The following is a 144,179-nucleotide window of genomic DNA, read 5'->3' on the forward strand; positions in this document are numbered from 1 at the left end:
TGCTCCAAAGGCACCTTCAGGGCTAATGTGTTTGACATTGTTTTGCTTACGCTTCCTGCTGCAAATCAAGATGACACTTAGGAAATTAATATATAAAGCTTCCTTATTGCACCACCACATCCCGTTAGCAGTTCAGAGACCAGCTGTGAGCACTTGTTTGCCAAAGCCTCTTACTGACTTCATGAAAGCATGGAGTGCTTTATCAGACTCTACAGACAGGTTTTTAACCTTTTTTCCCCATTCCTTCTCACTTTTCCCTCCCCAGTGCTGCTGGCTTTGGCTTTTTGTAACCCAGCAAACATGCACTCTCCTTAGAGGGATGAGACAAACCCATGAAAATCTAGTGCTCTGACCCATTTGAAGCCATTCAAGAAACAGCAATTATGAAATGAGGCTTTGTATTGTGATTTTCAGTGAATAAATATGCATCAGAAGGGTGCCACAGGGGCACTGCACTAAAAATGTAATGTTTTGGGGAGGCAATATATACATATTTTCTTTAACAGAACATTTTCTGTGCACTTTCATCAGAATAAACTCATTGGTAGAGATCATTTTTCAAAAATGATTACTATTGGAGCTGTTCACAATTATTAGTTTTCATAAATTCATCCGGTTATAATTAATATGTGCCTTTCAAGGGCCTAAAAGCGAAGGCATTCAATATTTCTTGTCTCTAATTTTAGTATGATCTGATTTTCCTCTGGTTGCCTTTCCAAACACCTGGGGCCAGCCATATGAGTAAATTAGATTGTGCTAAAATGCATATTAATGAAGCTCAAGCAATGGTTCCCTAAAGGGACAGTAAAACTATATATAGCTCCTTTTTTCCCCCTCGCTTGGTTAATGTGCCTTTCAACATATTTAGATCCTAGTAAAATAACGCCATTTTGGAATAGCCAAAAAATACAAAGAAACCGTTAAAACAAAACCTCAGAAGCACATTTATTTCAAGTGTATAAATGATCTCTCCTTTTAGTACGTGTGTTTTAAAATTATTTCCTATTAAAAATGGATTTAGTTTTAACTGACTTATGAGAAAAAAACTAATATTGAGACCTTTGGGGTAGGAAGAAGTGGCATATTTGTTAACTGCCTACAGTGATTGGTGCATTTTCCTCTCCATAAAAACCCATAGAGCTCATTATAACAGATAGCAGTGGAGGGTGATAACCAAATATCACATGTGACCGTCAGTGTACAGAACGGAAGCAGTTTTGGAAAAGGGCACTGGAAGAAATCCCTTTTCCTCAAGGAAGTCCCGTGGTGTTATTGGGGATTGTCCACAGCAGCATTTAAATCTGGACCAGGAGGGTGGTTTTTAAGAGAATCAGTGCTGGTAGTGCCTTGGTTCACATCACAGAGCAGATATACAGCACATGAACCAGATTCATTCAGGAGAAACTAAGCTGGAAGATAGACTCCAGAGGCACATTTAAAGTGCACCGACTGCTAATGGGCATTCAGCTCATTGAAAGAGACTAAATGAAATCCAAAATGGAAACCTCCTTCCATGTGTGCACTGTGTCCTCAGCACCACCACTTTTGAACCAGGTGGATGCAGAGGAAATGGCTTGCATGACTAGGGAAGCCCAGGTTATTATACCAGAAAAAAAAAAGGTTGGGTAACTAGACCAAAGGCTTAGAGAGGATGTGACTCAGTGATAAACAACAGGAAGGATGAAGAACTACCGAGTTACAAAACAAACTGACACAAAAACAAGTGAGTATTAATTGCTCACATCCTAGAAATTAGGAGGAAGAACTAAACACAGGATTAGAAAGAAGACCTGAACAAAACTGAACTTTTAGAACAAACTTTCAACTGGAATATCATGGCTTAAGGGAGCTCCAAGTGCTTTTAAAATGTAGTTTATGGAAGGAGGTGTATCATACGGCTTCTTTTAAGTGTAGGGGGCAGAATCTGACAGTTTAATCCATTAGAAAACAATCTTTCATCCCTAAGCATTTTCAAAGCACTGATGCAAGTTCTTCATATCATTATACTCAAGCCACATTTTAAACAGGTTCAGATATTTTTTAAGAGCCTTTAAGTGTAAAAAGAGAGGGGAAAATATACAGATGACTTCTCACTCTAAAACAAACAAAAAGATGAAAGAGGAAATCTTTGGGATGAGGAATAATGTCTGCTAATTTTGGACAGAAATACTGAAAGTGCCATATCTGTTAATTGCCTACAGCAATCTCTGCAGTTTCCTCTTCATAAATACTGCAGTGCCCACTGTAATATATAACAATTGCAAATAGTGTCTTTACAAACCATGCAACAGTCATACAATTGCAGCCTGCGGATCTACAGGCCAGTTAGCAGTCCTGCCTATTTATGTGTTTAGTTTTATTGCACAGTGTAAGGCGTACCAGAAGAGGCAATCAAGAGCAGAGACAGTCCGAATCAGTGGCTGCTTCTCCAAGCATTGCCTGTCAGCCAAGGGCTTTGCCGCGCATGATTTTCAATTAGAAAGAGGAGATGTGGGTTCAGGAAGCATCCACATAGTTATTCAGGGTCTTCATTTTCTTCCGAGCACCCCTTCAGAGTCAGCAATTGAAAACACAGGATGAGAGCTCTCTCTGTATTTAATGAGAATTTACTTTCTCCATTCTACTCTTCTTTCCTGGAAAAATAAAATTGTAAGCGTTCCAAAGCCTTGTTACTTTAAAAACAGCATTCAGTTTTACAGCTATTGAAGTTTCATTTTAATAGTTGTATTATTCTTATTATTAGTTTTCTTCCTCAAATATCTGTGCTAAGTTTCCTTCTCTACCCTCAAATATCAACCCTCTTGCTCGTCTCTTTGAAGACAATCCCACCCTCTCTGAGAGAATCACCCCTTTGCCACCAAGGGCAACATTTGGAGTCTGTTGGTTTCCAGCACCAGGAACTGCAGGAATAAGTATTCCTGCTACCTGCCTTCCCACTGCTACTCATCTCTAGGAGCAGGCAAAACATATCTGTCTTCTCCTGAGGCTGAGCAACAGCTCTTGAGGTAGAATATCCTGGCAGGACGTGATTATTTCCACTGATTGCTCTGGACACCGAAGACATTCGCAAAGCTTGACTCACTCAGGTGCTCTCCGCCCTTGGTGTGGATAGAACTGGAACAACACTGGCTACTCCAAGAAGTAAAGGTTTTCTGAAGGTTTTGGGGTCACTTATGACAATATGGACAGCCAGTTGGTAGAAAGAAGGTCACCCAGATGCAGGTGCAAGGCAAAGGATGCTCTCATTCAGAAGAGGTCCATGGGTGCTACGAAGGAAAATCTGTAATTTCAGTATGTTCAGTGTGTAAGAAAGGAACATTAGTTCAGGGCTCCCACACTGTTTCCTGCTTTTATTCTGTAACCAAAAATCTGTAATTTCAGTATGTTCAGTGTGTAAGAAAGGAACATTAGTTCAGGGCTCCCACACTGTTTCCTGCTTTTATTCTGTAACCATCGGATTCAATTGGGCTCTGAAAAATTAAAATGCCAAATATTAAGTTAGTGCATATATTAATAAATGTAGAATTAAGAACTAGAGAGAATGGTAAGAAAGCACATTTTTGGCTAAAACATTCCAACTACATCAGGCAGTGTCTTTCTATAAAAGCAATTCCAGGTCAGTTAAATTGCTCTTACAAAATCTAAATTTTATGCATAAAATATGCAGGACCTTTAACTTTTCATCTTTTATGTTTTAATTGTGTGGTAAAACATGATTTTGTTAAAGTAATTTTGTTCATTTAACTTTGAAGCACTTTGAAAAAGTCAATGACATGGTTTTAAAATCCAGCACATCAAACAATATTTCCATCAACATACAGCAGTTGCCATAAACAGCCTTAATTTCCAGTCTAAATTACTGATCTAAACATATGCAGACAAATTAATGCAATGGAAAATTATAGAACCCAAACTGCATATTTATTTATTGCGACACGTTTCACTTGCATCTCATCTGCCATTCATACAAGGTTACTTCAATTTTTCCCCTTTTCATGCTCAAATTGAGAGGAAAACTTGTCTCCAAATGTTCACAACCCATTTGGACTAATCTGCTCACTGGGCTGATATTTTCTGCATGTCATACATTACAGCTTCATTGTTACAACTGTGTTCAGCTGTTTGAGACATCAGATAACTGAACAGTAAGTAAAACTGGCCTTTCAGGTTACGTGTCAGGTGGCTTTGGAGCAGCCAGCCATACAAAGGGCACTGAGGTGCAGAGAATAACCAGCGTATGTGTGGTTTTGTTTCACAGCCTGTCTCCCGATGACAGCTTCGTAATTGGTTTTGGGAGTGACACACAGCACAGGCAGTCTGAACCAGGGCACTCCTGAGACCAGCTTCATTGAGAAAGGGTTGTATTCATTGAGGACAGGATTTCTAATAGCAAAAAAAAATGTCTTAGCTAATGATATTCCACTAATCATCTGAGGCTGGGACAATAGAAAGCAGATTAGCTCCTCCAGCAAGTGTTAATGCTGGAAACCAAAAGCGGTGACTGGTAGAATTTATTTCATAGTCTTCAAGAAGAAAAGGCTTCTACTTTACTACAAATTAAGACCTGGTTTCTATGAGACAGCAGACTGGCCTCTCGTTCTCCAGACTATTTTAAAGTTGAGCCTTTTTCTCTTCTTTTAGACATTGCAGCGTATTATGAACAAAAAAACCTTAATTGTTCAGTATGTCACCTTCTGTTTGACAGGAGGAAACAAGGAGCGATTACTGCGTCTGTGGATTTCACACGGAGACAGGGAAGACAATAAAAAAATGAAGGAAGATTTCCTCTTATAAGGGAAAATGAAACCGTTCATGAGCAGCAGAATAAATGGCTGTGTTTGATATTACTTTTCTTCTTTCTTTCTCACAATTGGATTGCATTAGCCTCACCTTCTTTCTGTTACTTCTTAAATCTCTCACTTGTCACACACTGATACAGGGGGCTGGGAATGGGAATGCTACCAACACACTGAGGACCTTCTGCCCCTGCATGACTGTGTGAGCCAGGGAGAACTGCTCTGCTCATTTCAGGGAAGAGGCAGCTTTGTGAGCACCACATGCTGTGTGCTGGCCCCTTGTAGAAACTCGACATCCTTGAAGATCATTAAGCTTGCCGGGTGTGTCTAATGGTGGTCAAACAGATCAAAAGCTGTTCAAGGGGAGATGAGGTAAACAGAAAGCATCTTATGAAACTGGGATGAGAATACAGAAACAGGATTACATGCAGTAATGAGGAATTGATTACAAATACAGCTGAGTCAGTGCAAAATCAGCTGGCTCTTCCACATCTCCTATCCCTTCCACATCACCTCTGTCCCAGCTTCCATTCACCTCCTGGTCCCTTCAGCTGTCAAAAATACTCACTTCGTGTCATGTCTGACAGCAAATAGGAATAATTCAGAAAATTCCACCTGGTACTTGTCAGGAGCAGCTGCCTCCAAAATCCCGCTTTGTCCTGGGCACAAACTGGAATCTGATGTTCCCAAAAACACGGAGAGCTTGTGGTGAATCACTTCAAGCTGTGCAGCCAAAGGCTGGCTGGCTGCAGTTCGTCAGAGCAGTGAATGTGTAGCAAACTGGGAGCCGCTGTCTTGGGACACAGGTAATATTGTTCATTCTGTCTGGAACAGCCCCGAGCAGATGTGTGATTTTCTGTAAACAGTTGGAAGAGCCACTGCTGCTGGCTCATGGGTCAACCACGGACACACACAAAACCGGTTTGTATGAGCAGTGCAGGGTTGCCCAGCCCCAAGTGTACAAGAGCTCCCTTTTCAGAAGTCTTGCAACTGCAAACACACATGGAAAGCCATGCGCTCTTCATGCAGTGCATGGCATTCAGATGTAGTAGAGGAAATTGTACTTTGACATTTGGCAACCCTAGCAGCAGCTGTTTTGCCTTGGAGGCCCTTTCAAACCAGTGCCCAGAGCCTGCACCTTGCAGATGTGGTCTTGAGGTGGCACTGAAAGATGCACTGGTGCAGCCACAGCATTGAGAAGGTCAGAGTCAAACTTCCAGCATCTGATAAGGCCTAAGGAGGAATGATTTTGGGATCACAGACTGAGGAATGAAGCCAGAGATGTCTGCTGGCAGTGCGGGAGGGAAGCAGGGGCTCATGTTGGAGCAGAAACCCCACAGAAGTCATGCCAGATGGGAGCAGAGGCAGCACAGAGCAAGAGCTGGGGTCCTGCACTGGCTGAGATGGCCAGCATGCCCCGACGCCCTATGTGCATCAAGGCTGTAACAGGGAGAGTTTTGGTGCCTGGGGCACCAGTGCGTGAGATGCACTGAACCACCCCACACATCTCTCCTTGGGGTATGCTTGGTTTGACTAGCAGCAGCATCCAGGAATATGCAGGACGGCGCTTTGTGCCCAAGGAGACATCCAACACTAGCCAAACTCAGAGAACTAGCGCGAGTCGCCTCAGCTGTACTTGTCCTATGCTTCACATGTGCTTTTGGATATGGCAGCCTCCTAAAACAGGCTCTGGGAAATGAACATTCAGTGGACATTTTAACCAATGACAATGAATATGTTTCAGTTGTAATTTCCTTCGATAGAAACGTTGGACACAGAGAAAAACTGGGTTTAGGCCTGAAGAAACACCTTAAAAGAATTATTCTATTCAGGGTTGGCAAAACATCATAAAAGTGGGTACAGAAGCAATGCACAGCAGCAGCCACTGCCAGCAGCATGCCATCCCAGATGAAGTGATCCAGCATGGATCTTCCTCTTACAAAGGTGAAACAGATGTAACAGCAGCTCTCCAACAGAAAACAGATTTGCCCCAAAGCTTCGTAACAAGCTTGAAAATGGTTCTCAGACAGAACTCTGCTCAAGCACATTATCTTCCCTGACTCCCTATTGTACCCAAAAATAACAGCCTGGAAAAATGAGCAGCTCCTGTAGCTACTCTTGAAGACGGTTGTATTCAGGTTTTGGTGAAGTAAGGCAGAAGACATTAAAGCCACTGAGTATTTGAATTAGTCTCAGCAGGTCAATTACTACACAGATTTTCTGCTCTAGTTGGTTGCAGAGAGATGTGCACTTCTTAAAATCCCAGCCATTTTCTGTTTAATTTGTTTGCAGAGCAAGACATAACAGTGTAAAAAAATCAATTGAACAAAACAATTTTATTGGCGTTCACATGCTTCAACAAGGTGTACAAGCACAAGTCCTCAAGCAAGACGAGCAAGCAGTCCTGTAGCTGCTTTCAAAGACCTCTGCTGCTTGCAGCAGCGTAGGCTGAGCACACCAGCAGTTTAACAGGTTTCCTCCTTGATCAATTATTTAGCTTTTCATTCTATTTTGCTGAAAGTGCTTCTTTTTTTTTCTCTTTTTTATTTAGTACAATCACTACCTTTAATAAAAGGTGTATCCCTGTACTTCAGCACATTTGCATTTAGAGCAGTATAAATCCCTCCTTTCATACCTCTGTTTCAGTGGTTCCTCTCTACCCCCAGTAGTTTGTCAGGCAGGGGCAGCATGAGAAGCCCATAGAAGTTCCAGCAGAACAAAGAACAGGATCTGTCAGCCCTCTGCTGCCTCCACATCCAATATTGTGTTGCAGTCCTCAGGGGGCAAAGCAGAACCTTTCATTTGAGAGCTTGCGCTGAAGAAGTTCCAGAATACCAAAAAATGGATGAAAGCCAACGTAAGTCTGTAGGCTTGAGATGCGCAGGAATAAAGGGAGAATTAACACCATCACACACAGCCGTGCTTGCTGTCATTAAACAGAGGAGATAATAAAGAAGATGTCTGAGGATAATTAGCTAAAACTGTACTGTAATCTTCAATAGAGAAATACATCCTTTACAAAAACTCCCTCCAGAAGTCCTGGAGCTTGTATTTATTTCAACACATTAATAATCCTTTTTTGCTTTTTTTCTATGTACACATTAGATGCAACTGATATTTAAATTTTGTTCAATCCTTATGAGGCTCAGCGGACAGAAGCAATTCAGTCAGAAATAAAGAATGATGTGAAAAGCAGCAAGGGACTGTCTCTTCATTCAACATACAGAAAAATTAATATCCGCAGAACAGCTATTAAATAGGGCAGATATTTTTCCTTGCTTGAGTAGTAAAGCCACACCAATTTCATATCAAGCATTATGTGCTCAAGAAAGATGGGCAACAGAGATGAAATTTGCTACGATGGGGCAGGGGAGTAAGTGTTCAACTGACCTGTAATGAGAAATCCTTCAGTAAACCACTAATAGCTGTTACCTTACATTAATGATTTCTGCTTTGTTTTTTAAAAAAGCTGCTTTTGTCAATACAATGCTATACAAAACACACCTGAAAAGTAGAGAACTTTGAGCAAGAGATAATAATTAGTCAAATTTCTGTTTATATCCCTGTTATAAGGAAATTACCTTACCATTAATGATTAACAATTAAGGAAATAGCCCATAAATAGTCTGCCTTAAAGAGTACAGGGCCAACAGCATCAGAGGGAAACTGGACAAGCAAAGGAGCAGAAGAGACACAGGTGCCTACAAAAGCTGCAGATCAACAGCAGCCCTCAAACCCCAATGCCATGGTTTAAACCAGGACACCCAACCACAGTGCAGGGCAAGTCCCAATGGCTTCTGTAAGCTCAGAGCAGCCAAATCAGGGATTAACATACCAGATAGTTACATGCCATCCTGTTTCATGTCTGAGGTATGAAACAAGGCATTATAACTGCATGACCTAAAGCTGGAAAGGAGAAACAGGAGAAGCCCCAGTCCGGGGAGGACCTTTCCAACGTGCTGAGCAGAAATACAGGTCTGATCAAAGAAACTGACTTCTTTGCAAACTCTGAATGTCGAGAAATAGATGAAACCCAAGCTACTGAAATAGTTTCATCTTCTGATGTGTTGCCTCTACATATCTCATTCTCAGCAGGAGGGTTCTGTATAACAACACCAGCTTTAACTCCTGAATACAACTGTCTCAAAGGGTATTTAGAAGTACAGGCTAGGAAAATACCCCTCCACAGCTATAACGCAGACTGGGGTAAAACCACCTTTCCTCAGGGATCCTGAAGCTTCTGGTAACATTGAGGTCACGTAACAACCTATTCATCACCGTGTCTAATTTCTCCTCCCTCAAAGGGAGGACTACATTTTCAGTATGTTATAACATGAAGTTTTATAATTGGCTTGAACTAGGAGGATAAAATGGCCTGTTGTTTCTCATCATCTAATCAATGCTTCTGCCAGTTCAGGGCATTAAAATTATAATGCATTTTCCTAGTACTTGCATAAAAGGGTAAACAAGACACCAGCAAAATAAATTTAAACTCCTCAAAATTCCCCATGCCACATTAGTGCAAATTTCCTACTGTGTGGAAGACAAATCCATATTGCACAAAATCCACAATAATGCAACAATTAAATTCCAGAATAGCTGTTCCACCCAAACCTAGAATGAAAAATGAAAAATGAGCAGGGGGAGAACTGGAAAGGAAAATGTATGTGAAATGTATTTTCCTAGAACAGTGACAGAACTTTGAAATAATATTTGAAATTCTACTTTTACAGTTGCACTTCAGTTTCTCACACATTTTGACATAATAATTATAGGAAGACAAGTTATTTTAATTTAAGGTTATATGAAAACTCTATAGAGTATACAGATGTAACACCCCAGTGTGTTACACTGGTTTATGTGACGGCTGGCTTTGTGTACAGTGATGACATCCTATATGATATTTATATTCTATTAAAGTGGCTGGTAATAATAATACAGCTTAGATAGATCCTCAGTTCTCAGGTTGTTGGATAACACAGTTATTGTTTTAATAACTTCATAATGAATCTACATAGAGATGGTGTGCTGCCAAAGAAAAACGGAAATGAGTTTCTTCTATATCAGCACTATAAAATTCAGTCTCCTTTTTAATCCTGTGTCTGGGCCACACAAACATAACCTTTATACTTGCTTATAGGTCATTGATAATGACATTTCCTGCTTTTCATTTTGTTACTGTAAGGCTATAGAAACGGGAAAAAAGGTATCTAAGTATATTGTGCACACCAATTTAAAGATGCCTATATTCTTAGTTATGACTATACAGTGCTGATAATGCTTCTAAGTAAATTATATATATATTTCTTACTCTTCTTTTAGAGCTTAGTTTTCATGAACAAGTAACTACTGTAAAATTTTCCTTTTGTCATGTTTTCTATCAAGGTTGGGAAGAATGCAGCCATGCAATCACCTATTAATTTGTAGTAAAAGACACTGCAATCAGAAGATATATGTTGCAATTCTAACAGTTAAAACCCAAACAAACAAAAAACCCATGCAAAACCACATTCACACAACCCCCCAAAATGCAGCTTCAACACTGTAAGAAAACACTAGATTTTGCAGACAGTTTAATAGCTGGAACAAAAGTGAGATATAACACGACAACTACAAGTAAGCATGGGAAGGTAACATAAGGAATGACATCTTATCATTGATATGTAATCAGAGCTGGCAAAAAAAGATACACATTTCACATGCTGATTTCTATCGAACTGAAAGACACACTGAGGGCTCAGCTCGGTCCCAGCTAATGGAATCTGTCAGGTGGTAGAAACCACATGGACATTGATCATCTTCCCCATTAGAGCAGAGCCACTGCTAAGCAGGAAACAACAGAAAATGCCAGCATGGTCCCCAGAAGCCCATGTGCCTTACACACGTGCAGAGCATTGCCTCTGAAGAGTCCATTGCTGCACTGTGCAGCACAGCTGTACGTGGAGGACAACAAGACCCTGCTGAACATGGATCTTCATCCACAGAGGAACTGGAGTGGGTCTGAGTAGCAGGTTTTTCCCCTTGTCAAGGAGGTATCAGCATGGCTTAAACTGGTCTGTACTTCAGCTGGCTGATAAGAGTGCTCTGAAACCTGTTTTCTATCAAAAGCTGGCCCCTCACACTCATAATGCTTATGAGGATAAATCTGCAGCACTAGAGGTAGCTAAGCAGAACAGCTAAGCCACCTCTCCAGAGCCAACAAGGTGTAACCCAGCTCACTCTCCCTCTGTTCTCATAAATATATAATTTTTAACTTTCATTTGCAAAATCCCCCAAACAACCCTTTCACAAGATTTCTGGGATGACTATTTGAGAGGAAACAAATAATAATTTCACTGTTCTAATCCCTTATGTGTGACACACATAGGCTCTTTCTGGGTAAATTTTATGGACATTAAATGGAACCAGCAACATCTATACTCCAAAACTTTGGTGTAATATTTTCACATTTCACATTACTGTGTCTTATGAACTGGCAGAAGTAAGAAATGAGGTTATGTCACCTTTAGAACATGGACCAGCAGATTTATTATCATCGAAAAGGACTGTCCAAAGTGCCTACTGCCCATGGTGTAACATTAAATTTAGATAAAATATATAATGTTACTTAACTGCATTAAAACCCAGCAACACAGACTCAGGAGTGGGAGAGACTTGAGCTGAAGATGTATCTGAACACTTGTTTATGAATTACTGTGAAACATAACCATTAAACTCCAGCAACTTCTGATTTCTGTCCTAACAACACCCACCCAGCCTGTAAACCAGACAAGTTCAGTTCAAGCTTGAGAAAGTATTAAAATTCCAAAACCCGAATTTGGAAAACTTTACTATAAGATGGGTCATGGCTGAAAAAAATGATGATTGAAAGATGAGTCTGGCTCAAGTGTCTTCTCCTGATTATTTTTAGCTGGTGAGATGCTCTGGAAAACCAGTGGCTCCTAGAATCAACTGCAGAATACGCTGATTCTAAAATGATTTTCCTACACAAGCTGAGGGGAATATGACGTGTAAAATAAACGTTATACTACCTTGTATCAGCCAGTCAACCTTATTAGGGCACAAAGCAATTTAGATGGTAGGCTGCAAATTGGTCAGGGCAGAATGCAAACAAGACCCAATTAAGACAGAAAGCAATTTGAGTTTACTGAATAATCTGTAGGAGCCAGTAACAAATTACAAAAGACAGAGAAAATTACAAGTAGGTTTTGTTTTCAGTGCACAATTAGAAGTATTGAAAGAAAAAAAAATAGCATTACATTACCAAATAATTAGAGTGGCATTACTTCACATTCAGTCACCAGTGGTGAAGGACAGAAAATGTATTAGCAATCTGAATAGGTTTCTGAACAAAACCAGCTGCTTTTCTGTTAAAAAAAAAAGGAAAACTGGGGCTCTGGCGTACTGATTCCACAGAAAGACAGAAAACATAGCCACTTCATTTTAGATGTTGGGTCATAAGCTGTGATTCTTGCCCTGTTAATGACCCTGCAGTTGGTATCCAGGCTCTCTGCAGGTGGACAAAGCCAGTTTACTGATCAAGATGGCTTAAAGGTTTCTAATGCCAAATCAGACTGCACCAAGTGACCCCAAGACAATACATCAGCCAAAATATCTTGTAGGGTTTGTGCCAGCAGTTCTCCTGCTTGAGTAAATGTGTGCACATCCTGGTGTGCTTGTGTATGCCCCATTCCCACTCCGGGTGTGGGGATGTTGGGTTTTGTCACCTTCGCCTTCTCTTAACTGTTAATTTGCCCAAGCAGACCAAAGCTTCCTTTCCCCCACCACATAGCTTGGAGATACAGGACCGCTTGCCATAAGAGGAACAACCAATATGAATTCTTACAAGCCAAAGATGAGACCAAAGAACCTGAATTTTTCACTGGAAGATTCAGGCACTAGCTCTTGTGCATCTTTCCCAAGGCAACTCATCCATGTGCAAGAAACATGGGTACTTAAATGAAGGTGACTTCTACAAAGCAGCTGACTCTAAGGCACTTACCTGCCACAGCTATCACCATAAGAGCACTTAAGTGTTTCATTTATGTGCTCCATCACTATTAACATTAGCAGCCACAGCCTGAAATACAGTGTCCTGGTTCATCAGACTCCTCCTGTACAAAGCTACAGAAAGCCCAGTAACATTATACATTTTTGTTGGCATTTGCATTTCACAATATTCAAAGTAAACTTTGAGTGCTCAGTGGTGCCAGCGGCCTGCTACTGGAATTCCCAAAGGCACTTTAGTGCCTTGACTGTTAATTGAAAGGATAACTTCACAAGCTTGGTTGCAAGTCAAGCTAGGAGCGACTCTTCAAACCTTTAAACAACTCGCACCACCGTAGCACAAGCAAACGTTATCTCATCCAGCATAAAGTCTGCAGGCATAAATATAACCCAAAGGGTTCTTTTGAACTTGCAAAGTATTTTTTAAATCAGGAAGTTGTACCAAGCTGAAACATGACCGGAGAGAAAAATGAATGGTCCTTTTTTTCCTTCCCAGTTCTAAGAATTTAACTACTAGGTAATAAATTACTACCAGTGAGTAAAGATGGCACCAAAAATACACAGAAAATAATGATTTGTGACAGGATTATAAGTGGCTGATTTATATGTGAGTACGCATTACAGCAGGCCTATACCAAAGAACGTAGTACTTAATATTTTAGTATACCTATTTCTTGAGGGAAAGAAGCCATATTATTGTTGCAGTACTTAGCAGAATATTCACTGCAGTTGCTTATTCCATTTCTATTTTAGGTAGATCTTCCCTTATCAGGTAAAAGAAAAGAAAGGCCTGTAGGAAACGCTTACTAGGGCCAGGAGCTTTCTTATACAGAATATAACATGTGACATTCATTTAATCTCCTACTTCAAAATATGTCGCAAACAGATTATGATTTTTGTCAACACACTATACGAAACTGTTCAAGAATTCATTTCAACAATAAGTCCCACCCTGAACCTCATTAGCCAGTAGCTTGCTGCCAGCAGTCAGCATTAAAACCGAACTGTTTCAATAGAGAAGTCATGTTGCATTGTTGGGCTTTTTTTCTTTATTTTTTAACTGGATTGCACAGATGTAAATCAGACAATGAATTTACCCATGTGAAACAAGAATTCAGCACTGTGTGTCACCAATATTTTGCAATAGTCAGTTAATCTCTATTTTGGCAATCACTCCTACTAGCTAACTTACTTGCTCTCCTTGCAGAATGTGACCACCAGTGTGAAAATAGGCTAAATAAGCTTCTTAACGAACAGGGTAGCTAAAGCTTCATTCAATCTTTATTTACTGCAGAGCCAAATTAATCTTTGGGGTTTTTTGTTTGTTTGGTGAGGTTTTTTTACTTTGTATATACAATTATGCTAATGTCACGGAGGCACCAATGGAGGTATCACTTTCTTTGTGTTAAAGTTACTACACGGAGACTGCCACTGTAGAGAAGGAGGCACAAGGTTTCTCCATTTGCAGACAAAGTGTTATCAAAAGCAGAGTGCAGCTTTGCAATTAAAGCTTCAGTGACAAATAAGGTGACTTGACAGAAACAGAAACTCCCCAAGAGCAGCATATTCCACAAAATCATATTTAGTTTCTCCACCTTTATACATGTAACTCATAGAGAGCCGTGCTGTGCTGGCTTTTCTTCAGAAGCAGGGAGGGAACTGCAGGACTTCACCTTCTGTGCTACTGCAGCTTCAAAGAGCCCGTTAAGGACACAGAGCCCCACTTTGATACCTTTGCCTCATTCTTGAAGACAGGTAGATGACAGTCTGTCCTCCAGGTCATAGGAGCAGAGTCCCTGAGGGTCACAGAGACAGGCCTGCCTTATGCTAAATTATGGGAAATTGAACTCTGCAGCTTCTATTATGAATTGTCATTTTGTTCCTTAGAAAGTTCCTACCTTACCGGAACAAGCCTCAGCATCTGAAAATCCACCTCAGACAGCAAAAGACTTAACTTGGGTAAGTGAATGCGCTGACCATTCAGGAGCTGTTGAAGGGAGTGGCAGACACAAACCCAAAATACCCTGCAGGGTTAATTTTTGGCTGCATTTGATATAAGTGAAGAGACAACAGTTTACATGCTCAAGCAGTCATTCAAAACACAGTGTTTCCTCTCTCTTTTTTAGAAGTTTAGTAGAAAAAAAAAGAAGTAATAGCCTATGCAATGACTATTTTTTCATTATCACACGTATCTAGAGCAACCAGTCAGTTCTGAAGACTTGACAATCTTCATCTGCCAAACGAGGGTTGCCAGATTCTAGCAGTAATCCTTGTAACTATGTAGTATTCCGTACTTCAGGCCAGTTGTGAGCTGAAGTTCACAAAGATGGAACTTGTGGCAAGCCTTTTGTACAACATTTCTCATGGGATTGCTAGAAGAGGGTTCATCTCTGCCTCATAAAGAGGTATGAAGCAAAAAGAAATCTTTCAGTCCTTACTGCTCCTTTCGGGTAAGACGTCTTCTGCATCTGCTACAATCTGTGCTAGAAGACAGCAACTAGACTTCGGAAGACCCAAAAACTAATGTCAGGCCAAGCTGAAACACAAGTTACAGCTGTTCTTCTGCAGAAGAGGTTGTCTCCCCATTCATCACTCGGCCCCTCATTGTAGGGAGGCAGAGCTGAAGCTTGGATTTCAGCCTCTCATGACATGGCTATGCCAGCCCTCCTGCAGGCTGCAGGGCCATGACCTTTCAGAGGTAAAAACAGAAAGCTGAATTCCCTGGACAGAGAACACAGCCTGAATTTGAGGCAGGAGGCCGTTTAACTTGTTTTCCTATAAGGCAGATAGATGCCTTAGACTGCATATGCCCTTCAAGCTCTCTTAAATTACTAACATTAAAATCTTAATTGGTAACCAGCTCTTTCTGCTTCCCCCAGGCAATTGTAACAACAGAATTAGACTCAGGTAGCTTAGACATCAGCCTAACCCAGCGCTCTCCAAGCAGGTCTCAAAGCAAAACCATCCATGAGCTTGATGAAAACAGCACTAGGATTGCTCTGTGGAGGTCAAACAAAGTATGCCTACAATAATCAAGAGTTACACTTTCACCTTGAAGGCCAACTGCTGCCTCATTGTTTATGCTACAAATCTCTCCACTCAGCACTTGAACGCCTCATCCATTCTGACCCAGAAATTCTGCTGATCTGCTTGGTGTAGCATGAGGTTGACCTCGTTCTTGTTTCACTTCAGTCCTGCTTTTTTTCTGAACACTGTGTTTCAGACATATACCTGAAGCACACGAGATCAGGTAGCAGCAATTCTGAGCTGTGTTCCAGCAATCTTCCCTGTATTTCCTCTTTGGCATGGACATGATGTCTGAAAACATGGTCTCAGGCATCAGTCCTAATAAACTTGGGACTATGTTATTAAAATAAATCCTTAGCCTCCTGACTCTTAAAGGAAGCCCAGGATAAAGCTCAGAGGCATCACTGGGAAGAGGAAGGTGTCTCCAAAGCACCACCCAACCGTCCTGTGCACTGAAAACGTGGTGTGTTGCATAGTGGCTACATTTACCTGATAAAACCCTGTGACTTTGCTGTGGAACAAGAATTTCCTTGTTCTGGGGAAGCAGCCCACTCCTAACCTATCCCCCTAGACTCTAACCTATCTGCTCCACAGCTGCAGAAGGGATGGGAGGTGCCTCCCCTGGTGAAACAGGCAGTTACCAGTGGATGTTTCCCAGGCTGAGGACAGCTGATGGCCTGGGCTTGCTCCCCTGCCCTGGGCTCCATCTGCTTGGCTGTTGTGGCACAACCATACCAAAGGCATGTCTTCTAAAACTATGTGTTTGCAGACATCCAAAAATGGGTTGGGGCTCTTGACACAGGTTCACAACCTCCTTTTTCAGGCTAGGCTTTAAGACTCAAAAAAAAGGTTCAGATAAGCACCTGTGCTCAACATCTCCATCACTAACTTGGAGGAGATGCCTGTTGCACAAGGGCTGGGCTGATCCCCCTCTCAGGCACTTAATTCTTCCAATTTTCTGTACAGGAAGGCTGTATGCTCTACTGTATGATTGCACTTTACTCCAAGCACTTAGAATTTGGGCACTGGAGCACTTAATTCATGGGTACTAAGCCCTTTATTATATCTGCTCTCCACTGGTAACTTTCTGACACAAGCAAATTGATATGCACAAGGGTTAAAAGGATTAACAGAAATCTACATTAGAGATTTGCACCAGATGAACCAGACTGATTTTTAAATCCACTTGATTAAATGGGTGTACTTTTTCAAGACTGATGATTCATTTAGCAATTTCTCCCTCAAAGGCTTCACTGATATTTCACATACAGCAACTAATTACTTTTCAGAACACTGTGTACTTGTTCTCTGCTTCTGTGGACTTCAGTGACTTCTGCACAGTCACTACATCTGGGTAAAGTGAGTATAAAGTGCTATTCTGCTTGACAGTATTTCGCACCACTCTGCAGGGATGTACACGGGATCACAAAAGGGGCAAGAGAGTGTCTGATGACTGCTGTTGGAGGCAGAGATGCAACCAGTGGAAAAACACGTTGCCAAGGCATTCCCAGGTGGTAGGACCATCATACTGGCTTTGTACAGTGAATAAAGCAAAGTGAAGGCAGGAGCAGAATCTAGAGGTGGTTCAGCCTTTGCTGTGAAGATCACAAAAAAGGGGGAGAGGGAAAAACACAGCCCTCCAGCACCTGCCCACTGCTCCATCACCATGCCATAGGGCACAAAGCAGTCCCCAGGATACCTGCAGGACAGCTCTGGCAGGGCTGGCATCCTGCTGCCCTCCTTCTGACAGAGGCCAATGACAAGTGATGATTTAATACCTGCTCTTGCCCTGTTTAACATTAATTTTATGCTAAATTCTTGAACCCATCTGCCCTACCATTGCACCTGGGGGTTACCTGCCTTACCCTTCTTAACTTTGTAAGTGGGTTTTGTGCAGCTCTGGCTCAGGTTTTCATAGCTGCTTAGTTTTTTTTCCCTGCCTCCTTCATGTAAGAGTGGATTTCAGTATAAAAGTCTGCCAAGTCTTCAAAATTCCTCTGAAAATTCTGCTCAGTGATGTGCATGTCAGTATGAAAGTCTGCAAAGTCTTGTAAAGCCTACTAAAACTTCTCTACAGTGATGCTCACAGAACCCAGACAAGGCTGCAGGTTTAGCTGTTGGTCACACCACTGCCCATCATGCTAACCAGTGTTTTCTCATTGCCAGCTTGTGCTCCCTGCTCCTTCTTAATTTATGTCATTGCTGTGCCTCATCTTACATAGCAACTGTTTACTTCATGGCACAGGGGCTGAATTTATGTTGTTTGAAGCACATAGATTTAAAGGTTCTATAGCTATGAAATACCTGGTTTTTACCATCTACAATTCCCTTATGCAAAAGGGGATGTACTCAGAATACTCCCCTTTGGGTTCTCCTCCCCATAGATTTGAGGAGAACAGAGCTTTTGGACCAGTCCCAAGATATGTTTGAGCAGGACAGTTAGACCAGCTGAGATTTGCGCCTGCTTTGACAGGGAAATCTGCATTCACTCTTCTCGTGCTTGCCCCAGTGGCAAAAGCACATAGGATACAGTGCTGGAAGAGCCGACATAGCTGGATGTGAGAAAGCACAGCTTTGTTACTAACATGGGCATAGTGTAAGCCTCAGAAGGGGCTCCAACAAAGAGGTTCAGCTCTCCAAATTCATCCAAATTACGGTAGTCATATGCTGGCTGCCCTAAATTCACCATCTTATTGGAATTAATGCACCATACTAATGTATTTATCTAACACCAGTAGTCCCACGCTGCCAGTGCTGTCATGAGCAGGAGGAAGAAAGCCTGTGGTGAAAAGAAGCCCTTTAGAAAAGTGTATGAAGGAGATCTTATTTCTTAAATGTCATCACCTTACTCAATGTAGCGGTTTCACTCACATGCCCTGTAATGCCAAGAGAAGCAAAACTGGGACAAAACTTTCCCAGAGATATGTCTGCAAAGAACTGAGATAATCTTTTGCACTCCATTGCAGTGTAGGAAACCTGGCTGGTGCCTGTGACATTAGGGCTGGTTCACCCGAGTGTACACAGGAGGAGGTTGGTGTCCCGAAGCCTCCCCAGGCCAGACTTCTCATTTCAGAGCTGACCTTCAGGATCCAGTTGCTCTCCTGCTTTGGAGCTGCTAGAAATGTGAAAATTCACTCTGAGCATGTTCACAGATCTTACAATGCTCTGTACTTAAGAAACAAGATGGTCTCTGGAAAATCCATTGCCAGGCAGGGCTGGAAGGGTAGTTTATGGCCACAACTCCTCTGCATCTGGGAAGCAGCCTGAAACCAATTCTGAGATTTCCAGGGTTGTTAATGCTACCACATGCTCCCTGCTAAAGCTGCCAGAAGCCACTTGAGACTGGACATGACTTCTGTTGTGACCAGTAGAGTATAATACGCATCTTGATCTAAATGAACTCCTTCAGTGAGGGAGAGCTGTGTACCCAGTTCCAACTGGACCGGAGCGATCGGAGCAATCCCAGGCACAGCTACAGGTTGGGCAGAGAAGAGATTCAGAGCAGCCCTGCGGAGAAGGACTTGGGGGTGCTGGTTGATGAGAAAATGAACATGAGCCAGCTTCAGTGTGCGCTTGCAGCCCAGAAAGCCAACCGTATCCTGGGCTGCATCAAAAGGAGCGTAACCAGCAGGTCCAAGGAGGTGATCCTGCCCCTCTACTCTGCTCTCGTGAGACCTCACCTGGAGTATTGTGTGCAGTTCTGGTGTCCTCAACATAAAAAGGACATGGAACTGTTGGAAAAAGTCCAGAGGAGGGCCACGAGGATGATCAGGGGACTGGAGCACCTCCCGTATGAAGATAGGCTGAGAAAGTTGGGGCTGTTCAGCATGGAGAAGAGAAGGCTGCGTGGAGACCTCATAGCAGCCTTCCAGCATCTGAAGGGGACATATAGGGATGCTGGGGATGGACTCTTCATTAGGGACTGTAGTGATAGGACAAGGGGTAATGGGTTAAAACTTAAACAGGGGAAGTTTAGATCGGATATAAGGAGGAAATTCTTTCCTGTTAGGGTGGTGAGGCACTGGAATGGGTTGCCCAGGGAGGCTGTGAATGCTCCATCCCTGGCAGTGTTCAAGGCCAGGTTGGACAAAGCCTTGGATGACATGGTTTAGTGGGGGGTGTCCCTGCCCATGGGAGAGGGGTTGGAACTAGGTGATCTTTAGGTCCTTTCCAACCCTAACTATTCTATGATTCTACGGACTCTGCTGATGACTGAAGGAATGACGTTCCTGTCCCAGGGTCCCCCAGATACCAATAGGTATCTGCACTGGGCTGCTGTGATACTTACAGCACAGCTAAAACAGTGTCAACCTGTGTTGTACATTAATCACTGACTTTAGCATTGATGGTTTAGGTGTGAATCATAGTGGAAATCAGTTAAGTATTTCTATATCATTACAAATACTAAGCAATGGAAAGAAAGGTCATGCCTAACCTCAAAAAGGCAGTGCTACAGAGGCAAGGGCCTTTCAGGGTGATGTAGCTACACCAGAAAGGAAAGACAAAACAAGAGAAGGGACAAGGAAGAAAAAAAAGTATGGAAAATTAAGAAAGGAAAAATAAAAGAACAAGAAAAGGAAAAGTTCCCTTTTCAGAGGGAAATTAAACATGGAAAAAAAAAAAAGATTGAGGAAAGTCAACACTTAAATAAATTAAACAAACAAATGAACAAAACACAAAGGAAAAATAAATACAGAAATAAAACCTGCCCATACATTTACCAGAGGCCTTTCCCATGGCACTGTTCTTGATTCTTCCTATTAACCCTTTGTGGACATTCCTAATTTACTTTTAAAATCGTAAGACCTGGTTTAACAAATATGGGTAAAATATGGACACCCTCCTTACTAAAAAGCCCAGGACTAAAAAGCCCAGGAAAAATACCATATAAGGTTTAGGATAGGACTGGTACCTGCTCTTCCCATTAGCCCCATGGATTTGAAGGCTAAATTAATATGATTTCAATACATAATGATTTTATTACTTCTTATTCCCAACCAATCATCCATTAGACTCCCTATTTTGCAAGGCACCACTCTTCAGAGTTGACAACAGTTGATGAAATCAGTTATTCATAACATTTCAGTAACTGCTATGAGATTAATCTCAATTTGAGGTTGCTCTCTTTTATGACTGACAAGGCTAGCACTTCCATGGTCCCTCCTCTTTGCTCATATTCTGATTGGACTAATGGCAGTGATATGACATAGATTTTTTTTGCCCAACTTTCTACTTTGGATAGTAATTCACCTCCTCCTCTGACAATTAAGATATACCTCAGAAAATTACTATTCTACACACTACACTGAACATAAGTCAAACCAGTTTTCAGTTCAGTTTGCAGGCCCCAGAGGAAACTGCTAGCATATGCATATTGCACCCTCTATAAATGAATGCATGAATTATACATCAACATTATACGTCTCAATTCTTTTTAGATTATGAGTTGTTTATAGAGCACATTAAGATTATACCGAATTTAACACGCAACATGACCCAAAGCTTGTCTTGCAAAGTCAATCAGCTTGCAGTGCACAGTAAGGGTACCAGGACCCATCTTCAGAGAATATTTACAAAAAGAGAAACAATGTAAAGCTTCAAAAAGCAAAATACAAAGAGTTCACCTGCATATCAGAAAGGCTTCATAGCTCCATTAAGAGACCATCAAAAGAAACCAGTAAACATAACTGTATCACTACAGGCCTTAAGCCTATGAGTCAGCACTATCTAGTCTTGTCTATTAAAACATCTAAAAATCAAATATTTCCCTGGAAATTTGTGAAAGTTACCATTAGATGCAGGTTTTCCAACTGTATATTTTTTCTGCTCATGAGCCAAAGCTAGCATAAACCTGTGAGAGACTAAATTACACCAAGATTTTATGATCCTGAAATCCAAGATTTCAAGCATGAGAGAATCCACCGCCCTGAAAACCTAATCCCAGTAATCACAGTTTTTCTGGCATAACATGAAAAGATCTTTTTCAGAATGTAAAAGGCTATATTCTAAGAGACAAATTTCAAGGACTTCAGAAAGAGCAAGAACATAAAAAAAAAATGAGTCCATGTTAGTAATGCTGGGCAAATGGGTAAGAGGATTATGAAGAGCTACACCATGTACATATGTAAAGAAGTACTGGGTATAGGACCAGGGCAGAAATTAACAATGATTCAGAAATGACTACAATACTGAACACAGTCTAAACATGTGGTAAGGGAAGATGAGCCACGAATATAAGTAGATAAATGGAAGTAAAGGAAAACATGAGGAACGCCACATTCAGCTGAAGGGCTGGGAAAAGAGGATCAGACAGCTTTCTGCACTGCTCAGTATCTGGGGAGAGCAAGCAGTGAAAGGAGGAACCAGAAAATAAAGACTAAATTGGTTTTGAAAATGTGCATCAGATGGAAAAAGGCACTTTTAAGCTATGAGCCCTAAAAGTCTATTTTAGTATTCATAAAAAAAAAGGCTGTCACCAATTTACCAGCACAGTGAAAGGAAATGGATATACTGAACACTAGAGGTAGAAGACATTTTCAGAGATCAGAGATTATACTGAGGAAAGGCAAATCTATGAAATCTGGAAGGAGTTACAGTTGGATTGAATTAAATGAATAATTTTAATGCCTTTTTAATTAAAACAAGTTTAATCCCAAAATTACATTTTCTTTTCCAGTCAGAAATATATATTTAATATTGAGTAAATCCAAACAATTTTACACCTGAGTTTTATCCTTGCCCCACACCAGAATCCATTACTCACACAGGTCTAGTAAGTCCCTTTTATTCAGACTAAAGGAAGGAGTAATTAAATATTCCCATGTGTGATGACACCTGAAACAGAAACTCCTGCCCAGGGTTAAAGCCAGTATGGTAAGCAGTTAAGCCAGTTCAGTAAACAGGCTTCTCTGATTTCTCACTTGATTGCAAGGCAATGGGTTGAAGAAGCATAAATGTTTGCTTTGCATTGTTAGAAGCTGAGGGGAATCAAAACACTAAAAGCAACCCAGCAGAAGGCACAAACTGTATTCTTCAGGAGCAAGTGGAGGGCTCAGTGTTGTACAGGACCAGTTGGAAAGTCACACTTGGCTACTGTAAGTTTAAAAGTTGGTCATGGAAGTCTATTTGGGTACTGTGTCAGAGCAATGAAGCACACAAAGTTGCAACAAATAAATACCAAGGATGATTAAATTCTGCTATCGATAGAGAGAAGCCAGAAGAACCTCCAAATATTGGCAAACCATTTGTGCCAAAGGCCAAGAAATTACTATGAGGCCAATGTTCAGGAAAAAAACCTGAATGTGAAAAGGCACAAACCCAAAGAAACAGAACCTTGCAGGACTCATCTCAATTGGCCTCCTTGGGGACAGATGGGGGGAAAGATTCATAGAAGATATTTATACATATATGTATGTGTAAAACCCTTCCTTCTGTCTCCGACCAGGCTTTTGGAAAGACAATTTGCATTAACAGTAGCCCTGGCTACTGAATGCAGCATTCAGGTTTCTATGACATTTTTCATGCCATGCTTTTAAATCACAGCACAGCAAGAAAAGGAAAAAAAAACCAAACCAACCAACAACAAACCAACCCACAGCATCTGTCATGTACAAAGCCAATCCTATTTCTCATGATAAAGCTACCTATGTGCTCATTCATCATCAAACCCGTGGCCTCTGATACATGAAGGCAGGCCCCGAGCTCCTCTGCTATCTGGCACAGAGTAATGAGATCAGAAGTGATCCTGAATCAGTCTCCAAGAAGGGGCTGCCTCATCCCCTGACTTCTGTTGTGAGTCAGATCCATTGTACCTGAGCTGACAGCTGCTGTCTTAACCCAGATACATACTATAAAATGTCTTCTGTATAGAAGAGGAAAGTGATTCTGAACATATTTATTTTGCGGAGAGAAGTAAGACTGTGACGGCAGGACAGGGCATGTGCTCATTGGAATTTCTGCACTTGGTGAGATATATTTGTGACGGCACTGAAGAAGCCAGGAAAACAACTCAATCTGTGTTACAAAAAGCCCCCTTGTTTGGGATTCAGCCATCAGCAAGGATCCTCAAGGGCACAAAACACTGAAGAGCAGCAACACTTCCTGCATGCTCCCATTCACATCGCTGGAAACAGATCTTTCACAACGTTATCCCTGGCTTTATTGTAGCTTATGTCCAATATAAAATGATGGAAAACAGACAGCAGTACAGCTTGAATGCATCTGACCTAACTTACATATAACATAAAAGAAAGCTAACGATTGATTATGTTCATAAGTATTTGTCTTTTAGGGGAAAAAATCCTTCTCAAAAGCAGTTAGTAACTGAAATGTTCAGCTTTTCAGCCTTGTTTCAACTTTGTTTAGACATGCTGCTTTTCTCATGTAGAGAAGGCCCATAAAAACAGTGTCTTTTAATTCTCTTATTGGATATTTAATAGGAGATAATTATTTACTAACTACTTACACCTAGAAGCAAAGAGTTTTACTGCCAGTTACCACTCTTTCAGCTACTTAGCCTCCTCCTGCTGTGGAACGAAACTGGGTTATAATGTCATGCAGTTTAAAGATTGTATACTTTTACTGGCATTAGCCACACAGCCTCTACTCGGACATTAAAGCAGGATCAAAATGTGCATGACATCCCATTGGTATTTGACATCCATGATATTTCTATTTATACAAGACGAGTTAAAGATGTAACATCCAGGGACAAAGATCAGAGTAGCTAAGGGTCTGCTTTTTCCAAACTATTTGTAAAATAATTGGACAAACACAGAGATTAGATAATTCATAGATATGCTTACATAAAATAATTATGCTTTGTTTTTTGGTTTTGGTGGCTTTTCTGGGGGCTCAGTGTTACAGAGTCCAGCATTTTCATGTGCCACATACTGGAAACACTGCAACCAGTGTTTGGAGTTAGTAGATGCAGCTCCTAATTACATCATCAGCTGTTTGCCTCATTTTAATCCAGTATATTTACATTTTACCATACCGAGCAAATGGCCAGGTACCTTGACCTAGCAAATGTATTGATCTATAGTAACCTACCCATCTACTAATCATAGAACCATAGAATAGTTAGGGTTGGAAAGGACCTTAAGATCATCTAGTTCCAACCCCCCTGCCTTAGGCAGGGACACTTCACACTAGACTGTACTTACTTAAGCCCATGTTTTTAGATAAAGCATATTTCATGATTGATAATGCTGCTATCTCTGTGCCTGAAAAGAGGTATGTATTATTCATTTATGTTTGTTCAGAAGTAGTAATTCACATGCTGTGAAATTCTGGAAAAGAGTAACTTGTATTTTTAAGGCATGCTGGCAGTCAAATTGATATGAAGGAATTCAGCGCCTAGCATCATCCTGGGTTTGATGTATCTGATAATTTTCTGGTGACGCAGGAAATACCTCACTGGCCTGAAGAGGTACATAAGGCCTCTCTTGAAACAGGGCAAATCACCAAGAGCTCATTGAGAATTAAATAGCAGGACAGGTATTTTGATTTCAGAACATTTCGTGTGTTTTGTATCAGTAATTGTCTCACATGACTGAAATATCATAGGTTATTCCAGGCCGAGGAACAGATTGTCTCAGCTTTTTCTCTCTAGACTGAAATTCCTTTATTTCCACAGGAATGATTCCCCAAAACCTTAGGATTACTGTCACCTCTCTAGGATTCCAGAGATTCTGCAAAATCTTTTAAAACCTGGACACAGTACTCCCAAGTGTAAACAAAGCTGCATGAAGCAGAATTATTTTCCTGTCCTTAAAAGTCATACCCTATTTAAATATCTGGTACAGTACTCATTTTTTTGCAGCTTCATCACATTGTGTTAACTCCTGTCCAATTTGCTCTCCATCACCCTCAGGTATTCCTCTGCATTACTGCACTTTAAAACTTACGATACAGGAACTGCCCTTAAGTAAAAATAACCAACTCAATCACAATTTTGAGAATTCAGACAATCCAACAGAATATTCCTTCACTCTCCTAACTCCATCTTCCCGGGTCATACTACAAATAACCACATTTACTCCCATCACACACTAATCCTATTATAATTACTTCTCAGAAAACCTTTCCTGTGGGTTGAGGGAAACAGAGAAGAAAATACAAAACTGTGCCAGAGGCTCCGGTCCCATCAGGGAAAGGTAAGTGCTCCTTCCAGCACCTGGTGCCAGCCTACCACTCTGTACCTGTGGGTGGAATAGAGAATTGCTGCTTTGTTATAATCACCTTTGCTCCAGTGTCTCCTCATTAGCAACACCTCTCTGAAGCATTTCTCCACCATCTACAGTTTCCCTCAAAGCTCCACACAGTTGGAAACTTCCTGCTTGGTGGCAAGTGGGCATTTTCTTCTTCATGGTAAAGGGGCTCTAAGCTATTAAATTTGGGAGTATGCTGAAGTCAGATTTTACATTATATTTCTTGCAATCAACACTGCTAGAAACTTCCACACAAAGCAGAGTAAGATGACATACTTAGTTGATATGATTCTAGAAGTTGATGCTTCATGAAAATCACCAAAATAAAAACACATGCAAAACATTCTTTCATGATTTACTTTTGTATCAACGTTACCTGCTGCAGAATTAGCTCCCGGATTTAAAAGACAAGTTACTCAGTCTCTCCTCTCCTGACTGCATTTCTACCAAGCAGCAAACTTGTGAAAAAGGAAAGCCTTGACCATAAGGCTTCTGTTCCTACTCACGTTACACTGCACAAGCTGACAGAAGCTGACAGACCTTCACCCAGACTCAGCTAGACAAAACCATGGCTAATCTGATTCAGCTCCAGGACAAGTTCTGTTTGAAGTAAGAGATGGGGTAGATATGTCCACAGGTTTCTTCCAAACTTTTCTGGGAATCTTGTTTGTGAAAGCAGCAGGGAAGTCAGCTGTATCTCAGTGCTTTTTAGATGTCCAATACTGAATAAGGGAAGAGGAGAAAATGCATCTTAAAATAAAAACAGAGTCAAAGGATGCTTTGTTTTTCCTGTCTCACAACAGCAACAAGAGCCAGGAGCAGGCAGAAAATACAAAAGATCTTTTTCTCTGTGGCAGCTTGGGTGGGTGACTCATAGCAAGTAATGAACTCCACATACTGCTCCTGTGAGTGCCAAGTGAATTTCCCTTCTGAGCCCTGACCTGGGCCATGCAACTGCAGACAGAACACAGCAGCTTGGCTTCTTCCTAGCAGTTTTGTTAGTAAGACATAATGCCAAGGATAGGTGAGGACAGCAATCACTGGAACTTGGCCTTTGCAAAGCAGCTAAAACCCAAGTGACAAGAAAGCAGGTTGAGAAAATACCAGCCCTCTCACATCCCACAGCTGCTGTGAACTGCAGTAAGCTGAGTCTCTCACCAGCCTTCCCAGAATGCAGAGTGCCTTTGGATCCCATTAACCTTTACACTTGCCTACAGCCAGCCAGAAAAATTATGATGCATGTTTTTGCATCCCCTATCAGCAAAGTGCCCCGCTGAAAACCCTGGGTTTCCTTGTGACTTCTAAGTTGCAAACCAAACCTGAAGATTAAACAAAGGCAGCTTTTTCATGTGGGGACCAGGGAAGAGAATTTGAAGATGATTTTGCAATTAACTTTTTTTTTGTCCAGTTACTGTAAACTGTAATTGCATGCAAACAATAAGGCACGGAAGGCATGTTTCATTTAGAGTACCATGCATTTTCACAGTGCTTACATATTCAGAGAATGTTATTCATGTTCTTTCACAATAATAGGAAAACAAAGTCTTGCAGTAAAGATCTGTTTTTAAATTTTCACTTGTGTTTTGCAGAACCGATAGATTTGCGTATCAGCTAAGCCTACTATTACATTTATTAAACCCAGAAAGTTGAACTGTATTCCACCTGACCTTCAGCTATGGATACTAGCTGTCAGTCTCCATAGCTCAGCCAGCTTCATACTAGTGTCTTGCTTTTCCATGTAGATAGTTTTTTCCCATATATCTTACACCTAAGGGCAATGAGCATTATGGCTGTGACATCTGCTGCCAGTGCACCTGTGGCTCCAGCTGGTTGTCTTCCCTGGGGTAAATGAACAGCACAATACTTAGACTCTGAGGGGGTTAATTTATTGCAGCCAGTATCACCATAACCATCAATCATATCAGTTACACTTCTTGCAACAAGTTGTTTCACAAGAAGTATGATTTAAGAAGCATTCCCAAGATTTCTCAAACTTGAGAATGACAAACCTGTTTTGTGGGGGGTGGAATATATCAAAACTGTCAGAGACCATGGGAAGGAGAAGCTACAGCAGGCAATTAAGAGTGACCATGAGAAGGAGGAACTACAGCAGGCAATTAAGAGTGACCCGTCCCTGACTGGTACTTGGAAGATGTTGGAACTGGCAAGGAACAAGGATGTCAGAACTGGAAAGAGGATTTCTCGACCTTTCACCTGATGTAACCGCAAGGCAAACACAGATGTGCTTGGCTAATTGCTTGGAAGCATATAAATATCGCATAACCTTTGCAATAAATGATCCAGCTTGCACTCTACCTCTGGGTCTGTGCCTCCATCCTCACACTGTTTTTTCTTGCCTTTACTGAATACAATGTGTTACTGCTTACTTGTACACAAGGCAGAACAAGAGCATCTTATGCCTGCTTGTCGTGTTTTAAGCCCAGGACAGTGCTTCACACAGCTCAAGGCTAAAAAGAACCATATCCACATGGCAAAGGCTTTATGACTGGAAGTTTACCTGTTGAATTTACCAGTACAAGCAGCAAAGTGACTGTTAATATTAAATGTAGGGTTGGTAGAAGCTTCAGTTCAAACTCTGGGAATAGAGCTTTCTTGGTCTCATTCTGGAAATGGATCAGGAAGTAGCAGTACATTTCCCTCTTTCCTGAGGTCTTCCGCCTTTATTTTAAAGAAAAAAGTCCTTTGATACTGCAAGAGGTACTTTTATTCCACACTGAAACAGTCCTTCCTAAGAAGTCTTTTCCTCCCTTACACTTTCTGACCTCCTACTTCAAGTCTAGTTCAGTTCAGTTTTAAGTGCAGCAAGCTCACAGTTGCATGCAAAGTTGAATGATTTGTAGATGCTTGTGAAGTACACCCATACCATAGGATCTCCTGTGACTGTAGTGCACTAGTCCTATTGAATGTGGTGGCTCCTTCCACCACTCATAAAACAACCTGAAGATGCCATTAGTAGTCTAGCTGCCACACAGGCACTTGTCCATTAGGAACTGTCCCTGACAGATAAGAAGCTATGGAAAAGCAGTCATGATAAATTAAGTCTATTTAATTCCAATTATGATAGATTTAATCTGTGACTTCAGGGTGAAGGAGAATGAGTTCTGCGAACATATCTCCTACTGTGGGATGTGCTCACGAAAGCTGCATGATATCAACAGTTGACTCCTTTCTGACAGCAAGTCTTTCTGCTCAAGGTCACTTAAGGGCAACACAAGTGAATGTAAAAGTAATTATTTAGGGAAAAAAAGAGGCAACATCAACAAGATTCAGAATTTTAGCTGGCATGAAAGGAGGTTATGCTTATCTTAAAGATGCAAATGTTGGTAAGTAAGCACATTTGTTTTCATTTGAAGACAGAACCATTGACCTGTTTGCTCTTGTTGTGTTGTCTAATTGATTACCTAACTGGCTGATTGGATTAAAATGTGTTCCTGGTATGTGCCCTTTCCTCCTCTTGGTTTCTATTACTTCAATTTTTAGACCATATTAAAAATCAGTTTAAAATTATTTTTCGGATCACAGACTACCCTTATATTATCTCATGTTGTTTTAAACACATTGCAAGCTTTAGAAAAAAATGTTTTATTCATCTGTTATGTTTTCAGTCGCTAAATGCTGTATTTACTCAGTCACTTCCCATTTACTGGCACTTGGTTCTTGAGAGAAATCTACACTTTTTACTTACAGGAAATCTGCAAATACTACAGTTCAGGTTCACTAGTATAAGTCGAACAACCTTTGTGAAAGTACAATCTCATAGATATTATCTTCATTTAGCTTCTAGACTTAAAATCAATCTTATGAAATCTAGAAAGACAAGCATCCAATGTAGGTTTCAATCTGTGCTTTTTTTCTGTGATTCATTAGGTCGCCCCCCATCTCATACAACAAATCTTGTGCATTTTTTCAAAATAATCAGTACTTGGTTAAAGTTGCCACGTATGCATTCATCAATCACAAAGTATTATTTTGCAATTAAAATATTGAATTGTGAGCCAGGAGCCACACAGTATCAAGATCAAAACCTGACTTACACATCAGGTCTTTATTACCTCGCTCTGCCTTAAGGTTCTGTCGACAGGCAGTAACTTCTTTCTCAACTATCTAAAGATGGATGGCTCAAAACTTGCAGTGCAGGTTAAGCCCCTTGATTAATTTTGGAAGGTGTCCTGTGAATTACAGGACCTCTGTGACACTCTAGCAGAGGCTATCCTGTGCCAAAATGGCTGAAAGATAAGTCTTTTTTTCATCTCCACATTGAAACCAGGTGGCAAGAGGCCTTAAATAAACAATCCTCTGAGATAGTAGATCTAACACCCTATATAATGCAAAGTGCCATTTTTTTCTCTTAGAATACAAACTGTTCACAAGTGGCCACACAAACTGGATGGCTTGACAAGAAACAGATGACTCAGTTCTCTTCACTTACAAAAGGTGATGGAACTGGACTCAGTTTCCCTTCAGTCACTCTTATATGTCCTTTCTTGAAAGTGATATTCTGATGAGCACTAGCTTGAGATGTTACAGGCCAATTTACCTATGGCTTATGAGATGATGCATTTGCATCAACATCTTATTTTCTTTGAGAATATATCACTTAAAATATAGTCTTGCTCTTTGTTAAGAAATCCTTCAAAGTCTGAACCAGATACAATTAATGATCTGATTTTTTTTTTGCCTGGAAATAATCACAAAGAATGATACTGAACAGGGGAACAGCACTTAGTCTAGGGCTGTAGGATCCTTAAAACCCAGTTTTCCTAATCCTGATCCAGCTGTAAACCTTAATTTATTCACCGACCTGTCAGATTTTCTAGGTTGTGTGTGGCCTTCACTCAATGGGTCTTTGCCTCATGTTTCCTTGCACTGGTGTCAAAATTTCATGAACTTAAAGCGCAGCACTTCCCTTCAATGCTGGTAGCCTCCATGCTAGACAGAGCTGGGTAAGCTGTGTTTGCTGTGAGAGGATAAGAGGTGGTGGAGCCAGGGAGGGGCCACAGTAGGATGGCAGGGATCAGTGAAACCAAAATCAGGGACTACTTCCTACACCCTGAATTTGGAATCTTGCATATTGGCCGAGATAGCAATCCTGAGGCTTGCAAGTTGCTCCTATGGCACTCACAACCACATTCAACACAGTTACGTGAATGGTAAAAATAGCATAATGTGACAATTAATTTTTATATATGATAAAAAAAAATGGTTCTTTGGTTTTGGCTTTATTCAAAAGCTTAGTTTACAAACCTCTTCTGGTTACAGTCTCTTCTGGTCTTATTTAAGGACTCATCTCTACAAGTTAGGTTTAGAAAGAAACTTACATCAGTCTTCTACTTCTGTGAAACTATAAAATCACACAAGAAACAGTGAAGGACTGACATGAGAAAATGCTTCCTCTGAGCATAATGACTACTATGCCTCCAGTCAGAATTAAGGCCTGTTCCAAAACTATGCGGCTATTTTGTCCATTCATCAATCAAGATCTGCATGTTTACGCACCAGATGACAACATGCAATCCAATGGCCATTACAGATTTTACATTAGAGGAAAGACAGATTACATTAGTCTGCCTGAAACCAACTGTTTGTAAAACTATTGTAAAAAGAGTATATGTAGAGTCATAGTGATCACAAATCAGTTACTAAGCATATTGGACAAAGCCTTGACACTAAATTTAAGAGAGTCAAATTTAGACCTGATAAGCAACTGCTGTCAGAAGTGGTAGCTGCTTACAACAGTAATCTCTGATACCCAGCAAGCACATGTGAATTCATCAATCCCCAGCAGCAAAAGAAGACTTCAGACTATAGCCATTTGCTTGTTACCTTCATTTAGGTGCTAGGTTCTATAGGAAGAGGAGCCTCAGAAACATTCACAGATGACCTGGTAACTTGAAATATCAGAACATCAAGTAGTATAGTCACTAAGCATATACCCCAGAGTGGAGAAAGTGTACAAGATAATTTATTTAAAACAGAATTCCATGAAAAACATGACTCACTGAGGATTAGCCAACACTTTTGGAAGGCTCTTACACCATACCAACAACACAGGCATTTTGGAAAGTCCCTCTCTTTACAGTTTTAAAAGTCTCATCAAGTTGCTCAGATTAAAAAAAGGAAATCCTAGCACTTCTATAGAAGTCTCAGCAATGAAGAGCTTTAAAAGTTCACCTTTGTGTTGGTATTTCTCTTATTCAGGATAAAGGAAGAATTGATGCTGGAGTACAATTCAAAATAATAACAGGATCAGCCTCTGTATTCTTTCTCAACAGCCCAAAGATTACATGTTCCTATTACCTTTGGGGTGTGTTAGAAAAATCCCTAGTATGCAATTTCCAGCTAAGCTTCTACAGGAAGAAATCTAGGTCCTGTCTTCCAAAGGCTTTAAGTGATAAAACTTAAAGAACATCAAACGTAAACGATTCACAGGCAAGAGCAATTCACATCACAGAAACATTTATGTTGTGCTCTTAACTGCTAATGGAGGCAGACCCATTCACTCCCCAGGAGCAAAACATTCCTTCAGCAAACGAAAACTGGCCAGGGTCCATTCCTGTCATCTGCATGAAGAAGCTGTCACAAAACGAACAACCCAGGTGTGAATTTAAAGTACAATAGCCATTTATCTTGTTTCTCTTGGTGCTCTGGTTCCAGCAGGTTACATTGGGGTGGCTACAGAAGAAAGATGCTGTTCACAGCTGGATGTGTGCCCCTAGTTCAGACATTTCTGCCTCCATTATGAGGCTAGCTGATGAAGCAGCTGCTGGGCTGCCACAAATTACAGACTAAAATCAATGAAAACCATCAGGCATAAAACACAACCAAGAATGCATCCTCATTCTAAGTAATCCTAGTCATCCTAAGCAATATCAAGGCCACAGAATAAATGAGATCTGTAGGTAGCCTGAAAAGAATTGCCAACAAGGATTCATAGGATGCCTTGTGCTGAATCTGGCAACAGGGTGAGATTCTGAGTGCTCGTAGAAGTCCTTGTCAAACATGATTTAAACATAATCAGTGTCCATACCAAAAAACAATGTCTTTCACAGAATCTGAGTTGTTTCTCTCATAAATGAGTCACCACAGACCAACAGAATTGTTTGCCCCACCTAACTGGATTTACAGGCAACTTCTTTTGAAATAGCAAATTGTGTAAAAATAACTATACACACAGACAACCCTCTAATAACTGTAAAGACAGTCAGAACTTTCTATATACCTATGGGTGCTTAGACTTTATCCTGAATGGTAAAAAAATTGAGGTAGCCTTACCAAAGGGAAGTACAACCTAAAATACTTTCAAACCAAAAATTTCTTCCTACCTTTTCACACAGATTTTAGTATTGTTTATTAAAAAAAACCAAGTTAATGAAAAAGCAGGGTTCAAACTTATTTTTAAAATACATTTTTGGTTAGGTTGGTTCTATTTATGTAGAAAAGCCTCCAGGAGACCATTCTGAAAACGCAAGACAGCAATGCTTCAAGTATCTGTCAGGTTGTGTGATAAGCCTCATGCTGCATTTTGCTGATTACGTCTGGCTCCAAAAGAGGCCGGTATTATAACTTTATAACATGAAATTATGTTTGTGTTGAGCATGTGACCTGGGAGCTGACAGCCATTTCACCTAGATTTAAAGGAGTCATTCAAAAAAACCCACCTTTCACATTCCTGCAAGAAGCAGCTTTGCCTCTGGTTCTTACAAACTTCTTACCTCCTATGTTATAATTTTCCCCATTTTGCAGTATGTTTTCATTATGGCTTCCAAAATGATGTTTGTGACCAGTGCAGAAAAGCGAGCAGCCTAAGCAGACATTACAAAAGCATTCTTAATGTTCTTTCTCTGCAATGAAGTAATCTATAAGGAATGTCTGTACCAGTTTGAAAACTTTTCTGACAAAGAGCACGTATGTGTGATGTGTTTCAAGGAATGAGTTGAAATGGCAAATGTGAGCACTTTCCCACCAAAATTTTAGCTGCTTTTGTAAAGCATAACTACATTTTCTGTAAAGATACAGATGCCGCTTGACAACCACAACTCTAAAGAATTTAAGTATTTGCAATCTCTTCACCTCACATATTTTTTAATTAATGAAAAAGAGCACCTGTAGGGGTTGAAAAATGTGTTGTGGTTGTAATTATGGAACCATTCAGATCGTACTGCTGGGATTCTGCCAAAGCCAGATGAAGGTGCAGGCTGCCATGTGGCTTGGAGGTGATTCTTCCCCCTCCTGTTAGGATGTCACTGAGATTACAGTTGTATCACAGTATCACAGTATCACAGTAGGTTAGAGATTGGAAGGGACCTCAAAAGATCATCTAGTCCAATCCCCCTGCTGGAGCAGGAACACCTAGATAAGGTTACACAGGAACGTGTCCAGGCGGGTCTTGAATGTCTCCAAAGAAGGAGATTCCACAACCTCCCTGGGCAGCCTGTTCCAGTGTTCCGTCACCCTCACTGAGAAGAAGTTTCTTCTCAGGTTTAAGTGGAACCTCTTGTGCTCCAATTTGTACCCATTACCCCTTGTCCTTTCATTGTTTGCCACTGAGAAGAGCCTGGCTCCATCCTCGTGACACTCCCCCTTTATATATTTATATACACTAATAAGGTCACCCCTCAATCTCCTCTTCTCCAAACTATAGAGACCCAGCTCCCTCAGTCTTTCCTCATAAGGGTTGTGCTCAGAAATGTTTTGAAGCTGCCTGGGGAGAAAGCACAGAACTGCTCTGGGTCTCAGGCTCCAAAGGTTTGTGCTTTGTGGTGGCTACCCTAACTTTGTGTGCACATGTGTGTCTTCTCCATTGTTTGCTGGATGTACACTTCCACATCACTCAATCCTTCCTGGATAAATGAGCCATTCTTGTTTGCAGCACTGCCAGCTTCCCTGACGGCAGCAGTTCAAACCTTGCCATGAGGGAGATGGCAGCTTTTCCTCAATGTATTTTCTCCTTCCTCAGCATGGATGCCACCTTCCGTTTTGCGTAAATGGGTTTACAGCAGCCGTTTCACCTCTGTGTTTCTCTGTGTGGCTGCAAGGCCGGGCTTCAGAACAGGCACTGACATCCGCTGCTTTTAGTCAGACTGAAATTGTGTCCAGCGACAAAATGATGGGAGCTGTGGAAATCCTACAGGAAAACAGGAGAGAGACAGCAATGAGTAGTCAGGATGCAGGCTTGAAGGGATCTGAGGGGGCTGAGGCACGAGGAGGATGAAGGACTGGTGCAGTGTTGCTGCTGCAGGGGCTCAGGTGATGAAGGTGGTGAGAGCAACACAGCACGTGCCATGGGATAGAAAGCATGGCAGAAGAGAGTAAGCTCTGTATGACAGCCTGGGGCAGAGGTGTTGCTGTGGCTCCCCATGCAGGAAACATCCAACAGAAACTGGAAGAAGGGTGTTTGAAGATAGGTATTTACTTCCTTGCTGTTTGACAATTTAATTTTTTTAACCTGTAATGATTATATGTAGCTCAAACACACACACTTTAAATTATTATTGAAATGTTTACAGTGTGTGAGAAATCATTAACAAAAGATTCCAACCATAATTACAGCACTCAATAACAGAAGCTTATTAGACTAAAAGTGTTTATTATTTTTTTTCTTTAGAAAGGAGTTAACAAGATGGTTAATGTCCAAGAACACTCTTACACATACAGAGAGGCTACAGAAATTCTTAGTAGCCGGAAATCTGAAAGACTTCAAGACTAAAATCTGAACATCAGTATGAAATGTATGTCTCCGTTAACTGCTACAGTAGCTTTCTGTTCTACTTCCTAGCTATTGAACATAATAATTTATCAGTATATCCTCAACAAATTGAAACAGTTATTTAATTCTATCACAACTCTACCTATCTTTAAATATGCATTTCAGAACTGCTTCCTGCTTCTACAGATTGTAGTCCCATTCACACTTCGGGGCAGCTGCTATCAGATCATCCTTAATCCATAGTAGCAGATGAAATTTCTAAAAACATAGTGTGGAGAATGCTCACTTCATGGTATTTGTGTCACAGTTGTTTTATTAGATGTTCCAGAGAAGAAAAGATAAACCATTCTTCTAACAGCAGATAATCTTTATCTGTGGTGCTCATATGGAAAAACTATGGCAAACTTTGTGTACTTACTGTCAAAAATTCTGAAAACAGCTTTAATATTTGTGGTTTCATTTGTCTTACCACCATTTTTTAGGCTCCTAAGTCCTGATCCTTCAACTGATGAAGAGAGTACTAATCCCTTTAATTTTACTGATAATATCTTAGACATTAGCGTCACTGAGGTCAGTTAACTAAACCTAAAACATGAACTGTGCACAAGCCAAATACAGTGCATGCAGGGTAGGTAAGAGCTTTGGCATTTCTTGCTCTTCCTGAAGTACATTATACGGCCTGGAATATATTGTCCTGAAGATAGAGCTCCGTTTGATGTTGTATGAACAGACTTTGTTATGGTTCTCTCATCTTCTTTACTGAAAACCAGACTTGACCTAGAGTAGAGTCAAAATAAACCACATGACAGTATTCAAGAGGCAGGAGAAATTAAAAGGAGTTGGGCAATCTTTGGTATAGACAAGAACAGTTTATGCATACTAGAGATGCATAGGTCATATCTAATGATACACAAAATATCTTCTCCCACACCCTTCCAGGACTTAGGAGGGTTAAAAAATGGTAACAGTGAAATGACGCGGAATACCACCACCTATCCATGGCATCACAGCAGAATATTCTCCATAGATTTAGTCTTTCTGTCTCAGAAATTCTCATGCAGCCTAGCCTTTCTTTGGGTGCTTTTCAGCTCCAGTAAATCCAAGAAGACTGTGAGGTCATCTTAGTTTATGAGTCAGGCTATCGTACTTGCAATAAAAGATTACAGGATACTGGAGTGTTTCTCAAAGTGAAAATGACCTAATGTACAGCTACACTGCTATTGAGCTGAATTGGAATTATACATACCTGACCCATACAGAACAACTGGAATTTGAATCTCAAGAACTGAGAACATCTTTTAGGCTATCAGGTTCCACTGATGCATGAATAATCAAACATTAAAAGTTTTCCTACTAGCACTGAATTTTCTCAAAGTTGCTGTGTCTGAATTAATTACTCAGCAGGTTTATGCACAGCAGCTGACAGAAACATGGATCAGTACTAAAACCACATACTATTTTGACTGACATTGTAAGAAAACCAGTTAGACCTGCTGGATGTTTTGACATCTCTTGCTAAATCAAAGTGATTTTATGAGTTAATCTCTTATGGCAGCAAGAAATCAGCTCAGAAAAAAACTCAATCTAGAAAAAGTAGCTAGTAGTCTCTGTTCAAGTAATCATTATATTGACTCTTTCCATTTAATAATTTATAGATGCCAAATAACAGTGGAATGTGCTCAGACTAAAATCAATGAGAAAAAGAAAACGAGATTTTTAAGGTAATTCAAGATAACTTTTGTATGTTTGTATTTTAATGATCTTCGTTGATAGGATATTAAGTATGTTTGTGATGCTCATGTTGCAAAATAGTTTACAATGAAGTACAGCATTTACCCGAAAAATGCATTATCTGTTCTCAGGATAGTTTTACTTTTTATATGCACATAACATTTAGAATAAGTCAGGTATAAAGTATTTAGCTGGTTTTCACTAAGTATTTCAGTAGTTCCATGGAATTTAATTCCCACTTTACTATTAGGCAAGTGACAGACTGAAGGGATTAACAAATTCTTAACTTTTCCCCCATGTTGAAAGAAACAGCTCATTTTCATTGACAGGCACAGGTGCAATCTGCTGGCCACAATGGATTCAGTGAATGTATTGTTTATCAGAAATGCTGGCTACTGTGAAAATTATTCCTACCTTATTGCAACACAAGTTAACAAGCAAAAGACATTTCAATGAATAAAATCTCCTATGAGTATCTAATTTTTGTGGTCTTGAGGCTACATAATTAGACTCCACAATGAGCCTCCTCATGTGAGGGACTTCAGTCTTCTTCTTCTTCTTCTGGTTGGGTGACTCTGCTGACTTGATGAGCAACTTTAATTGGTCCTTCAGTAGAAAAATCCTCTTGTTTTCCAGAAGCAAAATATTTATTTTGGTAAATACTGGGACTTTGGATACAAACCAAAGTCAGTATCAAGTCTTGTTTTTCCCACTGAAATACACGGGGGGCTAATTAAGGAGACTGATGATGTAAACTTTTAGAGGTATCAACCTCCACATAAGGAATCCAGGATCTGTAGTTATAAAAAAATATTGTTATGGGGTAGTGCTTTTAATTACTATGTAATTTTAATTACTAAATAACTAAAGTGTGTATAATCTGAAGAAATGTAATAATGGACCAGCTCTTCATAACTGCATCAGTGCAAATTCAGGGCTGTGACTCCCACTTCTAAAATCAAATTATATTATTTCCCTGGCTTATACAACTCTACAATGAATAAAGAAGAAAAATCTTAAATTCAAACCAAATATGCTATTGTTGCCTGCTTGCCTTGCCTTTGGATACAAGTAGCAAAAGCAGTTCTGCATCTAACAAAGACTTATAATACCACAGTGTTTCAGTATTCCATTAAAATCATTACATGCTTTTGGTAATATTTTTGCAGATTACATTGCATTAGAGACTCTTATGATGATGTCATCACACTGGAGAGAGTGCTGCCTAGAAAGGTTTCTTCTCTTTGATGCTGTTTCATTTTTTCGGTTCCTTTTCAAAACAACCAGCATCTGTAAGATAGAAGGGATGAAGAGTCTGAAAAGATTTGATTGTCCAAAGTACCACTGAAATAGGGATGGAAGCAGAGTACCGCTGATTTGCGTAGCTCAGAAAGTTTTTGTTACTTTTGTTCCACAGTTTCCCTGGGGAGTAGGGCTGAAAATACAGGCAGCTGTCATTCTTCCCTCAGGAAGGAAGAGCACTTCCACTTTGTATAATCTCATAGTGAAGATGTGGGTTCAGATACCCTCCGGCAGAGCAGGGATGTGAACTGGTTTTCCCACATCCTCAGTGAATGCTCCAGCCACCTGAGTACTAGAAAGGGATGGGTTTATTCCTCCTCCTGGCCTGTGAATTGAGGCTTTTGTTTCTAAAGATATTAATGAAAAGTGACGGGAACTGGAACACTGCAGAAATGTGAAAAGAAACTGTTCTAGTCCACCCTAAAACAGCTCATTTTTCTAAGAAAGTAACTAATACACAGAGGATCTTCTGTCCATCTTCCACATTTGAGATAGTAAGTCCAGCTACTGAAAACAATCCTTTCCCAGATGGCCATATTCCATTGTCCCTATCAGGACAGAGGTAGTTTATTATCTTCTCAGAGTAAGTGCATGCAAACTTGCTTGTTCTGCTCTTGCGCCTCAGGGAAAAACCCAAGATTTATATTCATCTTCATTTGTTCCTTGACTCTTCCTGTACTGTGTTCAAGAAGTGTATTGAGCACACATGTTTTCACCACTGTAACAGAGCACTGGGTCATCAGTTCCTGGTCTGCCACAACCAGTCCCACTTTAATCACCTGTTCCATAACCAGCTCCTCCTTCACCCCCCCAAAATCTCCATGCAGTGCTCCAGGGAACTGCATTCTCCAATAACCTTGCATTTGGAGTCTGTCTCTGGGAGCCATCTCTCACCACATACTCTGTTGTAAGCATCTGTGTGACCTGAAAGCATAAAGCCTCTTCCTCGAGTATTCTTTTATTTTTGTTCCTGGACATACTTGACATCTGGTAAATGCTGTTTACTTGCTTACTGAAGCATTAAAGTGCTAAGCCACATCTTTAAGAAGGAAAAATGTATTTTATATCTTGGTCTACTTTCATATAGAACCACTTATGTTAAAAAGTCAATACTTCCCTATTTCCTGTTTTTTTCAGAATAGCTTGTACACCAAGATATGAAAGTAGTCTGTGCACTGAAGTACTGAGTGGGAATTTTTCCCTCATAGGCGTATTTATAACATATCAGAAAATAAACAACATACTGAAAATATAAAGCATCATAATTAACTTTTATTAAAAAAGGAGAGTTATGTAAAAACTGTAAAGTCCTAGTAGGACTATTAATACTGTAAGTTTTAAAATAATGGTGATAAATTAAATCCACTTTGTATTTAAAACCACTTTGTCAGTTTTGGCAAGCACTCCTGAGAACTGAAATCAAAAGAACATAAATTAAAGAGTAACTGTTTATTATTAATCTGAGAGAGTACATTTCACTTATGTGCAAGTTCCCCGATTTTCCAGTTCTACAATTAGGTTTCCAATTTACCAGCATCCAGATCCACTCACATATTGGCTGTGTGCCCTACGGATGCTCACAACTGAGGGAGTGGGGGGCTTGATGTCACAGAAGTATCTGTCAGGCATCTTCCAAATGCCTCTATGTCTTTTCTGTCACTGGTACTCCTACTCCTCTGAGAAGACCCCCTCAATACTCTCCTATAGGATCACGCTGCACATAGAAGACTATCTCATGCTTTTTCTCTTCCTGTGCTTCCCAAAGTCCTACACAATGTAAAAGTGGAAGGAACATCAACCACTGTGTAGGCTCCTCCTTAACCAAAAGGTTCCTTGTACGTATCAATGTAATCTCTTTTACACCATCTTAATTCTTCTTATATGCACTTGCATATAAAGCTAGTAATAGAAATATTTCAGAAAGCTATCATTAACCTCAGCAATCACTTCTAATTTGGATTTGAGTTCCTGGACTAATCTGGTGAATATGAAATAAAATAACCCCTATGAGAAGCTGATTTTCAGATGTTTTCCAAGTCAAATCAATATATATTAGTGTTATTTTTGTTAACACATGATCATTCTTTTTTTCAGTTTCAAAATGAAAAGAAAAATCTACCAGAAAGAATAACACGATCACTACACTTCTCTTTCTTTTCTTAGTGCTGACGTCAGGAGCAAAAGATTTAATTCTCCTTTTCAATATTCTCCTGTATTTTCATTTAAAAAAATTAATATTCTGACAATAAATTATGGCATGTAAATACGGTGATGGAAGATCCAAACTACACTAAAGTTTTGTAAGCATTTACTGAAAAATAACACTACTGAAACACCTGGACCTTTGGGCACAGTGTACAACCCCCATTTCAGGGCACTGGGTGTGATGCAGTATTTGCCCACACAGCTCAGAGTGAAGTGGAAAAGGGATGTCTTTGCAGTCAGTAACAATGCAAAGCTTTTGTTTGGACATTGGGTTTTTTTTTGTCTGGATAATTGTACCTTCAAAGACATTTATCCCAACAGCAGAACTTCACTGTGCTCTGTGATTAGCTGCAATTTTTTTTGGCAGGACTGACACATTGCTGATAAGGACCTGTTATACACCCACTGCATGTGTCACTGACTTCTCATTAGGATGAAATCTTGACCCTACCCAAGTCAGATTTGTCACCGATTTAATTGTAGCCACAATTACCTCCTTAATGTTTTCTAACATCTTCAGAGGAGACAATTAGCTGCTTCTGGCCAAGACAAACAAGCAAGCGACTTCATGGCAGATTTCCCTGCCATGATCTTGTGAGGAGTGGTGTTGTCTGTCCTATTTCCAATGACAGCTGAAAGAGGGAACTAAAACACTTTGGGTCTGGAGAAAGGTTGCAGCTGGCAGAAGCTGCAGACAAAGGTCTTTCCCTGTAAGGGGCAGTTTTGCTGGCTGCAGTTGTTGCTCCTGCTCCAGTAGTGTACTTCCACATGAAAACTGTGCTCTGCCTAGGAACAGGCACAGCAGCACCACCTAAACAGAAAAAAGCCCATACAAAATCGTGCTCTTCAGATACCCGCATTCACACCGTGAACACCAGCCTACCCAGATTTGCTTTACCTCACTTTGAACTCAGTTTGTTTCTGTAAGGTCTTTTGTAGGCCTGGGGTGGGTATTACCATCCTACTTCAGAGGGAGTCACACAGACTTCTACAGGGGTCTCTAGGCAGCATGTGTGCTGGGGTAATGCAGGGGAGAAGGGCCCCCGCTGCATCCATGCCCTGGAAACACAGAACCACAGAATGGTTTGGGTTGGAAAGGACCTTGAGATCATCCCGTTCCAACCCCCTGTGTCATACCAGGCGACATCAATGAAGGCTCTGTCCAAACTGGACTTGACCACCACCAGGGATGGAGCATTCACAGCCTCCCTGGGCAGCCCGTTCCTGTGCCTCACCACCCTAACAGTAAAGAACTTCCTCCTTATATCCAATCTAAACTTCCCCTGTTTAAGCTTTAACCTGTTACCCCTTGTCCTATCACTACAGTCACTGATGAACAGTCTCTCTCCAGCATCCTTGAGGGCCCCCTTCAGAATTCACACTGCCCCTGGACCCTTCATGTTTTTTCACCTAACTCCTGCACTAGTCCGTCAAGCACCCAGGGCTACCTGCTCCATACCTGAGAAAGTCTTGGAATCCGCCAAGCCCGCAGGCCCGGAACTCCCGCTGTGCGGCCAACCCGCACTCTCAGCGACAGGCCGCTTGGCGCCCAGCTCCCCGTCCCGCCCGACGGCGGCGGACTCCATCTCCCGGCATGCCGAGCGGGCGGAGCAAGCGCATGCCTGCCCCTGCCATAGAGCCCGGTGTTCACGCCTCCCCTCAGCCGGGCTGCGCGCGGCGGAGCAGCAATTACACCATGGAGGCCGTTCCACAGCCACTGCCCGGCGGGACTGCCGCCGCCGCCGCCTCCACTGCCACTGCTCCCCTGCCGCCGCAGCAGCCCCCGGCGCAGGAACGGAAGCTGGAGCAGGAGAAGCTGTCGGGGGTGGTGAAGAGCGTCCACCGGCGGCTGCGCAAGAAGTACCGGGAAGGTAACCGCGGGGGACGGGGCCGCCCCCTCCGCGCAGCCCAGGCCGGGCCGGCCGCTCCGCTCCGCGTGGGAGGGGTGGGGGGGTGGTCTGGGAAGCAGCCGCTGTGCGGCGGCGGTAGGAGGGAGTCGGGCTCCGCGCGGGCCGGCCCGGTGTCCGCAGCCCCTGTGGGAGCTGCGAACCGCTGCCGAAGGGGGTGTGTCGGGGGGGGCAGCGGCAGGGAGTTAGCGGCTGGGAGCCGCGCCGGGTGCGCTTCCTGCTCCTCCCCGGGAGGCGGGGGGCTCGGCCGGCACCGGGTGCCCACAGCCGCTGCCGGATCTGCCGGGGTCCTGCCGCTTTACTGGAGCTCTTGATAGCGGAGAGCCCTTCCTGGCTCGGGAGGGCTCGCAGCTCATCTGCCAGAGCTTTTCCTGTGGGTTGGTGTGCAGGGATGATGCTGCGAGGTGAAAAGGTGCTAAAGGTGTGCTACCTGTGTGTGGATATGGGTCCCTCCGAATGGCCCTGCCTTACTGCTCTGTGCGGCTTTGAATAGCTGACAGCTAGGCCTTTGGCCACCGGCAGCTTCTAAGTCGTACAGCAGTGTTTTCCACACTGAGGATATGCAGGAGTGAGAACAGTCAGTTGCGAACGCCAGGAGGGATTGAATGGTGATCTGGAAAGGCATGGGTCTTTGTGAATTGTTTGTGCCTTCTGTCTTTCAGCTGGGGAGAAATAGTTCAGGCTGGAGCAGTAAGCAAAAGAGTTGGGAAAAAGCTGTTACAAAATAAATTACTCTGAGTCCTGAAAAATCTACTTTGTCATCAGTATTAACGCCCTTGTGCAAGGTTCTTATGAGTGGTATTGGAATGCTTAAAACCTCCCAGAAATGCTTTCAGATGAGTGTCAGAGTTGAGATTTGTTTGCTGAAATTTGCAGCTTCCTCTGGTTGATTGTAATAATCTGTTCAATCTCCTTTATAACACAGGTTACAAAAAAATTTATCCTCCATTCATTCTTTCAGTGAGTCCACAGCCCTTTGGTGGGTACCTGCAGAAGGGTAGTCATAAAATGGGAACTCTTGCTGTTGCAGGCATGATTTCTTGCCTGTTTTCTGTGTATGGCACTCTTAAAGAAACAATGTCATACTGCTTTGTGAACTGCAGAAGTCTCCACAGGAGCCTGTCCATGGGATTTGGGCAGAGATATCTACCTATCTAGACACTGATCAAAAGTTGCTGTTTATTTTGGCCTTGGTGAGTCAAAAGGGAGGATCTCACTTGTTTTTCCAACTTTTGAGTGAAGAAATGTTGTACGTTTTAAAGTTCAAATTCTAGCAAAGGAGTCAGGCTTTTAGCAGTTCATATTTCTCTGTTATTTCAGAGTGCCAGCAGATTAAGACAGACAAGCATTGGCACTGTTATATTAAAAAATGTGGGCAATCTCTGTAAACAACTGAACTTTTTATAGATGAGAGCCTAAACTACATGGAAGCCTATGTCTCAGCAAAGAGCAAGTTAGTATGCAGGGGTAAGTTTTGTGTAACTGCTTAACTGAAAGAGCCATCCCTACTCTGAATTTACTTCTTATGTCCTGTAAATCGTGTTAATGAAGACTTTGCAGTGAATTTTCAAGTTGCTGTAAATTAGCAACACTGTGTATGTTCATGGAGAGAGTTAAAAACCAATCATCACCTCATGCCTCTGCCACAAGGACAGTTCCATCCATTACCTATTCATCCAATCCTAGGTGCTCTGTACATATTACTAGCACTTAGTAGTCATAATACTTCATATATTAGGTTCTTTCAGTTCTGGAATTTTGGTTTTGGAGTCTTCTCCCTACATTTGTCCATGATTCTAAAAGCAGGCTTGAGGATCTCCTTCCTAAATGTCTTTAGTGTCCCTCTGTAATACTTGGATGTACTTGACCTCTGAAGGAGCTTTCCTTGGTTTTTTTTGCTTTCTAATACTTTGCAGTACTGACTGGCAAGTACATTACCCTGACAAAAACAAAGTTGACAGTTTGATGAAGAGAAATATAAAAGTAACAAATCATTTGTAATTTTTCAGTATGATCTGAATTATAACTTGGGTATGAAAAAGCAAGGAGAAATGCATCCTTGGTTATATGCTTAGAGTTTACTACACAGGGAAAACCTTGTGACTCCATAGTGCACTGCATCCACTTCCATATGAAGCAGAAACAGAGCTCTCTGTATTATTCTAGAGTCTTTTATCCCAGAGCCTTGTGTTGTGCTTATTTTTGTTTTGTCTTTTTCTAACTCTTCTCATGTTTACTAGAATTCTGTGAAACTAGTTTCCATTTTGTCTAAATAAGCAATCAGTACTAGAATATCTGTTGCATGGACTTCGGTGCTTTTTAGGTATCTAAAATAGGATCACATATTAATATTGGTGGTGGAGGAAAAAGCATGGCGACTATTCTTCTGAAAGCTACATGATTATGTTGCACAGGGTGGATAAGTCTAAGAAAGCCCTTGTTATTGTATTATGATCTTAAGTTAGTGTCTTCTGTTAGAAGTGTAGGAGAGAAATAGATGTGGCCTTGAGACACTGAGATGTTCATTGATAGAAGTTATACAGGCTTGATTTTAATAAGCTGATTTTTTGTGGAATTCATTTGCCTTGCTGATGTTAGCAAGGCTGATGTTTCAATGGGGAATTGTAAAAGGCGAGTCAGTGTATTATCTGACTTGCTTATAACTGGCACCATTGTTACAATTTTGTTTTACTTTCTGCCATGGTTCCCCTTCTTTTTTGAAGATGAGTCAGTGCACAAGTGACAATATGCTTCAAAACTGCAAGTTAGCGGGTTTCTGAAGAAGTTCCATACTTGTCAAAGTGCAAGAGAAATATTTCTTAACTAGGGATGCATCACAGAAAAACTTTTTGCAGTTACAAGGAATTACTACAGTAAAGTTTAGTCAGCATCATGTCATCTAAAGGGCTTGATGGTTTTTTTTCCTGATGGAATATTGCAGCTCTTCAGATCTGTCAAGGCTGAATCTTGGCTTCTTTTTCAATTTCTGCATTTGTTGAACCACTTTTAAGTATGGTGGATGAGTTTCGTATGTACTTCTGTTTTGTGGCTCATGTCATACCCTAATCCCAGAGCATGCCAGTGTATGACAAAACATTCGCCGTGTTTGAAATTGTTCAACGTGAATTCTTTTTGGTTTGTGTTGAAGTGCATTGGGGTTTTCTTCCTTCAACAACATTAGCTTTTTTTACTGTGTGACTAGTACCTACCTTTTCCTATTTTCAGAATGTTAATGATCTAGTATGACTTCTAGTGGGAATAGTTATATTTTTTCTCCTTTTTCATCTTCTTTTCATTCTTTTCAGTTTCCTGTCTTTCCCCTTACACTCCCCTGTTGTTCATTAGTAAATAAGGAAAGTATGTAATCATAAATGCCATGTCAGATTTGGTATTTCATGTCTGCAGGATACTCTTTTTCCACTGTGGCTCCTATGGCAGTATTGTGCTGTATATTTTAGAATGGTTTAATGAGGTTTATCAAATGAGTGCGGAGACTTTAGTGGGGGAAAAAAGGTGTGTTTTTTTCAAATCAAAGTGGTTGGTCCCTGTCCACAGGGAGTGAATGTGTCAACTAAATTAGTTAATCCTTGTGAGTAAATTAGTTAAAAGTTGTTTCAGACTAAAGCACTGATAAAGACAGACAATGCTTGTCTGCTGGTTCCTGATTATACACATAATTCCTCAGGTTAGCATATAAATTTTGTCTCCATGAGGAAAACTTCAAGTGCGAACGAAAGACACTGAGGTGTAACATGTTCACTTAGGAGTGTATCTTGTTAGCGTAAGACTTGTGTTTTTTTGAAGTTTTACTCCTGCTTCCCATCTAGAATGCATTAGTTTCATCCTAATTACCTTACACACCAGAGTAAAATCCAAAAGCTAAAACAGCTCTCAAATGCTCAGTTACTCACTTCAGAGAAACTCCAGAACTTCAGAAACATGCTTGACACAAGCACTTAGTACAGAAATCAGGGTTTTTCATGAGTCTTGAATTTTTCCCACTAGCCTGTTAAAACATTGGGGTGGGGAAAACCAGTGTTTGCTTCAGTCTCCTGGTTCTGTTGCCTGGTACTGTACATGACCCCAAATTTTATAGGATCTTCTTGTATGCATCCTTTGGGCACCTGCAGCTGTGGGCTGGAGCATGTTGTATCAGTTGCATATGTGCATGTATTCCTCATATACTGCATGCATGCTCATGTCTGTCAAGCCCGATAGGCTTGTAAAAGCAGATTTAGAGGTTTGTAGGGAGCTCAACATGATCTGCTGAACATCTGCTATGTGATATTTGTTTGTTTCCTGTTGCTTGTAGCAGCCAAATAGGCTTAATTTTTACTGTGGTAAAAATCCCTTCCCCTGATACAGAGTCAATCTTTTTGTCTTTTTTTCCCTGAGTTGTTTATTACTTTTATAGTCATGCAGGGCTGTATTTATCAAGTAAACGCTTTCATTATGCATTATGAGCCTCAGTTGTAGATGGTTTTGTACATAGACTGGAAAGATGATTTACAGGACTCTCTACTTCTCCCTGGAAATCCCTGTTAAGTGCGAGTGGGAATAAATGCTGAGCTTATCTGTAAAGGTATTTTATGAAATATTTTGCAGTGTGTTCACGAAGATGTTTCATTTCTCCTTCTACACACTTGTTAAAGCTGTTCAGGCTTAAAATCACACAGAACTGGTACTTGTCTGGGTATTAGTTACTGTGTCACAGGAGCTGATAGAAACAATCCTAGATGGTAGTCTGATTCCTTTAAAGAAAGGGTTGTTGAAATGTCAAAGAAATGGATAATAACTTTATCATGAGTTTTCCAAATTCAGAAAATTAGGAAGAATTTACAGTAGTACCCTGCCTGATGATAGTAAGTGTCCTGAGTAGGTTAGTGGTTCAGACATTCATGGGAGAAATGTCATTCTGAAATCAGTTGCTTCATGGTCTCTTCTGCTTGCATGTTTTTCGTGAAGAACCTTGAGAGAGCTGAAGTTCTTCCTGATGTGAAACAGGAAACGTTTTGAAATAGTGGCATTTTCACGGGACAGGAAAACTTTGTCACTGACATCTATGTAAGTTAACAGTTGTTACTCCTTTTTGTTAAATGTAACTGGTTTACTGTAGAAATAAACGTAAGTTTTCAAGGTCTCCATTTGTCTTTTCCCAGTTGCATTAATTTCTTGGAAGAGGGAGACATTTTGTAATAGTAACTGTTACATTTTTCAAGCAATAGAAACAAAATTCCGTTTCATTAAAATTAATGCAATTTTATGACATAAGCATTAAGATATGATTGCCCTTTCAGTTTGCACACCACAGATTTGCAAGGAAGTTTCTTTAGAAATCCCATAGTTGTAGAGTTTGGGGGATTTAATCATTGGTATCATGTAGTAGTTAGCTCAGGGTTTTTGAAAGCAACACACTGGCTGTGGCGCAGACTTGCACCCTCTGAGCAAACAACTGTATGTAACCTTCTTCCCTGCTCCTTTATTGCCTTGGGGGGAATATGGTATTCCTGTTGCAGGGTTAGCCTAATGAAATCTGTACCTATGCCTCATCTGTTTCCCATTTTTGCTTCTGCATTTGCAGAAATTTACCAAAATCAGTAGTTTCTGATAATATGTTCATCTCTGTGTTGGTGGTGTTCCATCCCATGAAGTCAGCTTTGGGGAATAGGAGGGGGGTGATAGTTTCCATCAGAGTAGATACAACACCTGGGGGCAGTAATTGCTTAAACTAGCACAAATAGGCTCCCCACTGTTTGTGTGACAGCCATCAGTGATTTGTAGCAGATCAGAGACCCAGGTCATTGTTCTGGGTGATTTAAGCTGACTGCAGTAGATGTCTTCAATAGCAGATGGTCTGTGCCCCGGTTGTCTATTTAGTGTAAACAGATAGATAGGAAGTTTACCTGCCAAGTCAAATGTAGAAGCTCTCATTTGGTCAATGAATCCTTTCTGTGTGAATAGAGGGAAGAAAAGTTTAGATAGAGAAAATGAGATTCTATGTTGGGTTTTCTTTAAGATTTTATTGTGAAATATTTCAGGTAAATCCTAAGGAATTTATAACAAACACTAGTCAGACAAAGAGAAGGAAAATATTAGCTCTGACTGCTTGAACTTTGTCCAACTTGAACTTCATGTTCTGTATTTAGACATGTAAAACTGGAAAACTGTGAAGCCAAAAACTGCCTAATGCCTTTCATAAGAAATACTGGATATACTGTTTTAGTAAGGCAGATGTTCAATAAGTTTCTAGTTTATCTTGTGCACTCTGTAACTTGTAAATAGCATATTAGCTGATATTCTTCTTGTAATTACTTTTACTGATCATTACCACAGCATCAAGACATTTAATAGACAGCTAAATGTCAACTGACAATTCACAGTTAATGACAAAAATTTTGTCAGGTATTCATAGGAATTTGATTTCAGCTTTAGCCTCATGGGCAGCATAGGGTTGCTTTTCCCATTTATTGTTCAGCATATTGTAGAAAATTAGTATGTTTACTGTTTCTAGCAAGTAGTGAAGAGGCAGTGTTAAGAAGCTAAAAATCAGATGGGTTTTCTTCATTCTGCAGTGCCTCACCATCAACAACAGAAAAGAAAGCTCAGAGGTCTTGCTAGAAATTGCTAGTGCCAGCAGATTTTATCTGAAGTTATCCAGCATTGTCATGGACGCTTTAATTCTGGGGATAGGTTTGCTTTATACAATGAGCAATTCAAAGAGCTTTATTAATAACTGTTGTACAAATACGAACATGTCACTTTTGCTTGTCTTTCATTGTTAGTCAGTGTATTGACCTTATTTTCTCCTCTACTAGAGCCATCAAAGATGTAGGTGGGAATGTAGTGTGCTGTTAAACAGGAGTATTGAAAAGGCATTGGATCGGATCTGGGTTTTGTTTTTTTTGCATTACCAATTTGTATCAGCATGTAGGCAGGCATCCTTTAAACACTTGTTTTTTTTAAATAGGTTTGTGGTTGGGGTTTTTTTTCTTATTTTTTGGGGCGGGTTTTGTCAGTTAAATTTTGGGATACAAGGTCTTGCTTGGTGGTGGATGAAGTATTTTGTACTTGCTTTTGAGCTTGTCAGAGATGACTGCACTGTTTTTCTGAAGAGCACCAATCAAATTAAGGAAATGAATAATTACAAAACTTGTCTTGCGGGTACAGATAGCACTTGTAACTCTGAATGACTTTACTATTTTATTGCTTGATAAAGCAGAATGATTCAAATAGGTTGTTTGGGTTTCAGTCCCATTCCAAAATGAAAAATACTGCCTTTAGCAAAACTGAGCTCTGTTTCTTTTTTTAATACAGAGGGTTGTGATTTATTTAAAATACCAATTGATTTGTTCTGTCAGAAGTTGAAGAATAGTTGACTAATAAATTTTTCTATTTCATAAACATACCTTAAATGACAGTCCCACTTAACACCCTATAAGAAATATATTAAATGTATTTTTAAAATAAACAAGACAGAAATTAGGATGGAAGAAAGCTGCATTTTTGCTCTTCAAAACAGACTGCCTGGAGAGAAGAGTTATGGTGTGAGATTGTCTCACTAAGAATGACAAACTTGGTCTTCTCATGCTCTACTGGGGACCCCTGATGAGATCTTGTAAATAAACGTGTAATGACAAGAAGTCTTACTGAGCTCGTATGACTCTTTCTTCTTTATTATAAGTGTTTTTGGTTGTTGAAACTTCCAGCTAACGTTAGGTCTCCAGTGCTGTTACCCACAGTTAAAGCTCTCATGTAATTAGGATCATTTAAAAATAACTTCTTCATGCCTGACCTGTTCTGTCTGTGACAGGGTTCAGAAACTGCTGATTACTTTGTGGTTGGGTTTGGGTTTATGATTTGGCTATTATGCGGGCTATATTAATGTGGGTGGAAAACATTTAGAGGGATTCATCTGTTCTAGGTAAACAATACTGGATTTTTGTTACTGCATTAGAACAAGCTATGTTACAAAGAACCTACAAATTGGTCAGTCATTTGTTCACTGACAGTTGCTAGAAAGAGGTGGGCTTTTGGCTTTTTTGTTTTTAAAGGAATAATTAATCTTCAACATGAAGAGCAGGTAATACTTATTTTCCAGGCAATTCTGATAAAGAGGAGAGCAAACATTAAATTTAAAATGTCACTGTACTGACTTGAGACGTGTGTGAAATTCCTGTTATGAGCCAGTCTTGCTGATCACACTTTGCAGCTGGATGCTGGCATAACTGGTTTCTTCATGGAGATCTGAGATGTATGAAGATCTCTGAAGAGTCAGTGCTTCAAACAGGTTTTAAAATGCATAAAAGTTGATCCCCAAGTGCATGGTAAGAGCGTTGAGTAGTCTTTAACTTCATTTTATGGTATCATCCTGAGTACATGAGATGAAATGTATACTGCACAAATTCAAATATTAACTTTAAGATGTGATCAAAGCTGCAAGACATTATTATTTTATTATTATTGCTTTAGAATAACCTACCACAAACATCTATTTAATTTACAGCATTATTGATTGCTTAACAAAAGATTTTATTTATCTTATTTCTTTAGTAACCATTAGTTTTGTGGTGAAATTTTCCTGCATATTTTACTGCCTTTTTGATTATATAAGCAATGATTAATAAATAAATGTTTAACTACACTGGAGCTAATGCAGTGTTAGCACATGAATTATAATGTATTGCTTGAAAAAATTAATACATAGCTCTAGTGTGTTCTGGGCATCAGTTTGAAATTGGATGCTGCAAGACCTGTTGTAGCCACTTCCTCAAAATTTCAGCAGATAGGAAGCATTATTTGCATTTTCAACTCAGTACTGGAGCATAAGTTTGGAAATAAAGTTCCTGTAAATCTAATGTGTCTGTCTGTGCCTTCTCAGAGCTAACCCTGGAGAAGAACAGGGGGAAAAAACACCAACTCAACACCATAGTACTCGCTCAAGGGAAATTGGACCTCAGACCCTTCTTTGAAAGTCCATGCACAATTGTGCCTGTGTCTTAAGACCACCCTTTATCTGCAGTTATTTTGGAGCTTACATTAAGATAAGACAAATGGGCATCATATAAAACCCAGTACTCACAGTGGATCAACAGCAGATGCTTAGACAAGAATGTGTGAGAAGTGCTGCTGGAGTGCTTGCCGAAAATTCTGCCTTTTGCTGGTTTCATTGTCTAGGAGCCCCTGAGTTAGAAGTTGCATCTTTGAATATGGACTTGTCTTTTTATACTTTTCCTGAAGGTCTCCTGTTCTTAGAACAAGATGTTCTGTATTTACGCTTCCTCTGTCATTGTTATCTTGAGTAGGTCTGCCCTCTCCTGCTGTCATCTGCCTTTTTCTTACCTTTACGTAGGTGTTCCTCATGCAGAATCTGTGCTGGATCTGTCCCGCATTGACATTTTCTGTATCTCTAGACCTGCTGTGTAGGTAAATGAAAACAAACGAGAAGTGCACACAGAATTGACTTGATATAGGATGTGTGACAGGATGACTCTGTGATAAATTTTTCACTTTTTTTCTGTATGTCTCTCCTAATAGTCTTTATCATTCAGTTTTATTTTCTTGTCAACTCAGTGCCAAGAAGCTGTTACTGTCATAAGCAGCTCTGTTATAACCCAAAGTTCATGTCCTAGAGTGCTAGTAGTCAGCTCCAGGTCTGTTGCTATATGTCTAAATTTAGGATCCCTTGTCTGATTTTTAGAAAGAGGTGAAAATCTCTGCTTTGTTCAGAAGGAAATAAGAAGTATTGCTATGAGAACAGGGACTGAGTGTTAAGGAGGTATCGCTGCTTTGCCATAAGAAAGGACTGGGTAGTTAGGTTAAGGACATCTGGTCATTACATATTTCTTCTTCCCCATCTGTCTTACTTCTTAAGTTTTAAAGAAAAGTGGTATTTGGAAATAGAGTAATTGCTAAAGAATAGACCATATGAAGTAATGGAATAAAAGAACAACAGTAATAAACTTGGGATTTTGTATTTGTGATATTTTCCCTTGGTAAATGCTCATTTGTTACTTTTTTTCTGTTCTAATTAGCCATGTATTCTTCAAACAGAACTTTTGCAACTGCACGTTATTCAACCATTTCACAGTTGTCTGGAGTATGCAGTAAGACTCAGAGTGCTGTGGCACAGGAAGTAGGAAACTTTATCTAAATTGCACCAGAATTAATTGGCTACTGAGAATATGTTTTGACCTTGGCCAGCGCTTTCTGGCTTGGTGCTGTTCTGCACATAGGTTCTGCACTTTGTCAACGCAAGCAATCAAGATTTGTAAGAGTTGTGCTTGGTGTGGCCCCTTTTCTTGCTTTCTTCATTAGTAGAGTACGTGCTTTCCTCCTGTGTGATTGTTCCTACAACCCTGAAAGCTCTGAAAAAGTGACACACTCAGGTTTTAGCTGAAACGTCTCTAGGGCCTACCTACGATTTGGCTGTTTTCTCTGATGGTCAGCTGGTGACCACGCTAGTACCTTTCCTATAAAGCATATGTTTCTGAGCTTGGATCACTTGGGAAATAATGAGGAAATAATACCACTCAATTATAATACTACTTTTATTTTTTTGTCTGGTCTAATAACTTCCTCATATATGCTTGTTGAATAGCAGTCAGAATACGTGATTTCTTGCATAGCTTCCCTATTTTGTTAAAACTAAGATCATGACCACTCCCTTCCATCTTAGCTGCCATCTCGCACAAGGGAGTATAAACAACTAATTTTAAACATGACTCATTTTGATGATTGGACAAGTGTGCTAGATTATTATTTTGAAGAGAAAATTGCTGTGACATCCCTAAACCAAACTTAAATAGGGAGTAGCCTGGATGGTTGGTTTAAATCTTCTAAGTATGCAGCAATCTATACTTGTCCATCATACCCAGTCTACTTGTAAGGGGAGGACAGGTGAGGTGAGGGATCATTACTGAAAAAGGAAGAAATCTGTTATTTACTGCTAATTAAAACAAAGCACATCAAAGAAATTGAAAGTGGGTTTGAAACAGAAATCTCTTATGATAGGAGAAGGATGGGTTATACTGTAAACTACTTTCAGGCTTCAGCAGATATTAATAGCTAGCTTCTGCTTGATACACTTTTAAAATGCTTCTTTGTAATATTAGGGTACTATAAAAACTGGCTCTGGAGCCATGTGGTGAAAAGTGTATTGGTTGGCCAAGTCAAAGGTTGAAGTATATCTCTGCTCTTGAAAACTTGGTTTTAGTTCTATCAGTTTATAAGTGCAAAATCAGTAGATATTTTCATTCTACAGCTTTATATATTTATATTAGATGTGTGCACACATTTGTGATTAAGAAACAGTTGACTACTGAGATGATACTATTGAGCATGTATTTTTCTTTCTTAAGGCAGAAATCCGTTCTAGTAAGGTATACCAAGAGTTTTGACGTATAGAAACTGCAGTAGGAATTGTGGCTAGGCACAACTAGCATTTATCTTGACTTTGTTCAGCAGTACATTATGTAAAGCAAGGTAGAAGTGGATCCTTAGTAGCAAAAGAGGGAAAATAATCCTTTTAAATACTTCGAAGTGCCAAAACTTAACGGCAAGATTTCTTTTCAGCAAGATGTGGAGCATGGAAATGCATCTGTCCCTAGGGATCAGCAGATGAGTTTATCTGTGATTTCTTGACTAGTTGATTTGATTCAGTAGTCCCTAGAAGCTAATTCATTGGAACTGCGTAGATCAGACAGACATCAGTGAACGCTTGAATTCCTTTTCCAATGTATCCAAAGAAATCTGTATTCTGGACTAAGCTTTCTTTTGGCATTTTTGCATGTAGTATCATCCATGGTATTTCCCATGAACATGAGTGCTACTAGGAAACCTTTCAGTCTTTCATTTCTGAAATGTGTCATGTTAATACTCATGCAGAGAGACCTGAAAGCAAAGCTTCCCAGGGATGTGAATTTCACAGAACAAACTGAACAGAATCAGTATGCTGAGAATATTGTTAGTTTCTCAAGTACCCAAGGGTTCTTTCCTTCTTCAAAACCTGGACTTTTGTCTGTGACTAGAGAAAGGGGACCTTGTTTTTGTTACATGCAGGTAAAGTAATCTCTTGGTGTGTTACGTAACTTCTTTTAACTGGAAGATGGGGATTTTGCCATGGATATAATGAGACACTTTATATCTAATGTGCAGTTTCTTTGTTGTTGTTTTGTTCAGTGGGAGACTTTGATAAGATCTGGCGTGAGCACTGTGAGGATGAGGAAACTCTGTGTGAATATGCTGTGGCAATGAAAAACCTTGCAGATAATCACTGGGCAAAAACTTGTGAAGGAGAAGGCCGAATTGAATGGTGTTGCAGGTAAATCTTAATGTATTTGAAAGATGCAATTGCACACTTCTGCTTTATTTATAATACAATTGTTGAGCAGTTCTTGCTTTTTTGCTAACTTTTTAGATTTGTTCTACAAGATGTTAATAATTCATTGCTTCCCAAAACAAATACCTTCTTACTATTCTGATCTGCTAAGGAAATAGCTTGTGAAGTGTTTTGTTATGAGGTGACCCTTTTTTTAAAGTATCTTCAACAACCAAATTTTTCCTCTCCTCAAATACTGAAACTGTAGCAAGTAAAACTATGAAGTAGTTTTCCATACATTTGAACCTAAACTGAGCAAATGCAGCAAGGGTAGCTCAAGGTTAATTTTCAAGTCTTTGGTTTGATTTGTGCATATAATAGTGTTTGAACTCTACATGTGAATCTCTGATGCTTAATTTTCAAGTTTTAATCTCCTGCAACAGACTTTAACCTCAGTGAAACTTGCTTTAAATCAATTTTAAAATTCCTGTAAGTCATAAGCATCTAATTGGTATTGGGTTATGATAATTGTAAAGACCATAAGGGGGTTAGGCTAAACTATTTCAATCCTTGAGGAAAACAAACTCCTGAAAACGGAGAAATGTTGGTCACTCAGGATTCCTACCTACAGCTGGCACCCAAGGTATACCATGGAATTAGCACAACTAGATAAAACAAGTTATTGTTGATCTCTAACTGGGAAGAGAATTTATCAACAGTCCTGCCTCTGAGAGTGACTTTAGACAAACAAAAAGTAGTCTCGTATGCCAGTCTGTAGGTCCTGCAGGTGAGTGTTGCAGTGCTGAGCAAGAGGCAGCAAACAGCAGATGTGGTATTGTTAAATTAATTACATTGGTCCTTTAAGCCCCTAAAACTGAAAAAAAAAATTATCCAGAAGGGGAGAATGGCTCTGAAACAGTTGATCTAGAGTACATCTTGGTGTCAACTTGAGCTGTTGTGTGGTTTCTGGAAATGGAGCAAGTAATAACAAGCTCATTTTGTTTTTCCATACCATCAGCTTGTAAATATCTGAAAACCATTCCTTTATGTATCAATCGTTTATCCTTTAGCTTAACCAAAAAACCCAAAAAGACAACCCACCACCACCAATAAAACCCCATAGTTCAGTGTTTCTTTATAGACTTTTCTGGACATGTATTTTGTATCCTTATCCAAGTTATAAGAGAGGTGAATCATCTTGTAAAGAACTACGCCCAAAAAAATAAACACAGCTTTCCAGTGGCCTTGTCAGGGATAAATAAAGAATTATGATTGAGGTAAACTCTTGTTTATGTTGTTGACCTTGTTTAAGTTTTCTGTGTTTTGGGGGGTTTTATTATGTTTTTGTGTTTGTATTTTTAATTGGTGTGGCATTGATTTATGCTCATTTGTGATTCCCCAGCAACTCTTTCTTTTTTACAGCCTTCCTCAGTTACTGGTTGTTTTCTTCACTTGTGCTATTTATTACTTCTGTGGAAATGCTGATATTTGTGTTCTCTTTACTGAATTACACTCTTGAATCATACTGAATTCTAATACTGAGATTTCTTGCAGCAGCGCAGTCTCTATCCCAGCCTGGCATTGTTCTCAGATTGGTTAAGAGAAGTACTGACTGTTCCAATGTTCAGGTTATCCGTGAAACAAACTGATTGTACTGGATCCAGTGCAGATTCCTATGAAACTTTGCTCAGTATTTTCTTGCAGTCTGATTGTCAACTAATATGTGAAACTTTTTTCAGTAGAAGTGTCTGCACTTACTCTTATTTCAGCCAAACAATATTCCCTTAGCTTGTAGCAAGCTTGTCTGGTACCTGGTAGGGCAGGATCATGTTCCTTGTGGACAGGGGGGGAACAGTTGATGGCCTGTATATTGAAGGGTTTTGTCTCTGTCTCACTTTATTTCTGTTTGTAGTTCCTACAAGATTTACAAAGTAAACATTTAAATAAGTGTTTGAGTCTTGCAGAATGAAGTCACATTAAGAAGAGAATCAACCCGGGAAGAGACACTAAAATTTTCTCAGCATAAAGCTTTGGTTGAAGCGTTTTCAGTTTGCAAAGTTAAGGTGTCAGGAGTTCTACATCAGTAGAAAGAAGGGTACTTTTCACTTCTGTGTGTTTCAGATTAAACCGAGGCCTGGATGGTTGGGGACCAGTGCATACCAGATTGACTTGATTCTGCAATTTTTTGTTCTTTCTCAAAGGGCCAAGGGGTGTGCCACACACACGGCAGGTCCCATTGTTGTTACTTCTCCTTGTGTCCGGGTGCATAACTGCATGCGAGAGAACTTGCATGAGCTTTTGTTCAGTGTTTTAGTTATGTCACCATGACAGCAGGAAGGTAGACGATGCTCTAGATGAAGTATAAATTGAGAGTGGAATGCTAAAAATACTTTGGAACCACAAGTGTGTTCCTGCTGAAGAAAAGATAGTAGAGCTTTTTTGTTCTAATGTGAAGGAAGATATTTTCGGAGACCTGAAACTCACAAGTGTTTTCACTAGCTGGAGAAAAACACTTTCCTTCATTTTCTTTGTATTATCTGATAAACTAGCACTTGACAGAGTAAATTGGAGAATGCAGAATAACCACTAGAGAAGCTGTGAGTACTTCTCAGGATCAAGAATAACAAATTTCTTGCAGGGTTCTCCTTTCTGAAGTCTTTCTAACTATTTAGCTGAAAACACTGTGAAAAATGCTTTTTCTAACAATAATTCTTCAACCAGATGGCATAAGAAGTATTATTTTACCTTGTTAGTTTTGACTTAAGCAGTTATCAAGGCTTTAGAAACTGTGAAAATAGAAAGCAGTACATGAAAGATTGTGCTAATGACCATATGCTGTGTTCTGTAGGGCCAATTTTATTTATTGTTTAAGGGCAACATTATACAACAGTTAATTAGGGAGAGGGGCAGGGGGAAGAGAGATTAAAAGTTTATCTCTTTCCAGGTGCAGGTTGATGATCCCCTGAGTGGTGGTGTAAAAAGCCAACACTCAACTGTCCCTCCCTTGCTTTCTTCTTCTGTCTTTGGAAAACCAAATACAGAGTAGCAAATGGTACTTGGAAATTAACAATTCTGTTTCTGTTTAATTTATATTACAACACAAAACTTAAACCAAAATAGGCTAAAATGATGTTTACCCTGAATAATTGTCCTAACTCTTAATTTTTGCTGGCAAAGTTGGGGCTGTGACCTTTTGTGTGGACAGTGAATGTCAGCCTGTTCTGGTTCTAGTTAGAACAAAATAAGCTAGACCAGCAGGTTTGCTTCTTTCTGTTGCCTTTGCATCAGTGTCAAGACTTGTGTTGACTTGGCTTTTTTTTTTTTTTAAATAACAAAACCCCCAAATCTGCACTTCTGACTATCATGACAAAATGCTATTTAGACCTGCTTTTTAAGTCTTTTGTTTCATAAGCAAACAGAAGAAATATGGTTGTGATGAAATTAATGTTGGGTGAGTTCAGAACAGTTTGGAAAAACTTGTAGAGAATAGGTGTTAGAAGCTTATCTTAAAAATGTGATTTACTGGGAAGGGCTCTGTCAGTGTCTGTCCCTGCATCCATTTCTAATGAGTATTTTCATTAGCAGTCTGCTAGAATGAAGTCTGTTTATTAAATTTGCAAATGAGACCAAATGGAAAAGAATTCACACTCTGAGAGCAGGATTGAAATCAACAGTGTTGTCAACTATACTAAATATTATCAACTGTACAAATACAGGCCAGGGAGTAATTGGTTGTGTCAGTCTTTTAGAAAAGCATTTGGATTGTGTAGCAGGCTACAAGCTGAATAGGAAACAGTTATGAGATGCTTTTGCAGTAAGGCAAATATTATACTGGAGGGTGTTAATGAGGTTGTTCTCAAGATACATAAAGTACTCTGACTGTTTAGCATTGCTGTTAGCCAGAATATCACCTTGGCCACTGTATTTAAAAATAACAAACTGTGCAACTCCAAGAAAGATAAAGCAATGATCAGAAGTCTTTCTTTTTCTTTTTTTTTTTTTTTTTTTCCCCCCACAAAAGCCTGTGGGGTTTTTTTTTTCTAGAAATTGGAGCTTTCTTGTCAAAAGAAGAGAAGGCTGAGTAATCTCTTACAGGATCGAGTAACAGGTCACTGCTGGAACTGGAAACTGATCCTGTTTGGGTTTGGAAGATTGAATGAATAAATGAATATTTGAAGTCACCTTAACACTGTTCTGCAGCTTTCTTGATGAATACAGTTAGTCAAGTGATTCACTTTCAGGGGAATAGAATTAAGAGGGAGTTAGTGTAAACAGGAGGAGGGAAACCATTTAAAATGGAGAAAAAGACTTCATGTTCATTGTTCATGTTTGTTTTACAGTCTTCGTTTTTGCTCTTAAACATTACTTTATTCTGACAAAGCTATATCTGTTTCTTCAACACTAGAACTAATTAGAGCAGTGATCATATGATAACTGCTGGCTCTTTTGAGTTCTTGAAATCCTCCAGTAATGAAGGATGTTGACTCCAGAAGTGGGCTTGGGGTGGACATAACAGAAAAGAAACATCGGATTACAGATCTAATTTTGTTTCTCAAAAGGAAAACGCCTTAAAACTGAGACTAAGTATGAAAAATAAAATGCGAAAAATATATTGTATAGAAAATACAATTATGATGATAAAAATGACAATACTTTCAGAGACCTAGTGCTTTCACCTATGCTGAATACAGGATTTCCTTAACCTGAAGCTGGGTGCACATGACAATCCAGAGGAAAGCTATATGTACAAGGGCATTTGGTAATCCTCCCTTCCTTGATTTTCTTTGGAAGTTGGGGAGGTTTGGAGGTGGGGGGGAAATAGGGCACTAAACTTGTAGAAGAGTTTACACCACTTCTTTCAGACCAGCAGCCCTCTCTATTGACATTAATAAACTTATTCCTCTGAGCGTGGGAGGATGAAAGTTTCTGTAGATGGAAACCATGAGAAGTCCAGACTTTCCTTCAGCTTTGAAGGAGAGTATGTTATTCTCTGTACCCTCACTGAGTATCATCTTCAGTGTTAGCTTTTGGTTAGTAAATACTGTAAGGAACAGAAGTCAAGCTCACCTTTTCCTCATTATAAAGCAGAAGGAAAGAGATAGACTGTGTCAGTTCTTAGCATGCTTGAAATCCTTGAGCATTGATTACAGCTATCAGGAGCTGCTTTTTGCCATGATAAAAGCTGACCACACCAGCTTTAATTTAGTTGTTCTCATCAAGTAATAATGAACAACTAAACTACTGATTCTTTCATGGCTTCTGAATTTCATATGGCAGTTCCCCCCTCACTATTATTTTTTGCTAATATATGGTCTATTGAAACCCCTGGTTTTGGTGACTATTCAAAACCAAATCTTCTCTTTCATTGCTGGGGAGTATTAACAAATTAAAATGTTGGCTTTTACTGAAACTTCTGTACATGTGCAGCCCAAATGGTGGAGCAGGGGGGGTCAGCTTGAACGGGTTGTTTACCATTTGAGGTTTGGAGTATGGAAAACAAGTTTCACTGAGGAAATACCTAGATAATTTTATTATATTCTTAAAGACAAGACACAAAGTGGACACTCCAGCTGTCTGCCAGCAGACTTCAATGGTTTAGACCTGAAATGTTTATTTTGTGGGGTTTTGTAAACTGTAGTAAGGGTTAGCTCAGGTAGCATTTACATTGCACAATTCTTCACAAACAAGTATGTTAATTGTAGAGTGAATGTTGTGTCATCAAAGACTGAGCACTTAAATGTCAGTTAAAAATGGAGGCTGTAGTTCTCCGTATTATAAAATAGCCTTCTTAATTTTATTTTTCTTTGTAGATGATTAACAGATGCTCTGTTCATTACTTGAGACAGTTGTTAAATGTAGAGTCTTATATGACTGCATGCTCAAAACCACAGTGTGATCAGTGATGGCTTTTAATGGTTGTGAAGTTAAATATGTGGCTACATCAACAAGTTCCCATGGGGTGAACTATGGAGTATATTACATCTGGTTAGATACTGTGCAATGACTGCCCACGTGCTCACTTGTGATGTCATGTAGGTGTAAGGTCTGCTTCCACGAGGGGAGTTCACAGACAGCTCCTCTGAGGCCTCGGGAGCCAAATGGGCGACATGTAGTAATCCTGCCAGAATCATCCTTACTTCAGAAAGATGTGAAATGGAGATAACCCTCAGTAGTTATGAAGTGGTGTTGGCCTGAGTTTTTTTTTGTTTGAATGGGTGGATTTGGTATTTTTTTGTTTCCTTGTGGTACTGCACAGGTATGCAGACTGGGATCTGAATGTGAAGAATTTTATCCGGTCTTAGGCCTTCCTGTAACTCTGGCCCCTCTCTCCACCAACGAAAACACAGGAGTAGAAGATGCTCCTCTTCATGGTTGGCTTTGAAAATGTCTAATGTGCAGACAAGGAAGGTCAGTAAAAAATACAGAATTACAAGAACTCAGTGAACATGATAGACAAGGGTAGAAGGATGGAGAAAATACTGATTTACACCATTAACAACGAGGAAGAAATGTCTCCTCAGTGACAAGAGGAACTTGTACTATACAAGTAGGTGGTTCTCCTGTGCAACAGCACACTAAATGTTAAGCTGGGCAACGTACCAGCTTCTAGTGAGTTAAGTCTGGTAACATCAACAGTTAAGGAGAAAAAACATTCTCCAGAGGTTGTGACCTTTTTAATGTGTTCTGACTTACACAGCAGGTTCAATGCCAGTACAACACTATTTAAACTGCCATTGATTCTGAATATTTTAAGAGATGTAATGAGAAAAAAGGCTTAGCATAAAAATAAAGAGACTGCAAGATGCTAGCAAAGTATTGAAAGTAGCTGATAAAGAGTGAGGAAAAATATTTTTTTTTTCCCTGAGTTTCATTTCTTTGACTAAATGACACGCAGAACTAGAGAGTTCTAAATTTATCATCAGCTTATAAACAAATAATAGAACATAGTGTAAAGTACACTTCTGTTAGCATGCCAGCAATAATTCAAAGGTTTTTTAAGGGTTCTCTTTTGTTTACTGATGTTCTTAATCTCTTTCCCGCTAAGTTAAGTGTCTGGCTCCTTTTGTTTAACTTTGTTAATTTTAGACTTGCCTTTCCATAGGTGCAATCTCTAATGGATGGAGTTTCACAGTCTATGTATTGCAGTCTGGACTGTTATTCATGCTTCTGCATGTGGTCTTGCTCTGTACTGCTAAGATGTGGATTTTATTTCTTTATTACACCCAGCTTCTCTTTGGTTTGAAAACAGCTTTAGTTACTAAGAAATTTCAACTATAAACTTGTTGATTATAAATAAAATGTTTACTGAGTTTATTTCTCATATAGCTGTGTTCTCTGCTTAAGGTTACTGTCTGCATTTTAGGCTTTTTATATAGTGCAAGAATGCCTGGGGCCAGCTTGAGCAAGTAAAACTTGCTTGTGCTTTGTGTTTTAGACACAGATCAGTTTTGAACTTCAGGTGCTATAAGCATGTCAGCACAGATATGCACGCAGAATAAGAATTCCCCCCTGCTATGGCAAGAATTGGTAACCTGGACATAATGTGGTACTGTAATTATACATTTGCTTACTCAAGGGGGTAATTTCCTCCCATCTTGGTGTAAAGTGACTTGTATCTGAACCTGTTTGATTGTGTATGTTTACCTTTAAGAAACTCCAGTGATTTTTTTTAATTCATTTTTTATTTTTTCCCCCCTTCACATCTTAAATGGTGGAGAGACTGAATATATTTGGGGCTTAAAATATCACCAGCCCTTAGATAAGGCCTGTTTATTCCAAGTCCTTGTCTCTATTTGTGATTTAAATGCAGCATTATACCAACATGTCCTTTCCTGAATCTCTGATGTGAAACACTATGTTATCTCGATACTGCTTTATATAAGGTGTTACTAAACTACACTTGAATTTATGTTTCCTTCAAAACTCTGCAGCTTTATTAGAGGAAAATTGAATAAATTTCAAGAAAGCATCCTAAAAATGGGTTGTTAAAGAACATCATTCAAACAAGTACTATTTTTGTTAAACTCGCTGTGCAAATACTTAGCTGGCACATCTAATTAAAAATACTGCTTTATGCAGGGTGAGTCAGGCTTTTTAATTTCACAGCAACAAATTGTTTCCAATTCCATTTCTATTTTGTGGACAAAATTCAGTTATTCTCAAACATAATGCTTGCTTCTCATACACTAATGCTGACTCTTTGTTGAAGTATGCAGGTGTGGTTTAACTTTCTGTAACATTCGTTCCTGAAAACTAGTTAACATTTCTGTTCAAGTCTAACCAGATTATTTTGTTTGGGTTCCTATTAGGAAAATAATTGAGTGTGGAGGGCGGGAGGTTGGGAATTGAAAACTAAAGTAAGTCTTCCACAAAAATACATCTGTGGATGCATGTTACTTAAACAAAAAACACCCCAGGCAAACTTAATAAAAACTAAAAACTGGTGTGTGTGAATTAGCCCATAAGCCTGGATTATGTTTCCTTCCCCCCACATTTCATGCCTTGCAAGACATGGATGTTTCAAAGCCCTGTGTTAGAGGAGCTACTTAATAACTCTGCACCTCAGTAGAAAACTGGTGCTCAGGTGACAGCTGAAGTTTACCTTCTGGTGATGTTCTGACAAGACTTAACGCTGTCTTACTCTAAAAATCTATCCAGATAAAACTATTTTGAATCAACTGTAACTTATGGCCTAATTTTTGGAAATAAAACACCACTTGACTTCAGGTGTGTCTTTTGTTGTATCGCATCTGTTCTAAAGCTGATTTAGCAAAGTTGCAGTAATACCCAGATTTGTTTAGAAGCTGACAGTGCTTGTATATCTTAATCCTCTGTGTTGTGTCTTATCTATAGTAATGACCAAAAAATTGCATTCTGTTTTTCTGGGGAATTGTTCTTTTTGTCTTTTCAGTGTATGCAGAGAATATTTTCAGAATGGTGGGAAAAGAAAAGCACTTGAGAAAGATGAAAAAAGAGCACTTCTTGCTTCTAAGACCACTCCAGCTTCAAGTGTCCCCCAGGCTCCCAAGATCGAAGACCCCTTGCCAGACTCTGGCTTGACAAATCATGAAGCTGTAACAGAAGAGTAAGTTTTACTTGTTTTCAGAATGATTTTCTCTCTGTTTGTGTGATGCTACTTACCTGGACATTTTTTTCCCTGTAACATATTAGGTGAGTCTGTATTTTTAATGGTTAAGAAAGGGCATTTTCATGTGAATATATAAATTTTACAAAAAAAATATTTATGTTGTAGTATATTTTGGTAGATGCCATAAAAAAAAATTGCTTGAGAATGACTACTTAGTCATCTTCATTTAAGTGTTAGAGCAATTTCACTTTTGCATGTTATTGGTGTGCAATGCAATTTATGTAAAACCTTGAGGTGAAATAAAGGAGATGTTAATTAAGTTAGAATCTAATGGCTGTTCAGTACTGTTGAAAAGTCAATTGCTTATGTAAGTACTAAGTGCCAAATGTAAATATCAGAGTACTTAAAACTTTCCCTTCATAAATAATTGCAGAGAAACTCTTCCAATAATACACTTCAAAAGCAATTTTGAATTATAACCCTTAATTTTAAATGTGCTAGCTTTCTGATGACTGGCTTTGCGGAAGTGGTAGTATCCTTGAGGTATTTTCCTAACAACAGTTTTAATTTTTTGACCTTCACTCAAGTAGGAATTTTATGTTTGGTATTCAGGAGTAGCTTTATTATTTCAGTTGCAGTCTCTCCCTCTGTTTTTCCTACATGGGTCATGTTTGTGGCTATTCAGGTGTAGTGGAAGAAACACTAATATTTTGCAAATATAATGGAATAATGAATGCATAAGCGTATTCTCATTAAATGTTACACTTAGGACTTGTTTCATGTTCTTGCAACTGTCTGCAGTAGTGGTGTTTCTCTTCTGAGAAGACGTTTTTTCTCATTGCAGCACAGCCGCTGTGATCAGCACTTTAAGTTAGATATAGTATTAGGAAAGAAATGAACACATTACTAATGTTATGAGCAGATGTGTCAGTCCTTATGAGCTAGTATCTTTTGCAGTTTCTTGTGTTTGTAAAGTAATTTGCAAAAGGCATTAAGATTCCAAATGCCCATGTGTTTGAATAGCTGCATGAGAAATGAAAACGTTTTCCCTGTTCTTGTCCTATTATAACAAGACAAAATAGATGCTTCTGAAATGAAGATAGTGGCTTCTCATAAGCTGACTTCCTGCACAGACTCCTCTTTTTGCTGCTCATTTTGCTAAGACAGCCTCAAAATGAATGCCTGTTTTTAATGAGAACTGCCAGGCACTTTCACACAAAGGTATGATAAGATACTAATACCTTATAATCTCAGTAATGCTGGCATTTGTTAACACATAATTTTAGCATTACTATAAGTAGCAGTTGGTTAAAACTTGTTTGTTTAAATCAATAGGTTTGATAATCATACGCTACTTAAAGTTGATTTGTCTTCCACTGGGAGGCCTTGAGATGATAAAGCATTAGCCCTCTCTTTGCATGTGCTCGATTGTCATACTTTATAATGGCTGTTGCATGTGCTCTATTGTCATACTTTATAATGGCTGTTGGGGAGCTAACTTCACAAGTGTCTTCTTGTTCCCTGTAGCCTGTAGGCTTACCTTTTGTTCTGGCTAGTGTGTATAGAAAGTAGTTAATAGAGAAGTTTTTATTAAATAATTTTAAAAGTACTTGTTAATTGTTAATATAGTGAGTGGTTATGAGGTTTTTTATCTTTGTTCTAAAACTGTAAAAATACATACATCAATAAAAACATACCTGGCAAAGGCAAGTTTCATATTATCAGAGTAAGCAACAGATGATTGTGAGGTTTTTAGTAGCTCTACAGGCCTTAAAGCAACAAGGCATAGCTGTTCTGTGAAGCTGCCCAGCGTGAAAATTCAATTTCTTCCTCTATGCCTTAGAAGAAATTACAAAGTTTATAAGAATGAAAATGGACTGTGTATTATTACACAAAGCATACTCTCCTCCTAAATGCTTTTCTACCATGTCTAATCAATTACTGAAGTCTGAATCTGAGGTCTTTCTACAAGGGGTACGGGGGAACTTCTTCCCGCACATGCACGTGTTCATATTCTGTCACTCCATTCTGGTAATATAACACTATGTTGTCTATAGGCATGGCTAAACCTGTGACTTTGGTTTACTCTAGGTAAGCATAAAAACGGTAATTTTGTCCTTCATATATATAATCCTCTCTTAAGTTGTATTTAAACCAAGTTCCTTCTGTAGGACCTCTTTCTGAATCTGCCTTTACTGGAAAACTTGTGGAGAGACTGTACTTTGTTTGTTAAGGAGCAAAGCAGGCTTAAGAGTAAAAAGTTCCATGGGTAATAGAAAAGATGCTGAGAGATGTGGAGAGGAGCTCAGCCATCTCTTAAAGGTGAGAGAAGGAAACATCATAGGAGCCAGAAATGCAAAGTTTACTGCAACTCAGTCCCTCGGCTATTCTGATGAACCCATTTCCAGTTGCTCATGTTGCTCACCTCTTTGCCACATTAAAACTGGTAAATTTCACAGCAATAACTAATGCAAACAGTTATTTTTTACTTTCATCTATATGCAAAATAATGTATTTTCTGCAGTACTTCCTTCCACCTCATAATGAGTACTTAACGTCTCTGAAATTACAACTGCACCTTGTTGTGAAGCTGGACATCAAAGCATTTTGAGTCTTGCAAGATGAAACTGGTTGTTATCTGCTCTTTAACAGTTCCTCCCTTCAATAAATCAGTTCCGTCTTTGTTCTCTTTTTGAGTATTTCCTTTTGCCGTCAAATTAAGCAGTCTTGCTTTTTAACCTTAATGGTAAAAATCACAGGGTTTTTTTGTATGGATTCTTCTCAGGTCCTAGTTTGACTGTCTCTTAAGGTACAACCTGTTACTCCTTCTTTTGTAAGTACCCCAGCAAGGTAAAGCTTCTCTTTGGATTTGAGGCATACTAGTGTTGCCACTCCAGACCAGATGTATAGCTTTATTCTGCTCTTCTGACAGCAGCATAAGGCTTCTGAAATTTATTCCCTCTCGTGTCCTTGATAAATAATAATTTAAAACTGTGAACTAGGAGATCAGCACTTAAAGTGATTAATTTCAGAGATAGTGACTTTCCTCATGATATCACTGCTCTACTTCTATCTACTTCCAAGAGAAAATGTCATTTTACTTGTACAGCACCTAGTTGAGTAATGGATAAATTTTTAAGGGGGCTAATAGTAAACAGCTGTAGTCCATTTAATAAAGTTCTTGAAATAAACAAGTGGGGGATATATTTAAAAAGCAGTCATTCCCTGGAAGTGTTCAAAACCCATGTAGATGAGGCCCCAACATAGTTTAGTGGTGGGCTTGGCAATCCTGGAGTAATGGTTGAACTTGATGATCTTAAAGGTCTTTTCCAATCTAGTTGATCCTGTTATTGTTTCCCGGGTTATGTACACTTCTTTACCAGTTCCTGATCTTTAACTATTCACATTTTGTTTTTTCTACCTGTACACTAATGCATTGAAGAATTATGGATCAAGATGTGACTGGATATTGCCTACAGTGACAAAGTACTTCCCTTGCTTTTAATGTTTCCTTGACTGAAAATCATTAAGAAACAGGGAGTTGAAGGGTGATTATTAGTGAATTCAGCAAGACTGTATTTCTGACAAAGTCACTGGCTCACTGGGTGAGTGATTGTCACCTAAATTACAGCTTCAAAACTATTTCAAACACCTAACTAGGCTCCTGTTCCTATTGGCTGGTAACTGGCAGCCTAAGAGTTGCTACTAAGCGATTCATCACACCTGTGCTCTGAGAGCCAGCAAAACCTTACAAGCAACAGGAAGTCAAGACACAAGTGAGGATGTGAATCTCTGCTACTTCCAGTATCTGAAGGGGGCCTGTAGGGATGCTGGGGATGGACTCTTCATTAGGGACTGTAGTGATAGGACAAGGGGTAATGGGTTCAAACTTCAACAGGGGAAGTTTAGATTGGATGTAAGGAGGAAATTCTTTCCTGTTAGGGTGGTGAGGCAGTGGAATGGGTTGCCCAAGGAGGTTGTGAATGCTCCATCCCTGGCAGTGTTCAAGGCCAGGTTGGACGAGGCCTTGGGTGATACGGTTTAGAGCGAGGTGTCCCTGCCCATGGCAGGGGTGTTGGAACTTGATGATCTTTAGGTCCTTTCCAACCCTAACTATTCTATGATTTCAGAGTATGCTTACATTGAATTTAGATTACAAGGCTCCTTGGATGTGACACACCTATCAAAGTGAATTTGTTCTCCATTAGTGTAGAAGAAAGTTTCTGGCTTCTGCTGAGCTTGGAACCCAGAGTTATAGCTTTCCAGAAGTGTGTCCAATGCTGTAGTAGTCTGAAGTATTGTCTCCTTTCACCCAGTCAAAAACTAACAGTGCAGACAAGAATGCAGGTTGTGTAAGAGAGGAAGACAGAATACATCACAGTGATTTTTCACTTTACTGTAGGTGAGGAGGGCTCTCATGGAAATAAGAGGGTTCTGGATTATACTGCTTAATTTTAATTTCTACAGCTATTTTATCTAATACTTTAAATGGAAAATGGTTTTAAATGGAAATCACTGGAGGCTGTCACTCATAGGAAGTTTTTTCTGCGCTGTAGAGTCACATTCCCTGTTCTTGTGTTTCATGTGTCTTCTATTGATTTGCCATTGGACTCTTACACAGAAAACAGATGTACATACAGACATAACGTTTTTGTATTTTAATGAGATAGAATCTACCATCAGTGTCTCTATTTGCTGGACAAGGAGACGTGCTGGTCCAGGAAACCTCATACTAGCCTTATGTGGAAAAAGACACTGCTCGACTTCAGATCGTGTTTGTGATTTATGGCCACTAGGATGTGAATGGTCCCTCTGCAGCATTTCGAATTTCTGTTGTACAAATTACATTGTGATTGGCGTCCAGGCTGTGGGAAAAATTGTCACTATCCTCTTCATTCTGAAATCCCACTCAGGACCGAGTGACTTCCAGGGCAACCTGGTAATACATGCATTTTAACTTAGGGTTAGTTGTTGCATTATTTGCCTTGGTGATGCTGGTATTTTGACAGAACTATCCCCTGGATATCTTCTGTTCTGTGTAGAAGTAAAATCCCTTAACTTAGCATTTATTCTGCCAAATGCAACAAGAAATCCTCTCTTGTTTTTTAAATATCCTCTCTATGGTAGATCACTGGGAGTTAAGGAGCCCTGATCTATTTGCGCTGCTTAAAGATACTGCAGAAAATTGTATTCCTTACTGTTTTGTTGTTGCTGTGAGTACATCCATGGTTTTGTTGAACTCCATTAGCCCTGCAGACCTGTTTCTGAAAGTTCTTGTAGTTATCTGTCTCTCATGGGCTGAATTTTTCCCAGAAAGGTGACAAGTGATATTTTGGAGATGCCAATTGGAACTGGCTACAGACACTTGAAACAAAAAGCAGCATTTGCTTGCTGGATAGTTACCATTCTCCTCCCTGTAAGTTCCCTGTGAATGTGAGGAGTTTGTATTTGTTTGCCTCCATTAATGGATTTTTGGTATTCTAAGATCTTGGAAATAGTGATGGAAATTTTTAGATGCAGTTCTGTAAATGATCCAGTAGAAAGAGCTCAAACTATTGAGTGCTAGTGGTGCGGCGTTTTTGCTTGGATTTTTTTTTTTTTAATGTGGATGCATTAATCAAGTTGTGTTCTAAAGAATAGACAGATTCAAAGTCTGTACTAGTGGGCTAGAACATAGTAGTTTAACTCTTAATGTTTTGTTGGAGTTGCAAAAAAACATAAATAGCAGAGGCCTCCAAATTCAGAGTGTAAGGAAAATAACAACGTGTTTGAATGTAGGATGTATTCAACAGCTGAGTCCTGGGTATTAGTGATAACTGAGTGCAACATTCTAATTCTTTTTAAGAGGGGCAGCATATCAGGTTAGACACATGAAATGCCAGGAAGAGGCAAAACTTTTAAATGACAAGATAGCTGACTGCCAGTACTTCTGTACAGGTGCATTGATCTTACCTGATGCTATGTTCCATACACTGGTAACTGCCTTATCATGAAGAAAATATTTAAGGTTGCAAACTTGACCACAAACTTTTAGACTGGATATAAGGAGGAAATTCTTTCCTGTTAGGGTGGTGAGGCACTGGAATAGGTTGCCCAGGGAGGTTGTGAATGCTCCATCCCTGGCAGTGTTCAAGGCCAGGCTGGACGAGGCCTTGGGTGATATGGTTTAGTGTGAGGTGTCCCTGCCAATGGCAGGGGGTTTGGAACTTGATGATCGTAGGGTCCTTTCCAACCCTAACTATTCTATGATTCTATGATTCTAAATGTGCCTCCTGGCATTGGTCAAGGAGACTGTCCTTTGGAAGATAAGAATGTTTTCAGAGGCAAGGCAGCAGTCACTAACTTCAAAAGTTGCCAGGCAACCTTTTTCTTTTTTCTTTTTTCTTTTTTCTTTTTACATTTAACTTAAAAGAGCAGGGATGTCTTTATTTCAGATTGGGTTTGCAGTTGGTCAGAGATGTCACAGCTTCATAAGAAAGGCAAGTCCAGCCTCTAGTGTATTTTCTGCTGTAGTATAATGGGAGCTTCAACCAGACAGTACAAGAATGTCCTCTCTTTGTTTCTTCAGTGTTCTGTTTTCTTTCTGATCTCCCACTCCTCCAGGATTATTTTACCCCAGAAAGTTTTGGCATCTGTTTGAGCAGATGATGGGCCAATTATTCGGGGGGGAGGGGGGCTGGTGGTGGTGGTTGTTTTTGTTTTTTTTTTCATTTTTCTATGACATCTTGGAAGAGTATATATGTGCATCTCTGCATTCTGGAACTAGTGTCCTCAGTAGTCTGTCAACTGCCTGCTATCAGTCCAGGCAGTAAGTCATGATTTCTCAAGTTAATTTCTCCTTGTGTCCTGGGTTCATTCTGCCCTCCCCCCTCTTCTCCTTTTAAACATTCACTTTTTGTCATTTGGTAGGACAGGTAAGTATTCAGCATTACAGCCATTTGTCTTACCTATAATTTCACCTTGAATAGTAGAGTCCTCACACAGTGACAGATAAGAATATAGATTTTTGGCTTACTAAAATGTTCACCAGAATTCTTATGGGACGAATCTTAATTTGTGAGTACTTCAGTAATACTCTGATTAGGACTCTCCTAAGCCAGACAGCTATTTTTGCCTGCTTCTAATTAAAAAGCTTTTGGATACTGCAAAAGAAAACTGATTGCCTGGCATGGAGTACGTTGGGGGACTTATTTTATTTGGTTGGTTGTTTTTTTCCCCAAGTAGTTTTCAGGGATTACTTTCATTCATTTAGATGCTTAGTAGAATAACTTCCCTACAAACTTGAACTGCCAGGTTTTAAGTTTGTGGCTGTGTGTGGACTGATCTAACTCATTTACAGCATGCATTGAAGAGAATTGGAGTGAACCTCCAGCAGTCATCCATTTAAAAAATAAATTAGCTAACATGAAGCAAATTGAAGATTTATTTTTTTTTTCAGGGAATAACTAAATGCTTTAAGGTTAGTTTTGTTTACCTTGGAATACCATTATGTGTTCTGTTGTCTTTATTAAACAAATTGTGGCACTTGACTTCACATGCCCTTTAAAATGGGACTAACAAGTAGGCATGTCACAGTGTTAACCAGTTTCTCTTTTAAACTCATGAAATTTTAAGTGACTTATGTGATTTCAACACCAATAAATACTGCAAAAAGGTAAGTAGAAAACACAAAGCAATAGAGAAAGTCTGTCTAGTGGGCACACAAGTTGCTATTTTAGTTTCTTACTACAAGTACACAAGTTAATAGTATTACAGCTGTTCTGAACAGAACTCTTTCACTTCAAGACCATCTGCTTTACTGGTGGAGCTTGGCTTTTTAGGTATCTCAACAATTCAAGTAAGGCATTCACTTCTTTTAGTCATTACAGAGGTGTTCAGTGAGAAATTTTTTTGCATTAGTTATCTGAAATTGTAGTTCAGAATATAGCTTCAGAAATAACACTCAATAAAACTGAATTCTTGTTGCTTTTTAGATTGCTCCACTCCTTGGGGAAGATCAGGTTACTTGATGTTGGTAGCTGCTTTAATCCATTTCTGAAGTTTGAAGAATTTCTGACAGTTGGTATCGATATTGTTCCAGCTGTTGAGGTATGTAACAGTTGCTGAGTTTATATTAAGTTTGATTCTCAGATATTTCAGAATTCTTCAAAATGACTGTAAAGCAAAGTATGTTTAATACGTAAGTATGCATCCTAAATATCTGTGCTTTTAATAGGAACTATGTCCCTCCTACTACATCCTTTCCTATGAATAGGGCGTAAACTGTAGTTGTGGTTTGGTTTAAAAATCTGGTTTTTGTTGCTTCTGTTTTTTGTTGTTTTTTTTTTTCCCAGGAGTTAATGCCTTTACAATGCAGTTGTGAATCTTAAAATTGGAACATTTTAGTAGCTGTCTTTTAATAGCATTTCACATATGTCTTTGCATCTTAAAAGGTGTAAATAAAAATTGAGTAGGCTTATGTTTAGGCATGAACCTCTGAAGAAGTTCCATTCACTGAAAGAAGGAAATGATCAGTAACTGTACTTGATGAGTTTTTCTGGGGAGCTTTAGTAACCAGTAATGCACTGTAACAGGGCTTTTCTGTTTGTTGCTGGAAATATTATTGAACTAGTGTAATCCTAAGGACAAATTTATTGTCACTTTTGGGGTAAATTCAGTTTCCCTAGGCAGTAATTCTGCTGTAATCTTATGTTCTTTCTTTTGCTCTTGACCCAAATTATGTGAGTCATAATCACAGAATCCCAGAATCCCAAGGGTTGGAAGGGACCTCAGAAGATCATCTATTCCAACCCCCCTACAAGAGCAGGGTAACCTAGAGTACATCACACAGGAACTTGTCCAGGCGGGCCTTGAATATCTCCAACGTAGGAGACTCCACAGCCCCCCTGGGCAATCTGTTCCAGTGCTCTGTCACTCTCACAGTAAAGAAGTTTTTCCTGATGTTCACATAGAACCTCCTATGCTCCAGTTTACACCCATTGCCCCTTGTCCTGTCACTGAACATCACTGAAAAAAACCTAGCTACATCATCCTGACACTCACCCTTTATATATTTGTAAACATTGATGAGGTCACCCCTCAGTCTCCTCTCCTCCAAGCTAAAGAGACCCAGCTCCCTCAGCCTCTCCTCATAAGGGAGATGTTCCACTCCCTTAATCATCTTTGTGGCTCTGCACTGGACTCTTTCAAGCAATTCCTTGTCCTTCTTGAACTGAGGGGCCCAGAACTGGACACAGTATTCCAGATGCGGCCTAACCAAGGCAGAGTAGAGGGGGAGGAGAACCTCTCTTGACCTATTAACCACACCCTTTCTAATGCATCCCAGGATGCCATTTGCCTTCTTGGCCACAAGGGCACATTGCTGGCTCATCGTCATCCTCCTATCCACCAGGACCCCCAGGTCCCTTTCCCCTTCACTGCTTTCCAGCAGGTCAGTCCCCAACCTGTACTGGTACATGGGGTTGTTCTTCCCCAGATGCAAGACTCTACACTTGCCCTTATTGAATTTCATCAAGTTTCTCCCTGCTCAACTCTCCAGCCTGTCCAGGTCTCACTGAATGGCAGCACAGCCTTCTGGTGTGTCAGCCACTCCTCCCAGTTTAGTATCATCAGCGAACTTGCTGAGGGTACACTCGGTTCCCTCATCCAGGTCATTGATGAAAATATTAAACAGCACTGGTCCCAGCACCGACCCCTGAGGCACTCCCCTAGTCACAGACCTCCAGCTAGATTCTGCCCCATTGACCATAACTCTCTGCCTTCTTCCTTTCAACCAGCTCTTGATCCACCTCACTACCTGATCATCAAGCCCACACTTCCTTAGCTTATCTATGAGGATACTGTGGGAGACTGTATCAAATGCCTTACTGAAATCAAGAAAAAACACATCTACTGCTCTACCATCATCCATCCATCTAGTTACTTCCTCATGGAAGGCTATAAGGTTGGTCAAACATGACTTCAAATAATAGTGTTTATCAACCAAGCAAAATGACAGTGTTATGAAAATGAGAACATAGAAATAAGTTTCTGACAGAAAAAAACTTGACCATTCAAACCTTCACCACTTACAGTTTAAAATCAGGCTCTATTAAAAACAGTGGCCTAAGTTGACCCTCTTCAGAGGTGGAGAGGTGAGAATTGTACAAATACAGTAATGAAGTTAACTAGAAAGTAGCATTCTCTTACTTGCTGCAACATTGTTTACATGCTAAATTTGTGGTATTTTGTTGTGGCTACCAGGTGTAGTCCACTAACACCTAATTTATCTTTTTGTGTATGTGCTTAGAGTTAATGGAAGATCTTGGAAAAAAAATGGCCTTTAAAGCAATTCAGTGTTTGTTTCACCTAAAACACAAAGAAACTTTGAGTGGTCTCCATCTTGCCTAATTTGAAGAATAGGCACCAGTTGCTCAAACACAATTTCACAAATACTTGAGAGACTGTAGGACACCTGCATCCGGGTTTTGGGCAAGACACAGGATGTAAAGGAGACAGATGCCACTGAAGTGGCAGCCTATGGCACCTAAAATGGTAATATGTGGCAAGTAAATTTACAGCTAAGATATACAGGGTGTCTGTATCTGGGGTTCTAAGTCCCAGCTGCAGTCAGTGAAGATCTATTAAAAATAGTTGGGGTGAAACCTAAACATCTGCTGTTTCATGGTGAGATGTGTTCTGACTGGCTGTATTGCCTAGCTCAGCAGTGACTATAATGGAGGCCTAGGCACCTGAAGTCACATGAGCTGAATCTAAGCATTAATTTTTGGGTATGCATAGTTAATACTTTGCTGTGTAGGCTATTGTGCTATTTTCGTAAGAAAATTACTTTTGTTTTCATGAAAATCAATTTAAATGTAGAGTAACCAAAACCATTATTGGAAGAGTCCCAGGAAGGTCACTTCTGTGGAGGAATGAGTAATCCAGGCCAGACAAAAGGAGAGGAAACTGAGACCAGGGTAAACTAACAGGTTTCTTCTTGACCTAGTGTTTTCGTTGGCTATTCCTTCTAACGTTCTGCTCATAACATAGATATCCCAGACTGCAATTAGCAGTGGTTATATTCATAGAGGAGTTTAATTTGTCTGCATTAAAAAAACCAAAACCAAACCCCACAGCAACAAACAATAATGCAAAAAGAAAAATTGGAATGAAGAGAGAATCTCCACTTTGGGAAAACACAAATAAAATTTCACACTCATGCAAAGCATGCGGTACTGGAATTAAAAGTTATAATATACAAGTAGGAATTGTGTTCTTAAATGTCAGTGGATGCACTGAAATGTGGCTGCTGTTTCAGTGTCCAGGAGGACTTTAACATCAGTTCAAGATTTGTATATGTAGAGTTAAGTAGCAGTCTCCCCTTTTGATGCATTTTTGTCCTAAAACTGTCTGCAGAGTCAAGGTTCTCCCTGAAGCGCACTTTAGTCCTGAATTTGTCTTTAATATGATTTCTACAGAACTGTTTTATTTTTCCACTACTCACAAATACTTGCAGTCTAAATTGGTTTTTTTAACTGTATATGTATAACCTTAAACTTTTGAAGTCTTGCTTCTAAGTGAAGTTAGCATGGTACTCCAAACAATTACTCTTCAAAGCACTTCCTTCTTCTAAAACTTAATAGAGGATATAATGAAATGACTACTGATAATTTCCTGTTCTAAGTATTATAAGCAAGCAATATATAGCCCTGCAGGTATAATGGCTGCAATTAAAATTTCTTTTATAGCCACATAATGCAAGTCTTTCTTGATTTTTTGCACATTGGAGGCCAAGATTAAAGCTGCTGAAAAATAAATCACAAATTCTTATATTTTTTTAAGCACTGACTTTTTCTAATTCATTGCATACTCTCAGAGAATGGGATTTCATATAAGCAGGAATAACATTCTCTTCTACTTGGAAACAATTGCGCTTATCAGTTGCTTTAGAAATGCCTTTACAGTGGTGTTCTAGAGAGATTTTTGAATATTTTTTCATAAAATATGCTATATTTTTGTGGTATGAAAATGCATATTTAAGTCCACCTTTCAGATGTGCTCAACAGAATGTTTTGTGTCTGCTTTCATGTTAACTTACCTGTTAAGTGTCTGTCATTCACTGCACATTATCTAGGCGTTAATAACAATTTTTGTTGCTATTGTGTCAAAACTTCACTATCTTAATACCATTTTTATGAACGAAGTCAGTACCAGGCTTTGATGAATATGAAGTGTCAAAACTTAAATGTAGTGAATAGCATACTATTACCTTGATTTTTTGAATGCTCTGTGATTGAAGATGTTAAGAACTCACTCTTCTGTATGTTGTATTGAGGTGTCATTTCCCATCTCTGGTAACTTCAGCACGAGTGATCAACAGATGAATTTATAGCCCTTGACTTTCTTTGATAATTGCCCAAATGTGTACTGCTACACTTTGCTTTTACAGTAAGGTTAAAACATGAATCTGTATTACTGCTGCCAAGCAGTTTGTGCACTCTGACTTTCTAATGTATATTGCCTTGCTGGAGCTTCTTTCTTTCTGTACCAGTAAAGAATAACACTTTTTTCCCAAGTGACCAAACTTGGGAAAACTAAGCTCCTTAGATTCTTTTCAGAGAATTGGTGGAAATACAGAGGTATCAGATTTAGTTTCTAAATACTAATTTCAGGTTTATAAAAACCTGTAAGAGGTTTCTATCATCTGGAGGAAAAAAAAAAAAAAGCAGTATAGGCTTATCTGACTTCTTAAAAAAATTGTTAGATAGTTGTTTCGATACTTTATTCTACTTGAGCTAAATTTCTATTTTATTATTTTAAGTAACTGCTCTCAATTAACAAATCTCTAGAAAATTACTGCACATATGAAATTTTGCTTTGCAACTGTGAAAGCTAGCATTGTATGTTAAATTGATATTTTAGATTGTTGCATTTTAACAGTGGGAGGAGTGTTCAACAGGCTTATTATTTCCTCAAGAGAATTGAGAGGTTCTCATTGATTTTTCTGAAAATCTCTATTGTATTTGCTCTTTAAATTAACCTTTATATTTGTTTTTTTTTCTTATTTCATCAGAGTGTATACAAATGTGACTTCTTAAATCTTCAAATTCAGCAACCACTCCAACTGGCACAAGATGCTATAGATGCCTTTCTTAAGCAACTGAAAAACCCTATTGATTCTCTACCTGGAGAATTATTCCATGTTGTTGTTTTCTCACTCCTCCTTTCTTACTTTCCGTCACCCTATCAACGATGGATATGCTGCAAGAAGGCACATGAACTTCTCGTATTAAATGGCTTACTGCTTGTAATAACTCCTGATTCATCTCATCAGAATCGCCGGGCTATGATGATGAAAAGCTGGAAAATTGCCATAGAGTCCTTGGGTTTTAAACGCTTCAAGTATTCCAAGTTTTCTCACATGCACCTGATGGCATTTAGGAAGACTTCCCTGCAAACAACAAGTGACTTAGTTAGCAGGAACTACCCAGGAATGTTGTATATTCCACAGGATTTCAACAGTATAGAGGAGGAGGAGTATTCCAACACTTCCTGCTATGTTCGATCAGATACAGAAGATGAACAACTAGCTTACGGTTTTATGGAGCTACCTGATGCTCCTTATGACTCAGACTCTGGAGAAAGCCAGTCGAGTTCAATTCCTTTCTATGAGCTAGAAGATCCTATATTGCTTCTAAGTTAATGTAGTTGTTGAAAGGCCCTTTCAGTCAAACTCTTGCTTAACTGATTTTGCTATACTAACATGGGCTCAACACACAAAAATGGTTTGCATAAAGAATGCAAAGGTTTACAGAGTTTGCTATTTTTTTCTACTTTTGAATTTTAAAATTTATTCTTGTATGAAAGTGAAAAAAATACAAGTTTTATGCACATGACTCATGTCATAGCATAAATTGCTGTTACTTTCTTTAGATTTGTATCACTAATTCTTTTCCAGAAAGGTACCATTCTTTTCTTTAGTGCTGTGAAGTGTGAATTCTATTTAATTTGTTAAACGTTGTTTCAATATTTTAACCCAATGTGGTTGAGCTTAAGGTGCTGGAGTTGGTGGGCTTCTGAGAAGTATTATGTAGGAAGAAATAATTAGCACTTTAACTAAATGTGCAGATAGGTTAAGACACTTGGTTACACATATCCCTTTGTAATTATGGAGCAAAACTTTTTCCCAAAATTTGTTTCACTCTGGGTAAGCCAGAGATGGAGAAACTATAACGCTTGCACATTTAATTTTCTTTATTGCAGTCCTGGAGGTAAAGCCAAATGGAGATAATACCCAATACTGGAATATATTAATCCATAGTTATACATACAGTGTAATTTAGTTGCATAAATAGCAGTTAGAGATGAGATTTTTGTAGAGGTTATCCCCCCCCAGAGGAGTATGGTACATCTAGACAATTATGTTTCACTTGAAAACTGGAACATGGTTTTGCAGTTTTGTGAGTGTACAAGCACAGACATATATCAGTATTTTTCTCCACTTTTCTTCAAACTGTTTTTTGGGGGGACAGAGTGGGTTTGTCATGTTTTAAAGTAAATTATTTATGCATTTTAAGAACAAGCAACTCTTTCTTTAGCTGTCTTTATTTGTAGACCTCCCACGTTATACAGTAACTACAGACCAATTTTGTAAAAAGGAACATAAAATTATGCAGTTTTTCAAGGATACACGTTTGCACAAAGTTGTATATCCAGACCACACAAGTGAGGTTAACATAATTTGTTTGCTTATTTGGACCCCAAAATCTTCTGGATAGCTAAATAGAAACTCCGTAGCTGTCTGAAAACTGGTCCTTGCTATAAGGAGATGGAACAGAAGTGGTTTACATCTATTAAGTTTTTTAACTTGAGTAATAAGTCTGTGAGTTTTTGCAGGAAAAAAACAATTATATTCAGTGGTAAAACCAGGGGATTCAGTATTAGCTTAGCTTAGCTTTCCCTCCATCTAAAAATAATGGCCAGGATTTTCAGGTTTGGATGTTAGGCTGTTAAATCTATATGTAAGTGCCTAATAATAAATGATTTGAACTAGGTGCCACATCAGGGTTTTAGACAGGCTTCTGCAAAATGGTAGAAAATACTAATACAGACTTTCAAAGGTGGTTGTGGTGAAGTGCACCTTACACTGTATTAACCTACCATGTTGTACTTATCACAGAGAGGTTACCCGATAAACTGAAGTGGTAGTGTGGAATTTACAGTGGTTGCTACATAAATGAAACTTACTCCTTCCATTGAAGTTTTGCACTGAAAGTGTCATGGTTTGACCTACCTGTTTGTTGTTTTTTTTTCTTTTATACTGCTTCCTACATAGAGTCATCCCCATTGGTCCAGTTTACACTTGAAATGTGATCTGGACTGTAATGCTTTATTCTTTAACATATGCTTTTTGTGTTTCTCTCCTTAAATTTAAGGCATTCCCTAATACCTGATTCAGATTTGTTACTCAATCTGAATAATATCCTTATATACAAACCAAACAATTCTGGTGTATTAAAAAAAGTTTTGACATTCAAGTATTATGGCTGACCTTTTTTGGTTATTTTTTACAGAGAATACTTCACTAATGAAATCGACAAGGGCTTCAAAATTGGCTCTAAGTCAGTATTTGCATCCAATGCTTTACCACTTCACTTGTCGTTCAAAGCCTTTCCTCTTCCCAGTTAACCACTGACTCCAGCAGTGCTCCTGTTAAAGCTCAAATGCTGGTGCTATAAATTCAGCTGTTTATGGAAACTTAATCTGTGCATACTTCAAAGTGTACCTAACGTTTTAACTGATACTCCTTTTAAAACAAGTTCTCTACCAAATAACATATACGTTGGCGTTGATTAAATTTTGTGATTCATACAGAAAAGTATTTCAGACCAAGATCTATCCCCTCCAAACAGTTCAAAATATTAACATTTAAAATCTAAGCCTTTTTGACAGGTTGGTGACACCATAGTATTTGTGGTTTAGGGACCTGAAGCTCAAAACAGCTTGGTTTTATTGCTGCTCATTCTAAATACCTGAAGGGGAGGTTGGGGGTGTGTGTCTTTAGTTTGGTATTTTTGTTTTTGTTTTGTTTTTTACCTTTTTTTACCTTTTTTTTTTTTCGGGGGGGAGGGGGTAGGTAGAAAATGGGATTTACATAAATCTTCTATCTCCCTGAACAATAAAGTGGTGATGTCAGGAGTTGTTGGATATTTGGCTTTGGTGCAAGAAAAATGTTTCTAGATTATGAAGTATTTGAAAATTATGACTGTGCAAGAGATCTCTTGTTCTTAAGGTGCCAGAGAGGAAAAGGAACATGTGTATTTGCATTTCTGTTGTCTTTATGTCACTACCTTTTGTGAACAAAGCACATTTATTAAAAAATACAAAAACTGAATCCTTTTAAAGACTGTTTTTTTGGGGTGGAGATGTCTCTTTTCTTCCCTGTGCAGTTGGCTTATGCAGAAATCCAGTGAAAACAATGCATAGTTTTCCTTATTGTCAAGAAAATAGTTGTGTTTGGGTTAATTTTATAAACTGAATTATAGTAAAGATGTTAAATCGGGTACTTCAGTTTCAGCTTCCACATCTCGGTTGTGGCCTTTGCTTTACAGAAGGCTTTCTGGAGTTCCTCCAGTTGTACCTGTACCATGTTTCTTTGCCTGCCCACTTGCAATGCAACCACTTTTTTAACACAGTTCCTCCCTTCTCTGTCTACATGTTCTTAATTTCTGTCTCCCCGGAATACCTTTGCAGCAGAGTGGTTGTGTTTGTTGTTAACCCATGGAACTTTAGGCCTGTTGGGAGGTTTTATTGAGTTTTGATGAGGGAAAAGGATTTTGGAGACAGCTCAGTTCTGTTGAATCAGTTGTCTGAATAATAAAGACAGCCTATTGAAGCTCAGCTCCTTGGATATCCAGCTGCCAGCAGTCAGCACCAGTGCTTCTTGACTGTGGGCTGGAAAGGGGATGGTTGGGATGAAGGGATTACAGGAACAAAGGCCATAAATGTGTAACAGGCCAGCCCTCTTGGAAGTTCAAAGAATCCCTGTGCAGCTGCTGTCTAAACTTCATTCGAACTCCAGCTGCCCTTGTTTTGCCTGCGTAGGCAATGGACCTGTGCTCATCCAGGAACTTCCTGCTCTTGCCCACTTAACCTGTAAGGGCCAACTCAGACCATGTCTTCATACCACAGTGTTGTGAAAATAGTGATGGTTAAGGAAGTGTGCCTGCTGTATAAATGTGAGGGTGGTGAAAGCCTTTGTTTTGGAAGCACACAGGTCAGTACAGGATCAGGGTCCTGCTAGCCAAGGATCACAGAACGGTTCTTGGTTGGAAGGGACCTTAAAGCTCACCTAGTTCCATAGGCAGGGATACCGTTAACGCAATCAGGTTGCTCAAAGCCCTGTCCAGCCTGGCCTTGAATACTGCCAGGGATGGGGCAGCCACAGCTTCTCCGGGTAACCTGTTCCAGGCTAACGTGGGTTCAGTCTGCCTTGCAGTCCTAACTCAAACGCATTTCTCCCTCTTTCTTGTCCTAAGTACCAGCGGACAGTACTTACAGTTTTGAGGATTTTTTTCTTCCTGCCTACCAACCTTTCCGTGGTTTGTGCAGTGTGCTTTCACTGCTGCGCGTCAGCTGCATGCTGCTGAATTAATTCCCCAGAGCGTGACAGCTATTGGGCTGGAGCTCCCGATGGAACGCTGTTACAGCCGGGCGCTGGCCCGTTCCCCCTGCCGCCTCGTCTCCCGGCCCGGCGAGTGAGACTCCGGCAGCGCCCGGGCGGCGGCGTTTGAGCCTCGGCGGGGCCCGTACCCGGGCCGCTCGCTCAGCCTCAACATGGCGACGGCGCTGCGCGGGGGGAGGGAAGTTTGCGGGACGCCTGTTGAGGTGAGTGCAGGCCGGACCAGCCCGCCTCCCGCAGCTGGGGGCCACGGCCTGGTCCTCGGCACCGTCAGGCTGGGGCCGGGTCTGCCCTGCGTGGAGCAGGGCCCTGTCACCGCGGTGTGGCGAGGGGAGCCGGGCGGCCTGGCGGACACCGCGGGGGAAGGCGGGCGGCTGTACAGAGCGGGGTCCATGGCGGTGCGCGGCGTTGGTCTGGCAGAGTCGCGGCTGGCAGCGATATGGAGCTTACCGGGAGGGTTAGACCAGCAGCTGGTGCTTGGGAAGCGGTCCCTCTATGTCTGACACCGGTAACCCGGAACGTGGGCCCGGCATCAGCATCTGGGAACTACTGGGGTCGGTCACTGAGGTTTAAGCGTGCGGTATTAATTAGCTAAACAAAAGTTTTTGTTAACAAAACAAACAAAAAAATACACAAAACCAAAAACCCCACGTGTTAAACTGGAAGGAAAAAGCTGGAGGAAAGTTAATCCAGTAATTTGGATAGAGCTCACCTGGACTTGAAATCAGCTGCACTTAAACTACCAAACCAAACTACCTTTGAGTTTTGGTTCTTTTCTTCTATGTTCTTAGATAAATTAGGTTGAAAACTACTTTGGGAATGGCAGTCTTTTATGTATAGGAACACCCTGGGATAGTTCAGTCTTTAAATCTCTACTTAGACTCTCAGTTTTGCTTAAAATTCTGTTTGCAGTAGCTGACACATTTAAAAATGGACATATGGATTCCGTTTGGATCTGAAAGTAGTTAGCTCAGATGTGCAACTAGGCTGTTGCAATCTAAAAACTGAAAGGCCATTAGTTTGAAAACCAAGCAAACACAACACCCTCCCTCCCCCCTGACTTTTAACAGTCTAAATTGTCAGTCTTAACAGATAGTTGTGTTTTAAAGAAGAAATCAGATATTGGAACTTCCTATTTAAATTGTCTGAATTGCTGCGTTGCATTTATTTGGTAATAGCTATGTGATGGGATATGTAATCATGAAAACGCTCCTCTTCCTCTTTTCACCAGAAAGTTGACCGTGTGTTTCAGTTAGAAGAACACGAACGGTGAATAGCATGGTTTGCTAATTGGCTAGAAGATGTCTCCAGGAAGCGGAGGTTGCATTCACAGTCCAGGCTGTCATTTTGCATATACCTTGTGTTCAAGCAGACGTGGTGCCATCCTTCCACGGCACCTGGTGCGGCACGTGGGGCATCAGTAGAAGAGCTTCCCTCTTGTGTTTCTGGTGGTGTGATGGCAGCAAGACTCCCCTTGGCACGAGCTGAGGTAGTCACAGTAGTTTTCTGTCAGAGTGGCTGCTTGCCTGCAGGGAGTTTGCTGGTGTGAGGATCCCACCAGAAAATGATTTAGCCACCATAGCAGAATTGTAAAGCAGGCATTAGGCAGGAGCTTCCGCCCTTTGCGTATAAGCCAGGTCGCTGACCTCTGTGAGGCCGTTGTCTAAATGAATGTTTATGCTGTTAGCCCCTTGACTTGGAGGGGTTCCAGAGAGGCTTGGGAACCAAGATAACAGGATGGCACGGCTGATGTGCTTCAGTGTAGTGGTAGTCATGCACCAGTGCTGTGGGTTGGCAGGAGGTGGGAAATTGTTCCTCTCTATTCATGGTTTGAACAAGAGATAGCTGCGGGCAGGGAGAGGGCTCGTGTAGGAGTTGAAATAAATTGCTCAAGTTGTCTGTAAAGCAAATGTTGATTGTAGCACAAAAACGTGAGATTGCAGACAGTGCTATGATACCTGGTATCTTGTAGAATATGATAACAGCTTTGGGCTGTGTTACCTACATAAAGTAGAAACAAATGAAAGGTTGAAAGGAACAGCGAGTATACCAAGTGAGGGGGAAAATATTGAGAGATCTTGAGCATGCTGGCTACTCAGAATGTTGTGGTTTAAGCCATGGACAGGACACAGAATTAAGTGCATATGTATAAAACAATAATAATGAGTACTAAGAAAACACATAGTTAAAATCCGAGGAACTTTAACTTGAAATGGCATCATGTAATAACTGTTCGCTTTTAAGTATATGGTATGTATTGTATTTCAATTAAACAGATTTTTAATGTGTAGTTCGATGTTACCAAACTTCAGTAATTTAAACAAAAGTGTTTCTTAGGTCTGTTTGTCTCAGCACCACTTAGGCTGGTTTTACAGCGGGTGTCAGCGAAATCTGCCTAGCCATTTCTTACAAAAATTCCCCTAAAAATACTAGTATCTCTTCCTTTACTGTATTAAAACGGAAAGCATGTTGGTTTTAAGTAGATCTGAGTAGGAGGTGCTTATGTTTTAAATAAAATAAATTTGGGGTTTTTTTGTGGGGGGAAAAAAAAGTGGCTTGGAGAAGTGAAAGTCATAGAATGGTTGCACAAATACTGGTTTTAATAGTGACCACAATATGAGTGACCTGTAACAATACACTTTATTTCTTTTTGTTATATGTTTTTTAATTTAGATAAACTCTTTGGTGAGAAAGGATGTGTCATATTTATGCAGTATATAATTAAAAGGAATTATTTTGCCACTAAAACATTTTTCATCCTTCTTCCAGGACTTCAGTGATTCTGCACTACTGTTACTGAAATGATACTACAGAAGGCAGTGATTGCACTGTGTTTGTTGGATGAAACCCAAGTATTTACTTTCAGTCAAGCGGGTAAAACCCCCTAACTGCAGTTTACATGTGTAGATCACTGCGTTACTGTGTTAGTCATTGTCTCTATGCAGCAATGACAAGGCTAGAAGAAGCAAACAGAGAAGTGAACATGCACTCATCAGTCAGATACCTTGGCTATCTGTCCAGAATCAACCTCCTGGTTGCCATTTGCCTGGGCCTTTATGTCAGATGGGAAAAAACATCAGACGCACTGATTTTGGTAATATTTATTCTGGGGCTCTTTGTTCTTGGAATTGCCAGCATACTGTATTACTATTTTTCAATGGAAACAGCAAGTCTGAGTCTTTCTAATCTCTGGTTTGGTTTTTTGCTTGGCCTTCTCTGTTTCCTTAATAATTCTGCATTCAAAAGGGATGTGAAAGAAGAAGTTACAAAATACTTGCTCCTCTCCGCCATAGTTTTAAGGATATTATATGCTTTGGTTGAGAGGATTTGTGGTTGTATCCATCATCAACCGACTCTGCTGACACCAGTTGAATTTTTGGAGCTAGTTGGGTTTGCAATTGCCAGCACAACTATGCTGGTAGAAGAATCTGGAAGCATTATTCTGTTGGTTGTAGCTTTGGCCATGTTGATTATTGACTTACGTATGAAGTCGTTCTTGGCAATTCCAAATTTGGCAATTTTTGGAGCCATTGCATCCTTACTCTTTTTTCCATCATTGCAAATCCCCACAAACCCTTTTGCCTTGTCATGTTTCTTTAGCTGCCTGATTTCAAATCCCCTTCTCGACGTTTACTTCAGTGGACTTTCAGTTACTGAACGATGGAAGCCCTACTTGTACCGTGGTAAAATCTGCAGAAGGCTTTCTGTCATCTTAGTTGGAGTCATCGAACTCACCTTTTTCATTCTTGCAGCTTTTAAACTACGTGATTTGGATCTCTGGTATTTTGTGATACCTGGTTTTTCTATTTTTGGAATTTTCTGGATGATTTGTCATGTGATCTTTTTTATAACTCTTTGGGGATTTCACACAAAACTAAATGACTGCCACAAGGTGTACTATACCCACCGTGCAGAAAACAACAGCCTTGACAGAGTTATGGCATCTAAAGGAATGCGTCACTTCTGTTTGATTTCACATCAGCTAGTATTTTTCAGCCTTGTCGCGACTGCTGTTTTGGGAGCCGTTTGTTGGCAGGTAAATATAATCTCTTTATCTTGATCTCTCTCTTGATAATGCTCCTGAGAAGTGTTGGCGTCTTCAAATTCCTGTGACATTTGGTGGTGTGCTGTGGCTCTGCAGTTCAAAGGTGGAGCCCTTGGTTTCACCAGCATATGCTTCACCAGCACGCACTTTGAATTTTAACACATCATGCTGCCTTGGCTGTGACCCCTTAAGGCAATTGGAACTTAACCAGCTTCCTTATATTGGCAGAATGGGAAGAGTTAGTGCTTCTGGAGCAGAAGTGGTTTATAAAGCATTTTACATTTACCTGCTTCTGATTTTGCTTTTGAATTCATAGAATCATAGAGTAGTTAGGGTTGGAAAGGACCTTAAGATCCTTAAGTTCCAACCCCCCTGCCATGGGCAGGGACACCTGCCACTAAACCTTGTCACTCAAGGCTCTGTCCAACCTGGACTTGAACTCCACCTGGGATGGAGCATTCACAGCTTCCCTGGGCAACCCATTCCAGTGCCACACAACCCTTACAGTAAAGAATTTCCTCATATCCAGTCTAAACTTCCCCTGTTTAAGTTTTAACCCATTACTCCTTGTCCTATCACTACAGTCCCTAATGAAGAGACCCTCTCCCAGCATCTTTATAGGCCCTTCAGATGTTGGAAGACTGCTATGAGTTCTCCACGCAGCTCTAGAATTTGGTTTCAAAGTAAATCACAGTGTTGAACTCTTAACAATGCTCATTATATTCAGGGCTTTTCTTATACACTGTTTTATTTGAATCGAAGGAAATTCATGTTTTAAGAGTAAATTTATCAATAATTTTCCTTTATATTTAACCATCAGTGTGGAGTTAGAGATCAGCTGATGAACTTGTGCATTGTTGGTATAACGTGTGCTCTATGTGTCTTATTTTCAAATCTGTTTATGCACCACAGGATATGTCTTCTGAAAGACCAGATCTTAAAATCACACAGTGTTCTTTGACTTTTTTTTCCATTTCTGAATTAAGGGTGATGTATTTTCTTTAGCGGAAAACATACATTTCTCTCAAAATATTTGTTCAGTACCCAAGTGTGTTGTTGCAGTTGCAGCAGGATGTTTGGTGTCTGTTTCCTTTTTAAGTTGATCTAAAGACAGCAGTCATTTTTGTATCCATGCATTTCTTAAATGAATCACATATATGTATATATAATATATATAAAATATGTATTATTTATGGCAGATCCAGATTATAAAAGTGCCTCTATAGTGTGTCCAAAACAATTTGCTGTCCACTTCTGCAGATTTTCTTAGATAAAATGACTGGTGGATGAAAGGTGTTAAAGAACTTGATGGGAAAGAAAAATGACAGTTATTTTGTGAGTTTTTCTGTGTTGGGTTTGTTTTTTGTTTTTTTGTTGTTTGTCTGGTTTTATGGGGGTTTTTTGTTTGGGGATTTTTGGGGGGAGTTGGGGTAGAGGAGATGCTTTTTACTTGCATGAAGAGTGCTAGGGGTTAACAGGCAAGTCTTGAAAGGAAGGCTGGGTAGTTTTGCTCTTTCTTTGGGAAAGTATCAGCATGTATAGCTATAGTGTGTGGGCTTGCAGAAAGGACAAAAGGAAGAAACAGAACCAAAAAGAAGTAGAGAATAAAAATTCCAAAAATGTGTTTATAGAAAGTAAAAGTGCTAGTGCATCAAAAGAAATAGGAAAGTGGTTTGGAAGACAGAAACAGTAAAGATGGGATATCAGCATCCTGTTATTAATCACTTACATACTTTTTCTTATGAGAATTATGTGATTTATCAAAATGCCAGTCATTAATTTTTATATGCTATCTAACTTTTTCAGTAAAAGCAATTCTGTTACCGTCTCTATCAGATAGTCTTACTAATTTCTCTGACTGTGCCATCCTTCTTTAATATCCTGGGACACATTAGTTAATTTAAGAACTATGTAATTATTACTTGAATAGAGTCCCTTAACCTAGTAACACCTAACAAATCAGTCAAACCAAATCAAGGGTGTAAGTTGTCCAGATAGTCACTGGAGAAGAGGTACTTCTCAGGTGATGCCCAGAGCCTGTCTGCAGGGAGTTAACCACCAGGCTTGGACAGGGTCTCCTGCTGTACCACTCCATGGGAAGGGCTGCCTCACCGCATGCCATTTGTCTAAAGCACACAGGAGCATCCTTTAGAGCTGCTTCATTACTGCAAGCTGTGTGCATAAGCAAGGAGGGTTGAACTCATACACTTGTGACTTTTTTCTCTTACATTGACTGATAATTCATTGCAATTCTTTTCTGTCTCTCTGTTCTGACACAGATTAACTGCAACTGTTACATGTCTGATACTTTTCAGTCCTCTCTAATTCTGACGAAGTGGAGTTGTGCTGTGGTATGACTTGCTCAGGTCCATTCACAAGAAGCAAGCTGGCAACATGGCTAAAATCTTAGTATTTATTACTAGCTAATTTCAGTTTCTGTCATCCTGTGTGTAAATAAGATAAGGTACTGCTCATCATCTTCGTCTGACAGGTTGTATATTTGCCTGCTCAGTGGGAGGAGTAATTGTAGTAGCAAAAGGCATCCGACCAAATACTTGTCAGGAAATCCACTTTTTTATTACAATAATTTATTTTTAGTAGATAATTACATTCACATTTATTTTACTATATTTATGTCTTTCGTCATGTATTTATAGTAATGGGTTAGTTTAAGATTATGAATGTAGTTGTCTCCAACTAAAAGCGTTTCTACTTCAGAACATGTTATGATGTTTGCCTGGCAGATCATTGTGTCTGTTTCATCGCTTGTCAGAAAATGAAATACTTTATCAGACCTGGCCAAAACAGAAATTAATAAATGGATGTTATCATTCATCAAAGGGATTGTGGGAAGCTGTGGCCTTTTCTGTATTTTTTTTCTGAATAGTGTCAGGTTTCAAAATAATTAGAAGCAAGAAAGCAATGGTGAATAAGCTCACAGTTCGCCCTCTTGCAGATCACTTGTGTTTTTTTCTAGAGGTTTAAGGAAACCAGTGTTTTTCTTCTTTGCAGGGGGACATTCAAGGCCTTAAGACTCAACTTCAGAACCCTATGCTGGATTTTTTAGTCTGCTAGTTCAGGAAGCCTGATAAGCTCACCAGTAATGCAACAAACAAGCTTCTCCAGTGAATATGTACTTTCCTCATGGTGATTTATATGTACTGTAATATTTAAAGAAACAAATCAGCCTGCTAGAGATCACTCTCTACCTTTCCTCTTTGAAAGGTGATGGTTACTGCTGAATACTTAGTGGGTGGGATTTCAGGGGTTTGTTTGGTTTTGGTTTGTTTTTAAGAAAACTGCTGCAGAAAAAAGCGGTATCAGTATGTGTTAGAAAGCGATCTTAGGGCTGTCTTAGATACCTTTCCATAAAAATATCAGCTTAATGTGTATTTGTGGTCAAAAAAGCAAATAAAATATTGGGAACTCTTAAGAAAGGACTGGAGACATTATGCCATTATGTATAAATCTGTAGTGTCTCTATCAGAATCACAGAATCCCAAGGGTTCGAAGGGACCTCAAGAGATCATCTGGTCCAACCCCCCTGCAAGAGCAGGGTAACCTAGAGTACATCACACAGGAACTTGTCCAGGCGGGCCTTGAATATCTCCAATGTGGGAGACTCCACAACCCCCCTGGACAACCTGTTCCAGTGCTCTGTCACTCTCACAGTAAAGAAGTTCTTCCTGATGTTAACGTGGAACCTTCTGTGCTCCAGTTTACACCTATTGCCCCTTGTCCTATCACTCCACATCACTGAAAAAAGCCTAGCTCCATCATCATGACACCCACCCGTTACATATTTGTAAACACTGATGAGGTCACCCCTCAGTCTCCTCTTCTCCAAGCTAAAGAGACCCAGCTCCTTCAGCCTCTCCTCATAAGGGAGGTGTTCCACTCCCTTAATCATCTTTGTGGCTCTGCGCTGGACTCTTTCAAGCAGTTCCCTGTCCTTCTTGAACTGAGGGGCCCAGAACTGGATGCAATATTCCAGATGTGGCCTCACCAAGGCAGAATAGAGGGGGAGGAGAACCTCTCTTGACCTACTAACCACACCCTTTCTAATGCACCCCAGGATGCCATTTGCCTTCTTGGCCACAAGGGCACATTGCTGGCTCATGGTCATCCTCCTATCCACCAGGACCCCCAGGTCCCTTTCCCCTTCACTACTTTCCAGCAGGTCAGTCCCCAGCCTGTACTGGTACATGGGGTTGTTCTTCCCCAGATGCAAGACTCTACACTTGCCCTTGTTGAATTTCATCAAATTTCTCCCTGCCCAACTCTCCAGCCTGTCCAGGTCTCACTGAATGGCAGCACAGCCTTCTGGTGTGTCAGCCACTCCTCCCAGTTTAGTGTCATCAGCGAACTTGCTGAGGGTACACTCGGTTCCCTCATCCAGGTCGTTGATGAAAATATTAAACAGCACTGGTCCCAGCACCGACCCCTGAGGGACTCCACTAGTCACAAACCTCCAGCTAGACTCTGCACCATTGACCACAACTCTCTGCCTTCTTCCTTCCAACCAGTTCTTTATCCACCTCACTACCTGATCGTCAAACCCACACTTCCTTAGCTTTTCTATGAGAATGCTGTGGGAGACAGTATCAAATGCTTTACTGAAATCAAGAAAAACCACATCTACTGCTCTACCATCATCCCTCCACCTAGTCACTTCCTCATAGAAGGCTATAAGGTTGGTCAAACATGACTTCCCCCTCATAAAACCATGTTGGCTGTTCTTAATAACACCCTCATCCTTGATATGCCTATTTTGAATAACTGCAATTCTTACTTGCTATCCTATAGGTAAGAAGCAAAGGTTCAGAGAAGAGCAACAATTCATTAAAGACACGAAACAGTTTACACGTTGGGAATGCATAAACAAGGATACTTCAGTCAGGAAAAAACTGAGTGAGAACATGATGAATATGCAAAATATTTGTGATATGGATAAAGGTGAACAATAAAAGTCAATATTATTGAGCAGTTACAGTGCAAAAGTTGAGGGGAATCAAGTTGGCAAGAAGCAGGTTGGAGCCAGACAGGTGGGAATCATTCCTCATACAGCACTGAGTTAGCTCTGGGCCTGTGTATCGTGACATGCCATATGTGACAAGCAGTTGTGGAGGATCAGGAGCAAGGTCAGCAAGTTCACGAAAACAAATTCGCTGAAGTTTCCATACTACATGGAAACCACATTGGGCTCAGGAAGTCCTTGAGCCACCAGTGGTTGGAGTGTTTGAGAAACATGTGCTTGATCTGTCCTTATAGTCCTTCCTAGGCATCCATTTGGCCTTTTGGAGACCACTTCTAGGTGGGCCTGTGGTGCAGCCTAATACAACAACTCTTACATTCTTGTATTATGGACATTTTTTTTTACTTAAATTTTCAACATATTTTTTCCTACATTCTCTTCTTCAGTCACCAGTTCCTGAAAATGTGTTTGCTCTTTAAAAAATTGTTTAAAACATTTTTTATATGTGTAAGATTAATGGGTTTCAGGCTTTGCAACTTCACTTTGGGATTTATGTAGTCATTTTAGAAAGTGCTAATTATATTTGAAGTCTGTTAAGTGCCACCTGGAAGGTGAAACATTTTTTATTTATACCTTTCTTCACTCTGAAGATGTGCTGAAAGCTTGTTTAATTATACTGTATTTGATAAGAGAGGTGGCTTGAAATTGCTTAACAGTCTGCCATTTGACCTCCTATATAATGAATAGAATTCCCTAAAACCTGAGCCTTGGAAAGGTACTTCCTAGCAGCTGTAAATAATTACTTGTAGCATATGAACAGTCTAGCTCAACTCTGTGTGTTAGGTTGCAGCAGAAATGGGGTGGTGGAGAGGAGGGGTTCTGTTTCATGGAAAACTTGGTTACAGTCATATTATGTATGCCCTTTTAATATTTTTGATAACTAATATCTTTGCATCATGTAAATCCTCAGTGTATACAAGGTCAAGACCTAACGAAACAGTTGTCTGCTAATTGGTAGCTAGAAGTATCCCAGTTGATTAAAATTGCCAGAAAAATATCAAACCTCCTTTTATGGAAAGGCTCATAAAGTGAGGTCACTTAACTCACTGTTGCATACGTAGTGGTTTTCTGACTCATGCAGAACTGTTGAAGCTGGATGTCATATTAACCAAGGACCTTTCTTTCAGGGAAGCTTAGCCCTTGTAATAAGCCAGGGGTTGAAAGTCTCTTTTCCTGGAGCTTCAGTATGTGCTTGGCTTGACCTGTGGCTCCTGAAAGCAGAATCTGTCTCTGACAGATTAGACTTTAAATGTGAAGAGCAGAATTGACAGGACTGTCTGAAGCTGGAGGATGAGCTCAGGAAGCATGAGGAGTGTAAAAGTAATTTGTTAAAGCTGATTGCATTAAAAAAAGTAGTAACAGCTTTTCAGTGGGGCATGTTTCAGGTGGGACATGGTCTGCTTCTGACCTGCTTTAGCTGGAGACGAAAGATACCTTGCCTTGTCTGTAGAAATACATTGACATTTTCCTTGCAAACTGTGCAGGAAGTGTTCTGCTCCTCCTTCACGTTTGTGTGAGTAATTTCAGTCAGATGAATAGACTCTAGCTCCCAACTAATTTCAGCAATTACTCACATACTTGTTCATAATTAGGCCCTTGGATGGGACAGGATCCAACAGAAGTCATGTAAATGACTCAGGCATTGCTTCTTTCAGAAGCCAATAACATGGTGAAAAAATTGCAGATGAAGGTCTTGGAATTTGCAAGCAAAGGTCTTGGAAAGGTTTGGAGCACTCTTTTTCTCAGAAACTGAAAATCAGATTTTGTTAAGTGCTCTATGCTAAGGTAACTACAGGTTTTCTGAATTACTGACCAAAGAAAATTATTATCTCTGGAAGACCTGTATTTAATATTACCAAGAGAAAAATGGACTATAGACAGGTAAAGTAATGGAATTAAGAAGTCACAGTACATTATTTGTGGGGTTTAGTGAATTTTATGGGTTAGTAAAATACCAGTATTCATTATATGCTTGAGTATTTGTACTTAAATGGACAGTACAGTCGATTTCAAATTATTGATGGAAGAAAAGGTAAGTTCTGTATGCATGAACATTTTCTTTTTTTGGGGAGAGTTAGTGATTTTGTATTTTTTATTGTGAAATGATTACCTGGTGTTTCTTGAAAGCTCAATTTACAAAGTCTTAATATAAAAGTGAGATTATTTTCTGAACAGTAAGGTTTCTAAGTAACATCTGTATTTACTTGCATATACTTTTGTTAACATCACAGATTTAATAACTCTGTTGAATGCAAATCATATATAGCCTTTCTTCTTCATTTTCCCCTTCTTTTCTCCCTGATTTGTATTTTTAATCCCATCCTCCTCAGACTTCACTTGTCCAATTTAATTTGGTGGACTTGCCTCTTCAGTTTCTTTCGTAATACATTTATTCCCTCTTTCCCTACTGTTTCATCATCTCTTAAGCTGGATCCTAAATGCCCCTTTCTCACTGCTGATCATTTCTTCTCAGACTTGCCTGCTATTCTGTTTGTTTTTGCGGCCTGTCTTCCTCTTTGCAGTGGGTTCTCAACCCTACTTGGCTCTCTACCTCTCCACTCCTGTCCTGCAGGCTACATCAGGCTGCCTGCTCCCATCCACAGTGGCAACACACCTTGCTGTTGTTACCACCACTTCCAGAGGCCCTGAGGTCATGAAGGCGATCTCTGGTGACAAGAGAAAGTATTCATTGTTAGTCTGAAGAATCTGATTTATGTGGTAAGCTTGCTGTCAAAATCTCATTAATTTCTGAATTCAAATTTTTATATTAAAAAAATCAGAAATCCATTTGGTATGCTTTTAAATTGACATCCACTTCTGGGTTTGCTGGGACATTGTATGCAGACTAAAGCCCAGGCTTTCAAATTGTTAGAACAGGAGTTAGGGATGGGAAACAGTGCATTAAATCCATCTGCCAGTGAATGGTTATTTCCTGTAAACTATTTCCTAGATTTTCTGAGTGCTGTTTTGATAGACAGAAATAATGGGTTATTTATTGTTCTCCAGCGGCTATTCTTCCATTCAGTAGCTTGTTATAAGATTGTTTCTTCTGGTAGTTAATCACCACTGTAACTTTGCAAGTTTTGTCTTGATGCTTCTTTTTATCTGTAATATATATTACTTATTCCAAACAAAAACAATATACCCATCAAATACTTGTAGATTACTTATCATGTTATACTTTTTCTCCTGAGCTCTGTCATGAAGCTTATACTTCTTTGCATTTGCAGAATCACTGCAGAGGAGCTAAGCAGAACTGTTTATTTTATATTCACTTACATGTGTGTGTATCTGAAGGGGGCATATAGGGATGCTGGGGATGGACTCTTCATTAGGGACTAGTGATAGGACAAGGGTAATGGGTTAAAACTTAAACAGGGGAAGTTTAGATTGGATATAAGGAGGAAATTCTTTCCTGTTAGGGTGTTGAGGCACGGGAATGGGTTGCCCAAGGAGGTTGTGAATGCTCCATCCCTGGCAGTGTTCAAGGCCAGGTTGGACGAGGCCTTGGGTGATATGGCTTATAGCGAGGTGTCCCTGCCCATGGCAGGGGGGTTGGAACTTAATGATCTTAAGGTCCTTTCCAACCCTAACTATTCTATGATTCTATATGGATAGATGAAAATAGGTAAATATTATTCAGCTTGGATAATGGAAAGTAGGGCAGAATTTTGCTTGGAAATACAAAGACGCATCTGTGTAAGCCTCCTCAGTTGTTGTTCTGTTATGTATAATCCCAGGCAGCCTGCTTGTGCAGCAGGTTGGACCAGAGAATTTTCAGAACCCCTTTCCAACCTCAGCCACTCAGTAATTCCGTGATCATCTTAGCTGACATACACTTAGGAAATTATTTCTGTTTTAAACAGAAGGGTTCTTCTGTAGGCCTTTGTAACTGGCTTCCAATTTAAAATAAGGTTTCATTTTTATTTTTTTCTTTACCTCCCCTTGTTATTTTTGTCAGCCACATGTCACTTATGCTCCATTGTTAAATACAGTTCCAGAATTGTTCCACTTCCAACAGTAGTTTACTCTTTGGGACTGGAGTTGTCCTTTCCATGAATTATAAAATTAGTGTCTTGGCTGTAAGATACTCGTAAATTCTTCTGGTGTTTTAACAGTTACACTCAACAATAAGCATTGCTTGAAACACTAAAGAAAGTGGAAAGATAATACCACCAGTGAATCTTAACGATCTTTTATTGTCTATCATTTCAGTCATCAGAGGCAAGAAGTGTGGGTTTTTTTCACTTCTTGTACATCATTTTGTACAGAGAACACACTGTGTATTTCCTAAATATTCATTCAGAAGAAGACAGCCTAAGGGAAAAAAAAACCAGCAAAGACGAAGAGATAAGATGATGTTTCATGTTTTCAGTGGGATTGCTGAGATGGTCCCTGTCTTCTGTTTGCTTTTTGAGCCGTCTTTTTGGAATCAATGAGCACTTGGAGTACAGGGATGTATTGCAGGCTGTGATTGCCAGTGCAGTCAAAAACAGAATGAAAATGGGTTGAACAGATGAAAGAACAAAATCCCTTTCTGGCTTCGCCTATGCATCCATGGCCATCTGCTCCATTAAGGAGCAGTCATCAAATCTTCTCTATTTAGTAAAGCACTGACAGTCTCCACCTGGCATCTTAGCTGATATCTTAAAAGAGGAACTTGTCTTCAGATTTACCCCAACTACTAACTTAATTAGATAGTATTTTTAGTATTTCAAGTTCTCATAGTTTAGGTATTTTAAAATGCCATTTTTGCAGCACTAAACTAAAATATTTTATTATTTACTGTGGAGCTGCTCTAAACATCATTAATCATTTTTATATTTGTTGGTGATATATTTCTTCCAAATTAAAACTGTTGAAAAAGTCCTGACAACAGGTGCCAGAATCTTAACATTAGATAGATGTCTTTAAATATAAAATATCCATATGAACAACATTTTCCTACTCCATAGCATAAAATGGCCATTAAATGAAGATGAAACTTCAGATGGAGCCAAGCTGAGTCTTAACAATATAGAGCATATTTCCCATGCCTGTTCAATATTTGGTACAAACTCAAAGCAAGATGCAGAGCAAGATAGATCACTGACATGCTCCATACAGTTCTGTGTAGGATTCACAAGTACTTGTGAATTTTCTTGCCACTACCTTCATATTAGTCGGAGTACTTTCAACAGTGAAAGTAGATTTTTATTTAGTAGTCAGACTCAGAAATTTGGGGAAAACTGTTAGTCTTTGTGATAATCTTAAATTGTGTTATTGCAGAACACAGTGGGCTTAATAACTTCCATGTGTCTTGGGGATTGGGGAAATGCAGGGAGTGCTTAGAACAACTTGGCATCTTATAAGAAAACTTCCACAATAAAATTCATATAAAGTAATAATATAGTAGTATTATTCAGGATTTTGTGATTGCTGTAGCTTTTGTGGGCAAATGTGGTTTTTATTTTGTAATATGCTAACTGTTGTTATAGCACTAATGCAGTGTAAGAACAGTTTGAGCCAAGAAAAGTCATACTTCTGTATGTCATATTTATATATGAAGGAAAGGCTGAATTTGTCATAAAAATGCATTGTAATACTTGCTGGTCCATGCATTCAGGCTTTCCAAAGGTCAGAAAATCCTCTGACTAGCTGATCATGATTAGGAAGCTCTTCTAGACGAAGCCTTCAATTTCTGCAGGACTCAAGTCTTCCTCTTTTTTTGTAACTTAAAGCAAATGATCCTTCTGGTACCTACAGAGTTGCAAAAGTAACTCCAAATCTTGAAACTAATCTAGCTAGAGAGTTCCACTATCTCCTCAAAGTCTTATATTTCACAAGGATTCTATAGAATGAAAACTAGCTAAATCTTTGTGACTTCTTATTACAGCTGCTCCGAGTCCTTTTCAGTTTCAGAGTGCACTTGGGAAACTGAGCAACAAAAAAGAGCAGCTCCTGATGATATATTTGAAACAAAAATTGTATTGTCTTAGTTGCAAGACTTTTTTCTCCTTCTTGACAACAAAAGAAGTTGAGGTTGCACCATAATTTTCACAGTGTTTTAAGCTTTCCTGTCTTCTGCGCATTTCAGGTAATTGTATAGATTTGGGGGAAATTGTTCTGAAAATCTTTATTTTCTGACACAAAACTTGAGAATAATTATGTGAATGCTTCTCTGCACTGAGTCTGAGCAAAGCTGGGATGGGGAAGGGATTGTATCTGGGAGAATGCAAGGTACCTCCTGAGATGGCTAAGAAAATTATGTACAGAAAAGTGATTGTGTATCTCCCATAATGTATGTGTGCATCACTGGCACTCGGTTGCTTCTTGTAGATTCAAATTACTAGCACCAAAACATAAAATTACTTTATACACCATGAAACTGGATTGCAGTGTTATTAATTCTCTTGTTATCACGTGTTGATGAACTGGTTGTATCTGTACCAGTTTTGTAGCTTGAATTTTGGAGAGTCAGTGAGCATATTAACTGCACTTTTGTGATGAGGAGTGCAGGGCCCTGTGTAAAGGGAAGCTCTCTGTGGCTGTTCTGTAATATGATTTGGTGTCTGCTCTGTGAAATGATTTGGTGTCTGCTCAATGTCATGTTCTCATGTCTTTGAGAGCTGGAAGCTAAATAAGTAAGCTTTTCATTTGTCATGAACTGCATAAAGCATAGTAGGAGCTGGTTATAGTTTAAGAGTGGTTTCAGAGGCTGGAATTTGAGAATAATGCTATCAGTTAACAACTACTTGAGAATAGTGCTGTCATTTAATAACGCTATCAGTTAGTTATCAGTTAATATCAGATTCTGGTGTTTATTTGTGGTTAGAAGTATTTCTGTTACCCTTTCAAGGCCACACAGGTGAGATCCTTCCGTCAGAAGTATAACAGGACACTTTTTAAAACCAGGACAGGTTTTAAGTCTTCTTCCTTAGGGTTGAAAGCACATTAGGTAGATAAAGCTTGTTTTTTCAGACTGTGTCATGTAGTAGTCCTGTTTTTAAAAACTGAATATAGTTGAGTTAATGCTACACCTGGGTCAGAGCAATCCCAAGCACAGCTGCAGGTTGGGCAGAGAAGAGATTCAGAGCAGCCCTGCAGAGAAGGACTTGGGGGTGTTGGCTGATGAGAAAATGAACATGAGCCAGCTTCAGTGTGCGCTTGCAGCGCAGAAAGCCAACCGTATCCTGGGCTGCATCAAAAGGAGCGTGACCAGCAGGTCAAAGGAGGTGATCCTGCCCCTCTACTCTGCTCTCGTGAGACCTCACTTGGAGTATTGTGTGCAGTTCTGGTGTCCTCAACATAAAAAGGACATGGAACTGTTGGAACAAGTCCAGAGGAGGGCCACAAGGATGATCAAGGGACTGCAGCACCTCCCGTATGAAGACAGGCTGAGAAAGTTGGGGCTGTTCAGCCTGGAGAAGAGAAGGCTGCATGGAGACCTCGTAACAGCCTTCCAGTATCTGAAGGGGGCCTATAAGGATGCTGGGGAGGGCCTCTTCATTAGGGACTGTAGTGATAGGACAAGGGGTAATGGGTTAAAGCTTAAACAGGGGAAAGTTTAGATTGGATATAAGGAAAAAGTTCTTTACTGTGAGGGTGGTAAGGCACTGGAACGGGTTGCCCAAGGAAGTTGTGAATGCTCCATCCCTGTCAGTGTTCAAGTCCAGGTTGGACAGAGCCTTGAGTGACAAGGTTTAGTGTGAGGTGTCCCTGCCCATGGCAGGGGGGTTGGAACTAGACGATCTTAAGTTCTGTTCCAACCCTAACTATTCTATGATTCTATGTGCCAACAAGAATTGAGTTGGTTTAGGTGTAGTTTTTTTCATTATAATTTACTTTCCAAATTATTCATAACTTTGTCCATGTGTTAAGCTGAACTGCCAGTCCTCATCAAGTCACTGGTAAACACTAAGGCAATATGCAGACTTTAAAAAACATTAATATTGTAGATTTATGCAAAGAGGGTGGATAAAACAGATGTGGTCAGAGGTCACATGGCTGTCTTCTCAGGACAGAAATCTGTACTATAAATTTATTTCCTTGCTATATAACAAACTTTTATAACTACACCATGGGCATTAAAGATCTTGGTTAATTATAATACTGTTTCTACCTTTCCTAAAACATTTAATGCCTCGGTAAACCCATTCACATAATGTTAAAATAATTAAAATGAATCTGTATTCCCCCTCTCTCTGACATCTGGCATTTCGGAAGACCATTTTTATTTTACTAGTGCTAGTGACTGAGACTTAACTTTTGAAGCCTTTTTTTCTTACTTACAGAAAGCATCCATGTAGCAGTGAGTGTAATGTTTTCCTAGCCTGCTTTTTACTTACAAAACAGGAAAGCTCAATATGGGGTGTTAGCTGTGTGAATGCTGCGAAGTCCTTTAGTGGATGACCCTTCTTATCTGCTATTTATGTAGCTGATAAAGAATTGTATTTTTGTTTCCAGTCATGTTTGTAAATGTTCTCAGAATCATATTTTATATGATACGTAGTATTACACAAAGAATATTTAAAAAACTCTTGGCATTTAAAAGCAAGAATAGTCAAATCTGTATTTTTAGTCATGCAAGATAGTATGCTGTCATCTGATGCTTGGTACCTAATACTCTGTTTTCTACTTTACTGACTAAGGCTTGACCCTGCAGATATTTACAGGTATGTATTTTATGCACTTAAATAATTCCATGGCATTTGATTTTCCTGCTTAAATGGGTAAAGCTAAGGCATCAGAGCTTCTAAACCTAAATTCTGTGCTGTTAGTGTTTTCAAATACATTCCTCTCAGAAGAGTGATCCCTGCTTATCAGCCACCTTCTTCCCAAGCCTTTCATTTGTCCTTAGAGTACTTCACCTTGTAATATGAGGAAAAGCAAGTTTACATTATGTATAATAACTTACATGTTTCAGGACATGATCTAACACAGGGACTTATTCATAAAACAGACAGGAAGGATTTTTCATGCAGTACCTAAATATCCCTGTTCTCTTTTTAGGCAACCAATGGGATCTTCATGAGTGTATTTCTCATCGTTTTACCTCTGGAGTCCATGGCTCATGGGCTTTTCCATGAGCTGGGAAACTGCTTGGGAGGAACGTGTGTTGGGTATGCTGTTGTGATTCCTACCAGCTTTTGCAGGTATAGTTACCATGTATTTCAGCTTCACAGTGGTGTAACGGTACTGTTAGGTGCTAGAGTCAATGAAGTGCTGTTGCTTGTATTTTTCAGTAATTAAATACAAATTTAAATAATAAGATTTTGTATTTTTCCTTTTCCTCACCTTCCAAAAAGAATGAGTAACTCCAAATCCACCTTTTTATATGTGTTTAATTTGCTTTCAGAAAGCTGGTGAAGGCTTTACACACCATTCATGCGTAGGCAGATTCCACAGTCAGTCTTTCATGCAAAGGAGATTGGGGCATTTGACTGGGTGCACATATTTTACATGAGAAGATTTAATAAGCCAAACAGATCAGTTCAAAACAATTTTGAATTCTATTAAATGAGATAGTGTCTACCTTTAAAAGGCATTGAAACTAGATTTGTGAGTGGGCAACATACCAGTTACTGGTATTGTAAATTTACAGACGATTTTTGGGCCAATATAAATGTTGCCTTATGAGAAATTATTGGGATAGAGGGACTGTATTATTATTATTTGCCCATTTGTGTGGGGTTTTTATAAGCCTTAAACTTGCAAATGTTACATTAGCCATCTAATTAAAATTGTGTATACACTTTTTTGTAAACAGTAAACAAGAACGATGTGAGTTACCTGTTTGATTTACAAAAGAAACAGGATAGTAACTTGAAATCAGAGGTTTAAAAATAGAACTGCCGAATTAATGAAAACTGCCCAGCTCGAGTATGTGTAATAGATACAGTGGGTAGGGCAAAAAAATTAACAGGCAAAGAAACAGAAGGTTGCATGCTCATTTTAGATCAGTGTATCTTAAATAGTGTGAAATAGTGTAAAAACAGTTTTTCTGATCTACAGTCTTCATTCAGCTTGGCACACAAAAAAAATAATGTATTCATTGTTGGGGGTTATAAGAATACATTGCAATATAAATTTGTTTGATTGTTTCTATGGCAACAGTTTAAATCTTTCATTACAGCACAGGATTCTGGCTCTGGCAGTTCCTTCGCATTTTTGAGTGAGTGATATACTCCTGAACAACTGTTTAGGTCCTCACAGCACTGAAATTCCTTATTAACAAAGCTTGACTCTCTCGAGGAGGCTTCACTTGCTGAGATAAAACAGTAATGATGATGTATTCAGTATAGCTGTAGTAGTGGAACGTTAGCCTTCCTGAAAGCACTAGACAGCTGAGGAGGTGTCCAATGGAGCTAGACCAATAAAGGAAGAAGGTAGCTTTGCACACTGATTGCAAACAAAATACATGAAGAATACGTACGTACATGCATATCTATAGAAAACAGAAGTCATATTTTGCATTAGTAGAGTAAGTGCATCTCCTTATTTTCACCCACAGAACCTCTCCATGTCTGTAACTGAGCATAAATCAGGTCAGTTTCATACAGCTGTCAGTCGTGCTTTTTATCATTACCATTGGCTGAAGCATGATGAATGTATTTCTTTTTCTGAAAACACATCCTGAAGAGCACTCCCATAACTGGGTGTCTTGCAAGACCAGATCTGTTATTTTCATGATTAGTGAGTACCTATGTAGAATTTAAAAAAGGGGGGAAGTGTTTGTGTGTTTTTATATATTTTTAAAGATACAAAATATATCTTCTATATTTTTATACAGAATATATATGTATATAAGTGCAAATAAAATGCATTTTGGAACTCAGGTACTCTTTTGTTATACATGCATATTCATAGACACATACACATCTATATATTTGTTTCAGGTCTAGTTTGTAATTTTCTTAGAACTTTCATTTTTCTAAGCTGTGAATAACATTATCTGAAATACGTTTCTGATGCTGAAAGATCATTATCTGAACAGCACACACAAGTAGGAATTCCTGTGTTTGTGTGAATACCATGTTGAATAAAAGCTAGTTTAGAACAGAGTAAAATTAGTTCAAAATATCTGAGCAGAATGTGTAGTTGGATCTCTGTTATTAGAAACTAGTTTGCAGGTTTTGTGAAAATTAGCACTCATTCTCCCTGTGCTTCTTTCCAGTCGTATGTGTAGAAGTGCCTGTCTGAAGGCAATGCTCTCCCAGTGGGACTTAATCCAATTGTTGAAGCCTACCTAGAGTGTTCATGTCCCAGCTCCTGTCTCTCTCCCTCTGTCTCTCAGCTACAGGAATAGCATGAAGAAGTGTGACAGAAGGGAGGGGGAGATAGTGGTCCCTCACTCAAATACAGTGTTTTGAATTGTTTATAAACTGTACCTGTCAAGTGAATTTGAATTTAGAACAGTGCTACTTCGTATCAGAGAAAACGTGCACAGGGAGAAAAAAATCACCAATTGCATGAAATAATTACAAATAATAATCATAGCTGGTTTTCTTCTCTTTAGTCCTGATGGCCAGCCAACTCTTCTTCCACCTGAGCATGTACAAGAGTTAAATCTGAGGTCTACTGGCATGCTTAATGCCATCCAAAGATTTTTTGCATATCACATGATTGAGACATATGGTTGTGACTACTCTACAAGCGGACTGACCTTTGATACCCTTCACTCCAAGATCAAGTCTTTCCTTGAACTTCGGACATCAGACGGGCCCAGACATGATACCTACATTTTATACTACAGTGGACACTCACATGGCACTGGCGAATGGGCCTTGGCAGGTAACTCATTTGTGGATTTTTTTTTATTAGTAGTTTTGGTATCGATAAGCTTTCCAAATCACTTAATTTGCATGGTGAAAAACCATACTGTATTGCAGAATTTTGAAGTTTTGGTCAGATTTATTATCTGATAATCTGGAATGGCAAAAAAAACGCCAGTCTTTGGAGAGCAGGTAATTTATGAACGTCTATGTTATTTTGGTATTTAGTCACTTTGTTAAAAATCCTTTTGCAGCTAACTAATCTTATGCTTGTTCTCAAAGTTGTCTAAATATTGTTGACTCCACATGTATATTTACAAGTTTAAACTTGATTTCATACTCCCCTTACAATTCAACAAGTTAACTTTAAAGATCACTTTTTTTGTAGAAAATTGGTAGTGACCCTCCTGCTCTAAAAACAGATTTAGAGAACTAGATTGATTGCCCAGCAAAGTTGTGGATGCCCCATCCCTGGAAGTGTTCAGAACCAGGTTGGATGGGGCTTTGAGCAACCTGGTCTAAGTAGAAGTTGTTCCTGCCCATAGCAAGCATTTGGAACTAGGTGATCTTTACCATCCCTTCCAATCAAAACCATTCTATGATTCTGCGATTTCTTTTCTATTTTGAGGAATATTCATTCCCTGTAATAAGCAAGCATAATTTCATTCCCTGGACATGGCAGAGTGAGTTATACAGTGTTCTGTGTTCACAGTGTCAGTTAAGCTGTCATGAGGGTGCTCTGTACTTTTTGTAAAAGACAAATTCAGTAAAAGAAATAGGAGGCAGGTACACAATCCACACTAGAAAAACAGGTCTTAACACCTACAGCAAACCTTGTATTGTGAAAACAGCTATGATTTGCTGACATCCTAGAGGTTGGGAGTCACTGTGGGCACAGACTACAGATCCCTATATAAAGGGCCGGTTTAAGCCTCGTCATGGCATAGACTTCACCATTTCCCCTTGGTCTGTTTCTAATCTGTCTGTATAATGGGCAGTTCTCTCTCAACTGTATTCTTTGGTAAACCTACTTAAGTCCTCAAATCATGCGTAGCTATAGCCTTGCTTTCCTGCTGTACGGAACCAGGCTTCTGAAGGTGCATGCAGAAAGTGAATCTTATAGTAAATACATAGAAAATTTACAACATTTTTTCTTCCTGGGGCAGAATTAACTCTCTTGGATAGTGCTCTGCCTGTGAGCTCCTGGCTGTTTGTCAGCAGTCTCTCTCCAGGCACATGTGCTCTTCAACAGTGTAGATGGATATCAGCTTTGCATGTGGTCATGCTGAGGTGTTCAGGCACAGGTCAGTTTTCATCTGGAGACTATATACCTAGCAGAAAAACCCTGCCTCCCACCCATGCTCCAGCTGGCAGCATAGACTCAGTTAGCTTCCTAGCATATATAGAGCCAAATGTTGCTGCAGAAATTGGACAGCTTCCAGACCAGTCCTGGCTTGTCTGTCCTGCCTGGAGTGTGACAGGTCTCTGTGTACGTGCTCAGGTAGCTGTAGCCTAAAATAAACTCTGTCTTCACTTTTAGAATAAGGGCTGAGGTAACCGTTATAAGTTTCTGTAGTAAAATATGCAGTGTGTAAATGCAGTGCTCGTCAGCTTTCTTACAAAGCTCCTTTTCAGTTCTATGTCCAAGCACATCTTCAGCTTCTACTTCAAGATATGTATAGTCACGTAAAGGAGAGGAAGAGGCAGCTATCACATGCCTTGGATCCATTTTTGTGATTAATCTTAGATCAATCATGGTACTCCTTCCAGATAGCACTGCTCCTGAATGTAACTTGAAGTATAAACTGAAAAAATGACGTCTGTCTGAGTGTGTAATTGTACTGCATATATTGGACAGTGGCATTCTGTGACAGATGGAACATTTGCTCATCAGCTCCCATAATGTGTACTGTCCTCTGACCTCTGGAGAGGATAAAGAGGGGTGGAAACAATGAAATAAAACATTTGGATCTAATAGAAGTAGGGTCTCATTGCCCGCTTATGTCATGATAACGGCACAGCAGTAGCAGTGTAGGCTTTGCTTTGCAATAGCATCTTTTAAATGAAGCTTGCTGGATTTATTTGTTCACTAATGATGTTTATCTGTTGTTGGAAGCTGGGATGTACCACAGTGGTGTATAAAAAAGCTGTTAACTAGTCACTGCATAAAGTATGAGCAATCAAATGACCTGGGAGGTTATGTTCTCTGAAAGCAAAGGCAAGAGCTGGACTAATGAAGCTTTTCAGCTCTGTTGCTGAAACTGTAGGCTTAACTGCCTGCAAAACCTGTCAAAGAGCCAGATGTGGCCAGGCACATGGATTTCTTACACAGTTTGGTGTCTAAACCTTGCACTGGTTGATAGGTGCATGTATTTCTGATCACTAGGGTTAGAAGCTGAGCGTGTGTGCATGAAGGATGAGATGGTTTTTTCTTTGGGCAGTTCTACCCAGTACTATTTAAAATCACCTGCACTGCTACATACACTAAAATAAAATTTATTTCTAAGTCTTTTAAATGTGAATAAATAAAGACATTTTGCTGCTAATTGACACAGAAGGCTTACCTAGAAAAGGGAAAATGCTTCTATAGAAGTGTCCTGGGTTTAGCAGTGGCAGTCATTTTTCTCTTTTTCGGTAGCTGGTGCAGTGCTGTGTTTTGACTTTCAGCTGGGAATAGAGCTGAAAAACAATGATGTTTTGGTTTGGCCAAGGACTTTGTGAGCCTCATGCTCTGCCAGGGAGGAGGGGAGCCGGGAGGAAGCAGAGACAGGACACCTGACCCAAACTGACCAAAGAGGTATTCCATACCACCACACGTCATGCCCTGGATGTAACTGGGAGTGGCCCGGAAGGGGCTAGAGGGGACTGCAGGGTTGGAGGAGATATCGGTCGGTGCTTGATCGGGCTGGGGGGCAAGTTATCGGTCGCCTGGTGATGGGGTGTTGTATTCTCTTCCCTTGTTATTTCCTTTATCATTACTATTATTGGTGGTAGCAGTAGTGATTTGTGTTATACCTTAGTTACTAAACTGTTCTTATCTCAACCCGTGGGAGTTGCATTCTTTTTGATTCTCCTCTCCGTCCCTCCGAGAGTAGGGGGAGGGCAAGAAGTGGGGGGAGTGAGTTAACAAGCTGTTTGGTTGGGTTAAACCACGACAAGAAGTCTCTGCTGTAAATAACTACAGCAATTTGGGGATCACATACCAAGTCTGTAGGTTTTTATATTAAGGTTCTCCTTGGTACTAAATTTGCCAATTTTTTGAGAAAGTTGTTGCCCTTTAATTTTGCTTTTACTTTAACTGCAGTAGCATGCTGAAAGCTTTAACTCTGTTAATTTGAAGCACTTTTTGTCACCACTTACAGGTAAAAGTGTAAGTGCTGAAATACGCAGTTATTCCATTTGAGATTCATCTGTGCAGTTAAATTCGTACCAAGAAGATTTTAAACACTGCTAAATGTACTTACATTCCACAGTGAAAATCACTATGGAATTAAAATGCAGTTATTTTAAATCACATTTTTCTCCCTTTTTTCTAAAAGTCATACATTTTTTTTAAATTTGACATTTCCAAACTAGAGTGTTTTCATCGTAAATCTGTATCATAGCTCCAAATTGCCAACAGCTCTTCACATTAATAGTCACTACAGAGCCAGTGGAGATTTATCCACTTGTTTGCCAGATGTTTTCCTTAAGCAGTTGAGTAAGTAGTCTGCTTTTCAAAGCTACATAGATCCTGCAGTATCCATTACACTTAAGCAAAAGTATGTATGTCCCCACCGTAGGTAACTTGGTTTAGTTACAGTCTGATTTTCCAAAGCATTGTCAGAGCAAGAGCTGAGATGGAACACGAGAAGTTGGATGCTCTAGTGGCAAGTGTTTTCTGAGCTGACAGGAAATAAATATTGTGGAAGAAAGTCCTATGAGGTTTTTAGTTCATTGAGCTGTAAATCCATACCAGTTTTAATTTTCTTGAAGCTGTGAAGACAACTGTGTCTGTAGAGTAAAATCTCTCCATTTCTGGTCTTGTGAATTTTTCAGGTCAAACCAGTGGCTGTGCCTGTAGGTGGCTTTCTTGCTGTGCTTCAAAACTGCTAGCGTGCATAGTGTTCAAAAGTCCTCTCTTTTCCTTAAAAGAGGAGTCCTTTTTAATATTAATAAAAACATATTGAAAGGAACTTTTTTCTCTTCTTAAAATTATTAGTAATAATAAAAAATAATCTATCTCTGGTTTTCTCTTCTTGTTTAGCTATTTCCAGATTCCTCCAATAGGCTGCAATTTCTTTCACTATGTGAGGAAATTCCTTTTTATTTTAATCAAGGGTGAGTTAATGTCCTCATCTGCCACAGCAAGTCAGGTGGAATCAGTTAGTACTTCCCTGAAGATCTGCAACATCTGCAGATGGAGAGGATCAGTTGAAAACTTCTGTTATATCTGTCCAGGTTGTTAAAATATCCAGAGTCAGAATTGTAGAGAGGGTTATGTTTCTTTGTCCTAATATGAAATCTTTTTTCCCATGTGACAGGGGGTGATGCTTTACGACTGGACACACTGTTGGACTGGTGGAGAGAAAAGAACGGTACTTTCTGTTCTCGACTCATCATCGTTTTAGATTGTGAGAACTCTCAGCCCTGGGTTAAACAAGTAAGAAAAGTAAATGACCAGTATATTGCTGTGCAAGGAGCAGAAATGGCCAGAGTTGTAGACATCGAGGAAGCAGACCTTCCACAGCTTGGTGACTTCACCAGGCAATGGGTTGAGTACAACTGTAATCCTGACAGCAACATCAGCTGGTCTGAAAAGGGACGTACAGTGAAAGCCATGTATGGTGTGTCAAAACACTGGAGTGACTACACTTTGCATTTGCCAACAGGAAGCGATGTTGCCAAACACTGGATGATATACTTCCCACGCATCACCTATCCCTTAGTACATTTGGCAAACTGGTTTTGTGGTCTCAATCTGTTCTGGGTCTGTAAAGCGTGCTTTAGGTGCTTGAAAAGACTGAAAATGAGCTGGTTTCTTCCCACAGTGCTGGACACTGGACAGGGTTTCAAACTCGTCAAATCCTAATTAGCAACCAAAGAGAAAATGGATGTGAGAGCTCTGGGAACTTTCTCACTGTACTGTACTTACAACTTTTTATATGAGTATTTTTCTCTGAAAGTCTGCTACACTCACTCAGCTCTTTGAGCAGCTGCAGTATATGCAACAGTTAGAAACTGCAGTCTTAAACAGAAGAGGGTCAGACTAAGGTATTTGATTTTTGTTGCTGGTCTGTATGTACGTACATGAGAGACTTATTTAATATGACCATGCATTTTGGAGACAGTTCACATGTTCTTAAAGCAGCCTTTGTTCAGAGTCATCAGTTTGTTGGACAACATCTCCTGTGAATGTTACAGCATGCTTTTTTTGTCATTTATATCCACTGTAAGGTTCAAATACAGGAAAGGAATCAAGCTAATACTCAAATCAGTTTATATGTCCTTGAAATTATATGGTGCAGTCAAGGGTATTATAAAACAGCACTGAGCCAAAAAAAATAAAAGAGAAGAATGAATAGCCATTTAGGTAAGTAGCTACCAAGAATCTTTAGTTTTATTTGCCTTTACACCTTTAGCCCCTCCCTCAGTTCTCTGGTGCATGTGTGGAAATTTACCACAGAAAAAAAGGAAATTGGACAGTCCTCTGATGCTCTGGCACAGCTGGGACAATGTTTGCCGAAGTGCAGTTTCAGAAACTTTCAGTTTTACTTTTGAAGTTCAGTATCTTGCTGGTGAGCTTTTCTTATTTTTTTTTCTTCTAATATTCCTAGTAGTTATAAGTGGAATAAAAAGTGCACTGACAGTTTTTCCCTCACCTGTTAAGGTGATTCTGGCTTTTCCTTCCTGGGCTGTTATTAGTTTGTGTTTTGAAAAGCTACCCTGAAAAAAAATCAAAACCAAAACAAAACTCAAGGAGTTTAACAAAGAAAATAGTCCATAGGTTAAAAATGGAAATGCAGATGCTGCCTTGCTTCCATGCTTATCTGAAGTCTTGGCTGTGCCTAAGACCTTGACTCTAAAATGCTGACTACACGATTTGACTGATGAGTTCATTATCTATTTAAACCATGAACTAAGTTTGTCAGGAATGTATTATGCCCTTAGGACAGGAGGGAATCCTGAGTATTCCTCAACTCTTCTCCCAGCCACAAGGTCCTAATTTTAAACTTTCCATTTACAGAGCTGGATGGAACTTGAGAAATCTTGTCCCAGCCTTTCCTCTTCAGTCAGAGAAGCTGCATAGCATTCTGGTCTCATTTTCTCAAGTACAGAAGCAGTTAAGTCAGTACAGTTTGTGGTAGGGTGTGTGCAATCCAGTATACCTAGTGTTTAGTTTACATTTCCATCAGTATTTTAATAAAAATGTTAGGCATTAGGTGATATGTGTCTAAATTACAACTTGTTATTATTTTTTTATTTAAATATATTAAAATACTTTAGGAGCTCTTCAAGACTTCATCATCAAGAGTTTTTCTAATTCCATTTGAACTTTTTAGCCAGCTAAGTTAAAGAATCTTCTAACACTGACACTATCAGTAACTCCTGAAAATAAGAGGTGTGATTGAGATCTGCAATAGCCAGAGTAAATTGCACCCACCAACTTAAAAATGGTGATTTTGTAGGATTTACAAATGAGAGCCACTAAGTTTCTTCATTAGTGTGTAGTACACAACTTTATTTAGCAAGATACCATTTGCCATCCCTCTTTGCCTTTCTCCATTCCCTTACATAAAGTGAAAAGGGGATTGAGAGATTAGAAAGATGTCCTACCAAGGCTCAGTTCCATCAGATCTTCTCTAAGTAAATGCTGTGATTGCAGCTTGTCCTGGATTCAGGAGGTGGCTGTTCTCAGTAAGGACAGAGGGTACTTGCACTATCTAACTTCAGGTATCAGACTGAAGCTCCTAATGTGGAAGCCTGATATATGAGTCATCTCATTTAAATTCAGATGTCTGAAAGCTAGACATCTGAATCCATGCATAGTACCAGAAGTGCTCTACTGCTCATTAACAAAGAGAAGTATTTCAAGGGGATGACTCATTTTATCTCTGTTTTAGAAATAATCTTCCTGTGGTTGTGCCTATTAGATTTGTTTTGGTTTTGCTTTCATATCCCAAAAGTCAAGCAGAGAAGTCCTTTATGTCTGTTGAATAAGCTTAGAGCACTTCTGTTCTAAGTCATCCTCTGGAGCCTGGGCTGGGTACACAGGCTGCATGTTCAAGCACGTAAATTGGATACTTGAAGCCAGGTTGAATGAGCATCCATTGGGTTGCAGGAGAGCCACATTGTCTCCTCTGCAGAAGTCATTTTCAGCCATTTGTGGTCGACAGCCCTTGAGTATAGAGAAAAAAATATTACATAAAGGCAATAATTTGGGTTGTAAAATCACTGTTATTTTGGCTGCTATGGCAGTGAAAGTTCATCAGATAAACATTTCCAAATGGACAACTAGAAATTTTTAGCAGAGTCCCTGTAAAGCAGCACCATAATACCTGATAGTCACCCTGGGGACATTTGAAAGTCAAGATCGGCCACAGATCAACCATAACACACCCTGATAATTATAATGGGTAAACCTTACTCTGTACCTGCTATTGCTAAGTTTTTATGGACATTATCAGTATCTTTCTTTTTGTACATCATGGGGAACAAGAGAAGTGTGGGACTCCTGACCTGTCCTGGGACGGGGAGCAGTAGCTGCTCAGCAGTGCACTTGTGGGCCTAGGCTTGGGCAGGACAAAATCAGCAGTTGATGCTGATCATTTGTCTCTGTTAATTAAATGGTTTTCAGCTTGCTCATGAGTTTCCCTTTATTTTGCAAAGACTGAAAGTTAGATAGAGCCAGCTAAAAATACAGCAGAAAGATTATTTGCAAAACTAATCACGTGTTTGCAGATTTATTTCTGTTTTCTCAATTAAAGAACTCCAGTTTTCTGAATTTGAAATAGTTTCAGTGTGTGCTGAAGTGTTCCTACTTTTGAATCTGTTATTTTTTTAAACAGCAAAGACATGGTGAGAATGCCAATTTAAACTAAAATAAATGTTTACAATCATTTAAACTATCAAGCCTTTTTGGACAAAGAGACTATCTGTGTGTTTCAAAACACACAAAAAAACCCCACAGGGCTGTGGGACGATGAGCCTCAGGAATTCAACAGCACTAATTCCCTACTCTTACACTGACTAATATCAAGGCATCCTACTGTGACCACGTTCCCACATGGAGTTTTTCTCCATCTCCAGGTGCTCATGTGTCTCTGGGGCCTCTGCCCAGCCCCGAGCACCACCTGAGGAGCTCCTAATCCTAGTGAGGAGTGGGGAGTTATCCCTCTGCTGTTCCCTGTATGAAGTACAGGGCAACACCTGAAAGAAATTTAATTCCAAAGAATGTTACTTACACCTGCTATCAGTTACTTGCATGTTGTTTAGTGGTAACATGCTTACAGATTGGATGGAGAAAATATGAACTTTTTTGAGAGGCTTGTCTCTGTACTGTATATTCAGATATTTTGTTATAAAGGTTGTTATAAATTTATATCACAGTAGTAATTATATGTTGACTTTGTTTCATTTACCTTCTCTATATTATCAGCTTTGCTAAAACATGCAACTGCACTGAGTCCTACAAATGTAAGTCTTTGAAAGGAATTCAAATTACAAATTCACAGCAGTATTTTTCTCTGAGCAAGTATTGGGGGAAAACAGCCATTCTTCTTCATCTTTGCACTGCCGGAGTTACATATTTGCAGTTCCTTATGCTTTGTTTGCTTTGTGATTGTTGTTGTCCAGCCTTCACTTTAAAGTTTTTCCCAGAAATTATTTCTTCACCTTTATGAAATTTTCCCTTTGTTTTACAAAGCCATAACTAATGCTACACTAGTTGAAAAGCACTTCAGTTGCCAGCAGTAGACAATATAACTGGGTTTTCTTCTTCATGAATACCTTTCTGTGGGAGGGTTTTTACTGGATGTACTGATTTTAGATCTGTAAATGGGGGGGGGATGTTGTGTGTATTTGTGGTACCACTTAAATATATTTTGCTGGTTTGGATGCTCTTTTCCATTTCATGTTTTTGTTTATGCCTTGATCCCTTCCCAAATTTCTGTGCTTCCCCCTGAATTCCATGGGGTTTTTTTTTCTGTACAGCTTGTTTCAGAGGGTTTTTTTAGCTACAAATTGCAACAGAGTTTACTAAAAATAAGGAGTATTTATAGTTTAACAATTTAACAGAAATCAGAAATACTAGCTTAAATTATTAATACCTTTCACTGTGTCACTTCTTTATCACTTTGACAACAAGCTAGAAGAAAATATTGTTTATCCTTTGAGACATTATTTTAGAGAGACTTAATTGAAGACTGCATTTATGTATTATTATGTAGTCAAACTTGTGTTCTCCAGTAAGATCAAGTTAAGAGAGGGTTCCTGCCTAAGAGAGACCAAGCCTGGGAGATGAAGCAGGAGGAAGCTTTAGAAGGGTGAGCAGGGCAGAACTGCACATCTACTCCTCTCAAAAACTGCTGAGGAGGTTCCTGCAGTCCCTCCCCATGAAACAGTCCTTTAAAGCTGGGTCTTGCTAAGTGAGGACTTAAGTGGGAAATGGAGGAGAAACAGAGGGCTTAGTGTGACAACGGGTGACAGGCATGTCAGTGGAAATTCGATGTCCAGATCTGAGGAGAAGGGCACTGCACAGTTAGCAATGCCTTTACCACACTGATAGCTGATTACAGTGAGGATTTAGTGTCACTTTGTTGGTTTTTTATGTTTTTTTTTTTTTTAACAGAAGGAATCCTTTCTAACCCTAACTATTGTATGATTCTATGATTTAATTTTGACTCATCCCTCTAATTCATGATTGAATCCATTAGTTTAGCACTTATTAATCACTGTTCCCTTTTTATTAAATTTCTGTAGATCCTCTCTTCAGTCTCAAATTTAGAGATACCCCTAGAGAGCAGTACTGCTCACCCTCAGTGCTGCCCTACAGCTATTCTAAGTTTCCTCGAATGGAGTCAGGCAACCCAAGATATGACTGCATCCAGCACTGGCTTTGAGGGTTTCGGTCAACATTTTTGGTGACCTAGGAAATAAAAGTCAGTGCAAAAAACTATATGAATGTTCAAATACTGTTTCTTCGTAAATGCTGTTATACATATGTGTATATATAATTGTTGGAAAACAAGTGTAGCATGTAATTCAAGCACATTGATTTGGATCGAGAAGTGCATAAAGGCTTTGATAGTGTTAGCTCCTGCACCAGCACTGCATTCGGCTGATCTCTATCAGCTCTTGGAATACATTGCCCACTACCACCATGGAGTAAAATACAGATACGCTGTTAGTGCTGTGTTATACTGGAGACTGGAAAGCTGGATCCAGTAAAGACCCTCAGTATTACAGAGATACTAGATTAGAGATTCAAATGAGGACAATTTCCTTGAACAGCCAGATGTACACTGCAGGCATTTGTGAAGGGTTGGTCACCCTGCAAAGCAGCAGTCAGGCTCTTTGGGATACTGGGTAGAAAGCTGTTCCCAACAGGTGCCTGCAGCATCCAGCTGCTTACAGCTAGTGACACAGAAATAAAAATAGTCACTCCTTGTCAGCACTGAATTATATTCTCTATGTAGCAATTTTATTGCAACTTCATGGTGTAGTGAAACGTTCCGGGCTCTTAACTCAGACACCAGTGCACAGAGCTAGGGAACTGCCAGTACTGACTCATGCCAGTGCTGAAGCTGATGGAGAAATGCAGCCAGCTCTGTTGATTACAGACAGTTCTATAGTTAATAGCTGCTAAAATAAATCATCCTGAACCTGACTTTGCCATGTCACAAGTGCAAAGCCAGGATACTGTAAGACAGCCTGTGTCGGGGGTGTAACACAGACAACTTGGCTTCATGTTCAAGTCAGAGAGAAAGCCTGATTCAGAGATTGGCAATAGCCAGAAAAGAAGTAGAAACTTCTTGCAGAAAAATGTTTGCTTTATAAATTGTGTATAAGGTCCCTAGATACCATGATACTGAGTACATTATAAATGCATAAGAGATCCATTAAGAGAGATGGGGAGGGGGGAAAAAATCTGCCAAATTAGGTTTGTATAGCTGAAAGCCCTAAAGATTTATTCTGCCTTGCAAAAGAGTGTAACGATTTTTTTATCCTTAGAGAAAGGTTACTTCTTTACCCGGGAAGGAAGGAGCAGAAGACAAGGAAGAAGGAAAACAAAAAGAAGCAAAGAGCGCAAGTCATGCTATCAAATGAGAACTAGAGAGAGATTTCAGAATTAATCAGTTGTGTTTCTTACAGAGGTGGCTTGTGTGCACTATCAGACTGTCTTATCTCCCAAACCATGGCAGTGCATCCAGACTGCCTACCGAGTGCATCCCACACCAGCTCCCAGACCCTGCCAGGGAAAGCTGTCAGCCTGGCCAGAAGCAAGCTGTGGCCCATCCTAACAAACTGACAGGGCAGAAGGGCAAGTTTCCACTCTGGGCTCATGTCCTGGCACCATTTAATTTACTGTTATAAAGATGGCTTCTAAAAAATTATGACTATTACATTTTTAATACAGTGCCTGAAACCAGATAACGCTGTACAGCTACAGATGGCTGAGCAGGGGAGCTTGTAAAGTATGAAGGCAACAGTGAACGTTACATACCCTCAGGCATGTTCCCACAGCAGTATTTGCGCATGAAACAACTGCCTCAGCACTGAAGAAGGTTCCCTGTCTCTGCCATCAATGCTGAGGAAGATGGCTCAGACCATTTAAGCCAGGTCTCCGCCCTTCTTTCATTTCTAATCTCAGGCGAGTCTCCAGCTGCTTCTCTGCATGAGGAAACGTGGCACCTTCCCAGCTGAATCTGAAACAGGTTTCTAATATCTAAAATTACTCAGCGAAATGAACTGTATAAAGATCGAGCATATTCTGATTAAAGAATTGATGAATGCTGACAGAATGCAGTGCTGGCATACACAGATGAGGTACGTGAACTGCAGAAGGATGGAAAGCAGAGCTGGAAAGGGAGCAAGAAGCCCTATAAAGGAACCACAACCTGCTTGTCTTGCACCCAATTGTACCACAAGACCACGTGATTTAGGGCAGGAAGTCAAATATTTTGTAATTCCTGCTTGTTTGGCATACGTGTATAAAAACGTAAACCTGAGATAACTGCCAGGAAGGATTCAGATGACTGACCTACAGCCCTACCTCATCTACAAATACAGAACATGCATAATGGGCCAGTACTTGTGAGTTTGCCCATCTGAACAAGCCAGAACAGACCAGTTCCACCCATACAGAAGAGGAAGTAAGCTTTTGGACCAGCCTGCTCCTGCTGCACAAAAACGTGTATAAAAACAACAGCATGAGCTGTTGGAGTCTTGTAATAGATGTACTGAATCTTCAGGCATCTCCAGTTCTGGGTAAGCAATTTGTCCTGCTGTGGATGCCAGACTCCCAAGTGTGGGGCTCCTGACGATCCACTCCAAAGCTTCTAATGCACATTACAGGATTGTATTATTTACAGACAGTCTCTGTGAAGGGGCTAAAAACCCCAGAACCCAACTATCTGAAGAGCCGGTGCTTCTCTGGAATGCATTGCTGTGTGTCAGCTGCCCTGTGTCTCTTCTGAGCAAACAGCAAAAGGAATTGTGGCAGCCGGAAAATCGCTACGCACAGTTGCACACTGAACTGCTGCCACTGGACAGTTAGCAGCTCCCTCTTGCACGTACTCTGGAGAGAAGGTTAGTTGGTCAGTGTGTTATGTCTGATATCAAGGTGCAGCTGGAATACTGTTGCCATACTTCATTTCCTAATTCTTTCCTCAGCTTGCAGCTAAATAACCTTAATAGAGAGTTAAGCTGAGTCCTGGCAGAGAGTGTTCCAGTTGCTTACATGGATTAAAGAGGACTAGGACAGACTCATGGTAGACAGCTGCGGTGCAGGCACTGAGACACAACACTAGTAACCCAAGTTCAGGACTCCTACAAATTGTTTGACACATTCACGTGGCTCATCCCATTTTGGGCCACAGTAAGAAACATGGTTCCAGACTGGATGGGGCTCAGACCAGACCCAACAAGGCTGCTCTCGTTTGATGGTCTCCCCACAAAAGGCCCACAGCCCTCCTGTCTACCAAGTGACCAAAACGGTCCCGACGACCAGCACACTGCTTAGTGGTTGGTGAATGGTGTCACTGTGTGTCACCTCATGGCTGATAGAGGCTGAGGTGGCTATTTGAGGATCCCAGGATCTTTAAGATCAGCCACTAAAATACCCCAGAACCATAAACTGTGAAACTATTTTCACCCCTAGGCCCATTATAGATCAGAGGACAGTCACTGTGTAACCCTGAAAGCCCACAATTGTGTCAGTGTGCCAGTTCAATCTGCAATGTCAAAACTGGAGTAAATATTCAAAATTACCACTTTGAGGAGAGAACTCATTCCCTTTCATCATCACTTCTCTTCTAGTTACAGTCCCTGCTCTTTCCATTTCCAGCAATCCTAGGATGGTTTCCGTTGTGTTTGTTGCAGTTTCATCTTCAGAATTTATGAGGCACTTGGCTTTAGACAGCAAAAAAGAAGTCAAAACCAGTCACAAAGCTGTCAGTTCACAGCTCATCCATCTTTCCCTTTTCATTTATTCATTTGGTTGCCTTTCCCACAGCAGAAATCCTCCATTTTGAGAGCCATATCTCAGATTCAGCTCCTGTTCAAGCCATCATATTGACCTCAAACCCCACTCAGATGAAGCTGTGACGAGAATGGTACCACAGAGGGCTGGGGAATAATCACGGAGCTTGCAGGCAGTGGAGTGGAAGCATTCCAGCGCTCACCATGCTGTGTCTGCACAGCTCTGGACACCCACCTCAGTGCTTCTGCCAGTCCAACTACCCTACAGTCTGGTAAACATTGGTTTATTTACTGGAAAGTCAAAGGGAGACATAACATAGTTCATACCCCCTGATTTCATGGGATACGAAGTAGGACGCAGATCGCACTTCTCCACCAAATATCATCCTGCCACTGAAGCAAATCCAGCCCAGCTTTTACTGTTCTGTTAGGGTTTCCTCAGCAAACAGGAATGGTTCATTCCCTCACCTGAGCTGTTTGCAGCCCCACATGCACTGCACAGGAAGCCGGCGTAGGGTATTGGGTATGCACAATGCCAGAAAAGAGCAGCTCTCCTGAGAAACCCTGCTGGCCATTACCTTCCCTCTGGGAAAAAGGGGGCCAGCCCCAGAGGCTCCACCAACTATTGATGCAGGGTATGAAAGTGGTCCCTCACATCCAGGATTTCTAGCGTTCATATACAGAAGGTAAGGCATGCAAGCAGGACTCCAAGGCCACTAGCAGGGCAGAATGCAATTGATGAACTGCCAGTAACATCAACAGCAAGCCCACTGGCAGATGGGTAAGCAGCTTGGGACAGGGAACTGTGGAGTCCATTCTGGAGCTAAACATTCAAGTTCACTTCTGGAGTCTTGTTTCACCACTAAAATGGTATTTAAAACCATACCAAGGGAAGGTGAAGAAGGCAGAGAGCCCAGTTGGCACTACAGGCAGGCTGTTGGTTGGCACTAATGCTGCAGTCAGAGCAGTTTGCAGAAAACAGGCACAAAGTTCAGATCACTGAGGTGATTTCAGTGCTTACCCCTCTTCTCAGAGCCCTGGCTGAACTCTGTACCAGTGCCTGTGTCTATCATCAATGAAATCCTGGTGTCCCCTCAGCAATGTTTCTGTGTCCATCTGTAAGCCTGCAGTCCACAGGGGGCTGTGTAGTGACCTATCCAACTCAGGGTTACAAGCACCTCTAAGTCCATAAAGTTTTGCCCTGTTCATCTCTGTACTGGGTTTGCACAGCAAGTTTTGGTAGAAGGGGGACTACAGGGGTGGCTTCTGTGAGAGCCAGTGCAGCCAGCTACAAGATGGACCAGCTGCTGGCTAAGGCTAAACCCACCTGAGACAGTGGCAGCGCCTCTGGGATAACATGGTTAAGAAGGGGAAAATGTTGCTGCACAGGAGCAATTACAGCCAGAGAGAAACAGCCCCTCAGACACCAAGATCAGTGAAGGAGGGCAGGAGGTGCTCCAAGCACCAGAGCAGAGATTCCCCTGCAGCCCGTGGTGCAGACCATGGTGAGACAGCTGTGCCCCTGCAGTACATGGAGGTCCATGGTGAAACAGATCTCCACCTGCAGCACATGGAGGAGCCCACACCAGAGCAGGGGGATGCCTGAAGGAGGCTGTGACCTTGTGGGAAGCCTGTGCTGGATCAGGCTTCTGGCAGGAGCTGTGGCTCTGTGGAGAGAGGAGCCCGTGCTGGAGCAGGTTTGCTGCAGGACTGGTGACCCCACAGCCTGTTCCTGAAGGGCTGCAAGGGACTCATGCTGGAGCAGGGGAAGAGTGTGAGGAGTCCCCCCCTGAGGAGGAAGGAGTGGCAGGCAACATGTGGTAGGTTTCCCCACTCAGCCTAGTGTAATACCCTTGAGTACAGCACATCACCATTCTCTGACCTGCCCCATGCAGTGAAACACTTGTGGGATGAGGACTGGAAAAGAGGCTCCACCAGAGACACTGCACCGCTGGGTGGGAGGTGCTGATCTCCCTGAGCAGCTGTGGGCAGTGAGCTGTGGCCACCCTTGCTGTGGGGGAATGGCTGTAATACCGAATTGGGGTAAGTAAGAAAATTCCTGTCTTCTTGGTTTACTGGGGCAAGGGGCTGCTTGCCCTTGTGTACCACAAACCCCACCCTGTACAGCCTCGTGGTGTTCACAGGAAACCCAGCAGCGAGTATTTACTTACCACCCTTTGTCTCCGGAAACCATGCATGAACGCAAGCACAGGAAACTGCATTTGAAATGTTAAATTATGCTTTAAAAGCTTCATGTCAGCTACGCTTTTCCAAGCTAGAAGAAATACCAACAGTTTTGAGAGTTTTTTCAACACAAGAAGAAATTAAATTACTTAACATTTTTTTTCTTACTTCCCTTCATAAACCACACTCCTGAAGTCAAGCACTAATATATTAAAATGTTTTTCCATCAGGGGCTTTTTGCACATCAGGAAGAGCTCGTAATCTTGTTTTGAACTGGATTTGCATATTCAGTTAGTCAAATGCATTTCCTCTTATGATTAAGCATGCTATATAATTGATATTCTTCTTCCCTGTAGTGTGACACAGCATGTGACTCAAAACTTGCCTTCATAAGGCTACTCATGAATGCAAAAACATAATACATGCAGAAAAGCATATTGCATTTCTGTATGCTCAGGCTAGAGGAAAATAGCTGTGGTGCTCCATAACTTTGCTTTTTTCAGATGACTGGATGGTTTCTTTGATCTGAGAAAGAAATATTTGCAAGGAAATACCAATGAAGCCTTTTCCACTTGTAATTCTGTGAGTTTGAGGCATGTTGAGCGAAGCGGATGCATCATAGAATTATAGAATAGTTTGGATTGGAAGGGACCTTAAAAGCTCATGCAGTCCAATCCCCCTGCAATGAGCAGGGGCGTCTTCGACTAGATCAGGTTGCTCCTATATCAACTATATATTCCAATCAGGTTGCATGCATTTCATATAAGGAGGATACCAACCCCAAAGACTGGTTTTGTTCCTTCTTCCTCAATTTGGAGGCTTTGTTTTGTTTCTTAAGTACTGAATTCACTTCAGGAAAAAAGCCAAACTCATACTTAGTGCATTGCTCCAAAAATGCACAATCCCCATGGGATTTTTGCCTCATGCAGAGCATGGGCAGGAGGAAGAGAATCCTGTACTTCATCAAACATTTAAAGAGGCATCACGTGCCCAGCCGCCATCTCCCTGTATTTAAAGCTCTCCTCAGCCTAACCCAGGCTTTTCAAACTCCTCCTAATTGAAAAGTAAGCCCCTGGCAAGTATAAAATTTTAATATTAAGCCACAGGAGACGTCCAGTGAAGGAGAAAAGTTTTTAAAGAAACTGAACCAGAGAAAGAGAACTCCTGGAGCAACCATGGGAGGAACTGGAAACCTCAGGAGACTCAGATCTGGATGCTGACCACAGGGTGGGAAGCCATGCTGGGACAGCATGCAACATGTTCTTCACATCCATACACGTACAGGCCCCAAGTGTCATCTGTACGTGTTCCTCCACTTCTTAACAAGTCTTAATTTCTCATTCAGCTTCATGTTTCTAACTCTAAAATGACTCATAATACAAGGTAATGTCATTATATTAAAAGATAGCTCAATTTGCAAGTTCATTCCATGCCAAGAGCAAGGCAGCGGAGTCTCTAATCCCAAATAGAATCTATTTTATGCCAAAATACCCTTGCCAAAGCCTTCTAATGAGCTGGAACCAAATGGCTTCATGGGAACATCCTACTGCCATCAGCGCTTTCCAGGCATTACTGATACTTTATGACTTTTTTATCCCCATGTGGTTGTTGGTTTGTTCTACCCTTCTCTAAGTAGCAAGCATGAAGATTTCCTTTCTCAACCACCCTACACATTAAAAAAAAGCAGGTCACTTCAGTGTATTGTATTTCAGTTCTGCCATGTCTGGAAATATGAAACATTAAGTATTTATAGAGTGAAGCAGTCCTGTCACTGATGGAGAAAGCCATCACTGTTAGAGTCCGATTCACAGATGTCAACAATAGACCTCTCATTCAGACACAGACAGGAAGAAAACTTTATGGGGGATTCAATTGCTTCAAGTGCTTACATGAATTATCTTGAAGATTTTGCTCAGCCCAAATGCTCTTTGCCTGTGGAAAAGCTGAAGGCTTCATTTACTGGCCTAGTGGGAGCTGAGGATACAAGAATATTTTAAGACCTCTCTTGACAAATAAGCATGTTCCTCTCAGAAGGAGCCAAAAAACTAGATCAAAGCACTGCCTTCTCTCTATTAATTTAATCATCATGAGCCAAATTATAAGCTAGTTTCTTACAAACTCCCATTAGAGGAAGCTTCCCTAAGAAGAAACTGAATAAACTCCAGAAGAAATCCCAGTGTCTCTCCCCACTGCCCAGCATGCACAACACATACCTGGAGTGGCAAAGAAGTACTGCCTGAGTGCTTTTACACTGCAGGTTGGGTATTTGTTATGCACATTAGTTGGTATTGCCATACTGTATTGCCCTCCACAGGCACTGATAGCTGAGTATAGCAAAACATTAAACAAACAAAAGGAACTAAAAAAAACAGCCCAGAAGAGAGCTTACTTATGTGAAGGGCTGGTTAGCACCGAGCTGTGGTTTTCAGGGCTTGTTAACACATCTCTATGACCTCTCTCCTTGCTGAGGCAGCCAGGCACCCACAAGTTATTACCAGTGCGCATGTGTCAGCCACAGTGATCCACGCCACAGTCCTGCTAACACCCACAGATCCTTGGGGATGGACATGACAGCCTGCTCCTTACACGCTCCGCTCCGCTTGTCAACAAGAAGTAGCTTTGCTGACAGCTCCAGCAAATCATAGATGAGGAGCCAAGGACCTGAGCCCAGTAACAAGTTTTTTGTGGATGCCCTTGATGCAGCAGTAAAAGGTCTCAGGACCCAAAGAGGGAGGAAGCATTTCCTTGAATGCATGGGATGTATTTCCTCAGACATGCCCTGGCTGAAGAACCTCGTTGGGAGGCAGATCATGTCTCTAGAGCCACAATGAGCAACCAGCAAAGCTGGGGAAGCAGCACACTGGTACCAGATTCCTAATCTCTGCAAAAGCCTGTCACCAGCACTGGCCAGAAACCTCTTGCCTCAGCTCATCAGCTGTTGGGCCTGAGCAGCTTACTTGCTGCTGGTGATGGAACTGTGTTCTGCTTATGTAAAGGAAGTACAGCTAGTGCAGGTGGGACGTGGTATATTTTCATCAGGGTTGAAGTGGTTAAAAAGCCTTGTCTACTCCTCCTTGCTGTTAAATTAGAAGTCTCTCTTTGTTAGTGGAGTCCTTACTTGAAAGTATGATTTTAGCACAGTGTTATGTTGGTGAACAGTAATGCACCATGCTGTAAAGCATCTACTTCTAATGTAATTGGTAGAATTGATGTCTTTTCTCTGGAGATCCACCTTATCCTCTGCTTCCCTGATCAACAACGCCTTTACCTGAATGGCTGTGAAATTAATGTCTAGTTAGTTGCAAGGTGAGGATGAAGTATGAATTTGGAAAACTGAAAGGCAAGTTGCAAGGCTGAAGACTTTCATTTAATAGCCTTTTAGTGTTAAGATTATATACTTCACAACACCGAGGTAGAAATTTGAGCAACGAAAAAACTACTCTCTCCAGAAGGACATTATGCAGTCAGTGATGCAGGCTGTCAGAGCAGCATTTCTGCTGTGACAGAGGGGGCTATTCTTTATTATTAGTAATTTAAAATGAGCTCCAGTGAAGCTGTGGCTCTGCTGTCTTCACGCTCTGTGTAATTTTGAATGGCTACCCATGAATGGCTGGTGAGAATTGTAATACCTGCTTCGTGACTCTACCATGACACATTATTTGTCTTTCTTCAATGAAATATAAGTAAAATGAAGCAAGATGCTTGTTCTCTTACATCTTGGAAGGAAGTTTGTATTCCTGGGATATATTAAGCTTGTGCCTGTGATGTTTTTTTAATGCTTTCTTTATTATTATATGCATATTGCTCTTAAATGTCATGAACATTGCTAGGAAACTTAATATTGTAAAACATGGGGTCTGAACAATTCATGAAACGCAACATACAATTCCATGAAAACCAGGCATGTGTTGTCTTGGAGTCTGCCCAAGTTACAACATATGTCACGGATATCTTAATTATTTTCTTATTCACGGGCATCTATATTTCATGAAAGCATCAGGGAGTCTTTTTTAGGCACTTTAGATATTCCATGAAAATTGATGAATGTGAGAGCAGAACTTTGGCTAAAAGTTACATTTTTATAGAACTTTTTTCAGTTACACAGATGTAAAATACTTCAGGAAAAAGGAAAAAAAAAAGAGTTTATTTTGATTTTATACATTACACCAAAGAGGAAAGCTTTTAAACTTAAAGGGAGCAATTAAATTTTGATGGTTACAGAAACTATTTTGTGGATTTGTCAAAGTCCAAGAGATCAGAAGTTTCCAACTTTACAAGTAGCTGCCCACTTTGTTTCAGGTACCTGGAGGACCAGAATCTTGTGTTGGAGAGAATCCTCAGATGGATGTCCATATAGACATCAAAACAAACCTTCAGTTCCTAATGCCCATTATTTCTGCTTCTGTAGAACAAGGGGGATTTGCTTTAAACTGAGAGAGGGTAGATTTATATTAGATGTTAGGACGAAGCTGATCCCTGTGAGGGCTGGCACAAGTTGCCCAGAGAAGCTGTGGCTGCCCCATCCCTGGCAGTGTTCAAGGCCAGGTTGAACGGGGTTTTGAGCATCCTGGTCTAGTGAAAGGTGTCTCTGCCTGTGGATGAGCTTTAAGGATGAGCTTTGAGGTTCCTTCCAACCCAAACCATGCTTTGATTCTATGAAAAAAAGGTACCTTGTTTTAGTCTGCTTTCCAGTGAAGCCATTTGTTTGTTCTTTATCTGCTGGAGTGATACTTATCTCTGTTTTCCCAAATCTTGTTGCTTATGGCGGGGTTTCTTCAGTTACTACATGGCTAACCCTGTCTATTTTCAACCTTGTGAGATCAGGAAACAGTCCAGAAAACACTTGCTATCAGCCTTCTTAAACTACTAGGTGTTGTTTAAGCACATCCTCCTTCGATTCTTTTCTCCTTCTTGTTCAAAATTGCAAAGGAGGACGAAATCATCCTTGATGGCACCAATGGCTCATGTTCCTATATTGTGGAATGCAGGTAACTGTATGTGAACTTCTTACTTGGATGACTTTAAAGGTTCAGTCTCCCACACCCTTCAGTTAAGATGTGTTTGCATCTTCCCTAGACTGCAGACCAAAAATTGTTTCCCTATTGTTTTCCTTGAGGTCAAGATTCCTCTGCATACCCCTGGGATGTGTGGCCAGTGCGGGTAGGTGGGTGATTTGCTGTGGACCATTGATCAAGAAGAGCTGACTGTCAGCAGCAATGGTTGCTATCACTGGTGTAGGAAAGGGAGGAAGAGCTTTCAGAGGACATTGAAAATACTTTTCAGAAGACATTGGCAGGGAAATATTCAGGAAAACTGTGGAAGAAATGTCATGCCTTGAATGTCCACAGGAAGTAAGGTAACAATAGTACAGTGATTCCCACTGACAGACCACATCTAGTGTTAAAAAGCACAGAGGTACTTGTTTAAGAAGGTAAATGGAAACTCAACAAGACAGGCAGATTTATTCTCTCTCAAAATGCTGCTGACTTGCCAGGGTGTAGCTGTTCATAGTTGAGCAGATGAGAATGGAATGCTGCTTGGCAGTGTTACAGCTGTACCTTCCATGTATCCTGTAGATAGGTACAAAGTTCATTCACTGGTTGTAATAACCCCTGCAAGGTTTCCTTGTAGAATTGCCGTGTTAGGCAATTAAATGCTCTGTCACCATGACATAATTCTATGAGTCATCTGTCATAAGTGTCATCTCAACAACCTAATGATAAAACTGAGTCAAACTGCTTTAAATGATGCCTCAGCTCTAGCCTGCTCCAGAAATGTTCTTCACTGTAAGGTTTTATTACCCAAACTCTAGTATGTGGCACACTAAAATCACTGCCAAGGTAGACAGGTTGGTTCTGATGCAAGAATCCTCTTGGACAACTCTCTCATCAGCCCTGTGTACAGTAGCTGTCCTCAGCTCCGAGGGCCAGGGTTTGTTGGCAGCCTAAGGGGCTCACTGCTGGCTGCTCTCTGATGAAATGCCATCCAGCTTGTCAGAACATGAATATGATAAAAATACTGCTAGAGCTCTGGGGTTTGTGCAGTTTCCCATGGAGATAACACATAACCCTCTGTGTGCGTGTTCCCAGTAACTTTTAAACATCATAATCAATATAAATCTTGTTTTGTGATAGGCTAGAGATGTTAAAGATGTTGGGTTCCTACAAATTTCATTAATATATGGGGAGGAGATAGAGAGGGACCTTGTGTAAGTGTCCCTCTTGAATGAAAGGCTGAACCACTTCAGGTGCTAGATACTGCATACAGAAGTGAATACATCGTGAACATCCTTATAGCCATAGTGTAAATCACAGCTGGTGTCATTAAATGCTATTAAAAAAACAGCCTTAAGATTCAAGTCCACAGGTAACTCATTTCCTTTGGGTTTGCTACTCATGAAACTTGCTATTTGTTCTTTGGGTCTTCTACAGTTTGCTTTTACCTCACAATGTTAATAAAACAGGCTAGCCCTCCTGGCATCCCCTTCAGAGAATACTTCTCAAGACCATCTCGAACCTTTCCTTCTTTCCCAAAGTCACAGAGATCTGCTCCTTGCTGGCTGACACAGCACTGGAGTACCACAGCCACATTCTGCTGATTGATGGTGATGAGCAGGGATGTACAGGTAAAAACGCACACAGTGTTCTCCACAGCTAGATAATGCCTGAAGGCAAAAGTACTACTTGGTCCTGGTGTGAAACACAACGGAAAGACTGCCATATATCAAGAGTATATGATTAGCTGTATTATATCAGTAAGCAGTGAACTTAAAACACCTTCAAAACAGACCAAGGAACAAACACTGTCGTGGCAGTCAGTACACACTAATTATTTTGCATTGTTAGTTGTTAGCTGTGGCTGCTTTCATGAGCAGTAGCTAAGCTTAATGCAAATTAAACACCTCTGTGAGGAGGCATCTTTAGCTTTGGACTTGTCATCTTATCCAAACTGCTTCAGTGTCACAGGAAAATAACTGCCTTTAAGCATTCATTTTGTGTACCACTCTCCTGAGCTCTTTTGTAAAGTAATCTTCAAGACACGTTGATGGTATCTGAAGTGACTCAGTCAAAACCAAACGGGTACCCTCAGGAGGGGGATTTTCACAGGGCGGGTAATGCACTATCACAGCCCAAGCTCAGGGAAGCCTGGAACAGCCCCAGTAACTCATCAGCGCACCGCTGCCCTCTGCCCCCCCGCTGGCTGCTGCTTTTGTGCTGCTCACTTGCGGAGGAAGCAGGAAGCTGGAGCCTGCCAGCATTATTCTTTACTGACACAACACCGGGTGGCTGGCAAAAGCTCGAGGTTGCTTTGTGTGTCTGAGTGTCCTCCCCTCAAGGTGGAGTCTGGGACAAGAAGGCTGACGTTACTACAGGGTGAATGGCTCTCCTGGCCTCTAAGGTAAGAGGTCTAATGTCAGGTCTTGCAGAAGGACCCCGCTTCACAGGCTTGTGAGAGATGTGCTCCTTCAAGATCCTGGTACACAGTAAGAGGTGACTGACCTCTGTCCCCTATAAAACTACTTCCTTCTGCTTCTCAAGTTTCACCCCCAATCCATTCTCCCCAAAGTTGCCCCAAAACTTGACCTTTTCCCATAATTTCCCTTTCTCTTCATTGCAACCCCAAGTTGTTTCCTTCCCATCCTTTCAACCCATAGTCTCTGCTCTGACAAAAAATCATACATCATTTCTTTCCTGAACTAATTGAATTATAACCCATATAAAGCAGATAATTACATAAGATACTTCCTTTAGGTAAAAAGAAAAGAAACACAGTCCCCTCCAACAGTCATTTCTGAATTCAACACTGATTTCTGTCAATGACAAGCATGAGCTTTACACAGACTGGATGGTGTTGCAGTTCAGTGGCCATGCTATGTCCTCACCAGTCATCCTCAAATGGCAATTTCTCAAGGCCACATTTTATCGGCCCACAAGATCCCCTCTAGTCTCTCTAATGAAAGAATTAAGCTCTCCACACAGGTCCGTCAGAGGTGCACAAGGTGCTTTGCCCTGGTTACAATAAGTGTTGAGCAATGAAGGACATTTGAGATATAAATATATTAATGGTTTGGAGCTGTCATCTTCCCAAAAGAAGTGACCTTCACTCACTAGCACTAAAAAAGCCCTGTTTTGTGAAATGGAAAATGCATTTCAAGACTCCTGCCTGAATCTGAGTCACAGGTGCTAGCCCACATCAGCACAGGACATGCCAGATTTCAAGGTAATCTTGGGTACATGTGTGTAATTCAGACATTCAGAAGAGCCAGTCTGCACATCTGAAGGGCATATCAACTTCACTCTAACAAAGTCAGCTCTGGAATGCAAATTCCAGGTGAAGCCGAATGCTGAAATTCATGAATGCACAGAGATAGCCTTGGAATTCCAGTTGTGGTGACCTCAACCTCTTGGAATATCCTACTCCTGCTTCAGGTGTGCTTCTGCTCTTCATGCAACAGCTGCTAAAGTGTCAAGGGTTTACAAAGATTATCCATGAACTGCAATGGTTCAGCTGCTGTGACACACACATCTGAGACTATAATAGAAATGGAAGGAGCAGGGAAGAAACCAGGATCATGACAGCTCCTCTGGATCAATGGGGATTATGAATGAAAAACTGGATTATACTGACCAAAGAGATATATGCATTTCAAAGCCGCCTTGTAGAGCTTGCATGGTGCTTTGCAAGAGATTCTGCTTGACCTCATCATATTTTGCACTTTCTTTTTGCTTGAAGGTACAATAAAATACAACAGTGAAGTAAATAACAGTCACAGGCTTTTGTAGAGTATACACCACAGTCTGTTAAAGCTGATAAACTTCACTGCCATGAAGTGCTCAGTACCTTGGATTCAAATGAGGTTTTAGTAATTGCTCTGAGTCAAAGCTGTTCCTGAAGTCATTAGTCACAAGGGTCTCTTAATTTCTCCCTGCAGTGTTGGACTGAATGGGATTTTTCTGTTCTCTTCTGTCAATACTTTTTTTTTTTGTTGGCTATTATTAATATCCTCCCCAGCCTCTTAAGTAAAGAGCTTTCCTGTAGGCACTCAGTGGTATGCACGTGAGAGGCAGGAAAGTCTCCTGTTATGGCTATACAAAGCATCTAAGTTGAAACATGGATTTTGCACTGAAGAGGGAAGAAATACTGTCACCAGAGTTCCTTGAAATGCTTCTTCATCACGAGTGTAATGAGTATTTTCTTAATAAAAACCCAGTTTGGCCTGTAGAATCTCTGAAAGCCAGGCCATGTGTTTTAGTAGCTAAATTTAGGAGTGCAAACATGATTAGTTTAACTTAAATTGGCCATGAAATTTCACCTTGCTGTACTAGACAAGCTAGTGCAGACCTGCTGTCCTAGGACCACCTCTCTGGCTGCGTCTTTTGGAAACTGTCTGACTCAGGGTCCTGTCCAAAACTGGTGCAATGCAATTGGGAATTTCCGAGCTCTATCTCTGAGGTCCCCTCTGGAACAGGCAAAGCTGAGCAGGAGGTTACGTGTGCATGAAGAGGATGTGTCCTGGGAGAACACTGAAGCATTAACCAACACAAAAAGGCAGCTAGGCTTACTTCAGACCACAATACCCAAGACCTCCGTTAGAGTTAGGCCTTTCTCCCCCTGATCTCACTACATCAGACTGCGATGAAAAAAGGGGAAAGAGAAGACTTTATGTCTGTGACTTTGTTTTATTGATTAAAAGGAACACTAGTCTGCTGCTTTGGTTTTCTCCATCCAGTACTGAAAAGAGTTCCTTTATCTGCAGAAAAAATTCAGACATGCTGTTTCCATATGTTAAAAGCTATGAAATCTGCATGTTATGAGCTTTCTGTTATGTATGCAATCCTAGAATCATCCAGTTTGCTTTCTGGAGTTTTTTGGGGTTTCTTTAGTCAGAACTGGCATGCTTCAGGACAGGAAATTGGAAACCAGACCTTATTCTTATGAGATAACCAAGAACTGAAAAAGCTGTGCAGAGTCAGGCTTGAAAATTGCTTCTCCTTATGTTGTCCATAGAGATATAAAAGGGGAAAATTAAATAATTGAATTGAGGGAGTTAAGCAAGTGTCAGAGATGGATTTTAAACCTTCAGATGAGACATTTAAAGGACATGCTTTCTCAGTAGAACCATCTTGATTGTGAGAAGAGTCCAAGTGTAGATCAAACCCCCCAGAAGCACTCGATGAAATCAAGTGCATATGTTCCATTTTGCTTGTCCTTTGTGACTTAGGTAAAACTACAGAATAACTGCTTAGAAATCTCTTTGTAAAACCCATCCTTCTTATTTCTCTTGCCTCAAAGACTTCAATATTTCTGCAGTAATCTCCACTGGATGGTGTTGCTATTTCCCAGGTACCTCATGTTCCCGGAGTAAATGCTAAAACCTGAGTGATGTGGGAAGACTCTGAAGGGAAGGACAGCAACCCTGCAGAACCATGAGGAAGTTACGGTTTTGCTGGCTAGGCCTGGGTAGCGTGTGCAATGTCTGGGGATCCAAGGTTGTAGATACAGGGGAATGGTTTAAGCTTTGGGGGACAAGGCAGCAAACTTCAAGCACAACCAGGCACATAAATTCCTTCCCAGACCTAGGGCAAAGTCAGGGTTCTATGCTGGGGTTCTGTTATATAGTGCCTAAAACTAAGTAATGCAAGATTAGCTTTATTCTCTTTATTTTCACCTTATACTCTTGGGAGGATTCAGATCCTAGTTGTTTTACTAATACTGGCTGAAATAGACTTCATTCATACACCAAGATTTGATTCTGGCGGAGTAACACTTTATCTTGTTCTCAGGCTTACTATTCAGGAAACGGATCCTTTTTAGAATCAGGGGCTGTAGTCTGTGAGTTACAAAAACCTGACCCAACCAGTACAGACCAGCTATTCCTGTATTACTGTTGGTTTTGGGAATACCCAGGGCCTTCTAGGCATTAAGGGAGCAGAGTGAAAAACCTTAGTGTGCAAAGCTCATAAACTGGGCAAATCACCAGGTAATAGAGGGGATGTTATGGCAGGTTAAACAGGGCATGCTGCAGCAGGGCAGGGCTAAAACTCTTTTAGATGGCTCCTAGAAGCTGACAAGAAGTAGATGTCTTGTAGCTAAACTCAAGGATGTTTGACTGCTTGGCAGGCCTGGACAGGTAAAATACCATATTATTTGTAGCAGAAGCTAGTGATCCAGTGAAGCAGGGTGGTAAAGCTGCAGCAAAGGGCAAAGCTGTGTAATCAGACATGGCTGATTGAGAAACTGCTTTCTTAACAGCATTATGCTCATTGTATTCAAAGCTTTTAAACAGTATATCTACTTATTTTAGATCAGAACCAAGGCCTGCAGAGTTAGTGCAGTGCCTCTGTCTGAAGCAATTAGCCTTGCTGAGAAGGTTCAGCAATGTAATGTTATGCAATTGCACAAAGCTATGCAGCAGGTCAAATACTCCTCCCTACTTCTACAGCTATTTATATATTGCCAGACTGAAAGCTGGCACTCAGACATGAGTTGTCCCGAGAGCTGTGTGCTTTGTCTTCATAAAAAATGAGCTTAGCTTCACCTCAAGAGCTTTGGAAACTTCTTAGACTGTGTGGAGACCTCATAGCAGCCTTCCAGTATCTGAAGGGGGCCTATAGGGATGCTGGGGATGGACTCTTCATTAGGGACTGTAGCGATAGGACAAGGGGTAATGGGTTAAAACTTAAACAGGGGAAGATTAGATTGGATATAAGGAGGAGATTCTTTCCTGTTAGGGTGGTGAGGCACTGGAATGGGTTGCCCAGGGAAGTTGTGAATGCTCCATCCCTGGCAGTGTTCAAGGCCAGGTTGGACGAGGCCTTGGGGGATACGGTTTAGAGCGAGGTGTCCCTGCACATGCAGGAGGGTTGGAACTTGATGATCTTAAGGTCCTTTCCAACCCTAACTATTCTATGATTCTATGATTCCAATAGATCCAGTAAATTTAGGCTGTGAACCCAACTCAGTAATCCTGGGGTTTCTGGGCACTACAGCTATCAAGCAGTGTTGAGAATCAGGCCATATATTCAGTAGCTTTTCTTTAGATAACCACAGTTTAAAAGAAATCCCCAAAACCTCAGCTTTGATATGTCATACCATTAAAAGATGAAAAGAACTTCAGTGTAAACTAAAAATGCCTTTTGGGAATATTGTTAAAATACAATATTATGATGCTGCAACAAGTTAAAGTCTGAAAGTTCAAAATAATACCAAGATAACGTCTTTTTACTATAAAGTTTTACTGGTGCTTTAAAGAGAAGCTAAATACCTGAAATGGATTGAGGAGAGACAATAGGTCTGATTTTTTTTTTTAAGTATTCACAAAAGCACAAAAATGAGAACAATGCCCAAATTCAATTTAACCTTTTTATATCTTATTTATTTAATTAATTTTACCGTAGGGTTGCCTCATAAACAAAACTGTTTCCTAATCCATGCATGAAAGAAAGGAGGAGCTTCTTAATGCAGAGGTGAAAGACATGTAAGCATAGCTGCAGGAGCTTTTCCAGCTGGAGCAAAGTCAGGAAGAGCTCTCTAGAGCAAAAGCAGGGAGGACACAGAAAGAGCTGACAAGTCCTCAGGGCACACAATGAGCCACTGTCCCTGTGGGATCCAAGGCAGGTACCAAGGTAGCCGCAGTAGTTATCTGAGTTATTTACACTGAGAAAACTAAAATCAGTTACTCTGGTACTACACTAATGGCTCTTTTTAGCAAGCCTAAATAACCACTAAGCATGTGAACGGTTGGTGAGAAAAATATAAAGACAGTTCATTGAGATGGCCTGGGTATATCAGTTTTCCATACATTATTTGTCCTGTGAGGGAACAGGGGATCACCTCCCTATTTTGCTGCATTATGACCAAACTTATGACAGTTAAACAAAGGTATGTGCAACTAGACTTGGATTAAGAAAAAGTAACCGAGATGGTTTTCTTGTTCAGTGTCATTGCAGATGGGCGCGCTGTTACAGGGAGTGCTAAATGCAGAAATAATTTTCTGCTTTTCTGGCTAAAATCTTTCAATCTCTACTGAAAAGGGAAATTCTCAAAGATTCTATAAATTACTTCTTTAAAATTAGCAGTAATTCTAAGTAACAGTTCCACACAGGGAACCGATCTAAAATAAGTACATATACTGGGTTAATGCTTTGGATATAACGAGCATAATGCTGTTAAGGAAGCAGTTTTTCAAGACTGCTCTTCCTCAGCTTCCCCAAGTTCTCTAAGAATAAATTGCAGTCGGTGCCTCCTGAGGAAGATAACGCCCCATTACGTACAAGCTGGGACTACTGTAAAGCACTAGCACCTCCCAGAGGACGCTGATTGCCATCAGCTCCGTGGAACCCCATGTAGTCTTTTCCCCAGCTAATAGTCTCATTTGGGGGGTGCAAGCGCTGATCCAGATGTGAGTTGAGGTGTGAATTATCTTGCAAATACTACACGGGAAGTCTTCCGCTGAAGCCCTCACACAAGTGACAGCCACACTGCTTTCAATCACAGCAGTGAATAATCCGGTGAAACAGGAACAAAACCTAAGAGCTGCAGAAAGCTGGGGCATTCCGCTCACTTTGGGACCAGAAGCATGAAAGCAGACAGCTTCACTTTCCAAATGGACAATATTTTAAACCAAATTTCAAATAGGAAAATATTCTGGAAATACAGATTTTATATTTAATGGGAACACAATCTTGGTTAAATCTCGGCATTTTCAGAAATTCTCAGTGTTGATTAACTGAGGTTGCTTAACTATAGTAGTATTACCTGGGCTGACCGAGACTGCAGTACTGGATTAAAATACATTACAGCAGTGCTCTCCATTCAAGGAACGGGCAGAACAGAAGGCTGAGATACATCTTCATCACACAGCAACATATTGGTACCTTTGATCTAAAAGCTATTATGCATTCTCATGAAATTGGATTCACACTCCATTGAGAATTAAAGAGACTTTTCTGGCTTCACTAGCAGCTAGATGTGGTCTCTGTTGTCTACAGAACAATCATTGCCACAGAGAAAGCAAAAGAAGGACCAATGGAATTGTTAGGCTTTTTCCTTTTATACGTGATAATGTAGTAAAAGCTTTCCAGTCCTACAAAAATCAAGGGGAGGAACAAATTCCAAATCCCTGAACAAAAGTGTTTTATGAATAACCACAGGGAATTTCGTTGGTAAAAAAATTATATGCAGAGAATAAAAACAAAGTAGTTAACTGAGAATCAGAGAATATTTTAAAAATAGAAGTATTTTAATACGTTACTTAAACAAAACTGCTGTATCAGATCACAATGAAGGAATGTCATTTAGGCATCAATGCCTTAAATGTAAACCAAAGGAAAATAATGCAGAAGAATGCATTCCTCTATTGTACTAGATATTTATGACAAAAGTATGCAAATGGTATAGGACAGTATTATTTTGCAAATCCATTACACAAAGCCTCTTGTCAAATATTTCAGAACAACTTGAGACAAACACAGTCGGGGGGGGGAGGGGGGTGATACTTTGGTTAAAAAAAAATAAAATACTGTATTTAGAGAAATTTACTGTGATGATAGATTTTCACTGAAGTGCTTTTGGTTTCCTCAAAAATGAATCAATACTGGCACTGATGCTCTGATGATTAGATAAGCCTTGACACCAAGAGCTGCAACACAGCTGAAGTTGATCTATAGCAAGGATAACTTGTGTGAATTCCACCAAAATTAATGTCAACCAGAGACATAAAGCTAATACACTTCTTGAAGATATGTCCTGCCAGTTCTTATTCTCTTTCCATCTCCAGTATGCAATGCTGCTTCTCCACTGCAAGTCTGATGCTGACTGGTCTGGAAAGTGCAACTGTCTGAACTGTTACAGGGATGCAAAATTGTCCCAAACAGCCACACCAGACAGCCAGACCTCTGCTAAACTCAACAAAAACAAGGCATGAGTTTCCACAAACAATAGCAATCCTTCTTCAGTTATTTGATAAGTAACTGTATCCTAAATGAGAAAGCCTGGCCCCTCAGATGCAGAGGCACATGCTTGCAGTTCCAGTTCTGCATGGTGCTGAGAGACTTCAGAGGAACTTTTGATACTCCGCATCACTTCAGTCCTGGTTGTAACTAGAGGCCACAAAGTTCAGACTATTACTTTTGCAAAAGTCTGAATGTGCCAGGAGTTAAATCCTTAAATCTGGGAGGAATTAGGCTCACTAAACCGCATTTCAAACTGTACATGAATAAGCACAAAATAATCTCAGTCCAGAAATAAAACTGATACTGCAGGAAACTTATTTTCCCTGTAATGACTATACTGAACAGTAAAGTGTAATCATTTATAATCCTACAGTTCCGTAATATTAAAAGCTGTCACCAGATAACTCATAGCAATAATCCAGGAACTGGTTTTCTAACAAAGCAGCACGATCATCTTACTTTAGCTGACTTCTGGCACTGTACCACACACACATCAACAAATTCTCCTCTTTGTGTTGGAATATTACCTAACCCTGAGCTGCAGGAAGCATATTCTATGCTGGGATAGCAAGGTCTTCCTGTCAGAGGATGATACTTCCCAAGAGTTAAGTCTATTAATCTTTAAACAACTACTTCAAAAAATGGCTTGGAAAGCCACCAAAACCCAATTGATTTAGAGTTCAAGAAACTCCTTCTTTAACATTAAAGAAACAATGTTTTCATAATCAGAACAAACCATGCAAACATTCCTATTCCTATAGCCACTGATTTAAATAGAAACAAGACAGCAAGACTGAAATAGGTATACATTTGCTGAGAGGGTGCGAGTTTACAATAGCTTTCTCAAACTTGAAGTTAGGTGAAGGAATCAAAATGTCTAATGCTGATTAATCAAGTCACATGCTTAATCTAAATGGAAGACCTCTGTAAGATTTTAAATGCTTTCAAAGTTAATACATGTGTCAAGACAGACCATCCTGTTTCTCTGAATTACTTTTGTCTTTTCAAACCAGCACAGATCTGGTAAGCAGCCTCAGTCAGCAGCCATGTGTATAGTTCAGGGGCATCTGGAGAAGCCGCATGCAAACTTAAATTGTCACGACTGATGTTTACATCTAACCGGCCCCACAGATGTGACAGGATAATTCTGAGTAGTTTACTCTCAGCAGCAGCACTCTGAGTCATATAAGGTGTCAATTATACTGAAGTTTATAAGAAAATATTGAATTTACTAACTGCAGGATAATACAGTGTATCAGCCCCTGAAGACACAGGGTTAGTTAAAAACCAACAAACAGTAATTGCCTGTGTTTAAAAAAAACAAACCCAAGCTATAACAGTATCAAATCTAGTTCACTCTTACTTTCCACATGCAAGTCAGATTATTTAAATTCATGAATAATGGATATATCCCTTTTATGATGTCTTGTTGCTTTCTCTAGTATGAAAAGAGACGCATTATGCAAATATAATATCTTGAAACCAGTCTCTTGTCAAATAGGCATTGTTTTCTATTTTTCTGTTGCTAATATAATTGACAAAATACTTGATAGTACTGATTATGTTTTTTCTTGTAAAGCACTTATTTTATGGGCTCAAACAGCTGTGGTTTTGCCTCCATGAGTTTGTGATTGCCTTACAAAGTTGTAACCATGCTGTGAAAGAGCAATAGGGAAAGTCTGAGGCATGCTATCCTACCAGCTGGTGAACAACATTCCATAGCTATAAAGGTATAATTCAATCAACACTGGTACATTTGTAAGAAAGGAAGAGGGTTACTATCGTTCTCCACTCCTCCTCCTCCTCAAGCCATCAAACCCACATGAAATGAACGGAGATTTCATTTGCAAATCTAAATGTAGATGTTCTTGATTTTTATAGAATCTCTTCCGAGCTCGGCAAACATCTGTCACAGTTAGCAGTTCCAGGTCTCACCCTGGGATGCCTTGAGTCAATTCAGCTCCCTCCAAAATTTCTTTTAGGATCTATCCTCTCTGCTATGAAATTAGCCTAGTGGCTCCAAGATTAGAATCAAGCCTAGTGGCTCCAAGATTAGAAAAATAAAGAAAGATTACAGGCACAAGTCTTGTTCATTCCCACATTACACCATTTCTACAAATGAAAGCTGACCAGCTTCTACAGCAATGAAACAGTGATAACAAAGTGGCAAATTCCAACCAAAGATTTTGTTTGGAAGCACTTATTACAAAGATATTTGCCACTGGAGTACTTCAGTACCACATCAGATTAATTCTGCACTGTGACAGACATTGGATGAAAAACTCTGTTCCGCTTTCAGTTTAATGAGATATTGGGGATCAAGGCAACAGAAACTTCATAAAGTCCCATGAGAAGTGCAAAGTTCAGCACCTGAGGCGGAAAACCTGGATGCGTCATGACAGACTTTGAACCAGCCAGCTGAAAAGCAACCATGCTGAAAAGCTGCTGGGGTCATCATGGTGGATCTCAAGTTGTATATGTTGGTATACACTCATATAAAGGAAACGACACACACATCAGCAGGATTACAGACAGCAAACTGCAGGAAGCATGTCCTTTTCCTTCTACTTGGCACTGGTGAGGCATACACTGAATAGTGTATCCAGTTTTGTGCTACCTAGTTGGAGCACAAAATCAAGGTAACTGGAGAAAGCACAGGATGGGGGGTCTTGAGGCAGAGGACACATGGCCTACGAGGGCAGTTTGGGGGAAAAACCCTTGTTTAGTTTGACCAGGAGGAGATGAATGTTGAGAGGAAAGAACTGCTGCTACTAGAACTAACTGAAAAGCAGTTACAAAAACAACGGTGTCAAACTTTACAGACAATTGCCTCAACTTGAAATTCATACTGGGCATTAGGGAAATTTACTTACCGAGAAGACACCAAACCTTTGAACAGGTTACCCAGGAAGGTCATGGAAACTCCATCCATCCCTGGAGATTTTTGAGACTCAGCTAGATGAAGTCACATATGATGAATGAATATGATGATATGAACTAGACTCAGCAACAGTCTTGCTGCAAGTGAGAGGCTGGACTAGATGACATACCTGTGATTCCATGTGAAGAGCTGAAAACCAGCATGTAGTCTTAAACATGCTTATCCATGGAGAAATAAGAAGTCTTTTTAACATTTTTTAAGCTAGAGAAAATGGGCTGCAGTTTGCATTACACAGCAAACTGTACTTAACAAGTGCCATCTTTTAGCTATCTCCCTTTTTTTTTTTTCAGCTACACTAAAATGATACTATTTCACTAGGGAGAAAGCTGAAATCTAAGAATCCCAACTGGAGGTAAGCATCTTTGAGAAATGGAATTCAGACCTTATTTCTCTCCTCTGCATGTCTCCATTCATCTCTGCAGCTTCTTTGAAGTCACTTCTTAGGTGTTTCATTTTCCCTGCTGTGTGAGGCACCCCTCTCTTAGCATTAACTGGTGAAGTTAAGGACTTCAACAGCCAGGCAGTATTTGCTGAGGCAGCTTCTGAACTCTGTGATATCTCTGCTGGAGAAAATGGGTTGAAGACGTAAGGGAGAATATGTTTTTACTTTTAGCTATTTTGTAAATTAAAACCATAATAAATTGGAATACACTACACAGTAAAGTTTCACGGGACATATTTCATACAAGATACTCTAATCAGCTGCCAACATTTTTGTTAGTGTTAAAAAGCTGTAGGACTATCCTGGGCTGGTTTCCTTTCCTTCAAGCATACATCATGGCTGGAAGAGGTGTGGAAGATGGATAATAAGCTTAAAACCAAGAAGTCCTTCCTGGTGCCAAAGTATTTTTAATAAGCACATAGCTGACAGTTGCTGGTGACAACACAAATCCGCCACTGCTGACTATGGCACAAGGACCAGTGTTTTGTCATAATTTGTCTGCCTTGTGAATCTTAAAATCTTCTTTCTACTAGCATGGGACTTTATCCTTACTTTAGAACAGTTTTGTCCCTGCACATGAATGTATGTGCATGTGTTTATGCTGGCCACAGCAATTTAACTAATCACCATTTGTACAGGGATACCTTCCACTAGACCAGGTTGCTCGAAGTCCTGTCCAAACTGGCCTTGAACACTTCTAGGGACTGAACTTTCACAGTTTCTCTGGGAACCCTGTGCCAGTGTCTCAGCACCATCATAGTGAATAACTTCTTTCATATATATAATCTACATCTACCCTCTGTCAGTTTAAAACCATTGTCCCACCACTCCATGCCCTTGTAAAAAGTTCTCTCCATATTTCTTGTAGACAGTCCCTTTCAGGTACTAGAAGCTGCTCCAAGGTCTCCCCTGAGCCTTCTCTTCTCCAGGCTGAAAACAACCAGCTCTCCCAGGCTCTCTCAGTAAGAGAGGAGCTCCAGCCCTCAGACCATCTTCATGGCCCTCTTCTGGACTTGCTCAGGCAGGCCTATGTCCCTCTTGTGTTGGGGGCCCCAGAGCTGATCACAGCACTGCAGGTGAGGTCTCACAAGAGTGGAGTAGAGGGGAAAATCCCTTAACCTGCTGGTCACGCTCCTTTTGATGCAGCCCAGCATACAGTTGGCTTTCTGGGGTGTAAACACCCATTACTGAGTCACACTGAGCTTCTCATCAATCAACACCCCCAAGTCCTCCCCAGGGCTGTTCTTAATCCATTCTCTGCCCAGCCTGTATTTGTGCTTGGGATTACTCCAACCCAAGTGCAGGACCTTGCATTTGTCCCTGGGTGAACAGCAGTGATTTCTAATATCGGCAGAGCTGTCTTGTGGTCTGAAAAGATTGGCATGGATTAGAATGGCCCAAAGTTTCACTTGCTTTCATGTTTCATGATATCAAAATGTGAAGGAAACTTCGGGAAAAGGAACTGTGTAAAACTGCTTAGGCCAACACTGCCATTCCCTGCTTTGGAGTAGCAAATTTTCATGAGGTTATTTTAGCCTGATGAAAACAAAATCCTCATCTTACCACCACCCTAGAGCTTAGACAAACAGACTAACCAAAACAGATTACAGAGAAGCAACCACCAGAAATTAGTTTATATTTGCACTTCAATTACTTCCAAAATTTCCCTATGTTGTTTCACTGTTTGACCTGCACATGCAAATATACTGTATATTTAAAATAAAAGAGGATCTGGTCTGAACGTTCCCAGTGGGTACAACAAGTCTTCCTTGTGCCTCTAGCTAAAAAGTATTGCTATTCTTTAGCTGATTTTATTCAGTTTAATCCCCTCAAGGGAAAAATCCAACATTTTCTCAGCAATTCAACTAAGTCCAAGCTTTACCCCTTCTAATCAGCAACCCAATATCATGGCAAGTAACTCTGAAAAGGATTAATTTAGGTGTTTCTAGCAAGAAAATAAAAATCTGTGCCTGCATTTAAGAAGTCACAACTTGGTCATTAACATGCAATTATTTTATTTGCAAAGTTATGCGTGCATTATATTGTATGGATTTATCATCAAATGTAATCTACATCCTGTCTTCAGACTCCACCATGCTAAGCCTTTCATTCCTTAGCCATCCATTCTTTCCATATTGTGAATTAATCAAAAAACAAACCGGAACAAAACGGCTCACACTTTGGAGAGGGACTAAGTGAACTCTGCTTTATGCTCCATAAAAACACTTGGTACTTTTGTATTTCCATAGAAATGTCTCTCAATAAAAATAAGATCATAGACCATACTAGAGGAAGAGCAATAGGCCTTTGGGAGAGATTTTCAGTCAGTAAGAATAGATATAATAGCATGGATAGCATGGATAGAATAGCATGGATATAAGAATACAAGAATGGATATAATAGAAGCCTTCCAGTATCTGAAGGGGGCCTGTAAGGATGCTGGGGATGGACTCTTCATTAGGGACTGTAGTGATAGGACAAGGGTCAATGGGTTCAAACTTAAACAGGGGAAGTTTAGATTGGATATAAGGAAGAAGTTCTTTACTGTGAGGGTGGTGAGGCACTGGAATAGATTGCCCAAGGAAGTTGTGAATGCTCCATCCTTGTTCAAGTCCAGGTTGGATAGAGCCTTGGGTGACATGGTTTAGTGTGAGGTGTCCCTGCCCATGGCAGTGGGGTTGGAACTTGATGATCTTAAGGTCCTTTCCAACCCCAACTATTCTATGATTCTATGATTCTCTATATTATTATCTTCTAATGTTGCATCTTTGTTGTTGTCTGGATACCTAGTTGGGGTACTAGACCTTAAAGGCTGCACTATTTAAAGTGGAAGGGATTCAGTTGCATGCTTTTTCCTTAATGCTGCACTGAAAGAAAACAGACCTTCTCAAAAAATGAAGCTATTTCAGTATTTTAGTAAAGGAAGTTTTATGGGTCAGAAACATTTTCTTGAAAAATTATGTAATAAAATCTTTAATGCGTTCAGAATGGCCTGTATGTAAACAACTTTAATGACAGAGGTGAGGATAGAAACACACTGATATGGATGGAAGATGTCAATTACTGTAAATACAATTGTATCTTATGCTGGCATAGCTGTAAATGTACCACTCCCTAACCACTCCTGAAGGCTTGTCCCCATCACCAGAGCTGCCTGTGGCCAAAGATCCAAGACCCAGCTCTGATAAAGCCAGTTCTGTAACCATCTCTAGCTGCTAAGAGAATTACAAGGTGACAAGGAGCCAGGAGAGGATCTCTAAAGCCAGGCAAGATAAGAAAGTTAAAATTGCAAATAGAAGATTACTGAGATAGGGTTACTTAGCTGTGTAAGGGGAAAAGAAAACAGCACATAAACATATAAAATCTCTCAGGAAAAAAAACAACAGGGAATCAGAGGACGGCAATTCAGCACCACCAAGGATTTCTTACAAGAAGGAACATAAGTCAACCTGCCAGCAAACACTCCTCATCTGTCTTACTGGGCTGGGGAGCATACTAATGCTTAGCTGAGTAGCTTGTTAATCCTCAAGATCTTTGCTGCGTTTGGCATGAAGCTGATTTCTGCCTTTGACTGGAGGTATTCTGTATGCAGAGTGCTCTTAGTGTGCGGTAAAATGTGCCTGAAGCAAGTGACTCCTCCACAATCACAGGGGGGAGGTAACTTACACAATAAGGGGTCTACACTGCAGTCACAACCAAGTTGCAATATAAATAGAGGTCTGGCTGTACAAAATAGTAATATCTGAATTTAAAATAGTGAGGGGGTGTTCTCTGGAGAAACAAATGGAGTTTTACCGTCAAAGAAAGGAAGCTGTTCTTTAAAATAATAATGAAAAAGTAATCTGTATTTTGAGACCTGCAAAAACTCTTAAGACAAACTGAAAGTTACATGCTATGTATGATTGCATGCTATGTATGATTCAATGACCCAAGACATCCCCTTCCAATCTTCATATTTTTATCCTATCTGGTTCTGTTTCATGGTCAAACAAACAAAAAAATACCCAAGCTTTGCAAAATCAGTCCAAGTTGCTCCCCTGAATTTTATCCTATGAAGTGTGGTAATTGTAAGGCACACGTATCAATTTTTGCCTTTGTCTTAAAGTTTATCTACGCAGAAAGAACCTAAAAATGAACAGGCAGGTCAGGAAAGGACTAACAGTTGTGGTTGGTTTTTTGAAGAGAATCCTTAGGCAAAGGCAGTATGGAAGGTGCTGCATCAAAATAAACACTTTCAGGATTCTTACAGAAGAATGGTGATTGTGGAAAACAATTACCGCCCAGCCAACAACAGACAACACTAAGTGGCTGTCCAGCCTGTGAGCTGTCCGATGTCCAGACAAAAACTGATTTCCATAATTGTATGAGGTACATTTAGCGACCACTGATGTCTGAGAAAAAGAAAAGCCATTGAAACCCTTCCTTGTTATTATGAGGATTCAGTTCCTTGCCATTCTTCACACAAGAATGATCCTTTTTACTATGGTGCAGTCCATTCCTTAAAGAGAATTTGGTCTTTCTTCTTTGAAAAAGCATTGCTTTAAGAAAATGAAAATTCATCTTATTTGGTATTAACAAATACTTTAATTTTATATTATTCATGGGTAAGTATTTGAGAGCATAGGTTTGTTCTCTTTGCATTTCATTCTTACTTTTAAAAAGGTAGTAATATGTACCAACTGAAACAACATGCCAGTATTCTGCCTATTTGCCTTCTTTACTAGCTTGCTAGGATGAACATCTATGTTTTTTCATATGCCTGACAAGCCATAGGTTTATGATATAGTTTTCATGAGCCATGTATGAACATGCTGTAGATCCACACAATAGTATCACTGTAAGTTTTCAGATCTCTCCACAGCTCGCCAGTGCCAGAGAACAGTCAATCAATCTGCCTGAGACTTGACCTTCCAACAGTAAGATACAACCAAGATACAAAAGGTATTTGGGCAATCTGAATTTGACCCCAAGCCTTGAATTCAGAGGGACTAGGAAATTCTTCTGTAAGTGTGTAAAGACCCATCATTCACTGGAGGCATCACCAAATAAAGATGTGTTAACTTCAAGTTCAAGTTCGAGGACAGCCAAAAAATAATGCCTGAAGTGCCAAAAACTGTGCCAAAAACCAGTGACCACACCACCCAAGGATAATGAGCTTTAGTCTAGACCTTTTATTTTTTATTTTTTATTAATAGAACAAAACCTATTTGTGCCATAACTATTAAAGAATCCAGTGGTAAACAATGATACCAATACCTAAGTAAGATGATTCACATGTCAGCAAACCTAAATTGTAAAGAGTATTTCAGGTTATGACATTTACCATAAGATTTTTTGCTAAATACTATGTGAACTGTGCTTTAATGATGGTTTTATTTAGCCCAAAAGTGATACTCGTGTTGCTGTTTTGCCAGAATGGCATTATTTATAAGCTCTTCTCAAATACAGGGATAGAAACAAATGTACATATTTGGATCAACATTAAAATCACACAATACCCATTCCTAATTTACTTTTATTTCAATTGTTCACAATCTTGCCATAGTTTCTACAGCAAATGGTAGCCATAGCAACTACATATCATGTATCAGTTAGAAATCAGTAACAAATCCATCCACCATACACAAAAATTGTTTTGATAGAGCCAAGAGAAAACAACTGAGGAACGTTCTTGTATCAGATTTGTCATATTGAGAAGCTAAATTCATGTACATTACATCAGCACATTATAGAATCATAGATTTTGGGGGGGAGGTGGAGAAGTCCTTTAAGTTTATCAAGTCCAACCTTTAACCCAGCACTGCCAAGTCCACTGTTAAGCCATGTTCCTAAGTGCCACATCTACGTGTCTTTAAAATACCTCCAGTGATGGTGACTCAACCGCTTCTCTGGGCAGCCTCTTCCAAGGCTTGACAATCCTATCTGTGAAGAAATTTCCCCTAATATCCAATCTAAACCTCCCCTGGTGAAACTTGAGGCCATTTCCTCTTATCCTATCACTTGTTACTTGGGAGAACAGCTCAACACCCACCTTTCCACAATGCCCTTGCATGCTTTTTTTCGCATAAGGAACTGTTGCAAAACGTTACTGCAATGATCAAAATCTGAGCAACAAAGGGTTAACAGCTGAAGTACAGAGTTTCCCTGTGGGACAAAACAACATCTGTCTCCACCAAGTGACCATTTTACAAAATAATGATTTTCCTTATGTAAGAGAGCTGTCAAATACACATAAAATAGGACGCACCAATCTCAGTGTGGCTATATTTAAAATAAATAAATAAATAAATAAATAGAACTCAAATGGGTTTACCAAATTCTGTTCTGCTACAATTGCAATTTCAATGAGGTATGACTACATTTAAGGCCAGCATAATGGTAGATGCAGTTTTACTGTAAACATTCAGTTTTCTGAACAGAAATTCTCAGTCGTGGGAAGCATGAAAAGAACAGTTGGCTTAAACAGAACAGCTTCCAAGGCTGGTCTCAAGGCACAAAGGGACAGTATTTTTCCCTATCTTTAAGAAATGACATTTTATCCCTCTTATAAGCTAAAGACTAACTGATTCTTAACCCCTTGCTAGTATAACAGCCTGGCCTGTGTTTTTTTCATAATGCTATTCCTATAGGAGATCTGAGCTATTCATTGTTCCATTTTGCAGCCTTGTTTATGGCCTTCTAACGCAACAGAGAAGTTACAGGAGTATGAACAATCGTTCCCTTACAGAACTCTCATTTAAAGGTAATGGCTAAGCAGCTTTTAGTCAAGGAGTGTGCTTGTTCTTAAAGAAATCACATGTTTTACCCAGCTAGCTGCTACACAAACACCCATCTCTTAACCAGGACTCAGTATCTCAAACACTGAAAACCAGTTCTGACCTATTATAAGAACTGAAGGTTCACTACATTTATCTAATGGTCTAACTGGAATTACTGAAATGCAGAGCACAGCCACATTGAAAAACCAGCAGGCTATTAGCAGATTAGTTTTTCTCGGCCCTTTTTGTGTTCATTTCTAATCATATATATATGATCACATGCATGTATGTGATAGGTTAAAATCCTTAAGAACCAAACTAAAAGATCAAGCCAATGCACATCTCAATCTAACCACACTAATGTTTTAAAAGTTCATCACATACGCTCACAGGTGCTAAGTTCAAATG

General features: G+C 40.1%; 2 protein-coding genes and 1 long non-coding RNA gene across 4 annotated transcripts; 2 read left to right on the top strand and 1 right to left on the bottom strand.

Moving 5' to 3' along the window:
* Positions 1–32,008: 32,008 nt before the first annotated feature.
* Positions 32,009–34,291, bottom strand: LOC133222894 (uncharacterized). The gene is made up of 2 exons (XR_009728403.1): positions 34,166–34,291; positions 32,009–33,864 (listed from the first exon to the last, which is right to left on the bottom strand). It is a non-coding gene; the product is annotated as an uncharacterized LOC133222894 (long non-coding RNA).
* Positions 34,292–42,660: 8,369 nt separating this feature from the next.
* Positions 42,661–78,113, top strand: BMT2 (base methyltransferase of 25S rRNA 2 homolog). 2 transcript variants are annotated; one of them, XM_061373089.1, is made up of 6 exons: positions 42,811–42,877; positions 44,830–44,910; positions 55,091–55,232; positions 64,141–64,314; positions 72,291–72,405; positions 77,372–78,113. In XM_061373089.1, exons 3-6 carry the CDS (start codon positions 55,162–55,164, stop codon positions 77,999–78,001), a joined length of 990 nt encoding a protein of 329 aa, XP_061229073.1. In that variant the 5' UTR covers positions 42,811–42,877; positions 44,830–44,910; positions 55,091–55,161; the 3' UTR covers positions 78,002–78,113. The 2 variants fall into 2 exon arrangements, with proteins under 2 accessions (XP_061229072.1, XP_061229073.1); XM_061373088.1 differs by lacking the exon at positions 44,830–44,910 and having other exon boundaries at positions 42,661–42,877.
* A 3,950-nt stretch (positions 78,114–82,063) lies between these two features.
* On the top strand, positions 82,064–108,336 carry TMEM168 (transmembrane protein 168). Its single transcript, XM_061373086.1, has 5 exons — positions 82,064–82,185; positions 84,749–86,015; positions 100,051–100,193; positions 102,557–102,831; positions 107,336–108,336. Exons 2-5 carry the CDS (start codon positions 84,879–84,881, stop codon positions 107,881–107,883), a joined length of 2,103 nt encoding a protein of 700 aa, XP_061229070.1. The 5' UTR covers positions 82,064–82,185; positions 84,749–84,878; the 3' UTR covers positions 107,884–108,336.
* Positions 108,337–144,179: the final 35,843 nt, after the last annotated feature.

The sequence above is a fragment of the Neopsephotus bourkii genome, unplaced genomic scaffold (assembly GCF_033783945.1).
Source record: "Neopsephotus bourkii isolate Nb327-2 ecotype Australia unplaced genomic scaffold, CSIRO-AGI_Nbou_v1 NB_1624, whole genome shotgun sequence".
Taxonomy (NCBI): Eukaryota; Metazoa; Chordata; class Aves; order Psittaciformes; family Psittacidae; genus Neopsephotus; species Neopsephotus bourkii.

Coding starts and splice junctions, on each gene's coding strand:
- BMT2 (XM_061373088.1), top strand. CDS start 42,703: ATGGAGGCCGTTCCACAGCCACTGCCCGGCGGGACTGCCGCCGCCGCC. Junction 42,878..55,090: donor GCGCAAGAAGTACCGGGAAG/GTAACCGCGGGG, acceptor TGTTTTGTTCAG/TGGGAGACTTTGATAAGATC. Junction 72,406..77,371: donor ATATTGTTCCAGCTGTTGAG/GTATGTAACAGT, acceptor TTATTTCATCAG/AGTGTATACAAATGTGACTT.
- TMEM168 (XM_061373086.1), top strand. CDS start 84,879: ATGTGTAGATCACTGCGTTACTGTGTTAGTCATTGTCTCTATGCAGCA. Junction 86,016..100,050: donor TGGGAGCCGTTTGTTGGCAG/GTAAATATAATC, acceptor TTCTCTTTTTAG/GCAACCAATGGGATCTTCAT. Junction 100,194..102,556: donor ATTCCTACCAGCTTTTGCAG/GTATAGTTACCA, acceptor TCTTCTCTTTAG/TCCTGATGGCCAGCCAACTC.